The following is a 144,179-nucleotide window of genomic DNA, read 5'->3' as shown; positions in this document are numbered from 1 at the left end:
GCAGTGGTGCAGATGAGGTCTGGCTCCACCAAAGGAGAGAAAAGCTTACTCCAGCTGAGCCTGATCCGCCTCAACCACAGACTCAGCAGCTCATTGCTGTTGTTGCCTTTGAGGCTTGAGGCTTGGTACTATATGCAGTGGTATATATGCTGCGGTACTACATGCAGTGGTACTGCATGCAATGATATTACACTCAGTGATATTACATGCAGTGGTATATATGTAGTGGTACTACATGTGGTGGTACTGCATGCAGTGATATTACATGCAGTGGTACTGTATGCAGTGAGACTACATGCAGTGATATTACATGCAGTGGTACTACATGCAGTGATGTTACATACAGTGGTATTATATGCAGTGATATTACATGCAGTGGTACTACATGCAGTGATGTTACATACAGTGGTATTATATGCAGTGATACTACATGAAGTGATATTACATGCAGTGGTACTACATGCAGTGGTCTTATATGCAGCTGTACTACATACAGTGGTACTCATGCAGTGGTACTACATGCAGTGTTAATACATGCAGTGGTATTATATGCAGTGGTACTATATTCAGTGTTCACTTTATACAGTGGTACTCATGCAGTGGTACTTATGCAGTGGTACTACATGCAGCCATACTTCATACAGTGATACTACATACAGTGGTACTAAATACAGTGGTACTCATGCAGTGGTACTCATGCAGTGGTACTTATGCAGTGATACTACATACAGAGGTACTACATGCAGTAGTACTACATACAGTGGTACTAAATACAGTGGTACTCATGCAGTGGTACTTATGCAGTGGTACTACATGCAGCCATACTTCATACAGTGATACTACATACAGTGGTACTACGTACAGTGGTACTCATGCAGTGGTACTACATGCAGTGGTACTACATGCAGAGGTACTACATGCAGCAGTACTACATACAGTGGTACTACATACAGAGGTACTACATACAGAGGTACTACATGCAGCAGTACTACATACAGCGGTACTACGTACAGTGGTATTCATGCAGTGGTACTACATGCAGTGGTACTACATGCAGTGGTACTTATGCAGTGATACTACATACAGAGGTACTACATGCAGCAGTACTACATGCAGTGGTACTACATACAGAGGTACTACATGCAGTGGTACTACATACAGAGGTACTACATGCAGTGGTACTACATACAGAGGTACTACATGCAGTGGTACTACATACAGTGGTACTACATACAGTGGTACTCATGCAGTGGTACTACATGCAGTGGTACTACATACAGTGGTACTACATGCAGTGGTACTACATGCAGTGGTACTACATGCAGTGGTACTACATACAGTGGTACTATATGCAGTGGTACTACATACAGTGGTACTACATGCAGTGGTACTACATGCAGTGGTACTACATGCAGTGGTACTACATGCAGTGGTACTACATACAGTGGTACTATATGCAGTGGTACTACATACAGTGGTACTACATGCAGTGGTACTACATGCAGTGGTACTACATACAGTGGTACTACATACAGTGGTACTATATGCAGTGGTACTACATACAGTGGTACTACATGCAGTGGTACTACATGCAGTGGTACTATAGCAAAAACAAAAGAAGGGCTGTGTAGCTCAGTGATAGAACACTTGCCTGATATGTGTGAGTCTCTAGGTTCAATCCCAAGTACTGAGGCAGATCACATTTCCAAGGATTCCTTTCTTTGGATCCAGGTCTTAAAATGACTTTTAGTCACTTGAACCATGGAAGGACTCACGGGAGGAAAGAGGCTCCACTGGGCCTTCATGGGTACTTAGGGAGTGATTGTAGGGCTCTGAGGGTGGATATTTACCTCTGGGCCTCATCTAGTTGTCATAATGCATTTATTGAGCATTTATTGTGTGCACAGTCATCTGGTTCAAGAATTTGAAAACCCAGCCCTGACATATCGGGGAGGACAGCTGGCGCCACCTCTGGGGCACTAAATACCAAGTGGGGGCAGCAGTGGTGGGTCTGACCATAGCTTCTGTGTGATGAGTGGGTCCAAGGTGCTTTCCTCCTCTTCTCCACATAACTGCGCTGTCAGAGAGTCAGTGTGGTAGCGGCACAGATAGAAGGGACAAAGCAAGCTTCGGAGAGTGTACGGGTGGGAAGTGCCTTCTCACAGCAAATAGGGAAATGGCTCAGTCACTATGCTGCTGGACATGCAGGCAGGAAGCCCGAAATTCCATGCCCCAGAACCCATAAACAAGTACCACACATGGCAGCACACACCCGTGATCCCTGTTCTAGGGCGGTGGGGGATGGGGGTGGGTGTGGGTGTGGGTGTGGGTGTGGGTGTGGAGGATCATGGGGCTTGCTGGCTCCAAGCCAGTGAGAGACCCTGTCTCAAAACTAAGATGGATAGAGGAGAAAACGCAACCATGACTTGGATTTTCACATTATGTGCATACACATGAGCGTGAGGACCCTTACATGCAGCACCCATACAGCTGTACAAACACACGCTCTCCCCCATCTCCCCAAATGAATACATGTCAGAATGTGACCTCACTTGGAAATGCCGTCATAGAAGACTTTATTCGTTCAGCTGAGTGGGTTAATATGGAGTTATCACGGGAAGACTGACCCTTTATCCCAACATGATGGACATTTTAAAAGGCGACTTCTGGTTCCCCCAAACTGAGACTGTTTTTACTGTAAGTCACCCCGATGGGGGATCGTTTGTTTAGGAAACAAACCAAAGAAGATAAGTAAGTTGCCCAGGTCACACAGCAAGGAAACAGGGGTTCTTGGGATTCTCAAGCAGGTTCTGATCTCACTGTTCTAACTCATCACTGAGAGGTGAGTCGACAGTGAACGAGGCAGCTGTGTTAGTCAGTGTGGGAGCCGAGCGCGCTGGCTCTATTGTTACACTGAGGTAATTAATTATACGTCGTCGTCGCTGCTCTCCCCCTGCTCCGCGTACTTCCCTAGGTTGATGTGGAGATCAGCGAGATAATGAACGTTCTCTTCCAAGACCCAGACAACTGCAAATTACATTATCATTAACGGTATCAGCAGAAGCAATGAAATAAAGAAAAACGCAGCTAATATTTTTCTCACACCCACTGCTGTGTGTTTGTCAAAGGCAATAACAGTTTATCCTGTTGAGTGGGGAGAAGAGGAAGTCAACCATTGTGATGTCCCAGGAACTGTGATTCATGGCTGTCACCCAGTGCTGCCCGGTCCAGGGAAGAGGAGAGAAAATGACCCTGAATTTTCATTCTTCCTGCACCCATCCTATGGCTGTGTGGTTTTTATGCCCTCACCTTTTTCCAGTTGTGTCCAGTCTCCGCCAGAACGCCTCTAATCCTTGAGCTTTTCGGTGCGTATGTTTGTTGCCTTTGAGGTTTGGAACAGTTTGTTACATAGCAAAAAGCAAACTTTCACAAACGTCTAAGGACTCTTCCAACAATATCCAGGTCTGTAAACGATGCTACCATCACTTGGATCCACGAATCCAGTGAGACCCGGGACAGCCGTTCCCTTGAGCATCCAAAGGGACTTGAAAGAATGGTCACATGAGTGACATCTAATGACTGCGAGACCCTTGGGACTCTCTGGGTCTGGTTTTCATCTGTAAAATGGGACTAAGAATATGATTGGAGGTTACTCACCCGCTAGTCTCATCTGAAGGAAAAAGGGATGTGAGACTTTAGAGTGTTTCTGGGCTCCCTTTGTTCTGTCTCACTTCCTCGCTCCTTCTCCAAGTTGCTAGCCTTCTGTTGCTGTAACACAGCACCCTGGTGAGTCAGTGTATAAAAAGGAAAGGTTTATTTTGGCTCGCAGCTTTTGCAGGCTTCAGTCTATGATGGGTTAGCCTGCTGTTTGGGTGGTGTGGTGAAAAGGTACACTGTGGAGAAGGCACGTAGCAGGGGAAACTGTTCATGTCATGGTGTTCAGCAAACACCATGGGGTCGGGTCCCAGTATTCCCTTCAAGAACAAACCCCCAGTGACCTAACTTCTTCCCAGTAGGAACCTTTAAAGGTTCCCCTGTCCGCAAGGTAACTAAACTGAAAGAGACTTTTGGGGGACATCTATGCAAGCTGTAGCACAGAGACTATGACTCCTGACTCAAAAGCTTATTCTAAAGTGCAGGGTCCTAGAAGAAAAAGCAGAAATGGAGGATGACTCTAAGACTTCCGCTCTCCCATGTCCTTACCACGCTCCAGGTATCGGGCTAAGCTTTGGCATTCTGCACTTTATCTTACAAATGGGGAAACCAATACTCCTCCCATGCAGTTGTAAGGGAAGAGGAGGGAAGATGGCCGCTTTGGTTGTTGATGACAGTGGCAGGGCCAGGAAACCTAATGGATGAGGGTTAGGAGGCAAGAGGGGTGGGAACAGAGATGACAGAGACAGGGTGACTAAGACAGGAAGACTGTGTGTATGGGCCCCAAGAGCTCATCGATGAGCAGTCGGAACCCCTAGTGGGATTCTGCAGCCAAGACCAGTGAAGCTCTTTTCCTTGTGCAGCTCCCGAGACCTTCCTTTAGGTCACAGTAGTGGCTATTATAAATTATTAAATAGCTTTAAAAGGTAACAATGCAGAAGCACGTCTTCCCGCGTTCTCACGGTTGGTTCCGTTTGTGAGACCTGTAGCTCGACTCTGCTGATAGCAAGATGTCTTCAGGAAATGCAAACATTGGGCACCCTCCTCCCAACTTCAAAGCCACGGCTGTTATGCCAGATGGACAATTCAAAGATATCAGCCTAAGTGATTAAAAAGGAAAATATGTTGTATTCTTTTTTTTTTAAAAGATTTATTTATTTATTATATGTAAGTACACTGTAGCTGTCTTCAGACACACCAGAAGACGGCATCAGATCTCATTGCAGATGGCTGTAAGCCACCATGTGGTTGCTGGGATTTGAACTCATGACCTCTGGAAGAGCAGTCAAGTGCTGCAGTCACTGCTCTTAACCACTGAGCCATCTCTCCAGTCCCTGTATTCTTTTTTTACCCCTTGACTTTACTTTTGTGTGTCCCACGGAGATCGTTGCTTTCAGTGATAGAGCAGAAGAATTTAAGAAGCTCAACTGCCAACTGATTGGAGCTTCTGTGGATTCTCACTTCTGTCATGTGGCCTGGATTAACACACCCAAGAAACAAGGAGGATCGGGACCCATGAACATTCCCTTGGTATCAGATCCCAAGCGCACCATTGCTCAGGATGATGGAGTCTTAAAGGCTGATGAAGGTGATCTCTTTCAGGGGCCTCTTTCTTATTGATGATAAAGGTATCCTTCGCCAGATGACAATAAATGATCTTCCTGTTGGCCGCTCTGTGGATGAGATTCTGAGACTAGTCCAGGCCTTCCAGTTCACTGACAAACATGGCGAAGTGTGCCCAGCTGGCTGGAAACCTGGCAGTGATACCATCAAGCCTGATGTCAATAAGAGCAAAGAGTATTTCTCTAAGCAGAAGTAAGCACTGGACCAGTTTTCTGCCAGGCAGCTTTGAGCAGCCAGAAGAAATTTGTACTCTACACATGATGTGGTGTGATTCTAGATAAGCCTTTACTACAGGGCTGGGGCTGGTTAGCCTTTCTTCCACTATTGGTAATGGGCAGACCATCTTATATCAGTCACAGAAACCAACCTGTTAATTCTCTCTCTCTCTCTCTCTCTCTCTCTCTCTCTCTCTCTCTGTCTGTCTGTCTGTCTGTCTCTTTCTCTCATAAGTATCTATTAAATGTGAATTCTGTGGAAAAAAAAAGAAAAAAATAACAATGCTGGGGACAGTAAGGGGGAATGTATGGGGAGAATACCTGTGTGGGGGAGGGGAAGGGGAGGGAATGGGAGCTTATGCACAGGAAACTGGGAAGGGGAATAACATTTGAAATGTAAGTAAAGAAATATATCTAATAAAAAATTAAAATCACAATGCTAATGATATAGTCAGATGGATGGAATGTTTGATGCCTGACAACCAGAGAACAAGCAGGGACAGGAATTGAAACTTCATGTTGTGTTTTATCTAGAGAACCCAGGGATCGGAGAGGACACTGAATTGACATCCTAAAAACTGGGCCTTTCATCTCACCTCCAACCAGAAGATTATACATGGGAGCACGTAGGGGGAGCAGGGGTCAGGGGTTGGGTAGGAAGCAGGGTAGGGAGGTAGTCAATTATTCTGGAGCCTAAGCCTGCTCCTCTGGTCAGGTGAGGGCCTCAGATTCACATACTTGCATGTGTGTGTATGCGAGCGCGCGTGCGCGTGTGTGTATGTGTGCATGTATGTGTATGTATGTATGTATGTATGTGTATGTATGTATGTATGTGTGCATGTGTGTATGTGTGTATGTGTGTGCATGTGTGTATGTGTGTATGTGTATGTATGTGTGTATGTGTGTATGTATGTGTGTATGTGTATGTATGTGTGTATATGTGTGTATGTATGTGTGTATGTGTATGTATGTGTGTATATGTGTGTATGTATGTGTATGTATGTGTGTATGTGTATGTATGTGTGTATATGTGTGTATGTATGTGTGTATGTGTGTATGTATGTGTGTATGTGTATGTATGTGTGTATATGTGTGTATGTATGTGTGTATGTATGTGTGTATGTGCATGTATGTGTGTATATGTGTGTATTTGTGTGTATGTGTATGTATGTGTGTATGTGTATGCATGTGTGTATGTATGTGTGTATGTGCATATATGTGTGTATATGTGTGTATTTGTGTGTATGTGTATGTATGTGTGTATGTGTATGTATGTGTGTATATGTGTGTATATGTGTGTATGTGTATGTATGTGTGTATGTGTGTGTATGTATGAGTGTATGTGTATTTGTGTGTATGTGTGTGTATGTGTGTGTGTGTATATGAGTGTATGTGTGTGTGTATGTGTGTGTGTATATGTGTGTGTGTGTGTGGGTTAAAGTTATGTTATGAGTCTCTGCCATCACTCTCCACCTTAGTGTTTCTCAGTTGAACTCAGATCTTACTGATAAGGCTAGTCTGGCTAGCCAGCTTAGCCCGGGGATGGAGGCGGTCCGCCTTCAGAGCTCTGGAATTACAGGCAGGCTGTCATGCCCACCTGGCTTTCATGTGGGTTCTAGGGAACATGGACTCCTGCTCTAATGTTTTCACAGCCAGAGCTTTAACTCCCAGCCATCTCCCCAGCCCAAGGTCAGACGCTTCTTGAATTGCTAAGTCTAGTAAGTGTCTGTTGATATCAACTTTATACTCCTCCAGGGGCTTCTTGATGGGAAGGGCTTAATACAGAACAAACAAACCATTAACAGTGTGTATGTTCTAAGCTATTAATAAAACATTCATGTAGATTTGTTTCTACAGTATGGAGTATGAATGCGTCTTTATAATTCAGAATGTAAATCGCCCCCATCCATCCTGTCTGTTCCCTAACAATAGTAGCAAACGCCTCCATGGAGCTGAATACATGTTGAGCAAATCCTGTGTTGTTCTCACAAGGCTTTGAAAGTGTCCCCACGCCCGTCTTACAGATCAGGGGACCTTGAAGCACATGTCACATAGCAGTGAGTGAGTTGCAGAACTAAGACTTGATCTCAGGTCTCCTGACATTTAGAGACAGGTGGCAGGTGATGGCCAGAATGTGGGCAGGGACATCTCCACACACCCTTGGTCTTCCCACCAGCCCTCCCTGGAGGCTCAGGCTGGTCTCTCATCAATGCAATATGGCTGGAGTGCTAGGTTCCTTAGGAACGGTGGCTGTGGGCTGGCAAGGAGTCAGCTGATTTTGAACTCGGGTTTAGGATCCAATGTGCACACAACCTGTGCCTACTTTCCCCATCTACCTGCAAGGGCTCCTACTTGCTTCCTTCCCTCCACTCCGAGAACGTCTGTGGGGCTATGAGCTATGTTCATGGTCAAGTTCTAGGTCCTCCCTGCAACGGATCTTATGTTTCTCACAAACTAAGCAGTGAACGTATCCATTCCCCCATCAAACCATTCATTCTTTTTTTTTTTTTTATTAACTTGAGTATTTCTTTCTTTTTTTTTGTTTGTTTTGTTTTTTTTTTCAGACAGAAATAGAGTTCTTTTTTTTTTTTTTTTTTTTTGGTTCTTTTTTTCGGAGCTGGGGACCGAACCCAGGGCCTTGCACTTCCTAGGTAAGCGCTCTACCACTGAGCTAAATCCCCAGCCCCAGAAATAGAGTTCTTTATTGTTGACAACGGTTGGTTTTCAAACGACACACTGCAGGGCTGGGGAGATGGCCCGGTGTTTAAGAGCAGGTACCACATTGCTGGGCGGAACATGTACTGCTCTTCTAGAGGATGGGAGTTTGGTTCTTATCAATTTACATCCACCTCCAACTCCAACTCCAGGGGATCCAACATCTCCAAACCATTCATTCTTCTGAGCAGGCATCCGGTGTATAATTTCCTCCCTTCTTTCACTAACACATTCCATACATGCTTATACTGTGTAGGGTGTTTTGCAGGTTCACTGTTTTTCCTGGGGCTCCCATACCAGCGGGGAGAGATAAAGCCATTAGGCATAACATCAAGGTCGGTGGAGGGCAGAGATGGTCTGCTTTTTCCACGGTCTGTGCCTTCATTTCCTCTTTTCAGTGTTGGCGGCAGCAGTGAAAGCTGCCACTCACGATGGCTCGCTCTGTGCTGTGCGTTTCACCTTCATTAGCTAGTGTATCATAACGGCAAATCAGGAGACTGGGCTGCCCTCAGATTGCAGCTGCAGAAAGGCTGGGTAACTAGGCCTGGGCTCACCCAGGATCCCTGGATGCCAAGCACCTTCCAATCGTCCCCTCCCCAGTCTGTGGGGCAGCTTTCTACATATCCACTCCTTGATGCTTCCTCTTGGGGGATTTGACTTATAAAAATCCTTTTGGGTGCCAGACCACACCTGAAGAATGTGCACATTGTTATATTTTGCTTTGGTTTATTGTTTTTGCTGTGTATGTGCCATGGCATATGTGTAAAGGTCAAAGGACAATTGCCGGTGCTGGTCCTCACTTTCGCCTTGTTTTGAGATAGAGTCTCTTGTTTGCTCTTGGCTCGCTGGCCCATGAACTTGTGGGGATTTTTCTCTGCCTCCCGTCTCAGCATGGGAGAGTCACAGGCGGCCTTTTATAGCCATCTGGAAACAGAGCTGTCAATCACTGGAGTAAAGACCCCATCGGGTCTCTTGTGGGACATGCCTTTCTGGGAAATGGCACTCTTGGATCCTTTCTAAGAGGTGGGTTACTTTTTTTTTTCTGTAAATTTGTATTTTTTTTAAAATTTGCATTTTTAAAAATTGGGTATTTTTTATTTGCATTTCAAATGTTATTCCCTTTCCCGGTTTCCCAGACATAAGCCCCCTATCCCATCCCTCTCCTTTCTTCTATAAGGGTGTTCCCCCTCCCTAGCCACCTTCCTTCCTGCCCCCTGTCCCCGACATTTCCCTACACTGGGGAGTCCAACCTTGGCAGGACCAAGGGCTTCTCCTCCCATTTGAGTCCAACAAGGCCATCCTCTGTTACATATGCAGCTGGAGCCATGGTCTGTCCCTGTGTACTCTTTGGGTAGTGGTTTAGTCCCTGAGAGCTCTGGTTGGTTGGTATTGTTGTGATGGGTTATTTTCTTATTGATGCCACAGGTGTGTGCACGAGGATGATCCCTAGAGTGGGGACAGGAACACTTAATTCTCTAGAAAGATAAGAATCAGTAGATGTATAAAGTTCCTCTTATAGCGTTCCTCAGGGATGCCCCCGTCCTCTGGACCTTTGGTGGAGCCCAGGGAGGTTTGGTCCTGGAGCACCACATCTGGGCAAGCACACAAAAGGCACCAAGCTCTGCTGCAGCCTCTCTCACAGCATCCCTGCCGACTCCCAAGGGATGTGAGACAGTGGCCAGCTGTGTGCAGCTCCACCTGCAGGGGACCAGTCGATCCCAGGCTTCTCAGCTGCACCCGAGGGAGCTGAGGAGCCAGTCTTGGCTCCAGGAACCCCTGGAAGCATATTGGGAGGCTTGGGTTTGCACAGCTTGGGTTTGACTACCCGCTGGAACCACCTTATCGGAGCTGCCCTGCCCCAAGGAACCACCTGCGGTCAGTGCCAGGGCTGAGCTACAGAGGTATCTGATCCGGGAGCTTACTCAGCCTCCTTACGTTGGCACTAAAGTCTCGCTTCCAAGACTGGAGAAAATGAAGCTCTGAGACCAGCTGCCTCTTTCAAGCCCTCCAAGCTGGAAAGGGGGAGTCCAGCCTGGCCCCTTTCTTCAAAGCCAGTCTTCTGGCTGGAGGCTTTTCTTTGAATGGCTCAGAATACTGGTAGGTGACGGTGGTTTGACTAGTGGGGTTATGTGCAGCTGAGAAACCTTGAGACTGTGGCCACAGTTAGCTACTGACATTCGTATTCTTCTCCTTAACACTCTTTCTGAAGAGGCTGGAATCTGGAGACCCCAATGATCACGCTCTTAATCTAGCAACAGGCATAGCCTGGGCAGCCACAGAGATACTACGGGCACCTGCTTGGCTTAGCAGAAGCCGACCCTCTTCCCTGATTCTTGATGTGTCCCCTGGCTTCCATATCCTTCTATTTCCCAGCACTGTTAGAAGTTCCAGGTTGGTGTGTAAAGTTATCATCATTCACCACCCCCATCCTCCTGTAACACACTAGGACTTCCCCAAGGACAAGGACACCTTGCGATAAGGTTTGTTTTATCCGTCGCTATGTCCTGCTGCGTAGCCAAGGGAAACCCCAAAGGGTGATGATGATCCAGGCTCTATGTTGGCTTTGTACCCCTCCCCTTGCTCCTGAATGGAAGAAAAACCAAGCTGATGGCAGCGGAAATATGTGACGTGGTGACGATGAGACAGGGAAGTGACCTCTGATGCTCTGAACCTGACAGAATTTGCATGCTGGGAGTAGAGGATACCCTAGAAGTCAAAGACTTCGTAGAGTTGTGGTACATGTTCTGATAGTCCAGTGGCCGTTCTAGAAATAGAATGTACCCCTAGTCCTGCAGGTCATGGCCTCTTACCTGGTGTGGTTTATAAGGGTGGCCCTGGTCACTGCGGCTTACCTCTCAATTATAGAGCTGCCCACCATGAGCGCTGGAAGATGTGGCCACGGGAGTCTAACCCCTCTTTGCTCTACCTTTTCTTTTTCCGTTGTGACACCCTGATTTCTGGTCCTTTCTCTTGGCCACCTCATCCTTTCCGGCTTTATGCTGGTAGACTGTGTATTGAATCCCAGGCTCTCTCACTCTCCTGTCAGTTCTGTTTAGCTCATGGGGGCAGGGACACACATGCAAATACCCTCTCCCCATTCTCATTTCCATGGACTACGTAGAAAGCTTCCAAACGGACAGCTTGGAAGTTCTCTGGAGTTGGCCCCTGGTGCCAGAGGCTGAGAGCCATGCTTGCTTAGTGATGAAAATTGGTGACATCGGTCCACAGGGGTTGGGGGTGGCATTTGGGAGCTGAGCGCTGAGGAGACAGGCTCCTAGTGGGTCATCCTAGCAGCCACTGAGGCAAAAAGGCAACGGGAACCATCACCAGGTGAGATGGTTTGTACATGCTTAGCCCAGGGAGCAGCACAATTAGAAGGTGTGGCCCTGTTGGAGAACAAGTGTCACTGTGGGGTGGACTTGGAGAGCCTCCTAGCTGCCTGGGGATGCTCAGTCTGCTCCTGGCTTCCTTTAGGTGAAGATGTAGAACTCTCAGCTCCTCCTGCACCATGCCTGCCTGGATGCTGCTGTGTTCCCACCTTGATGATAATGGACTGAACCTCTGAACCTGTAAGCCAGTCCCAATTAAATGTTGTCCTTATAAGAGTTGCCTTGGTCATGGTGTCTGCTCACAGCAGCAAAACTCTAATGAAGACACCAGGCTCAGGCGGAAATTTCGCCTACATATAGGTGAAGGCTGAAGGAAGCTCCCTCCCAAAATGCCTTCTGGAAGTTCCTAGAAATGCAGAGTTCTGGGGTTACCCACAGAGATCCTCCTTCAGCAGGATTTGACTGAGGCCCTGGCCTTTGGACATGCTGTATAAAAACCCTTGCCAGCCAAGCTTGGTGGCTCAGGCCTCTAACCTCCTAGGGGGGAGCCTGAGGTGAGAAGATTGCATAACTGGATTATAGAGTCAGCTCCAGGGCAACCACACAATTTAGCAAGATTTTGTCTTCAAACGAAACTACAAACCAGCCTGGGTGTAGGTCACTGAGGGAGTGCTTGCTCTAGGTTCAATCTCTAATAATGGGGAAAGAAAGAAAAAACCCCAAATGACCTCTAAGCCCTGACCACAAGCATCCCCTAATTGAGGACAAGTCACTCTCTGAAGCTATAGCTGAGTGGGTAGGAGATTTGAAAAGGGAAGGGTTGAATGGCTCCAGGCTGAGCAGAATCTTCTAGAAAAGTGGAAGTGTGATTCGAATGTTCTGTGGAGTTTAACGCCAAGTTAGAGATAACATTACTTTTCCCCAGAAATATGACAGGACAAATGTGTCATCGTCTTTCTCAACAAGGGAAGGGAGGGGTGAACATAACTGATGTTGGATTTCTGTCGTGTGACAGGGCGTTCTGACGAGAAGCATCTGGGAGGAAGGGTTTATTTCAGTTCACAGCTCCATGTTACTGCCCATCCCTGAGGGGAAGGCGAAACAGTGGGGGCTTGAGACAGCTGGTCACATCGCACCCACAGCCAAGAGCACAGAGAGAATGAATGGGTGCATGCTTTGTGTCAGACAGCTTTCTGTTTAGAAAACAGAATCCTCATGAAGCAGTCCGACGATTAAGCCAGTGTGACGGACGGACCAGGCCTCATCTGTTCAGATGGCGTGGCTGACTGTACCATCCTTCGTGGAAGATGGGGACACCACGAGTATCCTGCTCCTTCCTCTTGGAGGAAACAGGAATTTCTAAAGAAGAAACGGATCCCCGAATGTATTGTGCACAAGAGGATGAGAGGGTGGAGTCAGAGATACCAGAGGACTTGGGGATTGGCTGCCCAGGTCAGTAGCTGAGGGCCACTGGTAGAAACCAAACTGAGCCATCTGTTGGCGCATCCCATGATCTAGCCCCACTAAGGTCTGTCCTGCAAGTTGTGCGTGAGCGTCTCGGGTCAGTTGGTGTTTGAATGTGTCGCCACATCAGTTCACTTCAAGCTATACACCTTTCTGAGATGCCTGCAGAGTACCTTCCCCCGGGCCGAGTGCTCCCAGAAAGCAAGACCGGACAGGACCCACCTTGACTTCAGAGCTCAGGACTCAGTGGAGAAGACAGACCACTCACTGATGAGGAAAGTGGATGTCTACTACACAAGGGCTTTGTCCCCAAGGCCACCCTGAGGGTCAGTGCCTTGTGGGAAGGGCTCATAGAACTCACAGGGGCTGATGGACTCACAGTGGTAGCTTATTATCCAGGAAGGAAAGATTAAAATCTGCAGAAGCCAAGGATGCATAAAGGAGCAGTACATACAGTGCCAGATGTGCGCTTTCAGGGTCCTGTCCCAGAGGAGCCCCACTTTGATTTTCTTATCAATGATGCCTGACAATGTGTTCAAAGCAGGACAGGTGAACCGTGACATTCAGGGTTTTTATTAGAGGTTGGTTACAGGGCCTTGGTCACCCATAGGACTTGTGAATTATTCAGCTATCAGACCCTGGGGACTCTGGCATACGCTGCGTGTCCCAAGGCCTCTGTTATTAGTTGTGTTGACAGCATAAAGTGTCTGGACAGTCCAGGGCTCCTGGTAAGCACGAACGCTCTTACCTGGTGGGACGTTGCCAGGGCTTAGAGGCTATCTCCAGAGAGCTGGTTAAAAGCCAAATCGTTATTTGGGGTGTGTCAGCCCTTTTTAATTTACATACCAGTGTGCACCACAGACCTGGTGCCTGACTGGATAAGGATGTGCAAAAGGGAGGAGAGCCCGGAAAGATCCTCAGACTTCTGGGTGGATTGAGAGGGACATAGACGAGGCCATGCAGAGTGAATGCCTGCTTCAGTTTACAAATTGTCTATTTTATTCTCCCTAGATCATAGACACGCACCTAACTAATAATTATAAAATGAACAAGTCAGGGAAAATGGCGACAGCCCTCCTTTTCTGACTTCTGTCCCCTAGGGCGTCTTGTTTATGGGATGAATAAATGGCTATTCCAAGACCCGAGCTCCTGTCCTTATGTTCCCAGAGAGAATTCCAGAGAATACATAGATGCTGTCCCTTGGAAGTAGCAGAGACAATTCCTCACTCGTTATGTGTGGGGTGGGACTTCAACATGACCAAGGACAGAAGCAACCAGTTAGTAGGAGGGAAGATGTTCCGCCCACAGTGGCTCAGCTCAAGGAGCCCAGAACTGCTGGAGAGCTTCCTACCAGGGAAGCACGGCTTCTTACAGGCTGCCTCTCTCAAGGCAGTGACCTCAGAAATCATGGTGCTTCCTTTGAACTGGTTTTGCTTGCTATAATACCAAAATAGGGTACTGCGTGCAACTCCTGCTGTAGTCCACAGAGGAAGAGAAACCAGAGAGTAGGAACAGAGGGTGCTGAGAGGCACCCTCTCATCTGTGAAATATTTCAAGGTAAACCATACCCGTGCACATATTCTCACCTCGGAACAACTTCAAATAATGCATAGAAATACTGTGCCTTGCAGGAAGCAGAGCTTCATCCTCCCCTGTGGTGTGCGGGCTAGCGGTAGGGCTTTGTTTCCAAGGAACCCAGTATGGAAAGTGAGAAACGGTAATTTCTCGGTGGACAAACATAGGGAACACTGTCTTTTCCAAGGGTCAAAAGCTAATAGGAGCTCTGCACAGTGTGTTGAAGAGACACCTCTATGGGCCTCTGCCAAACTCATCACCCTAGCTTAATCGTGAGAAAACATCAGACAAATCCCGCTAGGATGTCTTAGTCAGGGTTCCTATTGCCGTGCTGAAACAGTGTCACCAAAAGGAATTAGGGAGGAGAGGGCTCATTTCGGCTTAGAACTCTCAGGTCATGTGAGGAAAGTCAGGGCAGGAACTTAAGGCAGGAACATGAAGGTCAGAACTGAAGCCATGGAGGGGTGCTGCTTGCTGACTTGCTCCTCATAGCTTGCTCAGCCTGCTTTCTTATATGACCTGGGACTACCTGCCCAGGGCTGGCACCACCAGCAATAGTCTGGGCACTCCCACATCAATCACTAATTAAGAAAATGTAGCACAGGCTAGCCCCAAGGGCAATCTGGGGAGGGCCTCTTTTCAATTGAGGTTTCCTCTTTCCAAATGATTCTATCTTGTGTCAAGGTGACATAAAACTAGCTAGCATTCTGAAGAACGTTTCACATAGCAACCGAAAAGCCGTCTACAAACACATAAGGCCCAGGAAAGCAAAGAAAGATCGAGAACCCATTGTAGAGCGGGGCAGACAGGAAGAGGAAATGCCGTGAGTAGCCTGACCGGATTCTGGAGCAGCAGGGTTGGGGCAGGGAGATGGGTGAAATCAGAAGAAAGCTTGTGGTTCAGTTTCTAGCAATGGTTGATCATTCATGGCTCAGTCTTGCCATTTGTAAGCGCACAGGGAGTAAGGCAAGGTCAAGGGAACTCTGTGATAAGTTCCAATATCTCTGCAGCTTTCCCGTGAATTTAAAATTATTCCAAAGTAAGATGTTTATTTTACATTTAAAATGCACTTGGTGGGTGTTCTTATGGACTTGGAGAAAAATCTATCCTTCCCAAAGGGACTGTTTGGGGTTCAGGGCTTGTGTGGTTTGTGGACTGAACCTGGGCAACTACTGGTTTCAGGGGCAGGGGACTGCCATTTTCCGTGCCCTCCATTTTATTTTTGTTTGTCTGTTTGTTTCTCGTTTCTTCTGCAGTTTGTTGGGTTTTGCTGGGAGTGACTACGGTGGTTGATGGTGGTTGATTTTATTCCATTGCTCAGCGGGTAGAACTCTGACATCAGACACCCCCACAGACCTTCCTGTGAGTGTCTCTAACTTAAGTTGCTTTTTTTTTTTTTTTGGTTCTTTTTTTCGGAGCTGGGGACCGAACCCAGGGCCTTGTGCTTCCTAGGCAAGCGCTCTACCACTGAGCTAAATCCCCAACCCCTTAAGTTGCTTTTGACAAGTATTTTGTCACAAGAGGAAAACGAGAGAGAGAAAGAGAGAGAGAGACAGAGAGAAAGAGAGAGAGACAGACAGAGAGACAGAGAAACAGACAGACAGAGAGACAGACAGAGAGACAGAGAAACAGACAGAGAGAGAGACAGAGAGAGTTAGCTAACTTCTTGAGATTTTGGTGACATGATCATGTAGTTCTGACAACCCAAACCATTGATGGTCAAACCGGTTCAGGCCTACAGGATATGGTGGACATGAGCTTATGAGGTAAGGATGCAAGATGATCAGGAAACCAAGAGAAGGAGAGAAGTGAGGGCCTGTGGAGCTTCAGTTAATGAAGAACTGGATAGGGGTGGGATATCAGGTCAACACTCCAAAGTGAACAAGCTGCCTGCCTGCTTCAAGCAAACCGTGTCGGGGGCAGACTACTCAGAAGTTGGAATGCAACTAAGCAAGTAGACAAGAAACAGCCAAACAGCTGCCCTCCTGTGAGCCTGTCACTGAGCAGAGCAAGGAGAATCCTGCTGGTGAGATGCCCTCCCCTCTCCCACCCATTACTGTTCCTAGAATTATCTAGGAGAAGCTAACAGAGTGTTCTGGTGGGGGTGGGGGGGCTTTTGAAAATGGATCTGATTGAAGGCGCTCTGCTCAAACTATCTGTGAGAGTCTCTGGGTGAGAGGCAATTTCAGCTGATAAGAACAATTGTCTCCACACTCCAACTTGGGGAATGCATTAATGCACACTTGAAACTTTCAACAAGAAGCTGTCTGTCTGACAGGAGTTTCAGGCTCTGTATGAGCAACTCCCTCCCTTCCCCCTCACTGAGCTGAGGAACAAGTTAAATAAATGAAATGGGAAGTGTTTGGGATCAAAGAAAAATAGGCAGTAGTAACTTGATATTTCCCCCTCAATAGCTCCATATTTGAGAAGGATCTTTGACTACAATGTACAATGACATTCTCATGAAAAGTAATTTCAAAGACTTCTTCTCCTCCATGAAGCTAATTAGAGATGTTTATTGGAGACAAAAGGCATTAGGCCCTCTTTTTCACTGAAGGGGCTGAATTAGAAATGAAAGTGAACAGAAGTGTTACGATTCTCCAAAGAAAGTGAGAACTGGTTGTTCCCAGAATAACTCAGGAGACCTGTGAAAAGTGAGGGGGAAGGAGGGAGGAAAAGAGAACACACACACACACACACACACACACACACGCATGCATGCACACAGGTACACAATGCATAATGTAACACATGAACACATGCATGCATGTACGCATGCACCCATGCGCATACACACATACACTCATACAGACACACACATGTCAACATGCGTGCACACACATGCGTGTGCACAGGCACACATATACACATGCATGCACACACGCACACACGCATGCACCCATGCACATACACATACATATACAGAAACACACGTGCACACATGTATGCAAACACACGTGCATGCACACATGTGCACATACACGCATGCACAAACACAAATGCAGTCGCGTGCCCATGTCATGCTCTCCAGGAAGACATCTAGGCATTCGTTAAAAAAAAAAATCACCCTTTATACTATTCAGAATCTCAGAGTCAGAGAGGATCACAAAAGCAATAGACCCTGGACTGGCCATGTAGTTCAGTTGGCAGAGCATTGCCTCCTTGCTTAGCATGTACATGTCCTTGGCTTCTACCCTATTGTCTCATTAAACAAGGTAAGGTGGTCGCACACCGAAATCCTAGTGCTCAGGAGATAGGAACAGAGGATAGGGAGTTCAAAGCCATTCTTAATTAACTACATAAGGGATTGAAGGCCAGCCTGGGTTACAGAAGTCCCTGCCTTTAAAAAAAAGGGGGGGGGGAGGGAATCAACATTTCTTTTTGAATTTGAAGCAGTTGCAGGAGACAGACATCAGCTTGGAATTCATCTAGTGCAGTGGTTCTCAACCTTCCAGTGCTGTGGCCTTTTAATACAGTTCCTCATGCTGCAATGAATCCAACCATAAAACTACTTTTTGCTACTTTATAATGTAATTTTACTACTGTTATGAATTATAATGCAAACATCCGATATGCAGGACATCTTATATGTGATCTCTGTGAAATGCTTGTTGAGAAATATTGGTCTAGATCCCCAGGGGGCTAGGAATTAGGAATCCCTTCTTAAGAGTCACCTAAGCTTCCACGGTTTTCTGATGGATTCCACTGAAGGTCTGAAGGATGCAACTCTCAAAGCCTGGACCCTGTCTTATTCATCCTTTTGCTTCTCTTGCCAAGGGCCACACCTGGCAGGTGGCAGGTCCGTAGGAAATGTTTGCTAAAAGACTAGACAGTTGCTTGCTCTGCTCAGTGACAGGTCACAGAAATGGCTCTATGATGCTGGAAAATACTGTACAAAAGCTCACACCAGCAAAAGCAGCTATCTCCATTTCACTTGCATCCTCTTTTAGTCTCATGAACTTGAGTTAAAGAACTAATTAAAAACACAGTTAGGTGTCTTGTTTTCGGAGCACTTACTAGAAGAGGCAGTGAAGGTGGCCGGTTTGGGGGGCACAGTGTTAGCTGGGGAAGAGACAGCTGCAGGAGTGATATAGAATTAAAAGGGAACAGCATTATGGCTATAACATAGCCTGAAGCCTTTAATAGCACAGTTAAATTTACCCTTTTACTGACACTGCGTACCTACTATGAACCAAGAATTTTAGTTCTTCAATGGACTATATTTTAATGTTTGTGGTGGTTTGAAGATGCTTGGGAAGTGGCACTATTAGGAGGTGTGGCCTTGTTGGAGTAGGTGTGGTCTTGTTGGAGGAAGTGTGTCACTGTGGAGGTGGGGCTTTTTGATCTAGTGCTACAGCCCTGCCCAGTGTGGAAGAGACCTTCCTTCTGGCTGCCTGTGGAAATCAGTCTCTTGACTGCCTTTGGATCAAGATGTAGATCTCTCACCTCCTTCTCCAGCACCATGTCTGCCTGTGTGCTGTCCTGCTTCCCGCCACGATGATAATGGACTGAACCTCTGAAACTGTAAGCCAGCCTCAATTAAATATTTGCTTTTGTAAGAGTTGCATTGGTCATGGTGTCTCTTCACAACAATGGAACCCTAATTAAGACAATATTAATATTTACATATATGTTTTGGGCTTTTTGAGACAGGTCATGCCATGTAGACTGGGCTGGAAAACATCCTGCTGTTACCTGCTAAGTTCTAGGGTTAAAGGCATGTACTACCATGCCAGGCAAGCCACTGTATGATTTAAGGTCTTCAACTCATCTGTAGGGCTAACACAATTATTTTTTACTAGGGTGCCTGGGTTGTTTTTTCCTTTCTTTTTCTCTTTCTTTTCTTTTTTTTTTTTTTTTTTCGGAGCTGGGGACTGAACCCAGGGCCTTGTACTTGCTAGGCAAGCGCTCTACCACTGAGCCAAATCCCCAACCCCTCTTTTCTTTTTTCAAGTCAGGGTTTCTCTTTGTAATCCTGGCTGTCCTAGAACTCACTCTGTAGACCAGACTGGCGTCAAACTCAGAGATCTACCTTCATTTACCTCTTGAGTGCTGGGATCAAAGGCCTGTTCCACCACTCCTGGCTGATCTTTTTTTTTCTTGTTGCTATGATGAAGTACTCTGATAAAAGCACCTTAAAGAGAGCTGTAGTGGTGACCTGACTCTTGAAGACAGGCTTTATAGGAGTAGATATTGGCCTTGAATTCCCAACATCTGAACCACAGAGTCCTTGTGAATGGAGCAGGGGATCAATTTTCTTTTTGTTCTTGTACAGTGTTAAAAATGGATCTGTCTTTAGTAAAACAGCCTATAATTCTTGTGCTGTTGGATACTTCCCCGATGATGGGTGCCTTAGTGTTTTACTGCTGTGAAGAGACGCCATGACTCTTATAAAGGCAAACATTTAATTGGGGCTGGCTTACTGCTTCAGAGGTTTAGTCTATCATCATCATGGTAGGAAGCATGGCAGCGTGCAGGCAGACATAGTGCTGAAGGAACCGAGAGTTCTTCATCCTGATTGGAAGGCAGCCAAGAGAAGACTGGATTACACAGGCCAGACTTGAGCATATATTAGACCTCAAAGCCCTACCTCTACAGTGACACACTTCCTCCAATAAGGCCACACCTCCTCCAATAAGACCACACCTTCTCCAATAAGGCCACACCTCCTAATAGTGCCACCCACTATGGCGAAGCATTCAAATACATGAATCTATGGGGGCCAAACTTATTCAAACCACCACAGTGGGTGTTCTGGATGGTGTACTGATGGGACTGCACAACTGTGCTCCTCCCTTCTGAAAGATGTCATTGCAACAAACAAGAGGTGGTCTTCAAAGAGCTAGATGTGGCTGCCCTTGTGGGCTTCATGCCAAGAAGGGAAGAAATGGAGAGGAGAGACCAACTAAAAGCAACTGTGAAAATTCTCAAAGCCTAGTGTGCATCTTTGGAGAAACAAGCCAGTTAAGAAGTCAGTTAAGGGGCTGGGGATTTAGCTCAGTGGTAGAGCGCTTGCCTAGGAAGCGCAAGGCCCTGGGTTCGGTCCCCCGCTCCGAAAAAAAAGAACCAAAAAAAAAAAAAAAGAAGTCAGTTAAGGTCACTGTTGTTGGAAACTCAGCCAGTACAAACTGCCTGATGACCTCCCCATCAGCTCCATCAATCCCCAAGGAGAGCTTGACTTGCTTGGACCACAGAACTAAATCTCAAACTGCTCTTAAAACTCACTGTAACTGCTGATGACATAATGTCTTTATCTGGAAAATCATTCCCCAGCTCTGTATCTAGTTGTCAATCATGCTACGGGGAAATTGCAAGGAAAGGAAGTCGGTGTGTATGAAGCCCTAACAGATGACAGCTGGCTCAAGGGAGAGTTACTCACGACTGTGAGACGGCAGGGCACCGCTGTTATCCATGCTGGAAAACTGCCCAGTGCAATGTCTACTGCAAAAGCTGTCTCTGTGTTGTGGTTTGCCCTGGAGTTATCTGTATTTTGATGCTAATTCCACCACCCCCGAGGACTGCTGCCTAGTCACATGCTCAGGACTCAGGTGACTTCACCAGAACCTTCTCCCCATTGAACTTGTAAAATACATGTGAGGGGCTGGAACAGGATAGAAGGAGGACTGTCATGATGAGAAGGAAGGATGGATGGGAGAGAAGTTTGAAGGAAGAGGAAGAGACTGAAACAGAAAGGAGGAGAGACAGGAGGGACAGGGAGAGAAGCAGTGGCAGGACAAAATGGCAGGTGACATTAAGATTCCATGCTGTACCTTTACAGGTTGTTACAAATGTTTTTGTTACAAATGTTTTTAAGGGATGGATGTGTATTGGGCTTTGTATGTTTAGGTGGGCAATTATATCTTATCAATTGGGTCGAAGATTATTGTGTTGTGTGTTCTTTCATGTAGCGATTTAAGTGTAAGAAAGTGTGCGGCGGTTGGAGAGTCTGGGCCATCACGGAATTGGGATGTGTGCTTCTGGCACGGAAACCTGCCTTGGGAACTAGATAGGAAGAGAGATTGCTGCCAGGCTCAGGGAGAGGCCTTCAGCAGTGTGATATGGGACGGAGCAAACGGATGAAAGGCTTTGCTGACTGAGAATTAAGATATCCAGCAGAGGGCTGGAGAGATGGCTCAGTGGTTAAGAGCACCGACTGCTCTTCCCAAGGTCCTGAGTTCAAATCCCAGCAACCACATGATGGCTCACAACCATCTGAAATGAGTCTGATGCCCTCTTCTGGTGTGTCTGAAGATAGCGACAGTGTAACCATAATATATAATAAATAAATAAAATATTTAAAAAAAAAAACAAAAAAAACACTTGTAAAAAAAAAAAAAAAAAAAAAAAAAAAAAAAAAAAAGATATCCAGCAGACATCTTGGGGCACTGAGGCGCCGAACCTAAGGGGGGTGGTAAAAGACAACCATACTTTTTTTATGTTTTATATTTTTACCACAACATCTCTGGCCACGTCAGACACATCTGGTTTGGAACTCCAGAGGAAGAGTCCATGTTGATGGGTGTCATCTCTGACGGCAACTCTCTCAGTGTGCCTGATAATCTGCTCACTCGCTCCCTCTTACGGTCGAGAATAAGGCCTGGGATTTTGTAGAAGGCCTCCCTTTTCAGAAGGAACTGGCAGGAGAAAAAGAAACTGCTTTAGGATTTCTCTCCCCGGCCGACTAGACAAGTGTGTTGATGTCAGTAAACATCCCAAAGCTGAAGAATCTAGACCCCATCGCTGAGCCTGGTGCCCAACAGCAATAACGTTTATAATATTATACCGTACTGTCGAGTGTAATAATTATACTCAAATCACTTGTGAACAGCCGCCTATTTTAAAGATTGTGTGCTTTATGGTACAGATTTGTGGGATTCTATCATGCTGTCAGTGCTGCAATCTAAAATAAAATGTAATTGAGTGAAGGAGAAAAAGAAAGCGACTTAAGGGAGAATAGATTTATTCTCATTCACAGGGCCAGGTTGTTGGTCACCACAGGTTGTGGTGGAGAAATCACAGCATCAGGAGCTTGGGCAGCTGGTCATTTCACACCCACAGTCAGGGAGCAGAGGATGATACCTGCTGCTACTCAGCTCCCCTCTCTCCACTTACATAGCCCAGTAGCGCAGCCAAGGGAATGGCACCGCCCATAGTGAGCAGGCCTTCCTGCCTCTATGAATGTACTCTAGATAACCCCCTTCCATGTCGCATAGGTGATTCTAGGTTTTGTTAAGTTGACAATGAACATAAGCCATCAAAGGGCAGAGGCTGAAACTTGGAGAAGTTAATGATTTGGACCATTTTTAAGGTTAAATCTCTTTTATTTTCTACACTATAGTACTAAGAACCTTATTCTATTTTTTATCCTTAAGTATTTGATTAGAGAACTTTAAAGGAACAATTTAAGACCCACCAGTGCATCTGCGGTTCAGGATTAATAAAAATTAGTATCTTAGTGTTTATTTTCCTTCTATTAAAAATCCCTCTAGTAGATTTTACAAAAAAAAAGTTCTCCATTCTCCATAAAGAATTAAAACGGCAGAAAAATCTAAAAGTTAAAATTACTCCAAATCTTTCAACTCATTAAAAACGTCATTACTGCTTAGTGAACATAATTTCGGATATCCTTTTAAGCATCTGAATATAGCTATATAAATAGACGGAGAGACGAATGGATGCATCGCTGGAGAGACAAAAAGCTATTGCAAAACAGGATTGATCTATACACGACATTTTAACGCAGTAATTAAATTTAGTTTTACTTTAGTTTAATAGGAGAAATAACTGGCAGAAAATAGAAGTCAGTGAATCTCAATTAGATGTTTCTTTTCTTAAGAGATAATATTTCTTAGAAATTACTTGGAAAGCTAAAGAATAAAAATTCTTAGGCTTCCTGGGGGCAGGGCTGGGTGGGGAGCAGGAGGACTGTTGCAAGTTTGAGGCCAGCCAGGGATACCTAGCAGGATCCCATCTAAAACAACAAAGCCCCAGCAGGCAGACAGACAGACATCAATAGTTGATAGGCAGATGATATACAGAAGATACGGAGAGGAGCTAGACGATAGGTACATGATATAGATTGAAGTTGCTGATTTCTTCCGTAATTTTTTTTTTTTAATTAGGGAGCTGGCTCAGTTGGTAAAGTATCTGCCTCTCAAGCATGAAGACCTGAGTTCCAACCCCCAAGCTCCCATGTAAAAAATCAGGTGTGGTGGCATCATCTTGTAATTCCCTCATGGGAAGATGCAAGGTAGAGACAGGCAGAGATGTCTGGAGCTCACTGGCTAGTTGGCCTAGCCTATTTGGTGACATTCCAAGCCCATGAGTGACTTTGTCTTGAAGAAAAGGTGGACAGCACGTGTACTCCCCCATGAACACATACCCGCACATTTTATTAGATGGTTTGTTAACGTTTGTTGACTGACTCCCAGGCTTAAAAGATAAACAAGCTGTCCTTAACGTCTCCTTCTGTCGCTTTCCCCATGACTTATGTTGTCCTAATAGCTTGCATCCTCACACTGTTCTCACCTATAACACTTAATCTTTCACTTAGCCTATGTTCTCTGGTCATCTCAGCATGGGAGTCTTTACTCTCGGCCACATGTTGCCCCCAGGACGTCATACCTGGTTCTTTCCTGGCTAGATTCCATACCAACAGAAACCCAATAACTTCTATCTCCTGTCGTTTTACTTCTCCTGTTGAACTGGAGTAAAATTAAATTTAACACCTGTGTTCCTGGAGGTCTTCTGTGGTGACAAACATTTGCTTGCTGTCATGCTTGGGTCCCGCCATAGTTGAGTCTAGTGTCCCTAGGACGTGCATTGGCTCCTTTCACCCTGTTACCCCCCTAGCATGAAGTTCAAGATTCATCCCCCGTCTTGGTGATTTGGTCTTTCTACATAGAAAATACCCTGAGAATTGGATTCGCTTTCCGGGGACTTCATTTTTCCCATCTGCGGGCTGTAGATGTCATCGGTTGTTCTTGTCAGTATCAAATGAGATTGTTATTTAAAGACTTGGCGCCATGCCTGGATCAGAACCAACGCTTAATAATTGTTAGCTTCTGGTGGGATTGTAACGGGGGCACTAAAGTTCAAGAATACACACAGGATTCTTCTGAGCTGGACATCCAGAATATTGAGTGACCAGCCCAGGAAAGGGCCTTAGGTAATTAGGCGCAGTAGAAAGATTATTAAGTCAATGCAATTAAAGAGGCTAGAGGGAAGGAGTACAGAGAGTCTGACTGAAGGATAATTAAAGACCTGAAATAAGAGAACTCAAGAAATGGAATAAAAGGTATATTTAAGGATAAAATAAAGATTAAATTTCCCCCAAATGACGAAAGTGTCTTAGGCCATCTAAACCGAGAACAAAAGGAAGAGCTGGACTTAGAAGGCTGGCGGTGTGCACCTGTGGGGCCTCGTACCAATCCTCACTGACTCCTCCAGCTGATGACGCGTGGACCAGGGTCACTCAGTCCACAGAGCTAGAACGCCCTTTTTTATTTTATTTTATTTTATTTTATTTTATTTTTTAATGTTAGCCATGGCCATCTCGTTCGTTAAGACCCTCCATTTTGGCTAAACCACGTGAGTCGTTGAGACTAAAGTCATTTTGGTTCCCAGGATTAAAGTGACTCATTTCTCTAAATCCTTGCCCTTCCCACCCTGCTGACAACCCCAGAAATGGCGGCCATAGAGGTTGTCGGTCTTTACCTCAGTATTTACTTTATTTTTCTAGCTACCGCTAGCAACAGCCAACCTCAGGCTAAAAAGGGGATCTCCTCCTCTTCCTTTCTCTTTTTCGCTTTATAAATACCTCAGCCCGTAAGCAGCCCATGGGCTCTGATCCCACGCCAGAGACTCCTCTAGACTAAAGCCAGCTTCGTTACTGAGTCCCTCGCTCCGGCTTCCTTCTTGGCAACCTTGCTGTAAATAGTTTCAGCTTACTTGTTAAGGTTGACCCCTTCCTTGTGTCCCACCTGCTTCCGTTCTTTGATCGCATGTTGTATGGACTCCGTGCTCCTTTGTACCGTTTCGCCACGTGGACCGATCCTGCATTTCATCGCCCACACTGGGTTGTCTCCTCTTCTTACCTCCCATGGGCCGTGTTTGTGTTTTTCAGTCCGGGCTGTAGCGTTCTTGTCTGGATGCTCCTCTCTACCTCTCTTATGCCGAGGCTCGTCTTTTGGGAGGGTTTCTAGCACTGGTAGCCTTTACCTTTCTTCCCGTCACAGTGGAAGTCAGTCCTTTTGTTTTTAAGCGTATGCTTTTGAGCCTGGTTGTGGTGATTCTTGTCCTGACTACTTCACCTTGGCATAAGGACGTGTGGGATGTCCCCAGCAGGCTGCCAGGGACCTAGCTCTCTCTGGTCAATGACATTTTCTTATGTGTCTTTCACCAAGGTATAACTCACCTACTTGGTTTGAGAGGGGCTCCCTAATTATCACCCTGGAGTCTTTAAAAGACCCCACGGTTTACTTGGCCTGCAGCCATTTCTTCTTTGCTCGAGACAGAAAAATAAAAGGAGAAGACCCTTGGGTCACTTTGCTTAATCCTGGATCTACTCTCACTCCTGGGCCTCTTGGTTACTCATGAGACAGATGCTCAAAAGAGCTGCCATGCTGGATGCAAGATCCAAGATCCTTGGAAGCAGGACCATCCTTTTCTTCTTTTATTGACCTGCCAAGGCATGCTACCAAAAGCCTTTCACTTCCTGTAAGCATCCTCCTGACCCCAGGCAACCTCTTCCCTGACTGTCCAAATGAGACTCTCAACTTCTGGCTTTTTTCCCCCCCCCGGAGCCTTCTTCCAGCTCTCAGTTATACAGTGGGGCTTTCAATGGAGCTGCCCTTCCAGAAGCTGGGTCTCTGTGCACTGGCTTCAAACCTTCTGAGCAGCTCACATAGCCCGGGTCTTTGATGTTTGTTGAGCCTTGAACAGAACTCATTCCCAGGAGGCTGTGGGGACTCAGTGAGTGGCTTGATTGTGCATGGAGAGCAGGAAGGGCTGCCCAAGCTCACATTGGTGAAGAAATTTGAGAGGCACTCATGGTCCCCTGGGTGTTGGGGAATGGGGACACCTGTGGGGTTAAGGTCTCAGTGGTGATGTTCCCAGCCAAGATGGCTGCATGAAACTGGCTACTGGGCTGATCTTGGTGTCTGCATGAACCTGTCACATGAAGCGTGAGGCAGATCCTGCATCTCCCGTGAGGTTGTCCTGCTTGTCACCTCATCGCGTCCCACAAAACCTCGGTTCTCAAAGGTTTATGTGCAGAGGGACCAGACTTTGTGGGGATGGGGGATAGATATGAAAATGAAGATTCCTTGGCTTCTCCATGCTGATTCAGAAGGTCTGGGGAAAGGCATGAACACCCTCATTTAAAAAGAAAAAAGAACCCCTTGGGTCTAGATGAGAGTGCTTGCTGCATGAACATGAGGACCCCAGTTAGGATCTCAGCACCCATGTGCATGTAACCCAGCTCTATAGGGTGGTTTGAGGGGGAAGGCAGGAGGACCACTGCCTTGGGGCTTCCTGCCTGCGAACCTAGCTACAGGTTCATCGAGAAACTGTCTCAAGGGACTATGACAGAGGAGGACACCTGACATCCTCTGGCCTCTGCACTTTTCTCATAGGAGCATACCCCCACCCCAGGGCTTGTGTGCCTGTGTGTGTGCACATATACACAGATAACTCTTGGAGCCAGGCATGGAGGTGCATACCTATACCGTGGGCAGGGGGATCATGAGTTCAAGGTCAGCGTGGGCCACATAGTAAGACCCTATTGCAAAATAAAACTAAGCAAAGCATTCCACTGCTGGGCAGGGACCCGGCAGCACAGCTGGTGCAGTGGATCACAGCATGCCACATCCAAGCATGTCACTTTGGCATGAGAACTATTTTGAGTTGAAGTTAACTGAGAGACAACAGACAGAGGAGGGGCTATCTCCCTCCCTTCCCCTTTCTGTCTGAAAGCAGGACATAAGCATCCCTTTGTAAACCTGTTTGCTTTCCTCTACCAAGGAGAGGTAGGGGGGCAGTTATTACTGGAGACAGCAATGACTTAACAAACATTACTAAAATGACCTCATCCCCTACCCTCACCCCTGCCCCCATTACCTTTCCACAGTCGCCATCCAACATCTGCCCCTCAGTCTCCTCAGATCTCTACAATGTGTCACTCTCTGCTAAGTAAACTCTCAGGCTAAGCTGCTTCCTGTAGGTTTTCTCTTCTCCCCCATGAAGGCTCTATGTCACTTAAAAAAGGCTACATAGTTTCATATAGAATACTAACGTCATGCTTTTCCTTTAGTTAGTTTCTCTTCTGTCATTTTAATTTGTAGGAAACACCACTCCACCACTACCCAGTGACTGACTAGAAGCAGACAGAAGTAAAAGACTTTTTTTTCCTTAAAAATCTTTTTTTTATACAGTATATTCTGGTTACAGTTTCCCCTCCCACAGGTCCTCTCCCCACTCACCGGAATCTTTACTCTTTCTTTGTCTCTTCCATTAGAATGCAAACAGGCAAATAAATGCTGATGGTGGTGGTGGTGATGGTGGTGGTGAAGAAGGAGAAGGAGAAGGAGAAGGAGAAGGAGAAGGAGAAGGAGGAGGAGGAGGAGGAAGATGAGGAGGAGGAGGAGAAGAAGAAGAAGAAGGAGAAGGAGAAGGAGAAGGAGAAGGAGAAGGAGGAGAAGGAGAAGGAGGAGGAGGAGGAGGAGGAGGAGGAGGAGGAGAAGAAGAAGAAGAAGAAGAAGAAGAAGAAGAAGAAGAAGAAGAAGAAGAAGAAGAAGAAGAAGGAGAAATAAAAACAAAACAGAATAGGGCAAAACACATAAACAGAAAAAAATAATAGCCAAAGAAAAATCACAAGAAAAAATACAGAGGCTGACACACATTCACACACACAGAAAACCCATAAAAATAAAATTGGGGATCATAGTAAAAAGATCTGTAAGGTTAAAAAAATAGTGAAGGCAAAGCTTTTTGAGACAAAAAAAAAGTCCTGAAAGATATCTTCAAGTTTGTTTTGTGTTGGCCATTTACTGTGGGGCCTGGGGCCTGCCCTTAAGTGTGGTTTATATACCCAGTGAGATTCTGCTGGAGAAAACTAAGTTTTCCTTTTTGAATGGTTATTAAGTAGAGATAGCTTCTAGGTTAGGAATCGGGGACTTGTGTCTCCTTCCCGTCTCAGCACTGGGACCCCATCTGGCTTAGACCTGTTGTGGGTCTTGTGCATGCTGCCAAGGTCTCTGTTCATGAGTCCTACCACCGTGTTGGGAAGGTCTTGCTTCTTGGTGTCTTCTGTTCCCATGGGCTCTTACAGTCTTTTGGCCTCCTATTCCGTGGAGTTCTCTGAACCCCAAGGGGAGGGATTTGATGGAGACCTCCCATTTAGAACCAAATGTTCCAAGGTCTCTCATTCTCTGCACATCGTCTAGTTATGGGCTTTTGTATTTGTTCCCATCTATTGCAGGAGGAAGCTTCTCTGATGATGACTGAGTAAGACTCTGATCTACAGGGATAGCAAAACATCACCAGGAGTCGTTTTATGCTATGTTCCTTTAGCAGAACTATAGTATTTGGTTTTCCCTTAGGTTCAAGGCATTTCTAGTCTCAGTTTCTTGGCCACGCAGGCAGTGTTGGACATGGGTTTCATCTCATGGAGTGAGCTTTAACAATCAGATAGTGGTTTAGTTACTTCAATTAGACAGTGGGTTGGTTACACCTACAACTTTTGTGCCATTATTGTACTAATGAATCTTGCAGGTGGGTCACATGACAGATGTAGAATTTGTATCTGGGTTGGTGTTGCCTGTAGTTTTTTGCTCTACTCACTTTTAGCTCTGGGAAATGACCATGCTACTACCAATCCTCACCAAGCTTCCCTTGAATTTTCAGATAAGACACACAACACACACACACACACACACACACACATATGCACGCACACATGCACACACAATTATATGTTTTCAACTTGCCATCTTGACACAATTCCTGGGCACCACTATCTTCAGCCTGGAAAAGTGTGCCCTTACTAATTTCTTATCTCTTTCTCTCCCTAAACTTCAGTTGCTAAACTATTCTGACCACCCACGTGTAGAGGCGGCCCGTGTGACCACTCCATTTTGAGATCTCACATGGTTGTCCTGTTCTCTTCTCTCCAAGGCATGGCAAACTCCCTTCTCTTTCCTTGTGTCTCCTTCTCTACTCCAGGCACCTGGAAGTCCTGGCTGTACCTTCTGCTTAGCAATTGGCCCATGGCTTTCTTTACTGACAGATCAAGAACCAATTGGGGAACAGGACCTTAGCATCAGAACCACTTCCTACAGATTGGTGTTTACCTTTCTCCGCTGATAGTACTAGGTAGGCACCAACTTGACTTCTCTGTGTTTAGTGAATTATGTAGGTCTTGTCTTCAGCAATATGGCTTTACCATCAGTTTGTTGAGAGCAGCCAATAGCTTGGCAATAGCCTGGGTTGTTTAAAGGCTTCCGTGGGACCTCTTTGGCAACAACTCAACTAGATGTAACCCATTTCTGGAAGTAGAGGCTTCATCTGGTGATGAGAGGTGTCCAGTGGGGGGCTCCATCTCCCCCTCGTTTGGTGATTCTGACTTAGATTTCTTTCGTACATGTATATATTTTAAGAAGCTTCTATACCATTAGGTAGAGCAGCAACGAACATGTATGGGCAAGAGTCTCTGTAGTAGAACGTAGAGTGCTTTGGTGCTGTGCCCAGAGGTGGTGTAGCTGGATCCTGAGGTAGAACTGCTCCTTGCTTCCCGTGGAACTGCTGATTTCCATCGTGGTTGTACAGATTTGGACCCCTCAGCAATGAATGAGTGTTTTCCCCATACCTCACATCCTTGCCAGCATGAGCTGTCATTTGTTTTTATTGATCTTGGTCATTCTGACCGAGTAAGAGGAAATCTCAAAGTAGTTTTGATTTGCACTTCTCTGGTGCTTAGGGATGTTGACTGTTTCTTTTAAGAGCTTTTCAGCTATTTGTTTTCTCCTTTGAGAGCTCTGCTTAGATTTGTACTCCATTTTTTAAATTGGGTTATTTGTTTTCTTGAATTCCAGTTATTTTTGAAAAAAAAATATATGACATCAATCCTCTATTGGATGTGAGGTTGGTAAGAATGTTTTCCCATTCTGTAGGCTGCCCCTTTGTGTGTAGGTGTCCTTTGCCTTACAGAAGCTTTTCAGTTTTATGAGGTTCAGTTTATTAATTGTTCCTAGTGTATGCACTAAGAGACTTTGTTCAGACAGTCTTTCCTGTGCCTGTGGGTTCAAGGCTATTTCCCATGTTCTTTTCTAACAAGTTCAGAGTGTCTGGCCTGTTGCTGAGGTCCTTGATATATTTGGAGTAAGGTTTTATGCGGGATGGTGAATATGGCTCTATTTGCATTCTTCTATATGCAGGCATCGAGTTTAAACAGCATTTGTTGAGAATGCTGTCTTTTCTCTTGTATGTTTATTTCTCAAATATCATGTGTCCATAGGTGTGTGAACTTATCATGTCTGGGTCCTCAATTCCACTGGTCAATGTGTTTGTTTTTAAAGCCAATATCATGAAGTTTTTATTACTCTAGCTCTGTAGTACAATTTGAGATCAGGGATGACAACACCTCTGGCAGTTCTTTTATTGTTCAGGATTGTTTTATCTATTGTAGACCTCTCTCTCTCTCTCTCTCTCTCTCTCTGTGTGTGTGTGTGTGTGTGTGTGTGTGTGTGTGTTTTCATGCAGAGCTAAATATTGCCCTTTAAATTTCTATAAAGAACTGTGTTGAAATTTTGATCGACTGAATCTGTAGGTTGCTTTTGATAGGTTGGTGAGAAAGCTTTTTTCCCCCTTATGATGAACCTGTTGTCTAGGTACCAGAGACTTATTTCTTTCTGTCTGGTAGGCCTAGTATTCTGAAGCACATTGCTTGATGGAATACAGGCTTTTATTTTTCCATCTCTATGCAGTTTTGTCTTAAAACATGGCACTGAGAAAAATAATAAGCATGGCTTCTAAAACTTAAATCTCTTCTTCCAAGGGTGAATAAAAGGCTATTATTGATCCCCGCATGGGCCACAGGAGAGAGATAAAAACCCAGTTATAATCTTCAAAGAGTTTAAGGAGGTTAATAATAATAATAATAATAATAATAATAATAATAATAATAAAAACCCGGCTCCTAAGCTATCAAACAAGAATATTGTAACAAAAATCTGAGACAAATATGAATCACGGCAAGACTGTCTGTGAGTGAGCCAGTGACTTGGGGACACATAGGGGCAGAGCCTTTGCAGGCTGAAGTGGGCCTGCTCAGCTTAACAGAGTAGGTCGGTGGAGAGGTGACAGAAAGTTCTAGAAAACTGAAAGGGAATCTCGGAGCTGGTGATGCCATTAGAATTTTGGTGGAGGCTGGTTTTCATGGCTGGCTCCCCTCAGGTAGACATTTTCAACAAGAGTTATACTCTAGAGACAGTTATCCCACTCTAGAGATAGGCGGATGGCCCTGACCTTAGGAAGAGTCTGAGTTCCTGTCCTCTGGGTACCAGCATAAGCCACAACACAGTTGTGTGCCCACGGTGCAATGGGGACCATGTCTGCCTTCCTAACACACGACTAAAAGAGTAGAGCTTATTTATTAATTAGTTTATAATGTGTGTGTGTGTATGTGTGTGTGTGTATGTGTGTGTATATGTGTGTGTGTATGTGTGTGTTTATGTGTGTGTGTTTATGTGTGTGTATATGTGTGTGTATGTGTGTGTATGTGTGCGTTTATGTGTGTGTGCATGTGTGTATGTGTGTGTATATGTGTGTATGTGTGTGTATATGTGTGTGTGTATGTGTGTGTGTTTATGTGTGTGTGTATGTGTGTGTTTATGTGTGTGTGTATGTATGTGTATGTGTGTGCGTTTATGTGTGTGTGTTTATGTGTGTGTTTATGTGTGTGTATGTGTGTACGTTTATGTGTGTGTGTATATGTGTGTATGTATGTGTGTGTGTTTATATGTGTATGTATGTGTGTGTATGTATGTGTGTATGTATGAGTGTATGTGTATGTGTATGTATTTGTGTGTATGTGTGTGTATGTGTATGAGTGTGTGTGTATGTGTGTATTTATGTGTGTGTGTATATGTGTGTATATGTGTGTGTTTATGTGTGTGTGTTTGTGTGTGTATGTATGTGTGTTTATGTGTGTGTATGTGTGTGTATGTGTGTGTATATGTGTGTGTGTTTATGTGTGTGTGTTTATGTGTGTATGTGTGTGTATGTGTGTGCGTTTATGCGTGTGTATGTGTGTGTTTATGTGTGTGTTTATGTGTGTGTATGTGTGTGTATGTGTGTGCGTTTATGCGTGTGTATGTGTGTGTTTATGTGTGTGTGTATGTGTATGTATGTGTGTATGTATGTGTGTATGTGTGTGTATGTGTGTGCGTTTATGCGTGTGTATGTGTGTGTTTATGTGTGTGTGTATGTGTATGTATGTGTGTATGTATGTGTGTATGTGTATGTATGTGTGTATGTATGTGTGTGTATGTATGAGTGTATGTGTATGTGTATGTATTTGTGTGTATGTGTGTGTATGTGTATGAGTGTGTGTGTATGTGTATGTGTGTATGTGTGTATTTATGTGTGTGTGTATATGTGTGTATATGTGTGTATGTGTGTGTGTATGTGTGTGTGTTTATGTGTGTGTGTATGTGTGTGCGTTTATGTGTGTGTGTATGTGTGTGTATATGTGTGTATGTGTGTATGTTTATGTGTGTGTGTATGTGTGTGCGTTTATGTGTGTGTGTATGTGTGTGTATATGTGTGTGTATGTGTGCGTGTGTGTGTGTGTGCGCGTGCGCGCGCGTGCGCACTGACATAGGGTCTCAGGAACTCTAGGTTTAGCCTTAAAATATGCAGCCTTGGGGTTGGGGATTTAGCTCAGTGGTAGAGTGCTTGCCTAGCAAGCACAAGGCCCTGGGTTCGGTCCCCAGCTCCGAAAAAAAAAATGCAGCCTTGAACTCCTGATCCAAAACAAAACACTCACAACCAATTCAGAGCAACGTCTTGCACATGAGAATGGTCTAATAAAAAACCCGAATCTAGGGGCTGGGGATTTAGCTCAGTGGTAGAGCGCTTACCTAGGAAGCGCAAAGCCCTGGGTTCGGTCCCCAGCTCAAAAACAAAAAAAAAAAACAAAAAAAACCAAAAAAAAAAAAAAACAAAAAAAACCAAAAAAAAAAACCCGAATCTAACTAAAAACTTCCTCATTTACAAAAATTAGATTCTTTTGTGCTCTATACCAGCGGCTCCCCAGTTTCAGCCCACCAGAACCTTGCCTTCAGGACCTGCTAACACTGGAGTTTGACGTTCCTTCCTTGAACATAAGGTCTGAGAATTTGCATCTATAACAAGTTTCCAGTCACTGATGCTGCAGCCTTTCGCCCAAGACCACACCCCCTCCCCACCCCTTAGAGACTTCACTTCAAGCTAGTGTCTCCAGCTGCTGAGGACACAAGGCTGAACTCGTGTCACAGCTGTGAGCTCAAGTCATGCCCCAGCCCAGGTGTGCCTGGCTGTGCCAGCTGCAGAGAGCCTTGGTTTGTTTCTCTTTGATTCTTTTACTTTGAGATAATTTTATCCTTATATGCGATTGTAAAAATAGTGCAGAGTGTTCCCATACGCTTGTTACCCAACTTCCCCTTACGTGAACGAGCATGAACGTCTTGCATAACCACAGAACACTCATCCAGACCAAGGCTTTAAGCTTGGGGCAACGCTATCAACTAGATACCACCATTCACTGGACTTCATCCTTAGTGCCCTGTGCACACCTCATGACCCAGCCCAGGACCTAAGCTACATTAGTTCCAGGGGCCAACACAAACTACATCTTCGTTCTGTCTCCTCTGCATCCTACATGTTGCAGCTCGTCTCTCTCCGTGACCCCGAGCTTTGAAGAATCCTGGTCAGTTATTCCCCAGAATGCTCCTCGGTGTGGGATCAGCTGATGTTCTCATGTGACCAGAGGGCAGGGATGGGTCACTGTGAGAACATAGGGCTTGGTGTGTTGTGTCAGATAACACAGACATGACATGTTTCACTACAATTTTAACTTTGTTTTCTTGAGAAACATGGTACCTATCAGAATTTGCCACTGTGGTTGTTGTTTTCATAAGTATTAAATACTTATATTTGCTGGAGAGTGAACCTGGGGCCTCACAGTGCTATGTAAGTTTTCTACTATTGAGCTCAGTTCCAGCCCTAACTGTCGAATATTTTGGTAGCCACTCCTTGAGGCTGCAAACATACTAATTTTTTAATATCCATTGGTGGATCTTGCCTGTGTGTGTCATTTATCTGCGCTCTCTCTCTCTCTCTCTCACTCTCTCTCTCTCTCTCTCTCTCTCTCTCTCTCACACACACACACACACACACACACACACACACACACCATGTTCAAAGTGCAGGATACAAATCACAAAGGGAAAATTTAGAAACCAGCTAGAGAAAAAAGGAATATTATGTTCTCAAGAACTAGGAAAAAATCAAAAGACAACTGTGTGGTACTATTTGAAGGGCTACATTATTTTTTAAAACCTGGCAGTGCAGAATTCTGTCAACCAGGAGTATTTTCAGAAGCAGAGGAGAGGGCTGGGGAGACGTCTCAGTATGGTAAAGTGCTTGCTGCACAAGTGTGAGGATTGGGGTTTGGATCCCCAGCATGCTTAGAGATGCTGGGCAGGTACGGCGTCCCACCTTACACCCATTGCTCAGGAGGTTGAGAAAGGCCATCCTTGGAACAAGCTCACTAGCCAGACTCACCATATCACGAGCTCTGGGTTCAAATGAGGGACCCTGCCTCAATATAGAAGGTGGAGATCAATTAGGAAGACCTCTGGCCTCCATATGCACACACATCCACATATATGTACCCGTACATGTGAACATAGAGTGTCTCTCTCTGTACTTCTCTCCAGCCCCCACTCAGTCACACACCCATATAGAAAGTAGAGGCCTAACAAGAACTTTTATCAGACAGATCGTGACGGAAAGAATTAATTCACTGTCATCAAAGATGCCTTGAAAGGAACATTACACAAATTTCCCTACCACTGTAAAACAGTGGGGCGGGAGGAGAAACAGTTCTCTATAGAAGAATGGTAACCAGTATCCACGGGTAGAACTACAGCATTAGAGCATTACCGTCAGAACACTAACGTAAACCACTTCCAGCCATATTCTCAAACCACTGCCCACCCAATCCTCAGGAATTGGGATAAAGTCAGATTGCTACTTATCTTCCGTATTCCAGAAAGGTCAGAGGTTTAACGATAAGTACCTGCCTGCTTTGTGTGGTTATGAAAATATTACAAATGTGAGTAAGCCCTAGATCTTAAAATGCGACATGTGTACATGTGTGTGTGAGTGTGTGTGAATGTGTGTGAGTGTATGTGTGTGAATGTGTGTGAGTGTGTGTATGTATGTGAATGTGTGTACATGGCTCTGTGTGAGAATATATGTATGTGTGCATGCGTGTGTATGTGTTTGTACGTGTGTGAGTATATGTGTGCGTGTGAATGTGTTTGAGTGTTTATGTGTATGTATGTGTACATGACTGTGTGTGATTGTATATGTGCCTGAGTATGTGTGTGTGAGTGTGTGTATATGTGAGTGTATGTGTATGAGTGTGTGAATGTGTGTTTGTGTGTATGTGTGTGAATGTATGTACATGACTGTGTGAGAGTATGTGTGTGTGTTAGTGTATGTGTGTGTTTGTGTGTGCGTGTGTGTGTGTGTGTGTGTGTGTGTGATCGTTTCAAAAGTGTTGTGTTGTATCAGGTGATTTGATGAGGTCAGCTGACACTAAAGTGGAACCTGTCTGGAACAGATACAAAGATTTGGTGGCAGGGGTGTGGGAGGTGGAACAAAACTAGGTACACTACTGAATAACAGAAGAAACCCAATCATTTAAATGGCATGGCATGCAAAACCTTTCCCAGCTCGATGCAGTGTTAGTGGGCCTCCCTTCTTCCAACCCAAACCTGCAGCCCACTGCCCACATGCTTTCTGAGAGTCTTGAGGCCTTCGCGCGGCATCACCTCCTTGGATCCTTCCATCAGCTTGCAGAGGGAGCTGGTCTCTACAGAGATGCGGCTCAGTGCCGTAAGTGATTGGCCCACCGTTTCCGGCACTAGGATCCCTAGGTGTTCTCACATAAAGAGCCGCTTGTTCACACAGTGGCCTGACCTCAGAAACAGCCCTCTGTTGTTTGTGTGCTGCAGTTCCAGATGTGGATACCAAGGATATGGGCAGAATGTGAGATGCCTTGAGGGGCCCTCAGTGTGGTATTAACATAGAATACACAGTAAGGGATAGTTCCTTCTCAACTCCCTCCTGGTTCTTTTGGCTCCGTCATAGGACAAATCTGATTCAGGTGTCCCCTTCCCCTTCCCTACATTTAATAAGATGCTTTCTGTTGTCGCTTAACAATGTGAAATGACATAGCTCTTTTTTAAAATTTTGTGTATATGTGTGTATGTATGTATATGTTGTGTGTATGTGCCCGTGCGCGCACATTCATGTCTGTGTGTGAGAGTGCATGCATGCATGCGTGCGTGCCTGTGTGTGCGCGTGTGTGCGCGTGTGTGCACGTACGTGTGTGTATTTGTGTGTGTGAGTTTGCTGTGAAGGCCAGCTTGTGTTAGTCAGTTTTTTTTTCTTCCATGGTGTGGGTCTCAGGGATTGAACTCACGTTGTCAGACTTGACAGCAAGCTTTTACCCATGGAGCCACCTCGTTGGCCTTTTGTTTTGGGACAGGGTCTCATGTGGCCTCGGCTGGCCTGGAACTTAATACCAACCAAAACCGGCCTTGAGCGCTGGGTCCTCTCACCTCAGCAGGCACTACTATGGCCACCTATTCTCCGCTTTTCTGAGAAAAGCCTTCGGGCTTAGAGCCTTTGCTAGGATACGGGATTTGGATAGAATTTAATAACACAGTTCTAGCTTTACTTTATCATCTTCTATTTATAGCAAGTGCTTACAGGCTTTCATTTGGTATGACGGCCTCTTTTAAAAACAAAATGACTTATGAGCTGAGTCGATGGGAATGTTGAGAAGACGGAAGCATGGAGTTCTGCCACGACGCAGGCAAGCGACATGGAACGAACCTCAGAGAAATGGGCTGCTGGGGTCACATTCCTCTGTCAGAGAAAACCCTGAACCTCCTACATAAAGCTTAAAGCACTATTAGTAGAGAGACCCTGAACTCCTGACACAGGATCCTGGGCCAATTGCTATGCCTTCTGGCTGAGGAGAGCTGAAAGCACGCCAGGTGGGAACAGAGGTAGCATAGGCAATAACGATAAAGGTACCGGCCACAAGCTTGCTCCCTTTCTGTACATATCTGCTACTCTATCAGGAGCCTCACCGACTCGGGCTTTGATTATTACTGTCTAAATTGTCCTGTTCACCAGTTCATGTCTGTGAGTAATAATAGACTTTATTAAGTGAGGATTCCTTAATTTTCCAGTTGTTTATTTACTCCTTCGTTCCTTCCTTCTTTCCTTCCTTCCTTGCTTCCTTCCCTCCCACACACTTTCCCCCTAACATTGATTCTCCAATGTTCCCACTAGGGAACTCTCAGCCCAGAGAAAAAGCAGCTCATGTTCAGAGACTCAGCATGGATTTTGAGGGAACCCAAGTTCAATTTTCTAAAACTTTGACTGAGTTGGACACCGTGGCTCACCCTGTAATTCCAGCATCTGGGAGACTGAGACTCAAAAGGTCACGTGTTCCAGGCCAAATAGAGCCAGGTGGTGAGAACCTGTCTCAACGAACGAACGAAGGAAGAACACTGCTGGCAAGTCGATGCCGGCGTTGGAGCGCACGTTCAGGAACCCACATATCGTGATGGAGCAGCTCTGTAAGCTTCCTCTTTTGAAGTTGACCCACTTGATGAGCCTTGATTGCAAGGCTGCACCTGGCCTCCTGATGCGCTGTTGTGGTCTCTAGGGACCTGCATGGAGAAGCAAGGACCTGCTGTATGCTCGCTCTGGTATCGGGAATATGAGTATCAGTAAACCGTTAAGAAGTAGCACTGAGCTCCTGTTGCTTCTCCTTAAAAGCGATGTAGGAACAAACTGGAAGATAAAGAAAAGGTCTTACAGCCTACAGAGAAACCTGGAGAGAGGGCTCAAAACTGGACAGAGGAGGGGCCGAGAGACCCAAGTTTATTCTCCAGATTCCTGAGTCATCCCAACTGCATCTAGCCAGGGCTGAGACTCAGATGAGGGGCTGGTCCCTGAGTTACCTGTTGCTTCTTTTGTGAAAGTCAAGGGTGGTATGAGACAATCCCTAAGGGTGCGCTGAGCTCCCAGACTCTGTTTGGCCCTTTCCTCGACTGGTTTTCTGCTGTCTTCCTTTCTGGTCCACCTAATCACTTGTAAGAGTGCTATGTGTAACCACTCCAATATTGTAAAAAAAAATGACTCCTGCTATGTCTTACATATTTTTCTCTTGCATCTCAGAAGGCTAGCAACCTCCATTCCAAGGAAGGATGCTCTAACGGCCTGGGAGCTTCATATCTCTGGCCGTGGTACAGTCTCAGAAGCCAGCCCTGCAGCAGATGAGACCAGAAAGCCACACTTCATTATGTGGCCTAGAATGTTATGCTCCAACCCAGACTCCAAGATGAGGTTCATAGTTCCAGCTCCTTCACACTGTCTGCAATGATTACCCATGGCCTCATAGTTAACAAAATGCGAATTTATTAAATTTTCAGTTCTAATAAATAGTCGGTTGCCTTTACAGCAGGCTCCAGGCCCTGGTAAAATGACATAATCCGTGTAACCATTCAGAAAGAACACAGTAAGCGGTAGGCTTTAGTTACAAGATGGGAGCTTTCCTCCTCTTTGACTCACTGCCTTCATCTTGCTACAACTTAGAGGTTTGAAGGTAGACTTGGTTTCCTTATCATCTGAGATCCAAAAAGATACACTAGTCAGATAGGAAACAAAACAAAACGAAACCAAGACTCCCAAACAGAGAAGCAGATATAAAGAGAAAGTTAGATGTTTTCCCTATTAGTGGAACCAATAATAGAACAAGGCCCAGAGGCATTCGGGAATGTTCGCTGCCTTTTCTTGAGGGGCTGGGTGAAGTTCAGCCGCCATTCACACTACATGACAGAGTCAGGCTTTTCGGGGCTTTCCCTCCCTAGGGATGGATCATGACCGGGTTGGGGTAGGGGATCAAAGCTGGACGGAAACCCATCTCCCCCAGACAATTCCAAACGCGAAATTGGGAATTCAAGGGTAAAGTAAGAGTCAGGGAAGATGGCTCCAGTCCCCAACCTTGAGAGGTTACTGCTGCCCAGGGCCAAGGTCAGATTTCAAAAGCTGGACTGGAGATGCTAATTCCAACAGCCAGAGACACAGCTGAGGTCCCTGGGGGTGTGGCAGTGACCTATCCCCCACTTGCCCTGGGTTTCTTCATGTGGCAGCTACTTCTGGTCCCTACCTGTCCCCACTGGTCTCTGCCAACCTGTTATTCATTACTGCAAAGGCTCCCACGCCCCCTGAGAACTCATCATCCCGGGAGGATGTGCTGGTCTGGTGGGGTCCACCATTGGCCATCTCGGACAACTGCTTCTGCAGGATGGCCAGGGAGACCTTGTTGGTGTCCTTCATGGAGATCATCTCCCCCGAGAGACGTCGCCCATCAGTGTCACTTTCCATCACCCCGTCCGTCTCTATGGAGATGTTGCACCTGTTCCGGATGTTGCCCGGCATCACCACGTTCCTCCTGGACCGCAGGAGTCCTCTTTGGCATTGTGGGAAGCACCCGCTATCCAGTTTCCTCAGGATCCAGTTCACTGTCTGTTTGATCAGGATGGAGATGACGTTAAACATGGAGTAGATGCAGCAGACACCCATGAGGATGAAGAAGAAATTGACAAAGCGGTAGAGCCCTTCGTTCTCATACTGAGCGTTCTGGCTGCTCACCAGGTCCCCGAAGCCAATGGTGCTGAAAGCCACAAAACAGAAGTAGACGGAGTCAAAGTAGCTCCAGCCTTCCATGGTGGTGTACAGAGCCGAGGCTCCACAGGAGATGGCTACTGATGCCAAGCACAGGATCAGCATGACGTAGTACACGGAGGGCTTCCAGCCAGCCAGGCTGTCTGCCTCGCCCTTTCTAGGGGCCTTCCCGTTGTCCCGGGCTACCGTCCCACGTCTGCGCAGCTGCTGGTGGTGGCAGGTTCTCATGACGTAGGCGATGACGGTGATCAGCCGCTCCAGAAAGAGGTTGAAGAAGAGGATGGTACTCGCACATCCAATGAGACCATAAAAGATCAGAAAAACCTTCCCTCCCGTTGTGGCTGGGGTCGTCATCCCGAACCCTGAAGAAGACAAAAGCCAGAGGAGAAAAGAGTGAGTGGAAGCCTGGCTGGGAGTGGAGTTGGCGTAGAGCAGCGAACGGTTCTAGACCTCCTTAACACTGTGACCCTTTAATACAGCTCCTCATGCTGTGGTGACCCCCCTCCCACCAACCATAAGACTATCTTGTTGCTACTTGATAACTGTAAGTTTGCTACTGTTATGAATTCTAATGTAACTGTCTGGTGTGCAGGATATCTGATGTAACTATCTGATATGCAGGATATCTGAAATGTGAACCACAAAGGGATCACAACCACGGGTTGAGAACCACTGGGGTATAAGGCTCGGAGGCTGGTAAAAGATGGGAAGAAGCAGAGTTATAAAATCCCTCAGCCCTAGCCTTTCTAGGAGAGCAGAGCATCCCTATCTCTGTTGGAAGGCAGATGTTCAGCATAGAGTTTGGCCTGCTGCAAGCCCATAAGGTGCTATCGTGTGAGTTGGGAAGAGGCCCCTCTTCCTCCGAGTGCAGAATAGATCCACCCAGGGGAAAGAAGTCTTAGTGACACGGGTGAGACGAGCTCTCAGCCTCCTTCCCTCCTTTTGCTGGATGCTCTTTTACACTGTGGAGCAGGAGCAGTCATAATCAACAGACCTTGTTCAGAGACACAGAAGCTCCTACAAAAGTAAAGACTTATGCAGACTCCTAAGAATTCCACACACACAGAAGTAGGGATAAAACCAGATGTGCTCTGTCTCCCCAGATCTCTGGTTCCGCAGGATGACTGGTATATTCTATGGAAAGCACTGGTCTTGGAGGTGGTACAGGGGTCTGTGGCAGCTGCTGAGAGGGGCTGAGTTTTGGGGTTCTGGGAAGGTTACACAGAGGGTCTTGGAAACCCAGGAAGTACTGTATAGGCAGAAGGAACATGCAAGCAGTAACAATGGTCCCTTTTGTGTGTGTGTGTGTGTGTGTGTGTGTGTGTGTGTGTGTGTGTGTGTGAATGTGCACGTGCATGCATTTGGGGACCAGAAGTAGATGTTGGGTATTTTCCTCAACTGCAGTCCACTTTATTTATTGAGCCAAGGTCTTTCGCTGAACCTGGAGCTCACTGACTCCTGGGCTTAGCTAGTCATCATGCCCTGGGGACACCCAGACTCTGCCTCCTGAGTCATTAGAGGTTCTAACTCTGGTCCTCACACCTTTCCCTTCATTTGCAAGTTCATCTTCCTCATTGTGTCATTGGCATCTCAACCATTATCCTTCCCTTGAAATTTCCTCCCAAGTCTGTCCTTTGTCTTGTTGCTACTGGTCAATTAGTGGCTGCCTGCCCTACGTTCCCTTGGGAAATGGACAGATCATATCTTGGGCTGTGTGGGTGTCTGGGATTATGACTTTATGGTGACCAGAGATGAAGTCAAGGGACCACCTTTCTCGAGCACCTTACCTTTGAGTCACAAGCCTGTTAGGCAATTAGTTCCCAACTATTGAAGGGACTTGGAGTTAGTTTGATGGACTCAGTGGATTCCCTGAACCAGGAGAGCTCTTGAGTATTCCCTTTAGAACATAGAAGGCAGAAGGCTGAGCCCATGCACTGTGTGTTGGGCCATAGCTGTGGAATCACCTTTATCTCCCCAAATCTTATCTTTTCCATCCAGTGATGTGTGCATTCATAACCATTTAACTCTACAACTAAAATCATGGGTCTGAGCTATCTTGTTGGGAAGCAAAAAGCCTCAAACCAAGAAAATAGAAGATACTGAGTTTATCCTATATCAAAATAGGACAAAGAGGAATGGATGGGCTATTTGGTAAGGAAGGAGTGAGAGACAAGGAACAATGGAATGGAGATTCTGAGTGTGAGGAGTCTTGATGGTAGAGGAAAAAAAAATCAGAATTATCATCTCTCCTTTGGAAACCTTGCTTCAAAAATCAAAGTATCCTCAGCCATCTTGCAGTGAAGGTTCTGATGTAGCTCCATTGTGTAGAGAAATTTGTTCTTCTCTCTGGTTAGGATCATAATTCTTTAACCTCAAGCTCGGATTAGGTGGTTAGAGTTGGAGAGCCTTGAGTTTGACACGTTAAGTGCTTTGGGTTTAACAAGGCTGTTTTGAACAATGTCATATTCTACCGCTGAGTCACAAGCCTCTTAGGCAATTAGTTCCCAACTATTGAAGGAACTTGGAGTTACTTGGATGGATTCAGTGAATTTCCTGAACTGGGAGAGCTTACGAGTGCTCCCTATAGGGTGAGTGCTCCCTATAGGGTGAGTGCTCCCTATAGGGTGAGTGCTCCCTACAGAACACAGAAGGCAGAAGGCTGAGCCCATGCACTATGTGTTGGGCCACATCTATGATAGGAATGGTTTTTAATTCCCCAAATACACATGCTGATCTTCACCCACAAGGTGAAGGTTTTAGAAAACGCTCCCGTGTGAGGTGATTAGCATGTGAGGGAGGGACCTTCATGGATGACTTCTGTGTCCTTATTATACCTTGGGGGCTGAGGATGAGACTCAGTGGTAGTGTGCCTGTCTGATAAGCTGGGCGTGGTAGCAAGTGCCTGTAATCCTGTATGTAGGAGAAGGAACCAGGAGGATCAAAAGTTCGAGGTTATCGTAGACTACATAGGGAGTTCAAAGGCAGCCTGGCCCAGACAACAACAAACTACAACAAGAAATACCTCAGAGAACCTCATCCTTTCCGCCATGTGAGAGCACTGTGAGGATTCTATGAGAACCTTGACCTTGGACTTCCAGAACCGTGAGGACTATATTCCTGTTTCTAAGCCAGCCTTGTGACATTTGTTACAGCATCCAGAATGAATTTAGACAGCCATCTAAGATGACCTGGACAAGCTTCTTGTGAGAACTTCTTCCTTGAAGAGCTGTAAACAATGTCTACCCTCTGCTCTTGAGATCCCAAAGACAAATCAAAATATGACCTGCATTTAGGCTCTCAATGACAAACCAAAGTATAGTTCCATCCAAACTTCACCCTGGGGAGCCAAGGCGTTTACCAGGCTTCCTTATAGCACACAGGGTGAGTGGTTGCTTACATGAGCATGGGTGACTACCACAGAGCAAAGTCTTCATCAGGCAAGGACGATGGCCTCCCATTGCCACATAAATGGAGTCCCCTGTTAATTTCCTCCAGCCTAGAGAGATACTTAAACTCCTGGACACCACAAGGCCATATGTAATTAGGGATGAACTGCATACAAATGGCTGGGAGGAAACACTGGAGTCTCAGGGGAGCTTCACTGATCCTTGATCCTCTCTCTCCAACCTCTCCTCTAGGGTGGTCACCTGCCAACACGCTCCACGTGATGGTCTTTTGCAAGCAGGCACAGTTGACCTAGTGGAAATGGTGACCCCTGACCTCAGAGCCTACAGCAAGGTAAGGACAGGAGGGGCCATTTACAACAGAAACAATGAGTAAAAGTACTTGGTTAATGCAAGCCTAAGGGAGTTATCTCACTCCAGGGCTTTTGAATTGAAGCCTCACTTTGGGCAGAGTCACTTAGGCAGCTTTGAGTACAGTGATTAGGAACTGGTGACGTGTTTCAAGGAGTGAACATTTCTGGATTCCATCTGTTGATGGACTTCTTAACTAAAGAAGGAGTCATTGTGATTTTAGGTCACAGCTGTCTCTTCCATCAGCCAAAATGGTAAGAGAAAATGGTAAGGGTGGAAGCATCATGGACAGCTAAGCACTGAGGGCCTGAGAAAAAGCCTGGTCGGTAATGTGCAGGGCCTTAGTTCAATCCCCAGATGCAGATGTTAAAAAACCCAGTATAGTGTGTAACTGTAATCCCAGCACTGGGAGGAGGACACAGGTGGATCCCTGATGCTTCCTTGCCAGGGCGTAGCCTACTTGGTAATTTCCAGGACAATCAGAGACTCTGTCTGAAAAATCAATGGTGGACAGCCTGAGGAACAACATCCAATGCTGATGCACACACACACACACACACACACACACACACACACACACACACACACACACACACACTGGACATGATGTGCTCATTAGGCTCTTGAACTCTTAGCAGCTGTGACTCTCAGCCTAACACCTGCCCAAGACTGGACCCATTAATTGTCCAGGGGCCTCTGGATGATTCATCATGGAGCGGGAAAGGACTTATGTGACCCCGCTCTGAGTAACTACAGTTAATGGTTGCTGAGGGAAGAAGAGATTTTTTCTTTACTGGTATAGTCACAAATAAGCTGTCCATTCTTCTGCAAGCAACTCTAATTAAATTTAGGTGGTCATGCTGTGCCTCCCGGCTTCTACCCTACTAGCCTGAGTTGTAGACAATTTAATCATGTGGGAGATAGATTGACAATGTTTACCTCAATATGATCATTCTGCCTGAAATAATAAATATCCATAAGTGTTAAAACAAAAGACACTACAGGCAGTGAATAAGTGGGTCCCTTCTTTGCAGAGGAAAAGGCTATAGGCCCTGTGACCAAGGCCTTCCCTGTGCTAGGCTGACTCCTCACGGATGTGTGCTGGGGGTTTGCATGGAATATGTGTGACCCTGAAGAGTCTTAGGTTGAAGTTTAATCTCTCCTGTTACTTATGAGGATGATAGACAACCAGTGTGATCATGATGTTTAGACATGGTCCAGGGAGGGTTGGTGTGGGATGGAGGTGGGGTGGAGGTGGGGGACTTCAGAGAAGAGGAGGGGGAAACTGGAGAGGAGAGTGGAAGGGTGGGACTGGGAGGAGAGGAGGGAGGGGGCTATGATGGGGACGTAAAGTGAATAATTCATAAAAAGTGGGAGTTTCAGGGTGTGGTTTTGATGGCATGGTTAGGGCTAGATAAGATCACCCAAACTGAGCCCCTGAATTGAATGCCGGTGGATCTATAAGGATGAGAGACCACGGCACCCCTCAATCCCTGCTATCTTAGTGCTCTGCTAGTAACGTGCCATCACTGATTGTGGTCCTCAGATTTGGACCGTCTTAACTGTGAGCTCAATAAACCTCTTTTCCTTATAAGCCTTAGGCCCACTCCCACAACTCATACATATAGATGATCAAAAAGAGAATTCCCTGGAATATGTCATTATAGTAACAGAAATCAGGCTAAACCCTGGGAAAACAGGCATCGCTAGTCTACTGGCCCCATTTGACAGAAGAAAGGACTGGAAAGGAAGTAGCTCCTCAAAGGCAGATTTAGAAAGTAATATCTTGTTTTCCATGCTTCCCCACCTGATTAAGCTGTCAGGGGGACAAGTCATCACTGGACCTAAAGGGAGGACATGAAACAAGTATGCATAGTTGTAGACTTTAGTTTCTGGTTTTTAAGTTAAAATATTTGTCATCATTATTACCACGTGAATATGTGTGTGTGTGTGTGTGTGTGTGTGTGTGTAAGACATGTATGGGTAGGCACATACATGGCTGGCACAGCACCTGTGTGGAGGTCAGAGGACAATTTCCTGAACTACCTTCTCTCCTTCCGCCTCTGACCTCTGACCCTTCTAGACTCTGGGACACCTGCTCAACTGCACAGCCCCACTGATCCACGTACACAATTCAAAAAGGATATTCTCCCCGAGTAACCTAACTTCCTCCCAGTAAGCCCAGCCTCTAAAGACTCCAACATTTCTCCTAGGCTGGGGACTCAAACGTTAGCACACGGATTTTGGAGGGCAGTGCAGATACAAACTGTAGTACCAGTTGCACTTCTGTCCTAGCCTACTCCTTTGCTTGATGAGATATTGTGATGGTTTTCTAACTGTTGGCTTGATGAGGCCTAGAATCACCTGGGAGATGGGCCTCAGGAATGCTGATGGGGGTTATCCCACTTAGGTTGATTGAGGTGGGTGGTTCCATCTCCTAGGCTTGCATTCTGGACCACATAAAATGGAGAAAGTGAGCTGAGCATAACCATTCACCGCTCTCTCATTCTTGATTGTGACCAGCTACAGTCCTTCAAGCAGTTGCATGACTTCCCTGCCATCATGGATTGCACCCTTGAACTGTGAGCTGAGATATACAGCGCACGAATTCACTCATCAACAAGGAGCATCTCTGACTGCCTAGGACTTTGTCTACCTGCCATAACCACTGTTCTGTTACCACACCTAATAAAATCTAATTCCTAAACATCAGATAAGCCTAATCTGTAGTCAGCTCTCTAGAAACATCTTTCTACAGATAACCTGTATGAACTGGGTTCTCTCGCACTGCAGACATCTCTTTTGTCTCTTTAGTTGTTAACTATCTCCCTCTACCATCATTTGTTAGGTAAATGTTTCCTCAAGAGAAAATTTCTAGGAACAATGAAAGGAACTATGAGAGTGCCCCACTTTTGGTGACTCATGCGTTCTTCGAAGGGACAAAGAAATGGGCACAAATTGTCTGGAAGCAAACTGGGGATGTGTAATAGCTGTCATATGTTTATAATGACATCAATTTACTATAACCTCCAAAGTATCAGACACGAGACTAAGGCCCCTGATGCCCACCATGTTATAGATTTGCATCCCCAAAGGCCATGTGACAACAGTTTGGCCATCAACCTCTGGCACTGGGTAGTGGTGGAAACACTTAGACCTGGGGCCAAGTGGAAGGAAGTTAGATCACTGGGGCCTGGTTCTGAGACTTCTCTCCTTCCTTCACCTCCTTCTCTCTGCTTCTTGTTCTTTCTGTCTTTTCTTTTTGCTTTTCAGCTTCCAGGACTGTTTCCTCATGTACTATGGCCAGGATGTTCTTGCCTTATCCTAAAGGCATCAAGCCAAGAGACCATGAGCTCAGATTCCTAGAATGAGGAGCCCAAATAAATCTTATATTATTATTCTCATCTCTACTATCATTCTCTCTCTCCCTCTCTCTCTCTCTCTCTCTCTCTCTCTCTCTCTCTCTCTCTGTGCATGTGTACATGTGTGCACGTGTGTGTGTGTACATGTGCGTGCGTGTGTGTGTGTGTGTGCGTGTGTGTGTGTGTGTGTGTGTGTGTGTGTGTGTAGGTTTTAGAACAACTTTTGGGAGTCCATTTTTCTTTTCATTGTAGGATCTAGAGATTGAACTCTGGTCGTCAGATTTATACGGGAAGCAAGCCACCATGCTTACCCTAAATCTTTCCTTTTAAGAGTTCCTTATTTCAAATACTTTGTCATGATAATCTGAATAATACGTCTCTCAACCACTTTAATGTCACATAATAGGGAAATGACTAAATGGCAGAGTCACTTAAACTGGTTCATCCATCATGTTTTAAAGCCATCAGATTTACCATTCCTGACTGCTCCGTCTCTAACCTTGTGTTTCATAGGCTAACACAACCCCTTCACGAGTGCTCTGGCTGCCAAAAGCATTTTAATGCTACACATATACACTTGTAAATATTCGTCTAATGAATATTTAAGGAGGATGTCCCTATGCTGAACTTGAGCTGTTCTAAAGGTGTCCTTTGCCTCTGTTGCCTTAACTTAACATTTCCCTCAGTTGGAAAGAATTCTTTGGATATAAAAGACAAATGTCTGAGGATAAAGTCCTTGACTAGAGTCTCCTAAAGAAAATGCTGTAAGTTCAAAGATTGAATATTCCAAGGTCAAGTGTTCCCAGCCAAGATATGCTTCTCCTGGGAAGTCATTACTTGGGCTTTGAACCTGGCCTTGGAGATCAAGTACCAGAAACAATATAAGTGGTTGGTAAAATCAGGCCAAACATTTTCTGAGTCACGTCCAACGGCAGACACTGTTGTCTGGCTTCAGGGAAGGGTGAGGCTCTGTAAGGTGGTTAGAATTGTCAACTCATTAGATCTAGGATCAACTAAGAGACACACAGTCTGGCCTGGGTGGGTCTGCCAGAGCCTTAGCAGAGAGTGCCCCCTCTTGCCTTCACCCTTGCTGGTGTCAACTCTCTTTGCTGTCATTGGGTTCTGACTTCCAAACATTGCAAAGTGAAAACCAGTGAATCTTCTGTGCTTTTGGTACGAAATTGGCAACCAGCTCCATGGATCCTCAGCCTCTCCAGCATGCAAATGGACTACCCAGCCAAGGTCCTGGAAGCCAATCTAATAAATACCTTATAAGAAGATGTATTTCTTCTGTCAGGCTCTCTCCAAAGAACCCTGACTAATCCAGAGAGATAAAGCAGAATGAGCTAAAAGAGCATGCAGGCAGAACTCCTGGGCTGCAGGCGGCCTGCATATCCCCCTCACCCACCCACCCAGGGAGCTTGTTAAAGAGTGAGCTACCTGAGTCTTATCCTGACACACTCCAATTCAGGAACCAGGGGGATGGAGGGCAGAATACCTCTATTTCAAATGGCTTGGAGTAATTCTGTGCCAAGAGTGATCAACCTCACCTGGTAGCAGGTAGAAGCATCCATCAGCTAGTGTCGGGGCTCTGGAGGGAGACGGGGTTGATTTAGGGGAAGGCAAAGAGAGTCAGGAAGAGTCTAAATTAGGGTATCCCCCAACATCCTCACAAAAACTAGATGAGGAGTGTTCCTGGAGATGCCTCCAGCTATGACAGAAGAGGCATTTCAAATGCTACAGTATATCAAGAACAATCTTCAGAAATATTAGGCTAACTACATGCCTCATGGCCAATAGGATGATAGTTTGTCTTTTCTTCTTTGAATTACAATGTTCTCCATGTAATCCGAGCACTTTCTACTTCCTGTATTACCCATGAGAAAGGAAATGAATAGAATTTTCTGTTGCTCTAACAAAATACCCAAGGCTGGACATTTCATAATATGAAGATGTTTATTTAGCTCACAGTTCTAGTGGCAGAACCTTAATAGCATGGAGCCAACTCTCCTGAGTGCATCGTGTCATGGCAGATGCTATCACTGAGGGAAGAATTGTAAGAGAGAGTGATCACATGGCAAAGATAAACAGAAATGAGGATGGTGGGCGGCCATCTTGGGCGGCCATCTTGCTATTTTTATAGTAACTCTCTCAGGAGAACTACTCAGGGTCTCTGGAGAAGTGAATCAATTCCTTCTGGAGGGCAGAACATTCTGTGGCTTCCCACTACAAATTCTCAGCGTTGCTAAACTAGGGACTAAGCCTTAACACACAAAACACTGGGGGACACACTCAAGGCATCTCTACTTGCCAATCCATCGTCTACAGTGGGGACCTTCTGTAGGGGAAGGTCCAGTTCTTAGAAGGAGGCGCCGGGGGAGATGAGAAGGAAGAACGCACAACAAAGAGATGCAGAGGTGGGACGGAGGTGGACACTGGTTCTAAAGATTTCCAGGTGGGCAGCTACTTGTTGGTGTGTGCTCAGTGATGGTCAATGGACAGTTTTGGGTTATACTACAGGTCAAAAGCAGTTTGTTTCAAAGTAGGTTTCCGACCCTTCCTATGTCACACATCCAGACCTGAGCCCAGTTCCTTGCCTAGACAATAAGGACAGCTTTGAGGTCTCAAATTTTCCCCTCCATGACAGAGAAGCTGGTTGATTTGACCATGGGGGACCCACAACCACATAACAGAAAGTTGATCATCACAGATACACTGTCGTAGAGAAGAGAGGTTGACTTAAAGAGTTTCCTCCTTTGTTCTGTGGACTGTTGGAGAGCTTTGAACCTTTCCACGTCCCTGAGAGGAAGGCCACTTGACTGTTGTTGTAGCTCTCAGAGGCAAACTCAGTGTCTCTAGGAGGAGGATGAGCTATGATGACAGATTGCATAGGCGGAGCCCCTAGACGGAGACAGACACTGTGTTCAGCGGTGGTGATCACATTTCCCACGGGAACCCCGCCTACTCCTATCACACTGGGGAACGCTGACAGGCTGAGTTTTACAACCTGTTCAGAGCCACCGAGCTAGTTTGGTGGCAGTCTCCGTGGTTCCAACCCTTCTTAACCTAAGTCCATCCTGGCTGCAGCTTGTTCTGGGTTTCCCTTTGATAAAATGAGGGTGGGGGACCCAGTGAACCCTAAGACCCATCGAATTACAATGCTCTATGATTTGGGTGCTGACGCCTGAATCTGGGCTCATTCTATTTATTTGTTCCTTGCAGGATTCTGGGGAGAAGAGCTCTGGGCATGTTCAGGGCTCCCCGGCCACGCAACCAGGCAGATTGCCTGTCTACCTGAAGAGTCGTCCCTTATATACCATCTCTCAAGTGACACAGGCATTGCAGGTTGATTGAACGTACTCTGCAGGATCCCAACGGAGCCGGAAGGAAGCAGTGTTTACCACCCTGGGCTCTAATGCCCACAGTAAACGCTGCACGCGCAGATGCTACACGTTCTTCCTAAAGTTAACTGTATTTCTGGAATTCGATATTCTTAAGGTTATGACCCCTCTTTCTTCTTACTAACAGCCAGCCACCTTTGACAAAGGAGTGGGGATCCTTTTAATAGAGTAAGCCATTTCACAAGTAACTCCTGGACTTAAGCGGTGAGTATGTTACAAGTAAGGTTTAGATGATTGCCATCCTAACTACAAAGCTGACAACAGGGAACGCGGCAAATTAGGGTTCTCTAAAGCAGATGCATCACCGTGAATTACAGTAATTTCTGTTCTCAGGTTACAAAAACCTGGACTCACGGGAGTCAGCACACACAAACTCCCGAAGAGAAACTTAAAATTTCATTTCCTTGAGAGAGACACAAACTACGGGGTCATTTGCTGTGTGTTTTGTGCTTCCTCGGGCCTTTTTCCTCCTCACAGACATCTGCTAGAATGATGGCTGGAATCAGCAGCAATAAACGCCACCATCATTTCTGACTTTACCTCATTTAAAACGGGAGGGGGGTTCGGGAGGAGGAGGAGGAGGAGGAGGAGGAGGAGGAAGAGGAGGAAGAGGAGGAGGATCGTGTGATTTACTTAGCTCCAGGCACTGTCCTGATTCTAGTGCTTCCTAACTCTTAAATCTTAAAAAGTATTTCTTAAAAGCAAGCAGATATAATTATGTTCTCTCCTGAACTAAATTGCCCTCCCCCAGACTTGGAAGAAATGGTTCAATTAAGTGGAGTGTTACCACAGGGTAGGGCATATGACTGAGGGAGGCTGCCTCGTCCTCAGCTCCAGGGAGAAGATCAGGCCAAGGCATCTTGAGGAGTTATCAATAAGAAGACGGCTCTGATCTATGGACTTCTGTCTGCCATTTTTAATTTTCGTCTGCAGAGCATCGGTGTGGAAGGATTCCCTAGACTGGGTCTTGGTACCCACAAAGCTGATATCTGCTGCAAGATCTAGGATGGGTCCTTTCCCTACCCTGCTCAGAACCCCAACTTTCCTATCTAGCGGCATCTTAAACATCTTTAGATTGAAACCCAAAGACCTACAGAACATTGGTGGCTCTCTGCCCTTTACAGTTTACCCTCCATGTGCCATCTTGTAACAAGAACAAGGGTGGCTTAGGTATGCTGAATGACATCATCGGGATCTGAGGTAGGGACTTCTGCAGGATTTCTGGAGCAGGCCTACATGCAGGATGCCATGTGGAATCTGAAGCTACTGCGTGACTTCTCTTGCTAGCTTCTCTTGAAGCTCGGTCTCTACCTTAGACTCCAGAGGATGAGTCTAAGACTTAACTGGCAGCCACCAGAGCAGTGTGGCTGTCAGCTCTGTTGTTGGGTAGACACTGGATGATGTCATTATTTGGAGCTTCAGTGTGGATAGAGTTCCTAAACTTAGCATACCTGTCATTGCTTCCAGGATCCCCCAGGGAATCAGCAAGTGCAGCCACAGCCTGGCGGTCCTTGTTTTCATGAGGAAGTGGTTCTTTTTTTTTTGTTTTTGTTTTGTTTGTTTGAGACATGGTTTCTCTGTGTAGCCCTGGCTGTCCTGGAACTCACTCTGTAGACCAGACTGGCCTCAAACTCATAGAGATCTGTCTGCCTCTGCCTCCCAAGTGCTGGGATCAAAGGCATGAGACAACATTGCTTGCCTGAGAAAATGGTTCTTCGTGTGCCCAGAACCAAAACCAGAACCAGAACCAGAACCAGAACCAGAACCAGAACCAGAACCAGAGCCAGAGCCAGAACCAGAGGGAATGTTAGGTTCCTGGAGGGTTTCAGTGAGCTATTGAAGTGATACAGAAATGCAAATGGTTTAGTCTAATCAAGTTCAAGCAAAAGTAGTGGGAAACCATCCCTGAGGACCAAGTTACTTCAGTGCAAAAGTGAAAGCCTAAAGTACAAAGAAGGTACAATCCAATCCCAGAGGTTGCAGGATGCCACAGAGGCGTTCGCTCGCAGCAGAGAAGGTGACAGAGATGGAATGGCAGGGGGCATTCAAACTCTTGGCATTGTGATAAAATGTCATATACGAATGCATTGTGCCATGGTAATAAGGGCCTTAGTTTGGACACATCTGCATGGAGTTTGGAATGGGTGTGTGTGTGTGTGTGTGTGTGTGTGTGTGTGTGTGTGTGTTTGTGTGTACATATAATATACACACATACTTTTGTTTGTTGAGACATGGTTTCTCTCTGTATTCTTGGTTGTCCTAGAATTCATTCTGTAGACCAGACTAGTCTCAAACTCACAGAGATCCACCTGCCTCTTCCTCCTGAGTGCTGGGATTAAAGGTGTGTGCCAACTCTGCCTGGATTTATCCTTAGAAAAGTCAGCTGTGTGGCGTTTTTAGTTTGTAAATTAATTAGAATAAAGTCCCCCCCCCTTTTGAGACAGGATCTTACTCTGTAGTTCTGGCTAGCCTGGAACTCACTAGGTGGACCAGTTGGCCTTGAACTAACAGAGATTGTCTGCCTTTGCGTCTGCCCCCTGATTCCTGGGATTAAAGCTGTGCTTTCACACCCGGCTAAGGTGACTTTTCTTTTTAAATAGGATTTGAAGCAAATGTTATCATTACAATGCTCTTCTGCAGTCCTCATTTCCTATAACCATGAAAATTTCTATTACTATTCTACAACTAAGCACACTATATTTTCTAGGAATGTGAAGCAGACTGACGCTCATTTCAACAGTAACTTTTTTTTCCCCCAAAGTACAGAAGAGATTATTGGAGGATTGCTTGCTAATTCACGGAGTTAGTCCATGACCATCATAGTAGCAGGCATGGCACTGGTGCAGCAGCTGTGGGCCTGCTTGTTGAGACAATAACCATGACTCAGGGAGAGAGAACCAACTGGAATGGTGTGTGTTGTGTTTTATAAAAAAGAAAAACCAGGGATATGTTTGGAGGAGGCATGGAATGGTATGGGGGAAGGGGGTGCCTTTGCAGGCCCACGCTGAGGCATCTCGTTCCCCTGAGGTACCAGTCACAGGATGGGAATATTGTAGAATAGAGTTTATTTAGGGCATGGGGAAAGGAGTTGAAGGGGTAGTAGAGGCATAGAAAGGAAGACACACACACACACACACACACAGACAGAGAGCGAGAGAGACAGAGAGACAGAGACAGAGACAGAGAGACACACAGAGAGAGACGAGACACAGACAGAGACAGAGAGACAGAGGAGAGGAGTAGAGGAGTAGAGGCTGGCCATGAGCACATGGAGAGGGGGGAGGGGAATGAGGAGAGGGGGGACAGAGCAGGAAAAGGGGTAAGAGAGCAAGAGAACAAGTCCAAGGACAGCTTGGGTTCTGTACGGAGACCCGCCTGAAACACAAAAATTTTTTTTAAAAGATTAATAAAATATCTTCTCAATTAAAAAAAAAGAGAGCAAGAGAAGAGGATCAAGAGAAGAGAGAGAGAGAGAAGAGGGGGCAAGCAGCCCCTTTTATAGTGAGTCAGGCACACCTTCCTGTTGCCAGGTAACTGTGGGGCTGAGGGAGCCTAGACAAAATGCCAACACTGGCATTTCTAAGCCCACACCGGTGACACGCCTCCTCTAACAAGACCACACCTCCTAATCCTTCCCAGAACAGTTCCACTCACTGGGAACCATCCATTGGAACACATGAGGGACAGTAACTCTTTAATCAAAGGTCTTGTCAAAATAAAAATTCTTCCTTTTCCCTTTGTCCTTCCTTATTTTCTCGACTCCCTTTGTGTCCCTCTCTTGATTTCTTCACTCTGCTTCTTTGAAAGAGTCTTTCACAGTGCAAACAACTCCTTATTTCTTTTAGAGGGACTTGATGGGCTGGTAGCGAAATGAACCACTGCCCTGTAATAAACTGGTCTTCAAGGGAACTGTGCTGGAACTTTCTCTTTACAATGTTTCGTTTTGATAATACTAGTTTCAGAAAAATAGTTACAGCTTTCCTTTGCCCAAAGCCAGGAGAGAAATTATTTTAAGTAAAAAATAAATTACATCTCTTGATTTATTGTGTGTGTGCAACTTTCTGGAGGTGTTTCTCACCTGCTACCACATAGGCTCCGGGAATCAAGGTTAAGCTTGGTGTTGAGTGTCTTTACAGCTGAGTCATCTTGCCAGCCCACGAGAAAAAGCCACATTTTGAAAAAAGTATTTGGGTGTTTGTGGTGCAATCAGGATCAGCATACAGAATGTGGCTGCCAAGGGGAATGTTCAAAAGTATGAAACCACCGTGGTTTGTTACTTATTTACAAAGAGAAAAAAGAGAAGGGGCGTGGGGAGGGGGGTGAAGCACAAAGGAGGTTTTTGTTAGGATGTATTTAAATAGAAAGAGAACAAAGAATGACATCAGCCCCTCCTGTGAACTCAGGGCTGGTAATGCCAGGGTTTCAAGTGAGTGGCTTCAGAAGGACCAATATGAGCCTCCTGGGGAGGGGAAATGGCACATTGTCATTCACTAAGGAACTGAAGGTATAAAATGCCATTATTCCTGGGGTGAGAGGAGGAGGGAGCAAAGGACTCAGAAGACAATGGCAGAGCACCCTCCAGAGTGTACTGTTAGTGGAGGCTCTCTGTAACAGACACAAAGACACGTTCCTCCGATGACGTCATCTCTGACCCCACTGCAGAATGGGTTCTACCGTGAAAGTCGCGCCAAAGTGCTGTCCCCCCCCCCGCCCGCATAAAAACATTCTCTGCCCCTCCCCCTTTCTCTTATCTGCTTCTCGATTGTATCTGCAGCGTTGCGACCTTGTGCATTCTCATCTCCACGTACCCAGTCAGCAAGCGTTCACTGAGACACCGCCTAGGGTCAAACGTTGCCCCACCAGTGGCGACTGGGCACCCACTGTGCTCGGCTTTGCCCCTTCAGGACTTTGCCTTTTCGTTCTTTGTATTTTCTGTTTCATTCTCTGTACCCCTCCCGCTCCCCGCCCCCACTTACTGGGCTTTTGTGTTTCTTTTGTGAGCTGGGTACTTTCATCTTTAGTCCATTCTCTATGAAAATACTTATCCTTTTTATTGACTTATAAGAACTCATATATTAAGAAAATTTAACTCTTCTTTTAAAAATATATTTTATTAATTCTTCGAGAACTTCATACAAGCACATGATGCATTTCGATCATAACCACTGCCATGCTTCCCAGATCCATCCTGCCTCCTTACCTCTCTCAAGTTTAATTTGCCTTTTGATATGCACCGCAGGTCATTTTTCCTGTATGCGTTTGTCTCTTATTCTCATAGCGATGTGTTGTGGATAGATGGAAGTTTAATTTCCATACAAGTGAACCAATTTGCTCCATTGCAGCTTTTTGGCTTGAAAGTCATTTACCTTGGGGAGGTACTCAGGGTTCTAGTATTTTAAAAATGGGCTGTGGGGACAGAGGTGGCTCAGCAGTTAAGCTCACCGACTGCTCTTGCAGGGGATCCAGGTTCAGCTCCCGGAACCCATATGGCTGCTGGAAGCCATCTGTAACTCCAGTTCCAGTGGAGCTGAAGTATGCTTCTGGCCTCTGTGGGCACAGCTGTAACCAGTACAAGCAGACAGAGTCCAGGCATGGCATTCATAGACATAAAATAAAAATAAAAACCTATTGAAAAATAATAAAAATGTTAATTTAAAACGTCAGCCGTTTAATGTTTCAAAAATAGTTTGTTTCGCTCTGTGTCACTTTAATTAAGGCTTCTGTTGAGATAATTGCAGATGGACACACATTTGTATGACGTATACAGGAAGGCTTCATTTAGCTTTTATCCAGTTTCCTCCAGTGATAACGTTTTGCAAATTGTAGTGTAATCCCACCACTGGGATATTGGCAGTATCCCGCCCATATGCCACTCATATGTCCTTTAGTGGAACTTAGTTCTCCACGACATTGTCATGCGGGTAGGTCCCTCAGCACCATTTTTATAGAGTCCATTCTTTGGCTACTCCCTCAAAATGTCACTTTTAATTAGAGTCAATAGGTTTTAAATTTGCTTTTGTATTCTACATTATGTTTTACTCTGTAGGTTGGGGCTGGTACCCCCCAAACACGAACAGTTAATTGTTAGTGACAGTGAGAACCTCTCTCCCTCCCTTCTCCTCCCCTCCCTCTGCCTTCTCCCTCCTTTACTCTTTTTCTCTCTCCTCATCTGTTCCTTTTCCCCATTTTCTTTACAAAGCCACCCTTGTGTATTCTGTGTTCAGTATTCATGGTGAGCTGCAGAATCATTCCGTTAAATACCAAAACAGATATTTGGATTTTGATTGGGGTTGCCTTCTATTTAGAGATTCATTAGGGGAGAAACGACATCCCTACCAAAATGTGTTTTTGTGCCAGGAACACAGTCTCTCTCTCTCTCTCTCTCTCTCTCTCTCTCTCTCTCTCTCTCTCTAACTATATGCTATTTTATCATTATTGATATTTTTATTGTGGTAAAACATACATGGCAGAAAACTTGCCACACTAGTAAGTTTTACATGTTCACAGTGCTATGACCCACAGCATTTCTGGAACCTGTCCACAGACCCAAACATAACCTAGCACCCATTACTCATGTGTCTGGTGGTGGTCTCTCTCTTTTCCATCCCTGTGAGTCTGCAGACTCTGGGAGCTGCACAAGGAGAGTCAGAGGACACCTGTCCTTTGTGCTGGCTTCTGCCACTGAGCTCTGTGCGTCCGTGAGCGGTTCGGCCCGTTGCAGCACGCCTCAGTAACTCCCTCTCTGCTCTGGCTGAGTGAGATTATGCCCTGGGTACAACTGGCCCTTCGTTTCTCCACACGTTCACCAATGGACACGTGAGCTCTCTGCTCCACCACGGGCTCTCTCTTCTTTTGGCTTTTTGGAGAATGTTAGCATGCAGATATCTCTTTGAGTTTCTGCTTTCAGTTTTTTGGGGAATAGGCTAACCAAAGAATTGTCATGGCACACAGCAGAAAGACGACCTTAAATGTCTAATTATTAATATTAATACAAATATTATAAATAAAATTTTATACCTGCGCCCAATAAAACAAAGAGAAGTTATTGTTTTCTTTCTGAGATAAGGTCTTATCTAGTATGGATAATTGTCTTTTTTCTTGTAGCTAAGAACGACCTTGGATTTCTACTCCTCCTGTGTCTAGGTACCCAGTGCTGGGATTCTAGGTTTGCTCCACAGCCACAGTATTCAGTTTGTACAGTTCTGAGGGAGGCAAGCATTCCACCACATTCCCAGCCACTCAGTCCTCCTGTTAAAGCCTTGTCTGTTTCCCTTTGGCTTTGATTGCCCATGACAGTTACTCAAAACCCTCATCAATTCCTAGCCCATGAGCTGAGACTGACTAGGTAGATTGTTGGTGAAAAGTCACCTCTGTCTTTGTGCTCTTGAGTCTTCCAGACGAGGTTTCAGTTTTCTTTTCTTTTCAAAGAAAAGCAAAAGGAAGGGTTTGGGGGAGGGGGGTGCAGAAGAAATCTACTTTCAACCCTGCAGAAGGGGGCTCAGCTTGAGGCCACCGAAAGCAGGTGGATTTATCTGAAGTGCTGCCTATTTCTGTCGACGTCTAGGTATTTAAGTGCCCCGTAATGCACTTAGAATATATTTCCCTTTTGCTTTCCCTGCAAGAGAGGCCATTTCTCTTTCTAAATTGGGTATTCTTACATGGTTGTGGACCGGGAGCTTAGAGCTGGCTTCCTGGTCAATGTATCTTTTATTTTTTTGTTATCTCTTTAAAAGCAGGGGTGTGTCCCTCAACATCACCCCTGCCCCCACACCTCCTACAATCTGGGTGACTGTATGAACTCATTTCTCTGTGCTGTCCTTTATCCCAAGGACACCCAGATAGCACAGGGAGAATTTCAACCTAGGCATTTGGGGACATAATTCTAATCTCAAAACAAAACAAAACAAAACAAAACAAAACAAAACAAAACAAAACCCTCCCAAATGCATCTTAATTTTGTCATCCATAGAATAGAATGACAGTGGCACCCTCATAGGACATTTGTAAAGATTTAATAATCCAGTACAGGTGAAATGCTAGGAGGAGGTGAGGTCTAAGATCCAGGCCTTTTGGAGGGTATTTATTTCTTTGTTTGTTTTTGAGGTCCTAGGGATGGGACCCAGGGCCTCACACACACATACCCCTATGTCAGAAGGGAGCTCATCAATGAGCTATGCCCTAGGCCAAGTCAGCTCTGCTAAGAGCAGATGCCCTGGACAACTGCCTGGGATGCCTCACAGTCCTCACCCTGCAGCCATGGTGACCTTGAAAAGGTTTCGCATGTAATCACACCCATGCTGTGCCACATATAGAAAAGAGGGTGCCAATTAGCAATACTAGACAGCATAAGAGTGACCTGGGTGTTGGGATGACTGACTGTGTCCATAGCCTTCTTGACCAAGATCTTACTCCATTTTCCAGCCCACAGCAAGCAGGTCTATGTGGAAAGGAAGGAGACAGCAGGCATAGAGGGGAATTGCCTTCTCCCTCTTGCAACCTGCTACCTACCAACTCTTGCCTCACTCACTGGTCCCAAGGGGCCTTCCCTGGTTCTCTAGTCCCCCATCCCCTAGAGAGGCAAACCCCTTAATCCCCACAGTATCTGTAGCTGGTACCAAGTTTTTAGAGGGCAAAATTCTGAAGTCACTAAGTAGTGAGTTCTCCCTACCCAGTGTTGGAGGCATGCATTTCTAGTTGCTGGGAGCCAAGAACAACAAAGGCAAAAAATATCTGAAAGCTACTCAAAAGTGGGACTGGGCCCATCATTGTTTGATGACCCTGACTCTCTGGCCCAGTGCCTCGATTGCTGCTGGTCAAGACCTTGAACAAATCACACATGCTTCCTTTTGGAAATCTTCACTCATATGTTTTCTCAATCAAGGACAAATAATAAAATAATCTCTTCTCCTCCACCTCTTTCCTAAAAGGGATCAGCCCAGAGGGCATACCCCAAGACTTCCAACAACCTCCGGGAGCACACCATGTCAGGGCAACCTTCCAGACCAGCTTTTACGCCACCGTTGCCTGAGCCGTGGACACATCTGCTTTGCCTGTGATCACTTTCCTTATGATCCAGTCTATCTCAAGCCTGGATATGGAATCAAATGTTAGCAGTAAGCTTTCCTGGGGTAGGCCATCGATGTCAACTCCCATCTGGTCCTTTGTAGAAATAATGGCTGATAGATCCTCCTTGGTTACAGGTAACTTGACTACAAAGATGAGCTAAGTGTGAGGGTCTGGAGAGGACAAGAATACGGGGCTGGAAGATGGTTCAGTTGATAAAGTGGGTGTTTCTCAAGTATGAGAACCTGACTTTGATCCCCAGGAGCCATGTAACAGATATGGTAGTGTGTGTGCATTTCTAATCCTAACACTGGGCATGTGGAACCGGGGCATCTCTGGATCTTGCTAGCTAGCTACTCTTGCCAAACCAGTGAACTCCAGGTTCCATGAGAGACTGTCTCAAATAATAAGTTGGAGAGCAACAGAGGAAGATACATTTATATCATATATATATATATATATATATATATATATATATATATATATAAAATCAATCAACTACTGGCCTTCACATTCATGCATCAAATGAACATGCATATGCAGACAGACAGACAGAAAGACAGACAGACAGACAGGCAGATGGTCGATTACATAAACAAATAGAGCCAGCTATGTACAGAGGGATAAGGTCAAATTCACTTACTACTTCGGCTAATTGGGTGTTACAATAAACAGCAGATGCTAACATGCAATTGTCAGAGTACGTCAAAATGTGCTCATCATATAAATTCTTCTAGATTGTATTTTAAATGATCCTTGATGATCCAGATGGTATTTCAGATTCTTGCAACACGTCAAAAATGAGCACACATTTTTTTTTTTTTTTTTTTTTTTTTGCAATCGCATTGAGGGGAATGTCTGATTGCCTGAAACTTCTCTCTCCTTGAATTCCAGTGTGTTTGTTAAATCTATTTATACATAGAGTAAACTCCGGTTTAGCTATCACACACAGACTCAAAATATACACATCTAATGTAATGGAGTAGGCCTAGCCAATGGTTTGGAGACCAAATGCATCCCACTGCAAAGATGCCCTTGAGAGTAATGAAGACCAGAGCTTGGAAGGTCCAGCTGGGGAAAGGGAAAAAGGGGTAATGACTTACATGTGAGGCAGGAGATTGACAGGGTGAAAGCACAGACCCACATCCTGCCTCTGCTACCTTGTATGGACTAGCCTTGGACATGGTACTTGACCTCACCTGTGCCTCCATCTATTCATCTGTAAAATGGGATGATGATAAAAATGCCTAGTCCTCAGGACTGATCATCAGAGTCAAAGAGGTGACAGATAGATTAGCACTTACTGCTTCTCTGTGTTTTGGCCCCTCTGCTCGGGTGCTCCAGATAGACAAAAATCAATGGAATACAGACACAATGGCTTCCTTGATACTTACAGGGCTGGTCCTAGGACTTTCTGTAGACACCCACGTCTAAAGACACTTGGGTGTAGGGATCAGAGGAATCTCTGAGTGATGAAGCGCTAAGTGAACATGTATCATTGACATGGATACAGCCACAACAAGGACTAAGACCTTGGACCTGTAAGGAATTGGCAAAGCCTTCTTCTTCTGGTCCAACTATAACTGCACAGAGGGTTAACCAGTATGCATCAAGATTAGCATCTGCAACTTCCTCCTCCCAGATGTTTACAATGTGAGACTGCTAACCTTCAGAGACTTCCTACCGAGACTAGCTAATCCCCTGCCCCACGTGCTCACACAATCACCACACTGAGGATCCCCATTGCTCGTGGGAGTAGGTGCAGTTCCATCAAAGCACACACACCCTACCTCACCACAGCCTTTCTGTCTGTGTGTCTCTGTGCCCGTCCTTTATTTCATTGCTGTCCCTAGTCAGGGTTCAGGTTCAGCATTCAGGTCTCTTATATAAGTAGTAGAGTATTGGCTTATAACCTAGAGTCATGCTATGTACTTTAACTCATCTCTAAATTATTTATAATACCTGATATACAAATACTGTATACTGCAATACTATATAATTTAGGGAATAAAGACAAGTAGAAGGAGTCTGAATACATTGAATTTGCTGCAACTATTAACTTTGAAATATTTTTAATCCACAGTTGGCCAAGTCTGTGGCTACAGAATCTGGGGATATGGGGAGTGGGGGTGGGGGTGGGAGCAATTGAACAGACAGATGGGAGGGCGTCTAGTTGAAGTGAGTGTAATGTGGAATTTGAAAATCCCAGGACACTGTCCCCAAGCTCAGGACCCTGGTGGTATGGCATGGCTCAAGTTCAGAGGTTTTAAAATCAAGGGTGTCAATCGTATTCCTCATCAGAGACAACAGGCTTGAGCATCTGGAGAGAAGGGGGACAGTGACACAAATCTTGGTGTTTACAAACCAGGCAGCCTGGATTTCTGATATCACAGGACATCATGGGTGAGAAGCCAATTGGTCTTTCCTCTGCCTTCTCTTCTGTCTAGGCTCCTAGCAGTTGTAATGAGGGTGGATCTTCTCCACTCGGTTCACAACTCAATCTGCCCATCTCCTCCAAAGTATGGTCGCAGGCACCCCTGTGACTAATCCTCACCAGTCCTCCAGGAAGACCTAGTCCAGTTAAAGTGTCACCAAAAATCAAGCATCAGTTCCTGGGGCCCCTACCAAGTTCTTGAACATTTTAGTCCTAATCTTTACATTCAACAAGCCTGCCTCCTGTGACATTCTTAATCTAGCAAAGCCACACCTCTTAAGCCTCCCAAATAGTGCCACAAACTGGTGGTCAAGTATTCAAATGCCTGAGAGTATGGGGGATAGGCTCAAATGTAAGATCTAAAATTATGTTGGGCAGTGGTGGTGCATGACGTTAGTCCCACCACTCTCAATGCAGAGTGTAATTCTCTCTCTGTGAGCGTGTGCATCTCAGGTTAATCTCTGTGAATTCAAGGCCAGCCTGCATATAGAGAGAGTGCCAGGACAGTCAGGACTACACAGAGAAACCCTGTCTCAAAAAAACATCATCATCATCGTCATCATCATCATATAATAAAAAAATTAAAAATTACAAAATGACTAGAAGAAATCACAGGAGAAAGAAACACTTCAGGTGTTGGTCTGGTCAAAAATTTTAGGATAAGTTCAAACATTGGCAACAAAAGTAACACTGAATATATGAAATGACAACAAACCAAAAAGCTCCTGCAACAACAACAACAACAACAAAAATCTATCAGGATAAAGAAGCATCAAAATGGGAGAAATACGTAGTCTATGCACCAAACAAGGGATTAATTTCCAGACTCTATAAGGAACTAAAACAAATGCAAAAGCAAAGTAATACCAATAATTCAATTTAAGAATGATCCGAATATACTTCTCAAAAGAGGAACTGGTTAATAACTATACGGAGAATTTTCAGTACTACTCATTATGGTAGTTAAATGAGAATGGCCCCCATAGGTGCACACAGTCTAATGCTTATTCATCAGGGAGTGGAACTCTATGAAAGGACTAGGAGTAGTAGGAGGTGTGGCCTTGTTGGAAGAAGTGTGTCACTGAGGGTGGGCTTTGAGATTTCAAAAGCCCATGCCATCTGTCATAGGGTTTCCTTGCTATGAAGAGACACCATGACCAATGTAACTCTTACAAAGGCAAACATTTCATTGGGGCTGGCTTACAGTTTCAGAGGTTCGGTCCATTATCATCATGGTGGAAGCATGATAGCATGCAGGCAGACTTGGTGCTGGAGGAGCCAAGAGTTGTACATCTTAATCCAAAGACAGCCAGGGGACTATCTTCTGCAGATAGCCAGGAGAGGGTCTGCTTTTACTTTGGGCAGAGCTTGAGCATAAAGACCTCAGAGCTTACCCCACAGTGACACCCTTCTTCCAACAAGACCACACCTACTCCAAGGGGGGTCACACCTCCCCATAGGCCAAGAAGATTCAAATCACCACACCATCCCAATCTCTTTCTTTGTCTGCAGATCAAGATACAAAGTTCTAAGCTACTTCTCCAGCACCATGCATGCTGCCATGCTCTCAACATGAAGATGCTATACTAACCTCTGAAACTGTAAGCAATCCCCCAATTAAATGCTTTCCTTTCTAAGAGGTGCCTTGGACACAGTGTCTCTTCACAGCAACAGAACAGTGACTAAGACACCAATCATTAGAGATAAACAAACAAAGAGATGCCGTTTCACCCCAGTTAGAGTGGCTATTATTTTAAAGACAAAAGAGAATAAATTTGGTGAGAAAGTGGGAGAAGTCGAGGCTCTCATACATTATTAGTGGGAATGTAAACTGGTTTCCAATTACAGAAAACAGGGCAGGTTCTCACTTGGAAGTGCCACTTCTGAGTGTCTACCCAAAGGAAATGGGGTTGTACGCTACAAAGACATATGCCTTTGCATGAGCTAACCTAGATGTCCATTAATAAATGAACAAGTAGAATAATGTGTAGCATTTAGCAGCACAGCATTGAAACCAATGTTTTTGGATCTTCCTAATGCTGCAACTGTTCTGCATGTTGTAGTGACCCCTCAACCAGAAAATTATTTTCATTGCTACTCCATAACTGTGATTTTGCTACTGTTCTGAATTGTGATGTAAATGGCTGATATGCAGGATCTCTAATATGCAAGTCCTGTGAAAGGATTGTTGGACCCCAAAGGGGTCAAGACCAACAGGCTGAGAACCAGTGATTTAAAAAGGATGAAATTCTGTCATTGTCAGCTACCACGGGGAAACTGAAGAATACCCTGTTGAGTTGAATAAGTCAGGTACCCAAAGACAAAGGTGGCATAATCTCACTTATTGGTATAAGCTGAAAAGCTGATCTCATAGAAATAAATATGGAGTCGTGGTTTCCAGAGCTGGGAGAGCGAATGGAGAAAGGGAAGATGGAGGAAGGGTAGTTAAAGGTGCAAGTGGGTGAGAGAATGTTTCCAGTGCTCTAGAGCACAGCAGAGTAACTGTGGCTGACGACAACCATCAATTGTAGATTTTGAAATAGGATCTCAGATGATTTTGAATATTATCAATGTGAAGAAATGTAAATGTCTGAGATTTCACATATGCTAATTACTCCAACTGATCACATATCACACACATACAAACACACTGAAATGTCATATTGTACCGCAACAAACATATAATTGGTATGTGGTAATAAAAATAAAAGCAAACAAATGCTAAGAAACTCAGGATTCATTTTCACTTAGTCATCAAAGAAATGGATATAGAACAGATCTATCATATTGATCAAGTTTTTTCACTGCCAAATTAGTCACCAATATGCATATATGTATTGATCTCTTGGCATTCATTCTAGAAGAATAAGAAAACAAAAAGTGGTTTGAAAAATTTAAATTAAGTGTGTGATAGGACATGTTTGTATTCTCATCTCTGTGGAGGTAAAAGCAAGAGGATTCCTGGGGCTCCCAGGACAGCTAGACTAGTCACATTGGTGAGCTTCAGGTTCAATGAGAGAACCTGTCTCAAAAAATAAGATGGATAGAACTAATGGATAGAAACTGTCCTCTGCATGCACTTGCACACATATGCATATGTGCTCTCCTGCAACATGCACACACATATCCATATGTTCAAGATGACTAAATATGCAAGAATATTATAAATAACTTATAAGTAACAAATTAGACAAGTCGTATAAAATTTCTTTAAAAGAAGCAAACTAACAAACATCCCCAAAGGAACTGGTGCCAAAAAGTACCCTTGTCCTAAGGAAAGTGGACTTCTGAGAAAAATCTCACAAGCCAGGTATGGTAGTATATCCCCTTAATTACAGCACTCAGGGAGGCAGAAACAGATGTCCTTGTGAGTTAAAGACTATCCTGATTTATACAGTGAGTTCTAAGTCATACAGGGTTACCAGCAAACAAACAAACAAATAAACAAACACCAGAACCAATCAAAACAAAAAACAAACCAAAATAAAAAACTAAGAAATTCCAAGTTCACAGGGCTTTACTCCTGAACATTGCTGGATATTTGAGGGACTGGTAACACAAGTTCACACAAACTTGCAAAAAATTTGAGGAGGAGGAGGAGGAGGAGGGGGATGGGGAGGAAGAAGAAGAAGAAGAAGAAGAAGAAGAAGAAGAAGAAGAAGAAGAAGAAGAAGAAGAAGAAGAAGAAGAAGTAGTAGTAGAGGGAGTAGGAGGGGGAGGGGGGGTTGGAAGTGGGAAGGGGATGAGGAAAAGGAATACTTTCTAGTTCCTTCTATGGTGTCAACCTTACTCTGACATATTAAGAAAACTGTACACTTATCAACTCATACCTGCACTCTCATTGTGTATGTGAAGGTTACAGAGAGATCAGAAACATTCCTGGACTCCCTGGAACTGGAGATTCATGCAGTTGTGAACCACCATGTAGGTTCTGAAACAAACCCAGGTCTTTGTAAGAGCAGCATCTGCTCTTAACCACTGTGGCATCTCTTCAGTGCCGGGAAACAATTCTTGACATGGTTTTAGGACATCACATCCTACAACACCTAGAAAATATAATGTATCATGATCGAGGAGGGTTCATCCCTGAACTACTTGGGTGATTTAATATTTGAAAAATGGGCCTAATTTACCAGGTAAACAGACTGAAAAACAAAACTGCGAGATCATTCCCTAGGTGCCAAGCAATTAATTGAGATGATCCAGCATGGTGACAATGGTCAGAAAACTAGGACTAGATGGGCTTGTCACCAAACGTAAATATGAAGCTCTACAGCAAAGGAAGCTTTTCCATATGATTCTGAATGGGGCAAGGCTTTCTGAATCTTTTCAATTCAGCATTGCACTGAAGGTTCTAGAGATGTCAGGCAAGTTAAAAATATAGATGGCTCTGAGAGGAGAAAGAAACACAATTGTGTTCACAATGAAACACAACTGTCTGTGAGACTCATCCAACAGAATCTAGAAAACAAATAAGAGCTAATAATAAGCTTAGGAAACAGGCAGGATACAGTATTTGGCTGTGGACAATGAGAAAGCAAACTAAAGGGCTGGGTGTACAGCTCAATGGTTGAGTGCTTGCCTCATATGTCCAGGGCCCTAGGTTCCATCCCCAGCACTGCAAAAATAAAAGCAAACTAAGATCATTTATAATGTTATCAAGAATATAAAATACTTGGGATAAGCTTCCAAGAAGTGTGTAAAAACTATATATTGAAAAATGCTATACTATAACCAAAACAAGAGAAATTCAAAGTGATCTGAATGTATGAAGGGCAGAATTACATTGCTGAATCAGATTTACTATTTTTTTATGACTTTTATTCTCTTGAGGTCAATATATATGTTCAGAGCAAACCTAGTTATAATTCTAGCTACATTTTAAAAGTATTTTTGTAGCAGTTCTAGAGACTTGCAATGTCTGCTTTTAAGATTTTGATGTGGCTGCAAAAACCACACATTTACACTTTTTGTAAAAACATTTATATTTCCTTTGATAATGAATAGTGATCTGGGAAGGTATAAGTCAAATAAACCCTTTCCTCCCACTTGGCTTTATGGTTATCATGTTTCATCATGGCAAGAGAAACCTTCAGACAAATTGGTACCAGGAGTGGGGTATCACTTGACAGACCTGACCGTGTTTTTGGGAGGACTGTGGAAAGACTTTGAGACTTTGGGATAGAAAAGCTATTGAATGTTGAAAGCTCAGTGAGCTGTTCTCTAGCAGCTTGGAAGATAAAGAATGTTGAGAACAGTGCAAATAATGGAGGCCTGGCTTTGACATTTCAGAGGGAAGCAAAGATCCTACAAGTCTTTTGTGTAAAGACTCTGTGGTTCAGATTATCTGGGGCTGAAGAATCTCCTCTGACTAACAAGATGCCAGAACTACTATAGCAGAAAATTGAGTTTGCTGGGATATTTGATGCAGCTTGTCTGGATCTGGGGAATTAGTGGTGATTAAGAAGAGACCAGCGAATCCTACCAGCATGTGCCACCACAACTGGCATTGAAAGCATAAAGGGGTCATGGAGAAAACTGAGGCTTGCCACTATGGGAGCTGAGGCAACACCATTGGTTAAGGTGCTGCCTCAGTGGCAGTTGAAGGTCCAGAATTGAAGGGGTGGTTTTTCTAGATTACCATGGGGAAATTGATTGCTTCTTCATAAGGAGGTAAGAAAGATTCTGCCTGGAGTGCAAGAGATCCTTTAGGGTATCTTTTGGTGCTGCCATACCCTGTAACTAAAGTGAATGGGAAACGACAGCAGCCTAATCCAGGCAGGATGGCAAAGGGTACAGATCCATCAGAATAAAGGCATGGGTCACTTCTCCAGGAAATGAGCTAAGACTCGCTGAGGTTCTTATCAAGGGCGGGGGAAATATTGAATGTCTAGTAGAGGAATGTAGCTATAAATAACAGTGAAGGCCACATGACCAGTTCCAGAAATGAGGTTTACATTTGATATGAATGCTTTTGTTGTATTTCGTTAAGAATGGATTTGTGCAGATATTTAGAGAATATCAGTAGTTGTCATATTTAAGTTTAAGGTACTAAAAGAATGCCCTCCAAAGGACATCGCAACTTACTTTAAAATTTATAATGCATTTGGAGTTGTACGAGAGATAGTTACATCAAGTTAGGCATAATTATGATCTGGTTAAGTATATAATGTGTTTGAAATTGGGGTACTTATATTATGTTTAGGTATTATCATGACCTGCTTATTGTTTTCATTTGGAAATTAATCGTGACATAAGAAGATAAGACTGTATGTCAGGTTGGCAAGGGGTGGACTTACGGCTACTTTTGGTTGTCAACTTGGCTACATCTGGAATGAATTACAGTCTAGAAATGGAGGGAACACTTGTGAGAGATTTTTGCTTGGTTTGAAGTGAGTAAATCCACTTCTAGTAGAAGGTTTGGCTCAGAAATATCTTCTATACCTTTGAGGTGGGAAGACATACACCTTTGTTCCAGATCTTGATTCAGGAAGACACATATCTTTAATTTAGACCTTGAGGCAGGAAGACATATTTGGGGCAAACTCTCTGCTGGAAGCTTATATATGGACATGGAAGGACACTTTCGCTCTTGGCCTGCTTGCTCTTGCAAGATTAACCTGTAGCCAAACTAACTAGAAGGAGAGAGAGAATACCCAAATTAACAAAAATCAGAAATGAGAAAGGGGGACACCAAGGAAATCCAAAGAATCATCAGGTCTTACTTTACAAACCTGTACTCCATAAAATTGAAAAATCTAAACAAAATAGATTTTTTTGATAGATACCACTTACTAAAGTTAAGTCAAGATCAGGCAAACAATTTAAATAGGTCTATAACACTTAAGGAAATAGAAGCAGTCATGAAAAGTCTTTAATCAAAAAAAAAAAAAAAAATAGAAGCCTAGAGCCAGATGGTTTTAGTATAGAATTCTATCAGACTTACAAAGAAGAGCTAATACCAACACTCCTTAAATTATTCCACAAAATAGAAACAGAAGGAACATTGCCAAATTCATTTCATGAGGCCACACTCACCCTGATACCGAAACCATACAAAAGACTCAATCAAGAAAGAGAATTTCAGACCAATCTCCCTTATGAACACGATGCAAAAATACTCAACAAAATACCCACAAGCAGAATCCATGAACGCATCACAGTCATCATCCACCGCAATCAGGTAGGCTTCATCCCAAAGGATTCGGGGATGGTTTGACATATGAAAATCCATCAATACAATCCACCATTTAAACAAATTGAAAGAAAAAAATATCGCAAGATCATCTCACTGGATGCTGAGAAAGCCTTTGACAAAATCCATCACCCCTTCATGATAAAAATCATAAATCAGAGATATATCTAAACACAATAAAGGCCACATCCAGCAATCTAATAGCCAGCACCAAATTAAATCGAGAGGTACTTAAAGCAATTCCAGTAAGATCAGGGACAAGACAAGGCTGTTCACTCTCTCCATATCTATTTAATATAGTGCTTGAAACTTTAGCCAGAGCAAAGACAACTAAAGCAGATGAAGAGGATACAGATTGGAAAGGAAGAGGTCCAAGTACTGCTATTTGCAGATGATGTGATGGTCTACATAACTGACCCCTAAAACTACCGGGGAACTCTTAGGGTTGATAAACGCCTTCAAGCAAAGGGGCTGGGTAAGAAATTAACTCAACAACAACACAACAACACAACCCAGTAGCCTTCCTTTATACAAACAATAAACAGGCTGAGGAAGAAATCAGGAAAATAACTCCCTTCACAATAACCACAAATAGCATAAAATATCTTGGTGCAATTCTAACCAAGCAGGTGAGAGTGTTGTACGACAAGAATTTCAAGTCTTTCAAGGAAGAAATTGAAGATGCTATCAGACGATGGAAAGATTTTTCATGCTCATGGATTGGTAGGACTAACATAGCAAAAATGGCCATCTTACCAAAAGCAATCTACAGATTCGACGTAATTCCCATCAAAATTCCAACGCAATTCTTCGAAGACCTGAAAGAACAATACTTAACTTCATACGGAAGAACGAAAGGGAATAACACTCGAAATGTATATAAGAAATACTCAAGTTAATAAAAAAAAAAAGAACGAAAAACCCAGAATAGCTAAAACAATCCTGTACAATAAAAGAACAAGGGGGCTCTAATGGGGGTTGCTTGAATCTCACTGAGAAGGGGAAACAGAATAGACTTGGGGAGGGGCAGATGGAGGAGGGGAGCCGGGTGGGGAGGGGGAGGGAGGTGAGAACAGGAGGGAGGTTAGAGGGAGAGAGCACTAGGAGAGAGAACCGGAACTGGGGGAGCATCCCTGGGATGAGCTAGAACCCTAGTACAATGGAAATTTCCAGGAATCTATGAGGGTGACCCTAGCCAAGACTCCTAGCAGCAGGGCATATAGAACTTGAAACAGCCATCTCCTAGGACCAGAAAAGACTTCCAGAGGAGAGACTGCGACACCAAGCCAGTCATAATTCATCTTGCCTATAAAATAGGCAAGGGCAAAGAAATTAAGGGCATGGCCAACCAATGATTGGTCCAGCTTGAGACCCTTGCCAAGAGAGAGAGAGCCCATCCTTGACTCTATTGATGATATTCTGCCATACTTGCAGACAGGAACCTAGTATAACTGTCAACTGAAAGGCTTTGCCCAGCAACTGATGGAAACTGATGCAAAGACCCACAGCCAAACACATTAGGCAGAGCTTGGGGGATTCTATTGAAGAAGAGGAAGAAGGATTGAAGGGGCCAAAGGGGTCAAGGACACCACAAGAAAACTTACAGAATCAACTAACCAGGCCCATAGGGGTGCAAGGGGACAGACTGCCAACCAGGGAGCATGCATGGGACAGACCTAGGACCTCTGCACATATGTAACTGTCGGTCTTCACGTGGGGTTCCTAACAGTAGGAGCAGGGGCTGTCTCTGACTCTGTTGCCTGCCTTTGGAGCCCTTTCCCCTAACTGGGCTGCCTTGTCCTAGTGCTACTACAACCTGATATTCCAAGGTCAGCTGGTATCCATGAGAGGTCCCTGCTTTTCTGACCTGAAAGGGAGAACTGGATGATGGGGAGGAAGGGAGAGGAGAGGGACGGAGTGGCAGGAGAGGAGGGAGGGGAAGATGAGATCCAGATGTAAAATAAATTAAAAAAAAATACAACAGAAAAAAAAGAAAAGAAAAGAAAATTCCTCACAGGTGTGCCTGGCCGCTTGGATTTTTGTTCATTTCTGCTGTAGTCAAAATGACAACTGAGAACCACCACCACAATGGTATTTTTAAGTCACCGTGTTTCACTTACGCCATCTCCTGCGGGATGGCAGCTTAGCCCAAAGTGACCAAAGGATCATAGAGAAATGTACCACTCCTACCTAAACCCACAGAAGCCACGGTTGCGCCATCCTTGACTCCCACCCCAAGGTGATGTGATTAATTAGTCAAAGGTCCCTCAGAGGCACCAGGGGACCTAGTGGGAACACTATTCTGTTTCCAAGGGGACGACTTTAGGGCTGGTGACAGCTGGTGACAGCTGATGGGCTGATTGGTGCTGTACAAGCAAGAAGGTGTGAGCTCGGTGCCCAGGAGCCTCATAAAAGTGCTGGGGGAAGTGGAGACAGGAGGATCCCTGAGACTAGCTGGCTGGCCGAGCAGCTGATGGGTCAACAGAAGAGAGATCCTGTCTCAGCAAATGAGGTGGGTTACTCCTGAGAAAGAAGTCACCTGAGATTCAACTCTGGCCTCTACATATGCATGTGCCTGCATGATCTCTCTCTCTCTCTCTCTCTCTCTCTCTCTCTCTCTCTCTCTCACACACACACACACTCACACACACACACACACTAAAACCCACGAAAGCCCCTGGCATACTCTCACGGAAGCCCCTGGCATACTCTCTCTCCTCAGCTCTCATTAGCCTCGGCTTGTCCAGAGATGCAGCAGGCTTTCCTGGGGTTCAACTCTAATGTAAAGTGGGTTCCACCATACTTTTCACCAGGGCAAGAAGTGCCGCTCCACAGCGAGGGGTCTGGCACTGAGGGAACCCCGCCCTCCGTCTGTGGCCACAACTCATAGCCAGGGTCCCAAGGAACTGCTTTGTGGTGGGGTGTGTGAACGTGTTCAAGTTCGTTGTTTCTTCCTGGCTCTTTGAGAACCCAAGTGCTGTGAGATATAGTTTTCTGCCTTTCTTCATTAATCTCCCAGAGTCAGGGCCTCGGGTCCACCCTCCTCTCGTCTTATGGGGTAACACCCTTGTTCACTTTGTGTCTTCAACATTCCAAATCTTGATGCTTTGACTTGCATGGCCACCCACAGATGAAGTCCCGACTGCAGGCTTGGACCGCTACAGATCCCAAGGGATCTTCTGCATCTCCCCTGGGCCCCTGCAGGCTGCTTGCCCCCAGGGCCCACAGTAAACTGTTGCTTCTGTACTTTGAAAATGAGCGTCAGATAATGAATCAGATCTCGTCCTGGTATTGCGTAAAGTTCTTCAAGGGCAGCACTCCACTGTGTAAAACAGGATTAGGCACTCCAGCCCGCACCATGTCTTCCAGGCTTGCATGCTCTGAATCTCACCTGAACAGTCCTCAGCAGGGAGAGGCCTCTGGGCGTGGGGTGTGGAGTACATGCAGGCCGCATCTCAGTTCTTACTGAGCCTGCACCCTGTGCACATTATAACAACGGTCTGCGGCATCCTTGGGTAGTCCTTTCAGAGTTCTGGGTCAGACCCAGAGGATGGATTTTTTTTTTTTTTTTTAGGTTTCCTTCCTGTGGACATCTGCATTGTGACATTTTTGCATGCACTCTGGTTACCCACCGTAAATAGGGAAAGGGATTTGAAGTCGAACACATTTTGCTGACACAGGTCTAAACATTGTAAGGGCATTACTGTATCAGCTATGTGATACCACCATCACTGAAAAAAACAAAAAACAAAAAACAAACAAACCCGCAGAATTCAAAAGGTTACCATCCCATTAGGAATTCAAAATTGTCACATAGCTTTTATATATACATCGGAAAAATAGGTGGATAAAATTTCTTAAGAGTAATTATTCATGGGAAGTAGGGTTTGCAGTGTGGTCTCTCTCTCTCTCTCTCTTTTTCATCTTTATTAACTTGAGTATTTCTTATTTACATTTCGATTGTTATTCCCGGGCCAACATCCCCCTAACACCTCCCCCTTCCCTTCTATATGGGTGTTCCCCTCCCCATCCTCCCCCCATTACCGCCCTCCCCCCAACAATCACATTCACTGGGGGTTCAGTCTTGGCAGGACCCAGGGCTTCCCCTTCCACTGGTGCTCTTACTAGGATATTCATTGCAACCTATGAGGTTGGAGCCCAGGGTCGTCCATGTATAGTCTTTGGGTAGTGGCTTAGTCCCTGGAAGCTCTGGTTGCTTGGCATTGTTGTTCATATGTGGTCTTGATCCCCTTGTGGCCTAACTCTTGATACGTGCCTAAGTTTGTTTAGCTACTTAAAAACAATATTTAAAATTGCCTTTATTTCCTTATCTACTGGGGTGTGTGTGTGGAGAAGAAACATTCTGCTGAGGGTCGTGTGGAGGGCAGAAGGCAACGTCCAGGATTGGTTCTTGCCTTCCCCTGTGGGAGAGACGGAGCTCAAGTCATCAGGGCTGGCGGCAAACGCTTTGCTCACTGAACCATCTTGCCAACCTCGAATAGTTATTTTTACAGGGAGTACCTCCTGTCTCTTTTGCAAACACATAACAACAATGGCAATAATAATATGCTATCTCTATTCTGGAAAAGGCAGCATGGGAAAAAAAAGCTGCAGATGAAAGGTCAGGTAAATTGTTTCAAATGGCAAGTTCTTCACTCTGCATTTGGCGCCCCACTGTGGTGCAGGGAACTCACCCCCAGTGGCCCCGGTCAAAGGAGGAGACGCTGTCAACTATGAATAATCAGCCCCAAGTGTTGCCCACTCCATCACTGCGGCTGCTCAGAAGCAGAACCAGCTGTTTGCCCTGGGAGCTAAGCCACTTGACAGGCTCACAGTGAAATCTACCTCTAATTATTCGAAGCTACAGGCTTTTGAAATGCACCGTTGTGTGTGTAAGCGGCTCATTACCACGGCACCAAACCACAGTGTGGGGAAATGAATTCTGACACTCTCGATTTTGATACACACACAGCTGGGAGTCAATTATACAGTTCACATTTTTACAACTCATTTATTTCCTACATCTTTTGGAACAACTTCAAAACTAGTTGGTTTTGCTCATTGGTTCCTAACGTGTCATTTCAAAACAAGAACATGAATACTGGCCACCAGGCAGAAAGCTGTTAAAAAGAAAGAAAATGCTACCCTGTTCAGAGCAGACCTTGCTATCATATGGTTAAAAAAGCCAAGGCCAACAAGCATAGGAGAAAGAATCAGGCAGGGGGAGGAATGCATGTGGCTAGGGTGTGTGCCTGGGTACTGTTCATCTGAGCACAAATATACGAAGAAGAAATATGAATCAGAGGACTCCCAAGCCACTCGGGATCTGCAGGATGCTCTTTCTAGACACTGTCCCCACTGCCTGTGGTGTGGTGGGTGACCCTCTCTTTCCTCTTAAATTGTTCCTCTTTGCCAAAAATGGACACACAAAAATGATAGCAAAAAGCACCTGTTGAGACCTAATTGGTGAGGGTCTGTTGAGGTCCCACGTGCAAGACCAGAGGAGTGATGGAGAGATAGTTCCGTTAGTCAAATGTTCACTGTGACATCCCCAGGATCCGAGTTCGACTCCCAGAACCCATCTGTATATAATCTCAGCTCCGAGAGAGCCTCAGAACGTTGACCCCTGGGGCTTATACCAATTAGACAGCCAGACCTACTTGCTGAGTGTGAGGAAAGACACTCAAGGTTGTCCTCTGGCCTCTATACATGCGTACCTGCATACACACACACACACACACACACACACACACACACACAGAGAGAGAGAGAGAGAGAGAGAGAGAGACATGCATGCACTCACGAACACATACATGTACATGCATGTACACATACATACAAGGCTCAGTGGAGTCAGAGTATCTTGGAATGTGCGAGCATGCAAGAGAATCTTTTTTCCAACCTCCTCTTCAGTCATCTTAGAGATTTATGCCGTGTCTGTCCTGCTGGGATATGGAGCCAGAGACAATCTTCTGCTGTCCAAAGCTTGAAACAGTTGGAGAGTCCACCAACAGAGGACTGTCCATCATGTGGCTGTGTTTATTAGAACAGCCTCTACCAGTCTTGACTATTTTATTCTCAGTAAAACCTCAGACAGTCGAGGCTTTGCTACAACCCCGTCTCCTGCTAAATTTAAATCAGTCGTCTATACACAGCAAACATACCTGCCTGTCCCTGTGTACTGTTCACAAGAGCAACCCACTGGTGCAGGTACACACCCGCAGGGAATGGACAAAGGGAATATAGCATATAGGATCAGTAGAGCCTTTTATTTTCCTCAGTGGTAGAGAGAAGCAAAATGTTGGCATCTGCAGAAAAAAAAAATGGCTGGAATTGAAGATCATCATGGGAAATAAGACTCAGAGAGGCAAAAAATCACATTTCTTCTGTTGTATGCAGAATCCAGAGTATCAAAACAGCTATGAAAGCAGAAGGGAACTATTTGGGAATGGGAAGAAAGACACTCAGTGTAGAGAAGGGGAAAGCAGCAAGACCGGGTGATGGGGACTAACATGCCAGTGTCCGTCCTACAGATGCAGGGGGACATGGCGATAGGCCTTTGGCGTAATTAGTTAATGTGTCAATAAAAGAGGAAAAAGTAGAAAGAATATGGACAGAAATGTAAGAAGGTGACCTTGTCTCTCCCGTCCTGAAGGCTTCTGCTCTGCCTTCTCAGAGGTTCCCAGGCCGGTCCTCACCTGACCTCAGGGTCCATCTGGAAAGAGCTTCCAGGTTGCCTGTCCTGAGACTTCTTCACCCAGTAGCCACCTGCACTCAGTGGCCCAGCCATGGTTAGAAATGACTGTGAGGGGGTGGAGGGTCTGTAAAATGCACCAGGGATCACTCATCTGCCTGTCGAGTTCACTCTGTAGCAAAGGAGGCTATAGCAGGCTACAGGCAAGGAGGGCACAAGGGAGGTGCACGGACTTCTTGCATGCTCCTCCCTCCTCTGTCCCCAGTCGCTCACCTACATCCTGGTCACTCTGCACGACAACTTCCACCAGTGGGTACCATCTGAAGACCTATCCATCTACGACACAGATGCCTGGTCTTAGCATTTTAGGCTAGGAGTTGTGTCTTGGAGCATGAAAGGACAAAATTGGCCTGGGATATGCTCTGGGGAGTCTAGCATCTATACAGTGGGTTCCTTTACGGGCAGGTAGTGGTGGAAATTGGTGAGTGCTCTTATCTCTCCTGGGGGAAAGAGCGGTTCATGAATATTGCATTTATTATGGGGATGGAGAGGTAGTGGGTGAATTCCTCCTGATGAATTGTTTCAGACTGGTGTGTTGTGTGTGTGTGTGTGTGTGTGTGTGTGTGTGTGCGCGCGCGCGCGCGCGCGCGCGCGCGCGCGCGCAATGCATACATGTGCAGAGATTCCCACTAGATAGCTTCCCTGATTACTATTGACTTTAATTTTTGAGATAGGTTCTCTCACTGAACCTTGAACTCGTAGACTCCGCCAGGTTGGCCAGCCAGCCAGCCGTCTGTCTGCCTCCCCAGCACCTGGGGATTACAGATGCCTCCTTCCATGCCTGGCTTTTTATAGGAAATGAAGATTTGGTCTCGGGTCCTCATACCTTGGCAGCAAGTTCTTTACTGACTGAGCCATCTTGTTAACCCCTATGAAGACTCCTTTAATGCCGTGCAAAGAAGGGTAGGCCCCTATACTAAATCAGGTATCTGAAACTAAGCACGGAGCCAGAGGCTTCCTTTGGAACGTGTGTTAGCATGGCCCAAAGCTAAACAGAGTGCTGAATGCCCGCCACCTTCTCCACACAGAGACACCTCCCTCCACAGCGACATCAGGCCACGGAAAGCTATGTTCTCTCTGCCATATGCCTATGGGTCCGTGGAAATCACCCGCCATATGGGAGAAAGGTAGACTCTTCTCAAGACCCAACATTGGACTGTACCTATCCAACAGAAAACAATGGCTGCTCCGAGTCTTTGGTGCTGGTAAAACCTGAAAAGCCACTTTTGGAGGTCTTTCCTTAGCTCTGCCTGGGGGAGGCAGGAACGAGCCTCCAGGACTGTTTTCTCTTGGCTCTTGGGGAGATGAATGCTGACCTCAGCCGTGGGAGCGAGTCTGCCATTGTCTAGGGAGACGATGGTGGGAGGCTCATTTCCTCTTTTTCTTTGCCAACAAGTCATCAGTACAGGGAGGGTTTTCTTGTTCATAAAACCTACTTCATCCTTACCTTTGTCTTCCTTTTGAATGAGTCCCCATTGGAGGATTTAGCACAGAATTGAGTTTTTCTTAGAAGAGCTCAGTCAGCGTTGGGGAGGTGTGTCCCTAAAGGAACCACTGGACGGATTCCTCTGCCAGTGAACAGCATGCCACATAGAACGTCCACAAATGACTTTGTGAGGAAGTCGGGAGTCGGAGGTGTTTCTTGGTGAGAGAGAACTTGCTTGGGATACCGAAGGCCTTGGAGTTGGTCCCCAGACCATGAGACAAAAATCAAAACAAGTTGAGGTGCTTCAGCAAGACTCAGAGGGTAAAGGCTCCCAGGACAACATGGCCATGGCCTACAGGCCATCTTCTGTTTCCCTGCCCCACTTCAGGAAGGCAGCTCCCTTCGCTTTCTTCCTGGAAGTTTTTTTATGTTTGTAGCAGCAGGGCTGGAACCTAGGGCTTTGTGCATGGTAGGCAGAAGCTCTACCAGTGAGCCACCCTCAGCTCTCTATATCGGTCTTCTGTGGAGCCAGGGATTGAACCCAGGGCTTTTTTCCATGCCAGGCCAGTGCTCTATCCTTACGTCATTCCTTGCCCCTTGGTTGTTTGTTTGTTTTGTTTTTGATTTTTGATTTTTTTGTTTTGAGATAAGATCTGGCTATGTAGTTCATGATGACTTTGAACTCCCAATCCCCTGCCTCTAGACTTCTGAGATTGCAGGCATCTACCACCGTGTGTAACTCCTGCCTCGTTTTTGGTAGCACTTGTTTATAACATTCAATACACATCATTTGCTTGAGTGCATTTGTCATAGGAAATGCAGAACAAAGAGAACAGCCCTAATGATGTCTTCCTGCCAAGACAGTCCACACGTCTGTAGTTCACTTTCCCCATTTGCACGGCGGAAGACAGAGGACAACAGAGTAGGATGGGTGTTACCTGAGACGGTGGGCAAAGCCCTCAGCTTGGAGCACAGGAACTAGATAAGGCCAGCTTCTCTCTTTTTAATGCTTTGGCATATTTCCTTTCAGTCTGTGCAAGTATCCACAAACATCCTTACTTCTTTTTTTTTTTTTTTTTTTGGTTCTTTTTTTTGGAGCTGGGGACCGAACCCAGGGCCTTGAGCTTCCTAGGCAAGCGCTCTACCACTGAGCTAAATCCCCAACCCCAACATCCTTACTTCTTAAGGAGAAGTTTATTCTTTATTAAAATGCCTGCTGATGTCTGATTTCAGCCAGGTTCTGACAAATCTTCTAAGGCCATGTCCCATAAGATAAAGAGAAAAAAAAAATGGACTGACGGAAGCTTGGAAGAGTTAAAAATCATTATCTCTAAGACAAGGAAATGATGTTTGTGTCCACCGCCTGGATATGGCATTGCAAACACACCCATTCTTCCCTGATCTCTCATTCTATCAAAGACACAAGCTTAACCAGACATCGGGCTGAGGTGAAGAGGTCAGTCTGCAACCACAGGAAGGAAAGCACAGCGCTGTGACCTCATAGAGATTAGACTGGCCACCTTGGCTTCATTAGTGGGCACTGCTCATTAGCTAAGATTTTCAACCAAGCTCTGCACAACACTATCCCATGTGGATTAGTTCCCTTGGGGGTCGTGTATACATGTGTATGAGTGTGCATGTGCATGCATGTATATGTATGCATGCATGTGGGTGTACAAAGTGTGCGAGTATGAGTGTGTGTATGGGTATGTGTGCATGTGCATATGTGTATGAGTTTGAGTATGTGTATGGGTGTGTGTATGCGTGTGCATGTGTGAACATGTGTGTGCATGTGTGTGTATGTGCATGTATGTATTCGTGTCCCCACATATTTGTGTAAATGTGTGTGAGTGTGCATGAGTGTAAATGTGTGCGAGAGTGTATGTGTGGGTGCATATATGTGTATATGCGTGTGCGTGTGTATGCATGTATGTGTGTGCACATATGTGTGCGAGTGAAAGTGTGTGTGGGTGTGTGCCAGTGTGTGCGCAGGTGTGCATATGCATGTGTGTATGTGTGTTCGAGTGTCTGTGTGTGAGAGGGTGTGTGTATGTGTGTGCATGAGTGTGGGTGCACACTCACACGAGCGTATGCTCACGTGCAGGTGTGGGTGCATATTTGTGTGGTTGTAGAAGGCACTCGTCCAAGCATACCAGGTCTCTTCATTGTTGGAGCAGATGTGAGCACTTGCAAGAGCCCCCAAGATCAGGCTTATTAATCTTGACATTCCTTTATAGAAAGAGGAGATGAGGAATGTCACTGAATCCCCAACCGGGGTTCTGACCACTCCCTCCCCCCATACCTCTCAGTCATTCATTTCTGTGCTGATTGCACACTCCTTGCGCTGGAACATGACAGCATAATGAGACCGTGGAGGGGTGCTCAGTTTGTGCATCTATGAGGAAGTGGTTATCACTGGCACAAGAATACTGGGTGGTGTGGATGCTTTGGGGTCACCCATACTCCTGCAGGTAACCCCTCACCCTTGCTCTGTGAGCCCAAAGACCTATTGGTTTTACAACTTTGACTTCGTTGGCCAGCATTTTGGGTTGTCACTGGGACTCCAGAAAGAGGGGGTAGATATTTGATCTTCCTGGGGAAAAATTCTCATAACTATGTGGGTCCACGTGTGTGCATTTGCAGTTAGAGGTCAGAAGTCAACCTTCAATGTTATTCTTTGGGTGTCATCTGCCTTCTTTTTAAAGACAGGGTCACTAATTTGCTAATCAGGCCAGTGGACTCCAGGGATCTATCTATCTCTACCTTTTCAGAGTTAGAATTACAGGCCCATTCGACCACACCTAGCTTTTGAAATGTGGGTTGTAGGTATTGAACTTGGGCCCTTGTGATTGCGTGGAAAACACTTTACCAGCTGGGCTCTCGGGGTCTTCTATAGCCTTGTCAAAAGATGGGGAAGACCCTGGGAGACACTTGTCATTTCAGAAACAGTGTTGGGTCTAAATCTCATGGGACCCATAGCAGACAGGAGGCTCTGGGAACACATGATGGAGAGAACCCAGTCTCCTAGGGTTAGCAACATGCAGAGCTAAACTGCGCTACTCAGTGCCTGGAGAAAGCATTTCGGTGGGTTTAAGCACAGCTAAGTCCCAGAAGAGGGAGTGTGAAGGCTGCATGAAAATCAGAGAAGCATGCAGAAGAGGCAGATTCGAGCTGATTTCTGGAAGAGCCAAGATTGCCCCAGGCAAAAAGGAATAGAGGAACCCTAAAGTGTTGATCCGACCTCAACATGCATGGTTCGTGTCCCAGCTCAATTACTTGCTAGTTCTGTGTTTGAGGCAAGTTCCTTGACTCATCTGTGCTATTTTGCTTTTGAGGGAAATCTTTGTTGGGGGGAGGGGATCAACTTTAGTTGGGTTTAACTATGTACCATTAGTCGTCACTTGTCACTTATTTAAAGTCCAGAGATTGGTGGTTTTCAAGCTTCGTGGAGTTGTGTAAGCCGTTGTCGTAAGCTGCACTTCAGGACACGTTTGTCACCACCCAAGGGAAAGTCATTCCAAGAGAGAGAAATGGGGAACTGGGCAGAGCGACACTTGTATATGGAGGATGGCTGCAAGTTCAAGGCTATCCTGGGCTACATGAGTCCTCATTAAAAGAAGGAAAGCGGGTTGGGGATTTAGCTCAGTGGTAGAGCGCTTGCCTAGGAAGCACAAGGCCCTGGGTTTGGTCCCCAGCTCCAGGGGGGGGGGGTGAAGAAGAAGGAAAGCAGGCAAGAGGAGGGAGGGGCTGTGGGGAGATTAGCTATGATCAAAGTGAATCATGGTAATGGGAGGTGGAGGTCATAAGTTGAGCCAGGGATCAGTCACAAGTTGTGATGTTGATCATTTCGAGAAGATTAGAGCCCCAGAGACAATGATTGAAGAGGTTTGCAACAACCGTCTAGGAAGGAAAGTCTATGTCAAGTTCAACACCGACAACACCCACCATCGAGGACTTGAAGAAACTGAGAGTGGCCCAAAATGGCACCCACTGGGATAGGATCGTTATTAAAAAGTGACACATGATTTTTAAGGGCTACCTGTCTCTGGGAGACTATGAAATCCATGTTGGAATGAGCCAACAAGGGGGAATTCTTTTTTCTTGCCCTGGCCTTCTGCTCCTACCCACCACATTTGACACTGGCTTAGATGCTCACTTTTAACAATTTCACATGAATAAAAACTTTGATAATAGATAGATAGATAGATAGATAGATAGATAGATAGATAGATAGATAAATTAGAGAGTAGAGAATAGATAGATAGATAGATAGATAGATAGATAGATAGATAGATAGATAAATTAGAGAGTAGAGATTAGGAAAGAGAAGGGGGGTGAGCAGGAGTTTGAGTAGAGGTGCCTATTGGTTGAGTGGGTGATTCATGCTAATTCCAGAGGTCATGGATTATTTTTTTAAAAATTTCAAGTACCAAGAGTGGAATACTTCTCTAAGGGTTGTTTGTCTCTTAGGTCCTTTAAACAACATAGCCCATTGTTCCTGCTCTTGGCTGCTCACTAGAATCAGATGCTAACATCCTCCTGTTGAAAACATGCCTTGTGCTTTGGTTGCTGGACCACAACACAGCAATCAAACTACACAGAGAAATGAAACCACAAGTGAGTTGGGAGCTTCCTTCCTGATGGCTTTCAGGGTGCTGACCAGTGGGAGAAAAAAGGGCATCAGCAGTGTTACCCAGCTGTGGAACACAGCTGTGTGTGCTACCCAGCTGTGTGTGCTACCCAGCTGTGTGTGTTACCCAGCTGTATGTGTTACCCAGCTGTGTGTGTTACCCAGCTGTGTGTTACCCAGCTGTGTGTGTTACCCAGATGTGTGTTACCCAGCTGTGTGTGTTACCCAGTTGTGTGTGTTACCCAGATGTGTGTGCTACCTAGCTGTGTTACCCAGCTGTGTGTGTTACCCAGATATGTGTGTTACCCAGCTGTGTGTTACCCAGATGTGTGTGCTACCTAGCTGTGTGTTACCCAGCTATGTGTATTACCCAGCTGTGTTACCCAGATGTGTGTTAACCAGCTGTGTGTGTTACCCAGCTGTGTGTGTTACCCAGATGTGTTACACAGCTGTGTGTGTTACCCAGATGTGTGTGCTACCTAGCTGTGTGTTACCCAGCTGTGTGTGTTACCCATCTGTGTGTGTTACACAGCTGTGTATGTTACCCAGATGTGTGTGCTACCTAGCTGTGTGTTACCCAGCTGTGTGTATTACCCAGCTGTGTTACCCAGATGTGTGTTAACCAGCTGTGTGTGTTACCCAGCTGTGTGTGCTACCCAGCTGTGTATGTTACCCAGATGTATGTGTTACCCAGCTGTGTGTGTTACCCAGCTGTGTGTTACCCAGCTGTGTGTGTTATCCAGCTGTGTATGTTACCCAGATGTATGTGTTACCCAGCTGTGTGTGTTACCCAGATGTGTGTGTTACCCAGCTGTGTGTGTTACCCAGCTGATCTATCAGGCAAGATGTGCCCACTGATATAATAGCAGCATGACTGCCCTGGGGTACTTTCTAGTAGGATTTGAGGTCTCTCCCACAGGTGAGAATTGATATCTGCTAATATAAACTTGGTCAAACTCCATGGCTGGGAAGGTCAAAGGTCCTTGGGGGTGACTAAACCTGTTGGTTTTCTAAATGCACATCCTGCACACGTTACACTTCCTTCTAAATATTTACATTCATGCCTATAGGTTAGAGTATCCTTGGCTGGAGATGCCGAGATGCAACTGATCAAAGCGCTAAGAACAAGTGACTGTAAGGTGCTTAGCTCTAAACAGGACATCAAATCAACCACACTGGGGCGCAGGGAACGTGGTGGAAGAGGGGGCAGAAAGAATGTAAGTGCCAAAGGGTGGTGAGGACATCTGTGGAAAGCTGACTTTGGATTTGACAGGTCCTCTGTACTCATGAACTCACAGAAGCTGTCGTTCCTAGCACAGGATTGGGCCGGTAACCATCCCTGGGTAAGAGAGGGATTCACAAGGCCCCATCCACCCGGGAGATCCTGACAGTTCATGGTGGCTGGGGAAGGCTGTTATACTTTCTTAAACCTCAATGGCCTTGAGAGGCAGACCAGAGTCAAGCAAAGTGACAGACAAAGAAACTGAGGCTCAGGAGAGACCGGGCAACTCATAGCTGGTCTTATGCTGGGGCCCTGCTATTGGACTTATTGGAATGTCCTCACCAGCTCCTGGCATGTGACAAATCAAACTGCCCATCTTACCTGCATCACCATAGACCCAAATTTGAACCACACATCCCCCAAGCCTTCATCATTTCAGAATTAGGTGCTCTCCAAGTGAACAGCAGTGTTATACTCTGCAGAATGATGGTGCCAGTTCTGGGCGTGTGATAGGTGCCAGATATGAGATGACAAAAGGGACTGTGGGGGCTTCTGCTGTCAGGGTCTATTTCATTTTTCTACGATTGCTCGAAACGAACCTCATGAGGAAACCATCTGCTTCCCCGGATGCTGGCAAGGAACAGTTCAGACGTGAAACTTCCATGGCTTGTTCACTGTTTATTTTCCTTCGGAAACCTGTCAGGGCCACATCTTTCTCACGTTTAGGAAACGTACCTAAAAGACGTAAGGTGCCCACGTTCTTTAATAAGATACCTCTGGTCTCTGTGTAAGAACCTGATGTGTTGCCACCTCAGCCTCAGAGAGCGCATGCAGAGAAAGCAGATGAGCAATGCCAGGAGCTGAATAACACACTGCTCTGTGGATCCTGTATTTTTGACACGAGAAAATAAAATGCCGCAGTTACATCGGAGACAACTGAACATCATCATTATTATCGGTGGGGTAGGGGGAGCATGTGAGTGTGTGTATGTGTGTGTGTGCGTGCATGTGTGTATGTATGTGTGTGTGTATGTGTGTGTATGTGTGTGTATGTGTGTGTATGTGTGTGTATGTATATGTGTGTATGTGTGTGTATGTGTGTGTATGTGTGTGTATGTGTGTGTGTATGTGTGTGTATGTGTGTGTGTACGTATATGTGTGTGTGTATGTGTGTGTCTATGTGTGTGTATGTATATATGTGTGTGTATGTGTGTGTATGTGTGTGTATGTATGTGTGTGTATGTATGTGTGTGTATGTGTGCGTGCATGTGTATGTGTGTGTATGTGTGTGTATGTGTGTGTATGTCTATGTGTGTATGTGTGTATGTGTGTGTGTATGTGTGTATGTATGTGTGTGTATGTATGTGTGTGTATGTGTGTGTATGCGTGTGTGTATGTATATGTGTGTGTATGTGTGTGTATGTGTGTATGTGTGTGTATGTGTGTGTATGTGTGTATGTGTGCGTGCATGTGTATGTGTGCGTGCATGTGTGTGTGTATGTGTGTGTGTATGTGTGTATGTGTGTGTGTATGTGTGTGTGTATGTGTGTGTATGTATGTGTGTGTATGTGTGTCTATGTGTGTGTGTGTATGTATATGTGTGTGTGTGTGTGTTTAAAGGAGAGGTCAACAGCAGGTGTCTTTCTGTCTTTTCTGTCTTCCTCCGTCTGTCTGCATCTTAATTTTTGGGACAGGGTCTCTCCCTGAATATGGTGTGCATTTTGGGGGTCCAGCTGTGATTCCAAGCCTTCTGCTTCCTCCATCTCAGGGTGACTGGTTGCACACCAGGCTGGAAGGATGAAATGGAGCCCAGAACAGGTGGGGTTCTGCAGGATCCTGCCCAGGCTGGGAGTGAGTGCCAGGCCGGGGGTTAGGGGGTGCAGGCCTTCTAAGAAGATCTTAGTGTTACAGCTCTTTTAGACAAAGGCCTTCTCTGACGATCTTCAGTGAAACAGCTCTCTCAGATGATTTTAGCTTGTGCACATACCTTTATTCCGGATGGGCTTGTCCACATATACTTTATTCAGGGTGGACAGGGGTGATATATGAACCTTGAAGAGTGGGAAGGAGTTTTCAGGGCGAATGAAATCATTGGCTGGAATTTAAGGTACTGTGAATGCCTCATTTGTATGGAGAGGCAGTCCAGGAATCCCAGGTAGTTGCTGGGTGGGTTCTTATCAGGGAAAGAGGGAAGTTCAACTTGTAGATTCGCTAAGGACTACTGGACCTTCCCCAGGTAGAGGGCGTGGGGGGGGGGTCGGACTCCCCAAACAAGGTCAAAGAAGGGGAAGCCCTCCTGTTAAAAAACAAAAACAAAAACAAAAAACAAAAAAGCAGTCCTCCATTTTGTACCAAGCTCAGAGATGCTATCCGGACATGGCAGACTGCAACCTTAATTAGCAGGGTTTTCCCACATCTGAACCTGGGTCTTACTGGTATGGTAGCCTGTCTGGCCACTGAGTTCCAGAGATCTGCCTGTCTCTCCCTCTCTGGTGCTCCAATTACAGATATGTACCACCATTTATGACAGTACTAGGGACTGAATTCAGGTCTTTGGGCTTACAGAAGTGCCACCTTCTCAATCTTGGACATTATTTTACTATATGGAATGGGTACATTCCTACAGCCCACTTATACCACTCATAAATATTTACTATAGGACCATAATTCCCAAAAGGTCCTGATCCAGTAACACTTCATCACTTGGAACTGTACTAGAAATACACAATCTTTAGCCTCACCCTAGGTCTATGGGATTGGGGGAGTAGGAATAGGGTCAGCACCCGGCTCCCTTCCGAGAATTCTGACAGGTTGTCACACTTGAGAGTCCTTCCTCTGGACAACACATGTACACACCAAGGAGACATTCTGTGAGAAAGTTCACTGTAGAGAAAATCATGGGGAACCCTATGTTCTGAGTTAAGAAAAGTCAGGGGAACTGTGAGACCTCTGATGACAGACAATGTGTGATATAGAAGCAGAGACAAAGGAATACAGTGTGGGTTAGACACAATGTAACCGAATCTTAGAAACAGTGTAGTAAGGCTGCAACATAGTTGCCATTGACTAAGTTCAGTAGATGCTTGTGTGAATTTCAGAGCCCCAAAGGAAGCAATGACTTAAGGTTGTACACACATGTGATAGAAGCATCAATTGGGGAAAACTGGGGAGTAATAACCATATGGGCTTCTCTCCAAGAGGGGATGGGGGGACAGGTAGGGAAAAAGCACACGAAGAATGGGATGGTGATGGACAGAAGCATCCACATCCTCGGATTGGTAGTAGATCTATGGGCATATATTTTATTAGAAGTATTCATAGCATATTTGTGCTATCTATATCTATATCAATATATATACATATATATTTTTTCTCTATATAACACACACACACACACACACACACACACACACACACACACATGCACACACATATAAAATGAAGATGCTTGACCAAATCAGGAAAAATATTCCGTAAGAGATGGAATATTCTATAAGATTCTAAAGAGCCTTGCACTAGGCCAGACAAGCCTGTGGCCTCAAAAGAACAGGTAGAATGATAAAGGAAACACACAGAGGCCTCTTTCGCCTTGCCTCCTTGTGTGTATCCCAGCTGCAGAGTGGTAAATTCCGAGTGCGGCCTGGCCAGGTTCCACTCCTTGTCTGAGTTATTCGTTCGCCAAACATTCAAAAGCCTGTGATGTGTGTCACATTGGGAGCCCACACACAGCGAGCCCCTAGTGACAGGGAACAGGACGAGAGACTGGATAGAGAGGAGAGTCACTCCAAGGAAAATGGCTGGTGTTGGCGTCCTAGCTTGAATGAAGAGAACAGCCAGAACAAAATACACAGTGATTTAATGTCTAACCTGTGTGTGTGTGTGTGTGTGTGTGTGTGTGTGTGTAAACCACCAATTGACTTCTCTCTGGGATGAGAAGTAAAGTGCTGTTTGGAAAATTGCAAAATCTTCCTCAGAGTGAAAGAATCAATTTTCTTTGAAGACAGGTTACCTACAGACCTTCGGAAGGATTTCAACATTTGTGCAAAGTCTATTGTTAAAGATTAGATGCCCGGTTACTGGTTTCCCTCTAGGGACTGTAGGGGACGACACCTGTTTTAACTTCTGTGTACGGATGGGCTTGAAATTGTGTTTCTCATAGAAAGCTATTCTAAATGGCCACTTTATTTTAAAGCATGTGCCAGAGTTGGATTCCCACAGGCCTAGGGGCAAGCCCTCAGCCTAGACACGCACTGACCACAAATCCATTGGTTTTCTTGGATACATTTTGCCTTGTTTTCAGAAAACATCCCTGGTGTCTGGTGCACTCTGTGAACTGAAGCACTTCCTCAGACATTAGCCAGCTTTAACACACCACGGTCATGTGTGTCATATCAAGCAGAGAAAGCTGTGCCCAAGAAGGACAAATGTTATATCCTCAGCTCTGTGAGGAAAAAATGTCCTCTCCTAAATAGGGCTGCTCTGGTACTGGCCTGGCTCCAGATACACAGAACTCCTTATGCTGTCCAGAAGAGGCAGAAGGCTCTCCACATTCTACAGACATCTCTGGAAGAGACATCTGTGAGACTTTCATAGTTTCATTTTTTATGGTCTTTTTGGCATTGAAAGACATCCCCTCCCCGCCCCCCCGGGGGGGGGGAACTGGGGCTACTGGCATTTGTTACTGTGTCTGGCTGAAAAAAAAAGAGCTTTATTTGAGAATATATTTAGAGTCACAGAAAAAAATGATCAAACCAGAACACAGGGTGGGCTCCTACAATATACCTTCTACCTTCTTCAATATCATCCACGAATATGGTATACGCCTTACCATTGATGACCCAACGTTGTCAGGCGCTACCGAATTCCATCCTGTACTCAGGTTTTCTTTGCTTTCACCGAATGTCATTCCTCCGTATCAGGATTTCATTCTGCATGCCTCGTTGCATTTTATTTTTAACCCTTGTGTGTGAGCGTGCATGTGCACATGCATGTGCGTGCGTGTGTGTGTGTGTGTGTTTTGTGTGTGTGTGTTTTGTGTGTGTGTGTGTGTGTGTGTGTGTGTGTGTGTGGCGTGAACGCAGTGTGCATGTGGAGGCCAGAGGACAGTCACCTGCATGTCATTACTTAATAATTCTCTCCATTTAATTTTGAGGCAGGGTCTCTCATTGGCCTGGATCTTGCCCCATTAGACAGGGCTGGCAGTCGGATGAGCCGAAGGGATTCCCCTGCGTCAGCTTCTCCACCATTAGGTTTATCAGCTCATGCTACCACCCCCAGATATTTTACCCCACCCCATAGGTTCCGGGGTTTGAACTCAGGTTCTTGTACTTATAAGGCAGGCACTTTACTAAGAGCCATCTCCTCCGTCCAGGATATCATTTTGTGTTTATTCTGTTGTCTTAGACTCTACTGGTGTGCATGACAGTTCTCTAGATTTTCTGTCCATGGAGATTTGACTCATGGTTGCTCATGGTTATACTGGAGCCTCTGGTTTCTAGAGGAAGCTCAGAGATGTTCTCATGTTCTCATCGCATCGTATCATGGGCGAGCCCTATCAACATAATGTCACTGAGGCTTGTGAAGCCTGGACCAAGGTGAAGCCGAAGTGATGCTTGCCAGCTTCTCTGTGAAGTTATACCCATCCCTCCCCATGGCCATGTTCTACTCTTAGTAAGGAGTGACTAACTCAGCCCATAGCTGGGGCAGTTGGCGAATGCCCTACCTCCTCCATGCAAAGGGCATGGTTATGGTCTGAATGCCTGTGTCCCTCCAAAATTCCTATATTAAAATCAAATTGATATAATGGCTCTCAGGAGGTGGCTCGGTCATGGGAAAGAATCATGAACGAGTGAAATTACCATTTTTGCAAAAAGATGCTTAAAGGAGCCATGCCTTCTTCCTAACGTGTAAGGGCACTCAGAAGGTACTATCCACGGGAAGCAGATTCTCCTTGGACGCTGACTGTGCTAGTGTGCACTTCACAGCCGTTGGAACTGTAGGCGATACGTTTCTGTTGTTTATAAATTAACCAGTCTAAGGGTTAAGTTTGCTGTAGCCATGGAACTGGACTTAGGCATTTGGGATCTGCCAGATTTGTTCCTGCTCCTTGTTTATTTATTGGATCACTTACTAATAACAGTATGGAGTCACGATATTTACTTTATGTATTGGGGTTATGATCCAATATAATTTTATTTTGTTACTTGAATTATACCAGCTTTGGCTACTGGGTGGTCTTTCTCTTGGTCCCTGTGTCACTCTGGAACACTATATTATTGTGTTTCTCTTTCCTAAGCCAGTGGTTCTCAACTTTCCTAATGCTGCAACCCTTTACTACAGTTTCTAATGTTACGGGGACCTCCCAACCATAAAATTATTTTTGTTGCTACTTCATCATAACTGTAATCTTGCTACTGTTACAAATCATAACGCAAACATCTGTGTTTCCCAGTGGTTTAAGGCAGCCCCTGCAAAAGTGTCATTTGATAATCCCAGAGGGATCAAAACCCGCAGCTTGAGGACCACACCGCTTTAAGCAGTTACTTGGTGGATATGGTTGTTTTGTTGTTTTGTTTTGATTTGTTCCATTCTAAAACTAAGAAGATTTCAGGGTTGGAGGATAACCAAAGAGCTGCCCCCAGCAGCATACCTTTTCCAGCAAAGCCACACATCCTGAACTGACCCAGACAGTACTATTAACCACATATTGAAACGTCTGAGCCTATTGGATACACTTATTCAAACAGCCACAGCAGTAGACCCAAAAAGGACAAAGGACCCTTCTTTAAAGCACCTTCAGAAACAATTGGTCCTTTAGCTTAGGGAAACTGGTTCGGAGAGAACAAATGTGTTGCCTTAAACTATTGCAGCCTTTGTTTTTGTTTTTTTTGTTTGTTTGTTTGTTTTTGTATTTTTTTATTAACTTGAGTATTTCTTATTTACATTTTGAGTGTTATTCCCTTTCCTGGTTTATGGGCCAACATCCCCCTAGCCCCTACCCCTCCCCTTCTTTATGGGTATTCCCCTCCCCATCCTCCCCCCCATTGCCGCCCTCCCCCCAACAATCACGTTCACTTGGGGTTCAGTCTTAGCAGGACCCAGGGCTTCCCCTTCCACTGGTGATCTTACTAGGATATTCATTGCTACCTATGAGGTCAGAGTCCAGGGTCAGTCCATGTATAGTCTTTAGGTAGGGGCTTAGTCCCTGGAAGCTCTGGTTGCTTGGCATTGTTGTTCATATGGTGTCTCGAGCCCCTTCAAGCTCTTCCAGTTCTTTCTCTGATTCCTTCAACAGGGGTCCCGCTCTCAGTTCAGTGGCTTGCTGCTGGCATTCGCCTCTGTATTTGCTGTATTCTGGCTGTGTCTCTCAGGAGCGATCTACATCCGGCTCCTGTCTGCCTATTGCAGCCTTTGTTAGAGCAGCCATGGTCTCTGATGCAACCAATGGCCTGGCCACTGATGCTCAAGTGTATCCTGCTTGTGGGCAGAGGTGAGAAGCTGTTTGGGGAGGCTGTGGTCTGAGACAGAAGAGGAACCTCTTAAGATCGGTACAAGCGTGGAGACTGCGGCTAGTGGGCGTGTAATTCAGAATAACTGGCAGTACGATTTCAGACAGACCCTGTCTGTTAGAGCTTTCTATTGCTACAGCAAACACCGTGACCAAAGAGCACGTTAGGAAGGAAAAGGGTTTATTCAGCTCACACGTCCACATTGTGGTTCAACCCTGAAGGATTTCAGGACAGGAACTCAAATGAGACAGGAACGTAAAGGCAGGAGCTCTTGCAGAGGCCATGGAGGTGTGCTGCTTACTGACTTGCTCCTCATGGCTTGCTCCTAGAACTCAGGACCACCAGCCCAGGGATGGCACCACCCACAAGGGGCAGGGCCCTCCCAGATTGACCACTAACTGAGAAAATGCCTTAAAGCTGAACTGCATGGAGGCATTTCCCCAATTGAGGCTCCTCCCTTGATGACGCTAACCTGAGTCAAACTGACACAAAACCAGCCAATACAGACCTATACAGAAAGAACATTAAGTGAGGTGATGGATAGATATATCAGCTCGGCTTGAACCATCCACACTAGCTACATGTACCATATCACCTTCCATAGATGCTGTGCAATTGTGATTTATCATTTTCAAATAATATTAATTTAAGATAAACATACAAGGGAGACTGTGGAGGGGAGGAGGTGGCTTAAAGGGTTGGGGGGATAGGGAACAGGAGGAGGTAATAGGAAAAATGAAGGAAAAAATACTGCTTGCTTTCCTCATAAACAATCTAGACTACAATAATTATATACACACACATACATGCACACATACATACTTATGTGTGTGTGTATGTATGTGATATGAAAGCTGAAGGGAGACTGCTTTCATGAATAAAGGAACCAATGAGGAGGGAGAAGAGATAGGATGGAGGGGTGCAACAACATAATACATACATACATGTATGTATATATATACATACATACATACATATAAATACACACATGCATATATATGAAAATGTCAGAATAAACTCATCATTGTGTGTGCTAACTCAAAGCTCATTTAAAATTTGAAAGACTGTTGATTTTAATAATTGCTATTAGTTAAAGAAATGGACACCACACTACCACGAGAGGGAGAAAGCATAGGTAACCCAGAGATGGCCACACACAGTCCGCAGGTTCTCCCTCACTTCAAGAGAGCAGGGAAACATAGGTTTTGTTCTAAGGGACTGAGTGCCCGGTTCCTTCAGGAGGTCCTCCCATGAGGAGAGGAGGATGTAGTCCGAATGAAAGGCAGTGTTGCTGATAGCATCTCGAATCTCTCCCAAAGGCCTGGGAGTTCAAGCCTTCATCCTAGGGAATTTGTTGGATGGTCCTTGGATCATCAGAGGCATGATGACCTCGAAGGGGATTCTGGGACTCCAATCCCTTTCTTTGGCTCCCTGGCCATCACCACGAGAGTGGTTTTGCTTCTGCATCTGTTTTCAGCAGGATGTGCTGTCTCACCTCATACCCAAAGCAATGGGGCCAACTGATCAGAGATTAGGACTTCCAGAATAAACCTTTTGACTTTATAAGCTGGTAATCGGTGGTGTTTTGTGAGAAGGGTGGAGACTGACCAATGTACCAGCTCTGGTTTGGATGCTACTAGAGTCGTTGGAGGAAGATGGTGACAGCCCTAGCTATAGGTTACTGGTCTGACATGGGAAATTCTCAACAGGGCTTGATGCACTAACGTGATGAGAGCAGAAGGAACCAGCCCATGCTTCCATTCCTGGCTCGCCACAGAGCGAAGGACTTCTGTGTAGAGCATGCTGGAAAGCGGGAGGATGATAACACGCTCTTTACCAGAGTTGCAGGCTCAGGTGAATATTGACTTTCATGGACAGGTTTCTGTTGAGTCAATGAGTGTTTCGTTAAAGGGGAAAGAAGCCACACGTGGCAGCTTCTGCCCTTTGCTCCCTTAAATACTGAGGTTTCCTAAGGATATGTTTCACACACACGTGCTAGGAAAGCTAGGGCAGGATGTCACTGTGCCACAGCATGTTAAATGACATCTGATCACTTGATTGTGGTGGTGGGGAAGCAGGATCCCTCAGCAAGATAAGCCCTCAGTCCTGTGTCTGCTGTTTGTCACTGGTTACTTTACACTGATTGTATTTTATTTTCCCAGATAATAAATGGGTATGTGCATGACAGAAACAGAGCCAGGGACTCAGAAGTAAAAGGGGCACAGACTACAGACCCAATGGCCAAGTCTTTGCTTCATTAACATGCGGTTGGAATCCTCTAGCCTATGTATGTCTGTCTTTTTCTTATGCAAGAATTATATTGAGATGTTTTTCACATCTTTAGCATCTTCACAGTCTATGAAGGGCATGTACTATATTTTATTTGCCCCTGTCCATATAGGACATCTAAACTGAAGCCTGATTTCCCACTGCCACAGGTTATGACTAATGTATTTCCAAATAAGGCTACTTCTAGATTAAGCATTTTCTCTTTAGAATTTGAGTAGCAGAAGTGAAATTTCTGAATATTAGGGTGTACATACACATTCCTGCAGACACACACACACACACACACACACACACATACACACACACACACACACACACACACACACACACACACGGAGTGTCACAGCAGAGCTGATAGCAGGGGCAGGGGAGGGGGATGCAGGGCATTGGTCTATGGTACTATTTCCCCCTCAGCCTGCTCATTCAGGCCAGGAAGTGGGGTGCTGGAAAGATCTGGGTCAATTCTCCAGTCACAGGCTTTTCACCTTGCATTCTCCCAGAGGCCTCATGATGCTTCTCTCAGAGGCATACGATGAAATGTCAGGACTGAGGCAAGACTGCACACGCTCCCTTTGTATTGCTTTGATTGCATGTCTTAAAGTGCAGTGTTGCTGTCAAGGAAAAGGCGAGAAGCAAACCCTTGCCTAAGAATTTGTTCTTCTGAAGAAAGCATAGCCACACCCAGTGAGCAAGATCTGGCTTAGTTTGCTAGAACAGCCAAAGGCAAGGTTCCCAGTCTGGGCTGCTGAATCGACCAGATTACTTCCTGGAGACCTCGGGCCCAGAGAGTGAACCCAAATTAAGCTATCACCAGGGCTGAATCCCTCTGAAGTTGCATTCTGTGGCTTCTCCCTGACCACTTTCTCACTCGACTTAGACCTTATTAAACCCTCTCCATCCAACTACAGTCACATGCTCAGACACTGCGGGGGTTGGGACTTCAACCGGCACACAGGTAGGAGGACTATTTGATCCTTAACAAAAGGAATCAGAACAGGCTAAGACCTAGATAAGAAATGTGGTTAGTTCCAAGCCAGTGGCTCGACTCTTTCTTCAATGTCGCCTAGGGGGCTTTAGCAAACAGCTAAACCAGCAGCCCCCAGAGGTCCTGGTGTAGATGGTCTGTGGAAGCCCTTGTAGGTTCTCCTCTAAGCTCCTTGGTGATTCTAATGTTCATCCAACCCGAGAATCTCATGTAATTGAAATCCTATGTAGAGATCTCAGTTGCTCTTGTTCTGAACTGCTGTGCTGTCTGCCCAGACATAATGTGCTCTCAGGTATGTCAGCACGACACCTAGCAGCCTGGGGACACTGAGTGTTCAGCTCATGTGCACCGAGCTTACAGAACTTTCGTTAGAGCATTTATGTTAAATGCCCAAGACACAGGCACTCTATACTAATACAACAGGCCAATAATGGACTCCCAACCAAATGACCATCCCCTGGAACCTATACATGATCAATTACCCAGGTGTGCTCAGATTATCAGACCTTAAAACCCCCAAATACTTGGGACTAAGAAGGTTTCAAAAGTCACACATGTCATTCTGGTCCACTCTCTTGGTTTCTGGCTTGTGGTTTGCAATGTAAACTCTCAGCTACTCCTGATGCTGAGCCTGCCCCCTGTTGCCAAAATGCCACACTGAAATTCTAACCCTCTGGAACCATAGGCACAAATGAACCTTTCCTTCTGTAAGTTGCTTTGGTCAGACATTTCATTGCTGTACTCTTAAAGTAACTAATATAACTGTTTTCCTTACATCCCTTGGCTCATGGCCCCTGCCTCCTCATTAAAGCTAGCAATGAGCAATCTTCAAATTTCCTCAGCGTCTATTCTGGCACACCTCCTCTGACTGGGACGCCTGTGTCTTTTTATGTCCTTGTGACTGCCACAGACCCAGAGCGATAATTCAGGATCTTCTCTCCACTCCAGGGTCCTTAACTTGGCCATTTCTACACAGTACATTTTTTTCTATTCATGTGTTTTAGGGACTAGGAAGTGGACACAGAGGGGAACATTCTTCAGGATGCCTGGTAGAAGGCATTCAGTGAATTGAGTGGTATTGTTAAACACAATTCCAGCCCCATTTACCCATTTAAACAAGAATTGTTAGGTGAGAAATAATGTGAATAAAATGTAACCAAAACTAACTTTTAAAAGTATCAGTTAGGGGCTGGGGATTTAGCTCAGTGGTAGAGCGCTTGCCTAGGAAGCGCAAGGCCCTGGGTTCCATCCCCAGCTCCGAAAAAAAGAACCCAAAAAAAAAAAAAAGTATTAGTTAATAACACATCAGTTAGAAAAGTGGCAAAGCTCTTACAGGGATATACTTTCTTTTTTTTTTCTTTTTCTTTTTCTTTTTTTTTTTTTTTTCGGAGCTGGGGACCGAACCCAGGGCCTTGCGCTTGCTAGAGGGATATACTTTCAATAAAATTCTATTTTGGAGTGAGTATCCAAATACTTATGTGCTTTGAATCATTGCTGTCAAGGGAGGAGCTGCTCAGTTAGAAAGAAATCTTACAGAAAAAGTTGTTAGCCTTATTCACAGGAAAAGTATAAATAATAAATTTCAACTTCTGCTTTTGTAGTAATTGTAAGCAACCACCAACTTAAGTATAAAACACACTGTGTCAGCGTGAATTTCTAGAGAGACGGAAGGACAGTCAGGTTCAAAGAGAAAAACAAGGCATAAAATTTATGTTAAAGTTTCTGGTTCATGGATTTTACAAGTGGTTTGTGGACAGCACATCGCTGTACTATTAAGACGTAAATGGGTTTATATTTTTTAAGGTGTAATAGTTTGTGCCTAAAAATCCATTCTACCAATTATTTACATTCATGATAAAATCGGGTTGGTAACTTAAAAAAGGAGAGAGGGCGAGTTTTCTAAAGTCCGTTAGAGATGCACAAGAACTGAAGGCCTGGCAGTGACTGTGGATGGAGAATGACGGGCCAGAGCTGCATTGTTTCAGCTCCTGGGAAAGCTGGTTTGCTCAAACCCTGGTGACGAAGAATTCTCTTTGTCCTTTGGACAGAGGGCATCTCAAAATGGCCACATCAGCAGCACTGAAAACAAGAAGAGGGGGTGCCCAGACACCCCAATTTCACTTCTCATTCATTTCCTTCCTTATTCTGCCCAGCCAGAGCCACTGTGGGCAGTTACCCATGCCCATGACCCTCACAAGAGTCACTGGTGCTGAGAAGAAGAGCGTTAATGACTTCTAACGCTGTCACGAACCAATACACAGGGACTAAACAGCAAACTTGCCATCTCTGGTGATGGCACCAGGAAACCAAAGCCATAGGTCCCTGGCTCATCTCCAACCTTTTTTATGGAAGGATTTTTATGACCATAAGGTAGATCCAATGATTATTCTGAGTATATACTGGTGGCTAAAACTCAGTGAGTTCTTGGCAAGAACCACTTGGCTATCTTCACTGGGATGACACATATCCAAGTAGCGTTGCTGTTCATCACCAAAGGAAGTCGGGACTGGAACCCAAGCAGGTCAGGAAGCAGGAGCTGATGCAGAGGCCATGGAGGGATGTTACTTACTGGCTTGCTTCTCCTGGCTTGCTCAGCTTGCTTTCTTATAGAACCCAGGACTACCAGCCCAGGGATAGCACCACTAACAGCGGGCTGGGTCCCCTCCCTTATTCACTAGTTGAAATAAATGCCTTACAGCTGGGTCTCATGGAGGCATTTCCTCAACTGGGGCTCCTTTCTCTGGGATAATGCCAGCTTGTGTCAGGTTGACACACAGAACCAGCAAGTACCCAAAGTGCTGCCCAGGATGTGGAGAAATTGGAAGCCTTGTGTGTTGCTGATAGATGTTGTGACAGTCAGTTTGTCAACTTGAGACAACCTGGAAATCACCAGGGCCTGTGGGCATATCTGTGAGGGATTGCCTTGATTAATGAACTGATATGGGAAGACACAGCTTGAAAGTGGGTGGCTCCATTCCCTGGTCTGGGGCCCTGGGTCGTTTAGGAATAGAAGGAGAGCCGTGTGAGCTCTAAGCAAACATGTATTCATTTTCTGCCCGGCTGCAGGAATGGCCAGCGGCAGCTTCTAAAGCTCTGCCCTGACTTCCCTGCATAGGAGGACCAGAACCAGGAATTGTAAACTGAATTAACTCACTCTCTCTTCAAGTTGATTTGCCAGGGCATTTTAATCACAGCAACAGACACGACTCTAAAAGATGTAAAATTTGTCACAGAATTTAGGGTGACTCCTCAAATTCTGGCAGATACCCACCAATATCGATACAAGAACATGTAAAAGCATATGTTGTGGTGGTTTGACTGATAAATGTCTCCGACAGTCTCCGTCATTTAGATACGTGGTCTCCGGTTGCTGGTGCTGTTTGGGCAGTGTGAGAGGTGTGGCCTCGCTAGAAGTGTGTTTTATGAGGTGGGCTTGGAACGGTTAAAGATTGGAGCCGTTGCCAGTTTGCCTCCGGCACGCCTCTCTGCTTGATCACCATGGCCTCTTACCCTCTGGAACTGCAAGCCCTGGCTTCAGGAAACTTTAGGAGGCTACTGTGTGGGAAGAGGAAGAACAGTCCTCCGAGTGTTTTTGATCTGAGAGGCAGTTACAGGGATTCAGTGAAGAGGGTGTGTAACAGCTGCACAGGTTCCCAGCAGCACGCTTCATGGAAGGCAGCTGCAGAAGAATGTGCTTGGACTTCTTGCAGTTAATGAAACACACACACATACATGCAGAGAGGGAGAGAGAGAGAGAGAAAGAAAGAGAAACAGAGAGAGACAGACAGACAGACAGAGACAGAGAGATAGAGATAGAGAGACAGAGAGAGAGACAGACAGAGACAGGCAGAGACAGAGAGACAGATAGGCAGAGAGACAGACAGAGACAGAGAGACAGAGAGAAACAGAGACAGAGAGAGACAGACAGAGACACAGAGAACAGTAAGCCTTCTGGAGCAAGCTGAACATTGCATCAGAGCAGGACCCAACTAGTCAGCAGATCTCTGCAATGATAGGGTTCAACAACACTAGTTTTTAATCCTGGCCAATTGCAAATCACCAGAAGAGCTTTTAACAAATGCCACCCACGGAGATCCTAATTTAATTGGCCAGAGCACAGGGAAAGCATTTTAGAGCTCCCCAGGTGACTTTTATTGGGGTAGACAAATGATGGCCCATGAGCTAAGTAAGTCAGCTGTTACCTGTTTTTATAAATAAAGTGTTTTTGGCAACACGGCCATGCACATTCATCTAAGTAAACCCCCAGCTGCTCTCGGCCATGACAGCAGAGTGGAGCAGCTGAAGCAGGGGCCATATGGCCTGGAAGCCTGGTGTTTACCAGTTGGGTCTTCACAGAAAAAGCCACCCCACATATGGGGCACTGCTCCCATGGAGTATTTCAAACACGCAAACAATTGTCCAGCACCACCTGGACCCTCTGCTCTGTCCCACCAGGATTGACAGCATTGGTTCTTTGCAAGTCCTGGGCCAGCTTTTCTGAAGGCTTCCAGTTCTGAAGCCCTGCCCTTGAAACACCGTGGTGATGAAGTACCCAAAGTACCAGACACCGTGGGTAGAGGGCCAGCTGTCCCAGAACATCTGAGGGACGTCTACACTCATATTCCTAGCAACCACCCTTCTTTCCGGAGCTTGGAGTCTGTGGGTCTTTAGTCATTGATGCCCTAGATCAGGCAGCCTCCAAGGGCAAACAGATGGGTAGGGAACACCTAGGAGCTGAAATGAGGCCATTTACACGCTGAGTTAGTCAGAGTTCTCTATTCACAGAACTTATAGAATGATCTATCTATCTATCTATCTATCTATCTATCTATCTACTTTCCTATCTATCGCTATCTGTCATCTATCTGTATATGTATGTATATATATATGTATGAACATATGAAATTTATTGGAATGTATAACAGTCTGCAGTCCAACTAATACAACAATAGCTACCTGAGAAGGGAAAGTCCAAGAATCCAGACACCGTGCATAGAGGGCCAGCTTTCCCAGAACATCTGAGGGATGTTCTCAGTCTCAGCAGGCTGGGTGTCTCAGCTGGTCTTCCTTATGTGCTGGAATCCTAAAGAAATAGGCTCTAACGCCAGTGTAGGAATGGATGTGCTAGCAGCAGAAGGTGTGGCCCAGATTAAAGGAGTGTCTTCCCCCCCACCCCCCAGGATCTGGATGGAAAGCCTGTGGTCTTCCTGCCTCAAAGGTCCAGACTAGAAGTGGATTCACCCACTTCAAACCAAGCAGGAAAATCTCTCACTGGTGTGCCCTCCATTTCTGGATTATTGCAGTTTACTCTGACTGTGGTCAAGTTGTCGACCAAGAATAGCCATCACAGTTCCTCAATTAAAAATTACATGCATGTGCAGGTGGAGGTCAGAGGTCAACCTGGGGTGTTGTTTCTTGCGATCCATCCCTTTTACTTTTTGTGACAGGGTCTCTCAGACATGGGATTCACCAGTTCTGTGAGGCTGGTTGGTCAAAGAGCCCCAGAAACCTTCCTGTCTCTGTACTCCCAATACTCAGACTGCACCCCAATACATAGCACTACACACAGCTATGTTCATGAGTCTGGTGATCAGACCCAGGTCCTTGAGCTTGTAGGACAAACACTTTACTGGTTGAGCCATCTCCCTAGCTCCCAAGCCTCAGTATTTCAAAGAGACACCTCCAATGGACACCAGAGTTCACACTGGGGTGGTAGAAGCCAAGTGACTTTGATGGATGCCCACTGCAAGCACAAACAAGAGAGTTGGTTCTGCTCCAGGGCACATGTGGCTGCCACTTAGACAACTTTGTTCTGCAAGGGTTCTGACGTAAATCCGCAGGAGCCTTAGCAAAAGAGAAAGCCAACTTGAAAGGCTGTTCTGAGTTAGGGCCAGAGACACCTAGCTAGCAGAGGGCCTCTCAGGATGGGCACCGCCATCTTGTTTCCAGAAAAAAGAAAACGAAAACCAACCACCCAAACAAACAAAACCCAGCAATCTGATCCTCATTCCCAAGGATAAGACACAAGAAAATCCAGAGATAAAGGAGCCTGTGCCTCCTGGTGGAGAGGCAGAGAACACAGAACCAAACCACTGCCCACAGCCAGGGTGTGCCATACCTACCTGCACTAGAAGGAGGATGACTCATTGTCCTGAGGATGGAACCCGGCTGCTGTCACTCACTCATGTTCTGCAATGATTACCACGAAGGAGAGCTACATTGATATTGGTTCCCAAACCTTTGCTGGACCAGCAGGAAGGGTTTTTAGATTCCCAGAGACCAGGCCCAGGCTCTGTAAGAATTTCCAAGATCTACAGGGAGCCATTAAGAATTGTTGACATTCCCCTGGTGATGCCAACATGTAGCAGGGTATGTGTGCTCTCAACTACACCCCCTGGAAGTCAAAGGGTTTGAAGCGGTAAGCAATGGAAGGCTGACTGGGCACACATATCCTTTAGGAAGCCTTTGAGAACTAACTGGCCCAACCAACAGACTTCACAGAGCACAGAGGCAGGTATGAAGCACAATGGACATATTGCTTTTGGTTTCGATAATAGGACATTTTGGACTTGCTAGATTTGAGGAAATGTCTTCCAATCTACAGAAAAGTTGTCCAGCCAATGCAGAACATTGCCCAACATCCCTCACCCGATCTAATGTTAAAATCTCATACTACCATGGCACATTTGAAAAAACCGAAACCCAAAAGGAAACAGATTTCACCCTCATGAACACCAACATCACTTTTCTGCTTAGGACCAACCTAGGATGGTCCATTGCCCGCCATTTTCCAATGTTCAAATCTGACTTTTTTTTCTGTCCTTATGAATGTGTACTTTCATCTAAATTTGACCACCACCGAAGAAAGTTTATTGGAAACATTATTCTCTTAGTGAATATCAGTACAAGCTAATTAAATTAAATTAATTGAATTAAAAAAAATTGAAATAAATTGAATTAAAAAAAAAGTTCCCATTCTGTTCAGGTAAACACACAACCATTGGTAATATGTGTTTTCCGATGGCCCCCTCCCACAAGTTGGGAACGGCTAGTCTGGACAATTTGCACTTTCTTTGACAACAGTTGCCCATAATCCTTTGAGTGACATGAGAGTCATGGGAGGCATGGAACTGACATCATGGTGAGTGTGGCCCAGAGGCTCACTTTTGTCTTGGCAAGCAAACAACAATTAGCAAAGGCCATTCATCTGAGGACAGTGTAATATTATTTTTGCAGGTAAGTGGGTTCTCGTGAGAAGGGGCATGGAAGCCCTCTGCCAGAACAGAAGGAACGTGGCTTTACTAGTGTGACTCAGCCATCTGAGGCCAGAGTATTATGGTGAGGGAGAAGGAAGGACATTTGCACACGGAGGCAGAGAGACTCAACACCCACAAATGACCTTTCCTGAAAATGTACTGGTCAAACTCTCTTTGCTTGGTCCCAAAACAACAAAAAAGGCCGGTTCTCTATGTCCCTCAACTGTCCTCTCCCTCTGTTGGATTATATAAAATCAATAGAAAAAGGACCCAGCTGGGAGAGGAAAAGTAATTGGGCTCAAGTAGCTGGGAGTCTCCTTTCCTGTGCTAATTGACTACATCTATTAAAGCCACAGAGAGGAGGGCCTTTTAGCCACGTGGATGTGAAATGTAACATATGTTCAGAGAAGAGAGAGTAAACAGACAGCTTGGGCATCTAAGTACCAACCATCCATTGAAGACATACAAAAGTTCCAGGACTCCAATGGAGTGGCTGAGTCCCCAGCTTACTCAGACAGACATCCCAGCTTGTCATCTGCGTTTTGAACGGAGCACGTGGTGGTTTGAAAAAGAATGGCCCCCATAGGCTCATGGACTGAATGCTTGATCACCAGGGACTAGATTGGCGCTATGAGGAGGTGTGGCCTTCTTGGACTTGTGATGGCTTTGTTGGAGGAAGTTATGTCAGTGGAGGTGGGCTTTGAGGTTTCAAGGGCCCGAGCCCAGACAAGTGGCTCTCTCCTTCTTGCTGCTTGTGGATTCGGATGTAGAACCCTCAGTCTCTCCAGCTCCGTGTCTGCCTCTGTGATACCATGTTTCCCTCCACACTGATAATGAACTAAAGCTCTGAAATGGTAAGCAAGCACCAGTTAAATGCTTTTTTTTTTTTATGAGTTGCTGTGGTCATGGTGTCTCTTCGCAGCCACAGAACACTAAGAGAGTACAACAGACTTTGTTCCTCAAAGATCCTTAAGGTTATGGGGGTTCCTGACTTTCGTGAAATTGTTTGGGACAATGGTCAGGATGATGAGCACTGGGGCACAGACACACAAGGTCCCTGATTTAGCACTGGAGGCCCAGCTGTTGGTATTCTGTCTAAGCTCCACCCTCACAGTACCTGGTAACAGTCAGGTATGCTCCGCCCCACAGTTGCCTGGCAACAGCCCGCTGTGCCTGACTATATAGGGAGCTGCTTGCCCCCCTTCTCTTCCTCTTACTCCTCTCTTATCCCCTCTTACTCTTTGTTCTTCTCTGTTCTTGCCCCCTTCCCCTACCCCACCACGTGCCCGTGGCCGGCCACCTTTCCTCTCCTCTCCTCTTCTCTCATTAAACCTCTCCAGGTGGAACCATGTTGCCTTGGTGTGTTCTGTCCCGGCACGGGCCGAGATTTAAACAACATTGGTGCCGTGACTCGGATTACCAATATCAGCAGTGTGTGTATTTTTGACAAAACCCAGATGACTCATAGCAGATGATTCTCAAAGGGGTCCGGAGAAAGACAGGGGGGGGGGGGGAGGGAGGGAGGGAGGGAGGGAGAGCGAGATCCGTAGAATTTGGCCCAGAAGACATTTGTGGGACTTTGTGTAACTCAAGGAATGGTCATCACCTGGAATGTGGTGTCATAGCTGCCTACCCCCAGCTCCCCAACCTGATGCATTTGATATGATTTCCCAGGTTGTTTGCACACATACCTCTCAGTTCACTGAAGACAGAGATCTCACTAGGGACCGCACTGTCCTGGCCCAACACCAAGGAAATGTTACCTATCAGGTGGTCGGGTTGTCATAACAATTTAGCATTTAGTGGGCAGAAGCCAGGGGTTTGAGGTTTCCAGGACATTAAAGAATTAACTTGCATTGTGAACGACTTCCAGAAGTCTGGCTGGGTTTCCCAGCATACAGAAAGCCCGTCGACATCGATCTGAGCCTACCTAGTTCTCGTTTTTACAAATATACACTCCTTAAGGCACAACTTTAATACATATTGGCATTTCCAGGAAGGCAGCTGGCAGGGACAGTCAACATTTCCAGGTGCCTTTCTGTTTCCAGGGCTTCCATTAGCTGAAGAGTCATCCAAACCTCTAAAAATAGTTGAGGAAAACATCTGCACTGAACATACACGGACCTTTTTTTTCTCATCGTTACTTCTAAGCAACACAAGTTGACAGTCCTGAACCTGCCATAGCCACTGGACACTGGAGATAGTGTAAGCATAAGAGAGAAATGTGTGTAAGTTGAACGTGCTTACTGCCGCATTTCATACAGCGGACTTGGGCAGCCTTAGCTTTTAGTATCCGTTGGGGTCCTGGAACCAACCTCCCATGGACCCTGAAGGCCCTGAAGGATAACTATGTTTGACTTTTGATCAAGAGCTGTGTACCGGGGCGGGAGGAATGGCTCAGAGGTGAAGCGTACTTCTCTTTCAGTGTACCAGAGTTTGACTACATCCACAACAGGCAGCTTCTGACTGCTTTTGAATCCAATGCCCCTGGCCCTTGCAGGCACCTGTACTGACATGTGTGCCCCTACACGAGCGTAATTAAAAATACAATCTTTTATAAAAAGAGGAGTGTGCCTAGCCAGGAAGTTCCAAGGCCAGTGCTGCACTGGTGAGTACCGTCATATTCATGGATAATTCAGCTCCTGGCAACCATTCACAATACAGAGAGCTTAGCTTCCCTAAGGCCGCATGCTAGCAGTAATACATTAAATCCATAGTGTTCTATTGTAAAATGTTTTGTGTTGCGTCATCCATGCAAGCAAGGCAATGCTATGCTTTCAGAATTACATATCCAAGTGGTTTATTTAATCTGAAGTTGTCATTCGGGATAATATTTTATTTGTAAATATTCATCCTGTATGTGACAGTTCATATAGACTGTCAACAAGATAGAAAACTAGAATCACCTAGGAGACACGCCTCTGGGCATATTTGTGAGGGATTACCTGTTAGGTTAACCTTTGGGCAGGACTATGAGGGGTTTTCTTAACTAGGTTAGGTGAGGTGGGGAAGACCCACCCTAAATGGCAGCAGCACCATTCCTGGGCTTGTGTTCTGGATTACATGAGAAGAAAGTCCGGCTGAGCCCCCGAGTTCATCTCTCTCTTCTTCATGATCACGGGTGTGATGTGACCTACAGCTTCCAGCTCCTGCTGGCCTGATCTTCCCTCAGAGACGGACACCTCACATTGTAAGCCACACATACCCTCCTTAAAGTCACTTTGCCACGTATTAATCAATAAGACACTTGGTAGGAAAAATTTCTACCTATAAATGAGCTCGTTAGAGATGACGGGGCTTGAGAAGAAATACTCTGATCAAATCAGTGAAACCCCAGGAAGGTGGGTGCTCAAAGCTGCAGGAGCAGTGAAGACCCACAGGTCAGACCAGACCTCCAAGGAGCCAACCCCCTCTGTTGCTTGGCCTCCCAGCCCCCACGCTGCCAGCCCAGCCTGGTTCGCTCTGGAGAGCTCCTTCCTTCTTTGTTCTGCTCTCGCCAAGGCCCGGACAGTTAGACAGTGATTTGTAAACTCACACAGCCTAACAAGAAAGCACAAAACCTTTGCTTGGCTCTCTCATTATAGTTAACTCAGGATCTTTTCTCTTGCAGATACAGAAATTACAAAATAAACAGAGCCTTTGTTCCTAGCTCTCTGTGGACACAAATTACTGTTGTCCTTGTCTGTTCAGAGTTGGATTCGAGGGCTTTTAAGGAAATGGCAAGAAAAATAATAATTTCCTTGCCTCTAGAATGTGTGGATTTTGTACTTAACAAGCCAGGGCCTGGCCCTCTCACCTGCCAGTAGCACCAATGCCCCCATTGCTGGTGATTTGGGCACAGGGTGCTCGTGGTGACAGCGCACACTCAGTGTCCCCACAGACTGTGGTTATGCACCTGGGTTGTTCAGATGTTGAACCTGTACCACTTGTTTTAACCTGCATGTGAGAGGGTGACCCTCTCCACATTTGCTCGATCAAAGCCATAATTTCCAAGAAGGGCAGTCGAATAAGGCAGGGCTGCCTCGTGTGGAGGGAAGAGAATCTCTCGTATCTTCATGTGGAGGGTGGTGCCATTTCTGAAAGCACTCAGAGCAGTTCAAAGAGGCAGTAGGGAGAAGCAACTGGGAGATTAGAGGACAATACCGTGGGTGGGGGAAACGGTAGCGCTGAGCATGCTGGGAGTATGGGAGGGTTCAGCACTGCTCCCCCAACTTGTAAGCAGCAACCCAGAGCTGAAGCAGTCATCTCAAAATTCAAGACAATGGCATCTCCCCAAGGAGGGACTTCCTGGGGGGGCTCTCCCACCTTCCTTGCTCACCTAGGTATTGGGTAGGGTGGAACTTCCCTTGGGCCTACCCTGGCCATCCCTCGAGGACATGTGGGCTGGTGGAACATCACGGATGTGCCAACCTTGTAAGGCACTTCTAGAGAATTCAGATGATCACACAAAGGCTTCCAGAAATGAACAAAGATCACAACAGCAAGCAAATCACAGGAGTTCCCAAACACGGGAGGCTTTGTTGTAACATGCAGGACTTCCCAGACATGGGAGCCTGAGTTGTAACATGCAGGCTGTTCCTCACTGCCATCTGGTTGCTTGCTGTGCCAAGAGAAGAGGCCATCTTCAGAGAATCCATGCTTTCAGTAAGGTTTCTAGAAACCCAGAGAAAAGCTTATAAAACAATACATTTTGCACAGTATAAAAAATAATGAATGCTACCACAGTATAGGGGAAAAAAAAACCAAGGAGAGAACTCAGGAATAATTCATCCCCTGATGCCAAAAGGAACATAGGGAATAAAAAGCGAAAAGACATACAAAGAAGGCAGTCAGGCTTTTTTCGGGATGCCCTTGAGGAGAGACAAGATTAGGGGGCTGAGCCAAGAAGAGGTGAAATTGATGTGGACAGAAAATTGGGCCGATGAGTAAGGTTTTCAAGCTGTCAGAGAGGGGAAGGATCAGGAGAGAGAAGGAAGTAAGACTGATGTACACACAAGAGAGGCTAGTGCTGCTGACAAAATCAGGACCAGGTGCAGATAGGCCTTCAGAAGTCCAGAGGCCACTGTGAAACATCTGGTGAGGTCTATGCTTTCCTCAGGTTGGAAGATCAGAAGTCACACTGGAGTCCGACTGGCAGGAGACGGCGCTTATTGACTGACCTTGCCTGAGAAGAGGAAGAGGAACCCTTCCTTCGCAGGGAGGGTCTAGTTTCCATGTATTTCTCATCTCTCAGACATCTCTTTGATATCTTTCATGCAAATGTCCTGAATAAAATAACCCAGGTGACCCCTGGAATCTGAACATTAACAGAAATTCGGTTCCTTAAATGTGGTGGTTTGAATAGAAATGACGCCCTCCCCCCCATAGACTCAAGTGTTTAAATGCTTCACCCACAGGGAGTGACACTATGAGGAGGGGGTGGCCTTGTTAGACTAGGTGTGGCCTTGTTGGAGAAAATGTGATGGTGGGCCTTGAGGTCCTATGTTCAAGCTCCACCCGGTGCAGAGAGGAGAGGAGCCATCCTCCTAGCTGCCTTCAAATCAAGCCGTAGAACTCTCAGTTCCTTCTCCTGCACCATGCCTGCCTGGATGCTGCCATGTTCCTGCCTTGATGATAATGAACTGAAACTCTGAACCTGTAAGCCAGACCCAGTTAAATGCTGTCCTTTATAAACGTTGCCTTGGTCATGGTGCCTGTTCAGAGAAATGGAAACCCTAACTACAACATTAAATCCAATGCCTAACACGTAAGACTAACACTTCCCAGTTCAATGGGAGGACAGAAGAAACTGAGATTAAATCCTGTTCACATGACAGGAAACATGGACATGCCAGTCTGGAAGATCCATGGCTGGGTCAGTTCCCAGAGGCCATGTCTTTATACACGGAAACTTTCATAGGCAGACACAGGAGAGAATATGTATCCAGGGCATTGAGTTCCATAACCAGGACGGCAATGGGAGAGAAGGCAGTGAACGTGGCTGAGCTGAGCTGAGAGGAGTTGAGTCGATAGAGTCTGCAGTCTGTCTATCTAGTCTTGCCTCCTGTCCTTTCCGCTGGGAAGTCCTGCATGCATCTTTCTTTCTTTCTTTCTTTTTTTTTTTTTGGTTCTTTTTTTTCATAGCTGGGGACCGAACCCAGGGCCTTGCGCTTCCTAGGTAAGCGCTCTACCACTGAGCTAAATCCCCAGCCCCTTTCTTTCTTTTTTAAAGATTTATTTTGTTTATCTGAGTACATTGTCACCGTCTTCAGATACACCAGAAGAGGGCATCAGATCCCACGACAGATGGTTGTGAGCCACCATGTGGTTGCTGGGAATTGAACTCAGGACCTCTGGAAGAGCAGTCAGTGTTCTTAACCACTGAGCCATCTCTCCAGCCCACATGCGTCTTTCTAAGCTTTAACTTTCATATTCATGGTTGAGAATCCTCTATTCTGTGAAAAAGCTATATGCTGGACCTGCCCATTCTCTGTATGCTGGCTATGCTTGATGCTGCGTGCGTGTCACTGCTGACTGTGTCCACCCTAGCCAGAATTACTACAGCCCCTATCTACCCAAAGTATCCATTTAAAAGATGGTGTTCCTGGAACAGATATTCCCTGGCCAAAGAGTTGGCTTTGCCCCTGAAGACAAGACACCCTCATTGGCATTGTCAGTTTAAGACAATATTTCAGAGAGAGGGGAGAGGGTGAGGGAGAGGGGAGAGCTCGATAGTGGTTCGACTGTGAGCGTCCTACCTAAGCTCACGCGTGTGGACACTTGGCTCCCAGCTGGAGGTGCTGTTGGGATAGTTGTGGAACCATGAGGAGGTGGAGCCTTGCTAGAAGAATGGAGCACTGGGCTTTTATAGCTAAGCCTTTCGGTTTTGCAGCCAACCTTCACTGACTGTATAGTCACTTCCTGACTAGACGTCATGTGATCAGTAGCTTCCTGTCTCTGCCACCAGGCTTTTTCTGTATCCTGGAACGAATCTTCACATTGTGAGATTTCTTTCCTTCCAGGTCATCAGGCTCGGCAGCAGGCCCCTTTATTGGCTGAGTCTGGCCTTGAAGATGTTTAAGGAACTGATAGAGACACGCTGGGATGTCTGACTAAGACTTTAGACGTAGAGCCTCAAAATCGTCTGTCCAGGGACTACAGAGCAAACATGTGTGATGTGCACTCGCACAGGGCCCCCAGTGCCACGTCTGTGTTGTTCCCTCTTCTTAGCTGCTCCAATGTAACTATTACCAACTCCATATTACAGATGGAGAAACAGAGGCACTGAGGAGCAGAACGCCTCACATGGGGACTTCTCCCTACATGCCCGGGCCACTTAGCTAAAAGAATAAAGAGGCATCTGCTACAGGGGGTGGGGGGTGGGGAGGGGTGTCCAATACCAAAATCTCAGAAGCAAACAGAATTTGAAAAGGGCCAGTATCCTTTTGAATATTTTCCAATAATCATTTTGCTATTTCATGTGGATACATCAGGGCTATAAAACTGTATATATACTACTGAACTGACAGAACCACTGTTTTCCTTTGTGTGATCCACTGTTCTGCATCCCGAGGCCACCTGCCTAATATCCTTGGGGCTGAATAGGTCTTGGGGGTGGGTCTATTTGTTTAGGTAAGCAATCCTCTCTCCAGAAGAAAGGTCAGCATGTCCAGTCAGAAAGTGACTTGCTCAAACATTTTTTGTGGAGTCAGCTTCCAATTTAGGTTTTATCAACAGTGATGTGATGAGAGAAATGGCCGATGACAAAAATGTCATACTAGAGATCCTGGCATGAATCATGGAGTTTCTGGGGTGGGAAAATGGACTCATTTCTTTGGACCAGGCTTCCTACATGTAGGGTTATTCACTCCTGCTGAATGGATCCAGTCCTTAGCTCCCCATGTAGAAGGTCTATGCTCCTAGCTCCGAAGGAAGATGAACTCCAAAGAGAAATGTATGGTTAACCCTTAGGTACTTCCTAACATAGACCATGCAAGGTGACTTTAATATTGGGCTAGGGAGGGAGGAGAAACTTGAGTTGCTCAAGGAACAGCTGCTGGGGAGGGATTTAGAGCAGCATGGTCCGCCAGGTATTCATCCTACGAGGAGTGGAGATCTTGCATGTATGCATGCATGCATACATGTATGTATGCATGTATGTATGCATGTGTGTATACATGTATGCATGTATGTATGTGTGCATGTATGTATGCATGTATATATGTATGCATGTATGTCGAAAGCACCTGGTTTGGGGGCTGTTAATACCATTAACCTCCCCTTGGAGGGGGAATCCCACTTGTTTGCTAAGAGAAAATGTATAGTTCTGTGACTTTCTCCTTCAAGCACATGTTCAGAACCCTTCTGAATAATTATGCAAGCATGCTGCCCACCTCTAGTCTGTCTACCCACTGTCTGGTGAGGTTTTCACCCTGTGGGCGTGCTGCTTCCGTTACGCAGGGTTAGCATTGCTCTGCACCAGCCAAGGCCTCGTCTAGAGCCCACAGAGCTTAGCTCCACACATGGCTGCCTCTAACACCCAAAGCCGACCACGGAACCTGAGGCTTCTTTCTAATAACTTACCCTGTAGACGCATTGACCCCCAGTTTCTTGAAACTCAACCGATTAACATTTTTATTTTTGCAATGTTCATACTCATCATTTATGAAAAGGAACCCGTTAACAAGAAACCCAATGCCTCAGAGATTTATTTGAGGCACTAACGAAGCCACTGAGAGGGTGACTTGAACAGGGGCGGAGACAGATCTGCGTCTGTCACCCCCTGCACCTGCCGTTGTTCACGGTAAGTGCAATGTAGCACTGAGAACATTCCTTGAGTAGACGGTCAACTGGGCTGGAAACCCCTTCCTGCTGAGAGAGAACACAAGGTGGCATTGCTCACACAACTTAGAGACATTCCCCTGCTGTTACGCTGAAGCCACGCACATAGTGTTTTTAAAGAAACAGGGACATATAAGAAGTCACTTAGGAGTTTTATTTAAGTTCAGAGGTAAATACGAAATTGTTTGCTAACGGTTTTGAGTGGACCTTGCAATGGATGAGAAACCACAAAGAGGCTTTTCTGCCCTTCAGAAAGCCTCTGTGATGTGGCCACGTGGACCTTCCACCTCACCAATCACATCCTTAATGTGCTATATGAATCGTAGTACTTTAAAATTTCAATTTAACCTCGTAAGCAATGGGAGCCAACAAGTCCCAGAACATGAACTTGTGCGATGGCTCACTGGGTAAAACTGCTTGCTGACCTCTGTTGGCTCTCTGGAACCCATGTTAAAGTAGAAGGGGAAAGTTGACTCCACCACACTGTCCTCTGACCCTCACACAAGCCGCTGCACATGGGCCCCCTTCATACACGCACATGCACATAAAAATCAAAATAACAAAGGCAAAGATTCAGCAGAAGAAACCACAGAATATGTTTGTGTATCACTTAAATAAATCAATTAACAACAAAAACTAAGGACGAAGAACTAACCATTTAAATAAGTGTGCTGCTTTTTACGCTCTACCTAAGATGATGGAGAGCCCGGGTGTGATATTTAGAGAGCTCTGCAGTAAGAATATCTGGGTCCTCTGAGTTCATATGTCATTTTTAAATTTAAAAAAATATGTGCATGTATGTGTGCCTACCTGACTGTATGTGCACCATGTGGGTGCAGGTGCCTATGGAGGCCAGAAGAGGGCACCAGATCACTTGAAACTGGATTTTCAGATGATTGAGAGATGCCATGTGGGTGCTGGGAACTGAACCCAGATCCTCTGCAAGAATAGCAAGTGCTCTTTAACCACTGAGCCATCTCCCCAACCCCTGAGTTTGTATTTTAAAAGCTTTTGGAACCCTTAGGCTAGTTACTGGTACAGGGAGCAGTAGAGAGACTGAAGACAGGCTCAGAGAGAGACCTAGAGGGTCATCTCTGCTGCTGCAATCCACTGGTGTGTCTTTATGGAGTCCTGAGAGAGCTGGAGTCTCATGATGATGCCTTCCTGAATCTGAATCTGTATTTCAGAGCTGAATTTTACCTTTGACCTGTGCATATTGTTTATGCCCAATGCCAGTGGGTAACAAATGGATGTACGATGCATGGTGGGTTCCTACACACCAGCCCTTTCCCTAAAGGGGGTTTTTAAAAACGAATACTTTTTTAGAATTAGCATACAAAGTACTAGGTTTCATTGTGGCATAGTCAAAAACTGTTTAAATAAATATATTTTAATTTTTTTTATTGAGTCTCCGTTGTATGGTTTGAGTGAGCCTGCTTATCAGAGGCTCAGATATTAGAACATTTGGTTCTCAGCTGATGGCACTGTTGGGGGCAGTGGGGGTTGAGGAGGTGTGGCCTTGTTGAAGGAAGTATGTTTGTCACTTGGGGGGTGGGGTGGGTGGCTTTGTGAGTTAAAACTTTGAAGCCACTTCTAGTTTGCTCTCTCTGCTCCTGACTTGTGTTGAAAGATGTGAGCTCTCAGCTTGCTGCCATGCCTTGGGGATGTGATGGACTCCTAATCCCCTTGGAACTGTCATCTCAAGTGAACTCTTCTATCTGTTGCCCTAGGGTTTTTTGGTTTGGTTTTTTATCACAGATAAAAGAAAAGTAACCCATATACCTCTCTCTGTCCTATCTCCTTCTACAGCCAGTATCTCCTTCCTTCGTGTTTCCTTATGTCGTGTGTTAGATTGTGTCTCTCCTTCCTCATAGCCTCTACACACACGCACACACACTCACTGAAAGCTAGGGTCTACATATGACAGAGAACCTGTGATCCTGTCTTTCTGAGTTTAGGGCATCTTGCCTAAAATAATACTTTACATATATATGCACTTTTCTGCAAATTTCATTTTTCTTTTATAGCTAGATAAATCATCATGTATACACACACCACATTTTCATTATCTAGTTACTTGTTGGTGAAATTTTATCTAGCTATAAATAGTTCTTAGCTACTGTGAGTGTGTACAAGCGAATAGGGGTGTGCAGGTGTTTCTGTGGTACGATATAGAGTCTGAAGGGGAAATTCTGGTGATTGTTTTTATTTCTAGTGTAATATACTGCTGTGCTGTAGGTAATGGGCATAGGCATTCAGAACCTGTGAGCCTTCTTGGCGCAATGCAATAACACTTGGAATCTTGTCCATAGGGGATGGGGCTAGGGCTTGTGACCATTGATAAAAGGTTGATTGTACTGGGAGAGGGGTCTCTGTGTATGTAAGAAGTAAGGCTTATATTAAGAGGTACAACATAGAGGATAAGATTTGAGGGTATGGCCCTGTTTCCACCCACAGGGATCACTTGATTTGATAAGGGATAAACAGCTGACGTGCATTTATTTGCTCATCAGATCCAGGAATGGAGACTTGGGACAAAGAAATAGTAGGCAATTATCGTTAGTTGTTTCAACTGAGGAGTTTACTCGTCAGTGTCTGAGGAGTGGCCATCAGCAGCCCGGAGTGAGGAGAGTCAGAAAGCAGAAGCCAAGAGGAAGAGATAAAAAATAACGCAGGCATGAACAGAGAGCAAAAGAAAGAGGCTGGGGGTGGGAGTGGGGGTGGGGGTGGGGGTAGGACTGCTTATTTCTGCTTGTTTCCTACCTGGTTTAGGATTCCAGTGAGCCTCACCTGTACTCCTTGCCCCACAGTTCCATGCGCCCTTAAAGTGAATTTTTGAGCCAATTCAAGTGAGCTCCTAAAACGTGCAAGCAGGGGGGGCTCTAATGAAGGCAGTAGAGAGAGGACAGCCATTTTCTGACAATACAACTGCTCCTGTATCTATCTGCAGGAAAACACTATGTCACCAAGCCTTACATTTTATAAGGCCAGAACCACACAGAGAAACCCTGTTTCAAAAAACCAAAAACTAACCAAACAAAAACCAAACAATCTCAAGCTACACGAACCTTGGCAAGACTATAATCCTCTCAAAAGTCCTCAATGATAAAGGATTTCATCCTCAGACACTGGAGACATCACATAATGCTGCTGTGTGTACCCGATGGGAGGTAGGGGGGGATGGGTAAGTCCCATCAACTGACTTGACATGAGACACTGTCAGGTTAAGAAGTAGGAAAAGGAAACAAGGTTATCAAGCCCTCCCTGCTCTGGTGTTCCTCAGACTGATGGCAAGAAAGAGAATCATCTTTATTATGAAGAAAAGAATCCTCAAATCGCTTTTACCTGTAGTTCAACCGAGTTACCACTGTGATCCCATTACTGTGGCTGTCAGAGGACAGGGACTCTTCAGGAAGTCAAACTGTCTATCACTGGTAGTAGGCAGATGTCATCCAGCTTTGCCAGTAGCCCCAGGTGTCCCCACACACACCAGCAAACCCTGTTCCAACCCCCTCATTCCTAGATATTCTACCGAACCAAGAATGGGACATTTACATGGCTAACACCTCAAGGATCCCTCAATAATCATATTATGATATTAATAATAATTACGATATCATAATAATGATATTGATATTCACGGTCCAATTCCTCTGTGATGTTTTCCAACTCTGGGCATTCTACATTTCAGGCTAGAGAGCAGTCTTCCCCCAGACACTTGAGCACTTTCCAAAGTCAACATGGATGCTGTCCAAGGAGGTCTTAGAGCTGCTATTTTTTTTTCTCCTGCCATGATCTGTCATCTGCTCACTGGACAGGTCTTGATGCGTTCCTAATTACCGTGCTGAGTTTCCTCTAAACCTGTCACTTCCCACCATTTCCAGTCAGTGGGTCTTAATATCCCTAGAGGGAAATCTTTAGCCTGCCACACAGTTCACAAGTTTCTGAATGAGACTCATTAATTAAAGACCCTAAGTAGAAAAGGCACTTGTGCCTACTGGTTTGGATGACTAGAAGAAAAACAACCACAATGGAATAAAATCTCCATGTATCTTATCAGGAGAACCTCGCTGGCCCTGTGATTCAACAGAGAGCAATTAGAAACAAAATCCCATGGGAAGCTTGCTGGGTGACCCTTTCTTGAGTTTTTGATCCAAAGTCAGGCAATGAGATGGTTTTTTTTTTTTTTAATTTTTCTTCTATTTCAAACTTAGTGCAGAAGTTGGGAGACCAGAACGAAGCCAGACACAGAGATGAATGACAGGTGATGGCCATGGGCAGAACCATGGGATGCAGTGAGCTGCTTCAAGGAACCATCTGCAGTCCCTTTTCAGAGTAGTTAGCTTGTGCAAATGTGGGCCCGGGGTGGCCAGATCTCCCCTTTTTCCAAGAGAAATTGGAAGCCTGGGTTTTTAATCTGAATTTTCTTTTAGAGTTTAGCACATAGACAACGTTTCCCAAATACTGGGGCTCCTGGCAGTGGATGGAGCGCATTTCCACTGGGTCTGTCTTCTCCGTCAGTGGCTTCACCCGGAGTATTTACACCAAAAGAACAGGCAAGCGCTTGGAACAGCCATACTCAATTTTCCTTTGAGATAGCTGTTAAGCATTTGCCAATTCGTTATCATCCGTGAGCCAGAGAACACAGATGGCGGTTGGTCATAGTTACTCTTTGAAATATAAAACAAGAAGTAGTGTTAAATGCCCACAGAGGAGAACTGTACAGTCGTACATAGAGATTTGTGACAAAGAGTACCTGTGACGCTAAAGCCATAGGACAGGTGGGGGACCCCATCACTAGCTGAGGATGAAAGGTGTTTGGTCTCCGGCCCTACAGAGAGTGCCCTGTGTTTACAGCATGTGTGGATGGTACCATTCTTCTACTTCTCTGAAGCCCGTGGCCATTCATACCCCAAATGGTGACTTAAGACTTTGAAAGAGCCTGGAGCAACCCCGAGCCATCAGAGAGGGAGGGCGTGTTGACTCAGTTGAAAAACACGCATGCCCCCTATGCCTTTCTGACTGTTACAAGGCAACAGCCACTTTTCAATAACCACACATGGCAGCCATAGTGGCGGTGACAGATTCTCTCTTCCTCTTCATACTTAGTCCGAGTTTTGAGTCCTCTCTCTGGCAACCAGGGCAGACCAGTCTGTCAGATTTTTTTTTTTTTTAAAGCAAATGAAAGAAAATGTGCAGGCTGGACTGAGCCACCATCTGAAGGCACGGTTCTAAAACTTTGGGACAAATAGGTAACCTGCTGTAAGTGCCTTGTTATTAAAACACAGGAAGTACAGGTCGGTCTAATAATGTCCATGAGTTTGCAGTAGTGGTAAGCACGGGCCATGGAGTTCCTGACGTGGGTGTAAAGTGAGTGGAACAGGTCTTTCATTTCCGAGGTGATGAAATAGCCATCGCCCTCCCTACCAGCCGGGTTCCCTCCACACTCATTACTGAAGGCTAAGAACCAGAGAGAGGAGTGATATCACCATCCAGATCCACATGTGCCTTGAACTCAACTCTATCCTTAAAGGAAAAGCCCTCGAGTTACGTTGATCACATAGTAGGGACTCAATAGATTCCAGCTGAACCAACAGAAATTTATATTTCACACGAGGGAGAGACAAGAAGAGAGAACTGCCTCCCCCCATCTCCATGTGGGATATCCAGACACTCTTATTACATGCCTGTAATCCCAGCACTTGGGAGGTTAAGGCAGGAGACTGTCTCAGGTTTAAAGCTAGCCTGGGCTGCACAGCAAGACTCTATCTCAAAAACCATATTTCTTCTATAACATCAAATGCAAATCTAGTGATGGAAAGTACGGAGAACCAGACCATGGTTCTATTTCCACTTCCACTGGACCTTCGAGAGTCTCGAGGCCTGACAATCATGCTCTATTTAAATCAGGGCTGAATGAGGTTTGAATCACAGCACTACCACTTACTAGCCATGCGACTTGGAATCACTTACCTAACCACTGGGCTTCAGTTTTCTCACACAATGGGGGCAATACCAGTCTTCGGTTATAGGATGAAGGATTGACTTCGAACTTTTAAAGATAGGACTTCATGTAATGTAGCCAGTCTTAAATACTATAGAGTTGAGGGTGACCTTGCAATTCTGATCCTCCTGCTGCGTCCTCACAGGCATACTGGAATTACAAGAATATGCTATCATACCAAGTTTAATGTGGTAGGAGGAACTGAGCCCGGGGCTTTGTGCATAGTAGGCAAGCATTCAGTCAACTGGGCTACAACCTCAGCCAAAGGATGGAGGACCGTGCATACAGATTGCTGCTACGGTCCAAAGGAAGAGCAAACATGCAGTCCACATTGGCTGTGAGAATAAGATTCTTGCAAATTCATTGAGAGAACAGTCACCTCAGACTTACGTTAGTCCTGCTGCAGTCTGCCCACAGGAGTCCCCACTTCTGGCCCACCTCCACACCCTAGAGACTCAGGCTCTTGGTGCAGACCCAGGGACCCCTCACTACCCCTTTTCAGCCTTTCCTTCTAGCCCATCTCCAGTCCTTTGTGACTCTGTTGACCTGCAGAACATTTCTCTCAGGGACCCACAGCTGCCACACTAGGCTGGGACTCAAGGAGGGGACCTTCATCCTCCTTCCTGTCTTCCATTCCAGAATCTCCAGAGTTACCCTCAGCCCTGCTGCAGCTTGCCTGCCTGACACCCTCCTCCCAATCTACCTCCATTCCCTTGGGACTGGACCTCTTGGTGACCCAGGGTCCCCAAGTTATTCTTCACAGATATTCTCAGACTTTTTCCCTAACCCATCTCCATTCTTTTGTGACTTCCTGATGACCCCCAAAACAACTCTCTACCGGAGACCTCGTCCACCACTTAGCTGAGACTAAAACTGTTCTCTACCAGAGGTCCCCAGATATCATGCCTGGCTAGGAACCAGAGTGGGGAACAGCAACCAAAGACTGGGATACCTACCCACAACAAAGATGAGACCAGGTGCCCCGTTCCAAGAAACACTTCAATCATTTAAGATGCCTACATCCCAGTTATCATTTAAGGTACTTAGATCCCAGAACAAGAACCCAAACACGAACAATTAAGATAATGTGTCTCCTCCAGAAGTCAGCAACCCTGTTGTGTTAGGCCCTGAGAGAGGAAATTTAGCTGAAATACAAGACAAGGATTTCAAAATAGCCATTATGAATGTTTAAAAATCATTAAAAGGAAATGAATAGATGCCTTAATGAAGACTGTGAAAACACAAACAATTAAGTAAAACAAAGGAAACAATTCCAGACCTAAAGGTAGAATTTAGCAAGGAAATTGCATCACTAAAGAAAGCCCAAACTGGGACACCGCCAGAACCTGAAGGGACCAGATCAACAGTTCTCTGCACCCAAATCCCGTGGGAAGGAGAGCTAAACCTTCAGAGAGGCAGACATGCCTGGGAAGCCAGAAGAGACTACACTCTGCCCACATTTCTGACTCCAGAGGAAAACACCAAACGCCATCTGGGACCCTGGTGCATGGGGGCTCCCAGAAAGGGCGGCATAGGTCCTCCTGGTTGCTGCCCTCACGGAGAGCTCATAAGCAACACCCCACAAGCAAACTTGAGCCTTGGGACCGCAGGTAAGACCAACTTTTCTGCTCCAAGTGACCTGCCTGGTGAACTCAGGACACAGGCCCACAGGAACAGCTGAAGACCTGTAGGCAGGAAAAACTACACGCCCAAAAGCAGAACACTCTGTTCCCATAACTGGCTGAAAGAAAACAGGAAAACAGCACTCCTGACACACAGGCTTAAAGGATAGTCTAGCCACTGTCAGAAATAGCAGAACAAAGTAACACCAGAGATAATCTGATGGCGAGAGGCAAGCGCAGGAACCCAAGCAACAGAAACCAAGACTACATGGCATATCAGAGCCCAATCCTCCCACCAAAGCAAACACTGAATATCCAAACACACCAGAAAAGCAAGATCTAGATTTAAAATCATATTTGATCATGATGCTGGAGGACTTCAAGAAAGACATGAAGAACTCCCTTAGAGAAACGCAGAAAAACATAAATAACCAAGTAGACGCCTATAGAGAGGAATCACAAAAATCTCTGAAAGAATTCCAGGAAAACAAAATCAAACAGTTGAAGGAATTAAAAATGGAAATAGAAGCAATCAAGAAAGAACACAGGGAAACAACCCTGGATATAGAAAACCAAAGGAAAAGACATGGAGTCGTAGATACAAGCATCACCAACAGAATACAAGAGATAGAAGAGAGAATCTCAGGAGCAGAAGATTCCATAGAAATCATCAACACAACTGTCAAAGATAATGTAAAACAGAAAAGGCTACTGGTCCAAAACATACAGGAAATCCAGGACTCAATGAGAAGATCAAACCTAAGGATAATAGATATAGAAGAGAGTGCAGACTCCCAGCTCAAAGGACCAGTAAATATCTTCAACAAAATCATAGAAGAAAACTTTCCTAACCTAAAGAAAGAGATGCCCATAAGCATACAAGAAGCCTACAGAACTCCAAATAGATTGGACCAGAAAAGAAACTCCTCCTGTCACATAATAGTCAAAACACCAAATGCACAAAATAAAGAAAGAATATTAAAAGCAGTAAGGGGAAGAGGTCAGGTAACATATAAAGGCAGACCTATCAGAATCACACCAGACTTCTTGCCAGAGACTATGAAAGCCAGAAGATCCTGGACAGATGTCATACAGACCCTAAGAGAACACAAATGCCAGCCCAGGTTACTGTATCCTGCAAAACTCTCAATTAGCATAGATGGAGAAACCAAGATATTCCATGACAAAACCAATTTACACAATATCTTTCTACAAATCCAGTGCTACAGAGGATAATAAATGGTAAAGCCCAACATAAGGAGGCAAGCTACACCCTGGAAAAAGCAAGAAACTAATCGTCTTGGCAACAAAACAAAGAGAAGAAAAGCACACAAACATAACCTCATATCCAAATATGAATATAACAGGAAGCAATAATCACTATTCCTTAATATCTCTCAACATCAATGGTCTCAACTCCCCAATAAAAAGACATAGATTAACAAACTGGATACGCAATGAGGACCCTGCATTCTGCTGCCTACAGGAAACACACCTCAGAGACAAAGACAGACACTACCTCAGAATGAAAGGCTGGAAAACAACTTTCCAAGCAAATGGTCGGAAGAAGCAAGCTGGAGTAGCCATTCTAATATCAAATAAAATCAATTTTCAACTGAAAGTCATCAAAAAAGATAAGGAAGGACACTTCATATTCATCAAAGGAAAAATCCACCAAGATGAACTCTCAATCCTAAATATCTATGCTCCAAATACAAGGGCACCTACATACATAAAAGAAACCTTACTAAAGCTCAAAACACACATTGCACCTCACAAAATAATAGTAAGAGATTTCAACACCCCACTCTCATCAATGGACAGATCATGGGAACAGAAATTAAACAGAGACGTAGACAGACTAAGAGAAGTCATGAACCAAATGGACTTAACAGATATTTATAGAACATTCTATCCTAAAGCAAAAGGATATACATTCTTCTCAGCACCTCATGGTACTTTCTCCAAAATTGACCATATAATTGGTCAAAAAACGGGCCTCAACAGGTACAGAAAGATAGAAATAATCTCATGCGTCCTATCAGACCACCACGGCCTAAAGCTGGTCTTCAATAACAATAAGGGAAGAATGCCCATATATACGTGGAAATTGAACAATGCTCTTCTCAACGATAACCTGGTCAAGGAAGAAATAAAGAAAGAAATTAAAGACTTCTTAGAATTTAATGAAAATGAAGGTACAACATACCCAAACTTATGGGACACAATGAAAGCTGTGCTAAGAGGAAAACTCACAGCGCTGAGTGCCTGCAGAAAGAAACAGGAAAGAGCATATGTCAGCAGCTTGACAGCACACCTAAAAGCTCTAGAACAAAAAGAAGCAAATACACCCAGGAGGAGTAGAAGGCAGGAAATAATCAAACTCAGAGCTGAAATCAACCAAGTAGAAACAAAAAGGACCATAGAAAGAATCAACAGAACCAAAAGTTGGTTCTTTGAGAAAATCAATAAGATAGATAAACCCTTAGCCAGACTGAGAGAGGATACAGAGAGTGTGTCCAAATTAACAAAATCAGAAATGAAAAGGCAGACATAACTACAGAATCAGAGGAAAATCAAGAAATCATCAGATCCTACTACAAAAGCCTATATTCAACAAAACTTGAAAATCTACAGGAAATGGACAATTTCCTAGACAGATACCAGGTACCGAAGTTAAATCAGGAACAGATAAACCAGTTAAACAACCCCATAACTCCTAAGGAAATAGAAGCAGTCATTAAAGTTCTCCCAACCAAAAAGAGCCCAGGTCCAGACGGGTTTAGTGCAGAATTCTATCAGACCTTCATAGAAGACCTCATACCAATACTATCCAAACTATTCCACAAAATTGAAACAGATGGATCACTCCCGAATTCCTACTACGAATCCACAATTACTCTTATACCTAAACCACACAAAGACCCAACAAAGAAAGAGAATTTCAGACCAATTTCTTTTATGAATATCGATGTAAAAATACTCAATAAAATTCTGGCAAAGCAAATCCAAGAGCATGTCAAAACAATCATTCACCATGATCAAGTAGGCTTCATCCCAGGCATGCAGGGATGGTTTAATATACGGAAAACCATCCACGTGATCCATTATATAAACAAATTGAAAGAACAAAACCACATGATCATTTCATTAGATGCTGAGAAAGCATTTGATAAAATTCAACACCGCTTCATGATAAAAGTCCTGGAAAGAATAGGAATTCAAGGCCCATACCTAAACATAGTAAAAGCCATATACAGCAAACCAGTCTCTAACATTAAACTAAATGGAGAGAAACTTGAAGCAATCCCACTAAAATCAGGGAGTAGACAAGGCTTCCCACTCTCTCCCTACTTATTCAATATAGTTCTTGAAGTTCTAGCCAGAGCAATCAGACAACAAAAGGAGATCAAGGGGATACAGATTGGAAAAGAAGAAGTCAAAATATCCCTATTTGCAGATGATATGATAGTATATGTAAGTGATCCCAAAAGTTCCACCAGAGAACTACTAAAGCTGATAAACAACTTCAGCAAAGTGGCTGGGTATAAAATTAACTCAAATAAATCAGTAGCCTTCCTTTACACAAAAGAGAAACAAGCTGAGAAAGAAATTAGGGAAATGACACCCTTCATTATAGTCCCAAATGATATAAAGTATCTCAGTGTGACTTTAACCAAGCAAGTAAAAGATCTGTACAATAAGAACTTCAAGCCTCTGAAGAAAGAAATTGAAGAAGACCTCAGAAGATGGAAAAAGATCTCCCATGCTCATGGATTGGCAGGATTAATATAGTAAAAATGGCCATTTTACCAAAAGTGATCTACAGATTCAATGCAATCCCCATCAAAATACCAACCCAATTCTTCAAAGAGTTAGACAGAACAATTTGCAAATTCATCTGGAATAACAAAAAGCCCAGGATAGCTAAAACTATCCTCAACAATAAAAGGACTTCAGGGGGAATCACTATCCCTGAACACAAGCAGTATTACAGAGCAATAGTGATAAAAACTGCATGGTATTGGTACAGAGACAGACAGATAGACCAATGGAATAGAATTGAAGACCCAGAAATGAACCCACACACCTATGGGCACTTGATTTTTGACAAAGGAGCCAAAACCATCCAATGGAAAAAAGATAGCATTTTCAGCAAATGGTGCTGGTTCAACTGGAGGTCAACATGTAAAAGAATGCAGATCGATCCATGCTTATCACCCTGTACAAAGCTAAAGTCCAAGTGGATCAAGGACCTCCACATCAAACCAGATACACTCAAAATAATAGAAGAAAAAGTGGGGAAGCATCTCGAACACATGGGCACTGAAGAAAATTTCCTGAACAAAATGCCAATGGCTTATGCTCTAAGATCAAGAATTGACAAATGGGATCTCATAAAACTGCAAAGCTTCTGTTAGGCAAAGGACACTGTGGTTAGGACAAAACAGCAACCAACAGATTGGGAAAAGATCTTTACCAATCCTACAACAGATATAGGGCTTATATCCAAAATATACAAAGAACTCAAGAAGTTAGACTGCAGGGAGACAAATAACCCTATTTAAAAATGGGGTTCAGAGCTAAACAAAGAATTCACAGCTGAGGAATGCCGAATGGCTGAGAAACACCTAAAGAAATGTTCAACATCTTTAGTCATAAGGGAAATGCAAATCAAAACAACCCTGAGATTTCACCTCACACCAGTGAGAATGGCTAAGTTCAAAAACTCAGGTGACAGCAAATGCTGGCGAGGTTGTGGAGAAAGAGGAACACTCCTCCATTGTTGGTGGGATTGCAGACTGGTACAACCATTCTGGAAATCAGTCTGGAGGTTCCTCAGAAAATTGGACATTGAACTACCTGAGGATCCAGCTATACCTCTCTTGGGCATATACCCAAAAGATGCCCCAACATATAAAAAAGACACGTGCTCCACTATGTTCATCGCAGCCTTATTCACAATAGCCAGAACCTGGAAAGAACCCAGATGCCCTTCAACAGAGGAATGGATACAGAAAATGTGGTACATCTACACAGTGGAATATTACTCAGCTATCAAAAACAATGATTTTATGAAATTCATAGGCAACTGGAGGGAATTGGAAAATATCATCCTGAGTGAGGCAAGCCAATCACAGAAAAACACACATGGTATGTACTCATTGATAAGTGGCTATTAGCCCAAATGCTTGAATTGCCCTAGATGCACAGAACACATGAAACTCAAGACGGATGATCAAAATGTGAATGCTTCACTCCTTCTTTAAAAGGGGAACAAAAATACCCTTGGCAGGGAATAGGGAGGCAAAGATTAAAACAGAGGCAGAAGGAACACCCATTCAGAGCCTGCCCCACATGTGGCCCATACATATACAGCCACCCAATTAGACAAGATGGATGAAGCAAAGAAGTGCAGGCCGATAGGAACCGGATGTAGATCTCTCCTGAGAGACACAGCCAGAATATAGCAAATACATAGGCGAATGCCAGCAGCAAACCACTGAACTGAGAATGGGACCCCCATTGAAGGAATCAGAGAAAGAACTGGAAGAGCTTGAAGGGGCGCGAGACCCCTTATGAACAACAATGCCAAGCAACCAGAGCTTCCAGGGACTAAGCCACTACCTAAAGACTATACATGGACTGACCCTGGACTCTGACCTCATAGGTAGCAATGAATAGCCTAGTAAGAGCACCAGTGGAAGGGGAAGCCCTGGGTCCTGCTAAGACTGAACCCCCAGTGAACATGATTGTTGGGGGGAGGGCGGTAATGGGGGTAGGATGGGGAGGGGAACACCCATATAGAAGGGGAGGGGGAGGGGTTAGGGGGATATTGGCCCGGAAACCGGGAAAGGGAATAACATTCGAAATGCAAATAAGAAATACTCAAGTTAATAAAGAAAAAAATGGGGGAAAAAAGCCCAAATTGAAAATGAAAGACGCAGGGTATCTATCTAACAAAAACCTCGGACAGAGGTAAGCCTTGCCAACAGCTTAAGAGAGATGAAAGGCAGAGAGAATTTCAGATCTTGAAAACAAGGTAGAAGAAATGGATAGCTCAGTCAAAGAAAACATAAAATCTAAAAAAGTCAATGTACAAAACATCCAGGAAATCTGGGACATTATGAAAAGACAAAAACCTATGAATAATACAGAGATACAGGAAGAAGAAAGTCAGATTAGAGGCACGGAACATTTATTTTAACAGCATAATAGAAGAGAGAGAGAGAGAGAGAGAGAGAGAGAGAGAGAGAGAGAGAGAGAGAGAGAGAGATGCTTGCCAAGGTACAAAAGGCATACAGAACCCCAAATAGACAGAACCATGAAGAAGCTTCATGACATATAATAATCAGAATACTAATCTACAAAACAAAGAAAGGATATTAAAAGCTGCTAGGGGAAAATATGGAGTGACATAAAAAGACAGGTCCACTTGACTTTTCCGTGGAGACTTTGAAAGTCAGAAGGGCCTGGATGAATGTTCTACAAGTTCTAAGAGACCGCAGATGCCAGTCCAGACTACTATACCCAGAAAAATATCCAATCACAATGGACAAAGGAAAACAGTCTGAGGAGAAGTTTAGTGGCACTTAAGAGGACACAGGGAATAAACAATCCCAGAACAGTTAGTCAATGGAGGGGAGGAAACACACATGATGACAAAAAAAAAACCAAAAAAAAAAAAAAAACCAGAAATGTCAGACCATCCTTGATTTTAAAAAGCTGGATATCAACAAAGGTAGAAATGACAGAAAGTACACAAACTCATGAAAATTGAGCAACTCAGTATAGAAGGAAAATAGGGTTTTTTGTTTTGTTTTTTGAGACAAGGTTTCTGTATGTAGCCCTGGTACTCATTCTGTAGACCACAGAGATCTGCCTGCCTCTGCCTTCTAGTGCTGGGATTAAAAGCATGGCTTTGGATGAAAATTTGGTATAAACAGAAATCAAGAAGGAAATAAAAATATTTTTAGAATTGAATGAAAATGAAAATACACCATACTGAAACCTATGGGACACAGTCAAGGACTTTCTAAGAGCCAAGTTCATAGAAGGAAGGTGCTTAAATTAAAACAAACAAACAAACACAACCCTGGAGAAATCCATACTAACACCACTCTGGAGAGCTCTAGAAAAGCATGAAGAAATAGCAGCCAAAAAAGAGTAGATGGGAAGAAATAAATTCAGAGCTGAAAGCAGTGAAATAAAAAACAAACAAGCAAACAACAATAAAAAGAATCAGTGAAATGAAGAGTTGACTCTTTGAGAAAAGGATCTAAAAGTCACAGAGAGAAGATTCAAATGGATAAAAGTAGAGATGGAAAGGGAGATATTACTACAGACACTGAGGAATTTGAGAAACTTATAAGGAAATATCTGTATGTCACTAAACTTGAAAACCCAAAAGAAATGAATGAATCTCTTATTTTATATATAATATATCAAAGTTACATCAAAATGAAATAAAAATTTAAACAAACCCATATCCTCTAGTGAAGTAGAATCAGTAATTAAAAAAAAAATCTCCAACCAAGATAAACTTCAGAGACAGATGGATTCAGTGCAGAATTCTACCAGATTTTCAAAGAACTAATGGCAACATTCTTCCAATTATTCTACAAAGTAGAAACCAAGGGAAAATTTCCTAATTCATTTTACAAAGCTACTATTACTCTGATACTAAAAACCATACAAGGACCCAAGAAAAAAATTTACAGATAATTCACAATAAAATACTTGTAAACTGAATTCAAGAATACATCAAAGATAGCATGCACCATGATTAGCATACAAAAATCAGTTAATGTGATCCACTACATAAACAAAATGAAAGCAAAAAACCCAATAATCATCTCATTAGATGCAGAATGGGCCTTTGACCAAATCTAACGTCCTTTCATTATCGTCATTCTGGAGAGACCAGGGATGCAAGGGACACACCTCAACATAATAAAGGCATACACAGCAAGCTCACAGCCAACATTGAAAACATGGAGAAATTCAAAGCATTTCCTCTAAAACCAGGAACAAGACAAGGATATCCATTCTCTCCATACTTATTAATATTGCACTTGAAACCTTAGCTAAAACAATAAGACGACTGAGGGATATCACAAAGATTCATACAGAAAAGGAAGAAGTCAAAGTATCCTTATTTGAAGATGATATGATTTTATACATAAAATCCTAAAGACTCCATCAGGAAACTTCTACAGCTGATAAACACCTTAGCCAGGTAGCAGAATTAAAACCCAAAAATTGGTAACCTTCCTCATATTAGTAACACATGTGCTGAGGAATAAACCAGGGAAAGAGTGGCTTCTACAATAGCCCAAATAAAAAAATATCCAGAGAAAACTCTAAGCAAGACAGTGAAAGACTTGTATAGTTAAAACAAAACAAACAACAACAAACAAACAACCCCCCCCAAACTTAAGACATTTAAGGAAGAAATTAGAGAAGACACCAGAAGCTGAAAAGATCTCCCATGCTTGTGAATTGGTAGTTAATTTCTAGAGTGAAAACAGCCATCTTACCCAGAGTAATCTACAGACTCAATGCGCTTACCATAGAAACATTTCACAGAAACTAGAAAAACAATCTTCAACTTTACATAAAAACATAAAGCTCAGGATCGTCGAAACAACCGTGAATAACTCCTGAATAATAAAAGAACTGCTGAAGGTATCACGGTCCCAGATGTCAGGGTGTATTAAAGAGTTAGTATAATAAAAAACAGCATGGTGTTGTCGTAAAACAGACACCATTGGTCCACAGAACAGGAGCAAGGAGCCAGACATAGTTCTACACATATGGATTTTTAACAAAGAAGCCAAAGATACACACTGGAAAAAAAAAAAGACAGCATCTTCTACAAGTGGTAAAGGCCAAAGGTATATGCAGAAGAATGAAAATTGATCCATATCTGTTATCTGTCACCAAACTCAAGTTCAGAGAAGTAAAGGACCTGGATGTTAGACCAGACACTCCTGAATCTGAGAGGCGAGAGCAGAGGGAATAGGCTTGGGCAGGAAAGGACTTTCTGAAAAGGACACCGAGAGCCCAGACACTAACCAACAATTAACAGACAGGGCCCCATGAAGCTACAAAGCCTCTGTACCACAAAGGACATCGTCACCTGAGTAAAGCAGCAGCCCACAGAGTGGAAAAATGTGTTTATCAGTTGGACAGCTGATAGAGGGCTCTTACCTAGAGTACATAGAGAACTGGAGGGGAAAAAACCAACCCCAGAACATCAAGAAAATAACCCAACTAAAAGAGGTGAAATAGAACTAAATAGAATCCTCGAAAGACGAGACACAAATGGCTGAGAAGTACTTTAAAAATGTTCAACGTCCTTAGTCTTCAAGGAGATGCAAATTGAAACGACTTTGAGATTCCATTTTACCCCATCAGAATAGCTCAGATCAGTAAAACAAATGACAGCGCGTGCTGGCGAGACCGAAGTCATGACATATTCACTGCTGGGGAGCACAAAAGCCTGTACATCTACTATGGAAACCAGGGTGGCACTTCCTCAACAATAGATCTACCACGAGGTCCAGCTATACAACTCTCGGATATACACCCAAAGGATGGTCCAGCTACACAACTCTCAGATATACACCCAAAGGACGGTCCAGATATACAACTCTCAGATATACACCCAAAGGACGGTCCAGCTACACAACTCTCGGATATACACCCAAAGGATGGTCCAGCTACACAACTCTCGGATATACATCCAAAGGACGGTCCAGATATACAACCATCAGATATACACCCAAAGGACGGTCCAGATATACAACTCTTGGATATACACCCAAAGGACGGTCCAGATACACAACCATCAGATATGCACCCAAAGGATGGTCCAGATATACAACTCTCAGATATACACCCAAAGGACGGTCCAGATATACAACTCTCAGATATACACTCAAAGGACTCTGCCTTTTTACTACAGAGGCTCTTGCTTACCCACAGTCATTGCTGCTCTATTCATAATAGCCAGAAATCGGAAACAACCTAGATATCTATCTATCAACTAATGAGTGGATAACAAACATGGGATACATTTACACAGTGGAGTATTGTTCAGCTATTGGGGAAAATGAAGCCATAAAGTTTGCTAGTAAATGGATGGAGCTCGAAACAGTCATCCTGGATGAGGTAACCCAGTCCCAAAGACGTTTTCTCCTTTATGTGGATTTTAGCTTTTAAGTATAGATGTGTGTGTTTCGTTCTAAATAACTGCAGAGGTTTGGGAGCTTGTAGGGGTCTAGAGAGGAGGATCTCTCAGGAAGGAGAAATAAGAGTATAGTGTTATGGAAAGGTAAGGGAAAGTAAGGGAAGGAGGTGCCAAGGGGAGGAGGTGAGAGAGTGGGGTGAGGGTGGGTGAGACAAGGAGGGACAACTAATCCTAAAGGCTTTCTGGAAAGCCATATGGTAACATGCTCTGTATAAGCTTCCTAAAATATAGACATATATGAAAAGAATTTAAATCCACTTACCATACAATGAAGGAGACATCTTATACCACCAAGTAAACCCTCCAGTGCCAGCAATGGGTAACATCTCATTAAGCTGTGGCTAAAGGGGTCCCATAGACCCTCCACACTTCACAGGTTATTATTGTCACCGCTATTGGTTACTCTCAGTCACCTAACGGTAAGGCCGTACTGCTGAAGACACAGATTATCTGAATCATTAATGTGGAGCAATCTAGCTGGTGCCCAACTGGAAGTTTCACCCCTATTGATTAATATCCATGTACTAAAAGGTGCCTTTCACACTACAGAAGGAGGAAAGTAACTGGCTTATTTAGGGTTTTACTGTTGTGAACAGTCACCATGACCAAGGCAACTCTTATAAGGACAGCATTTAATTGGGGCTGGCTTACAGGCTCAGAGGTTCAGTCCATTATCATCAAGGCAGGAACATAGCAATATCCAGGCAGATGTGGGAGTGGAGGAGCTGAGAGTTGTACACCTTCCTCTGAAGGCTGCTAGAAGAATACTGGCTTCCAGGCAGTTAAGATGAGCTCAGGTCTTAACGCCCCCACCCACAATGACACACCTATTTCAACAAGTTCCCACCTACTCCAACAGGGCCATCCCCTCTAATAGTAAGTGCTGCTCCCTAGGTGAAGCATATACAAACCATTGCATTCCACTCCCTGGCCCCCATAGGCTTGTTCAGACGTGAGCATAATGCAAAATACATTTAGTCTAGCATCAAAAGTCCTCATAGTTTATAGCAGGCTCAACAATGTTAAAAGTCCAAACTTCAAAGTGTCTTCTGAGATTCATCCAATCACTTAACCGTAATCCCCAAAGCAAGACAGGAAACCAGCTGTGCAAACTCTAAACTCTGCATCTCCATGTCTGATGTCAACGCAGTCTACAGATCTCCAACTCCCTTTTCATTTTTGTTGACTGCAACAAACTTCTTTTCTCCTGGGCTGGTTCCACTCCCTGTTAGCAACTTTGCTCGGCAGTTAACCCACAGTACTGGCATCTTGAACATCTTGGGGTCTCCAAGGCAACTTCAATTTACAGCTTCTTGTTCCAATGTCTGGGATCCACACATGATCTTCTGGGCTCCTGCGAAGGGTTTACATCAGTTGTCCAGCTCTGCTGTCTCTAGCACTCTAAGCTCAGGTTGATCCACTCTCCTATTCTTGCTGTTCTTAATGATCATCCTATGTTATTGGCATCTCCAATATGCTGGGGTTTTTCACCGCAAGTAGGCTTCACCAATAGCCTCTCACAGGCTCTCTTCATGGTGCCAAGCCTCAACTCCTTTGCACGACCCCTTCAGTCTTCAGCCGTCAACTGCAACTGAGGCTGCACCTTCACCAATGGCCTTCCATGGCCTCTCACAGTGCCAAGCCTCAGCTGCTCTTCCTGACTCCTTCATGCCTTCAAAAACAGTACCATCTGGGTGACTCTTACACATTACCAAGTCCAACTACAGCCTGAGGGACAACCTTGGTTATCTCTGGAACACAGCTTCTTTGTGCTCTAAGAAAACATTTTCCAGATTTAACCTCAGTGATGCTGGTTTCTTCTTAATCACCACTAATTTCTTAGCTCCAGCTAACCAGAATCAATTGTCCCAGTAGTTTCCTTCTCTTGATTATAAAGCCAGAGCCACATGGCCGAAGCTGCTGAGTTCTGCTTGCAGGAGCTGGAACATGGCCCCCTTGTTCTATTACATTATCAATAGCTTCCTGTTTTCCAACTCTTTCACTGTCTAAGTGTGGCTGTACTGGATCTTGCTCTGTAGATTGACCTTGAACTCTGAGATCCCCATGCATGTCTTTATCTCTTATGATTAAAAGTGTGTACCACCAAACCTAGGTCTAAATTTAGCTGGGTAGTATCTTGTCCCAAGGTCGCCACTCCCTTAACTTGTTATCTCCTTTAACAAAGGATTCAGTTCCATTTCACTTTCTAGTACCTCTTTAATACTCAAACCATATATTTTATATTTTCCTTTCTCAGCTTGCTATGCTTGTTTAAAATGTTCTTCATGAGACTTAACCAGTGAACAAAGTCTATGATGAGCATTTCTGAGACTTCCTTTGTTAATGCAATTAATCTGAGTCTCTTCACCTTAGCCTCAGGTAGACTCTTCAGGCTAGGCCAAAAAGCCACACTCTTCACCAAAATGCCACAAAAACAGTCTCTAGGCCACATTCTGAAATTCTTCTCTTCTGAAACTTCTAGGGCCAGGTCTGCACAAATCAAATTACTCTCAGCAACAAAGTCTTCCATATTACCACTAGGATGGCCCATTAAGTCCCATTTAAAGCATTCCACTGGTTTCCAAATTCAAAGTCCCCAAATTCACACTCTTCTAAACAAAAGCATAGTCAGGCCTATCAAAGCATACCCCACTCCTGGTACCAAATTCTGTCTTAGTTAGGGTCTCACTGTTATGGACACCAAGGCAACTCTTATAAGAACAACATTTAATTGGGGATGGCTTATAGGTTCAGAGGTTCAATCCATTATCATCAAGGTGGGAGCATAGCAGCATCCAGGCAGATGTGGGGCTGGAGGAGCTGAGAGTTGTACATCTTCCTCTGAAAGCTGCTAGCAGAATACTGGCTTTTAGGCAGCTAGGATAAGCTCAGGTCTTAAAGTCCACACCCACAGTGACACACCTATTCCAACAGGGCCACATATAGTGCCACTCCCTGGGCCGAGCATATACAAACCATCACAGTATTCATCAATATCACCCAACTATAAACTCTTTGGCTTACAACAGAGATGTGTCTTCAGGATATACTGGTGTAATAATGGTACAAATGTTATGGGAGTAACCAACCATAACAACAAACTGTTGTTTGCTTTGTTTCTTAAAATCTAAGATGCACTCCTTGAGATGGAACATATACATGCCAAAGTGACCAGGAACCTGACACTAGATAGGCCTTGGTCCTAGGGGGAAAATCTACTACTATTATTCTGCCAAAGAAACATAGCAATACAAATACCTCCTAAACACATACTTCTATATACATAGATAAGTGCCTCGTTCATCCTCATCAAAGCTTCTTGCAGAAGTTGGGAACTAACTCAGAAGCACACAATTGGACAATGTACAGGGGCCGAGAGACTTCGAAGCACTCAGCCCTAAATGGGATGTCTTTATCAAACCCTTCCAAGATTCAGGGATCTATGTCGAAGAGAAGGTATAAAGATTCTAAGAACCAGAAGGAAACACCATCTTTCAGACACAACATAACATATACACACATGAACTTATAGAGACTGTCACAATATGCACAAAACCGGCACAGGTTTAAACCAGACAGAATCCCAGCACTGAGCAGGGAAAATGGACACAAAGTCCCTCTTATAGCTAATAATCTATTTGTGATTGATACCTGCTGACAAAAGAAGAAAACCCATTTTCTCCAATGGAGTGTGTGGTGGTTTGAATGTGCTTGGCCCAGGGAGGGACACTATTAGGAGGTGTGGCCTTGTTGGACGAAATGTGTCATGTTGGGCTTTGAGAGCCTTCTCCTAGCTGCCTGGAAGCCAGTCTTCTCAGCTTCTTTTCTGCCTAAGTTGGCTGTTCTGGACCTTGCTGAGTAGACTGACCCTGAACTCAGAGATCTGAGGCTGAGTCTCTTGAATGCTGGGGTTAAAGGTGTGTACCAACACGACCGGACTTAAGCTTTTCTTTACCTAGAACTTGCTCTGTCCCAGGCAGATCTTCAGACAAGGGCAATAAGCAACCACATTCTTTATCAAAATATCACAAAACAGTCTCTAGGCCACATTCTTCTCCTCTGAAACCTTTTGAGCCTTGCCCCCAGAGTCTCTGGGTATACTCATCACACTCTAGGGCAGGCCCCATGCCCAGGCCCTGTGCCCAGGCACCATGCCCAAGTCCCACGCCCAAAGAGCAACTGTTCAACACGAAACAGACGCCATGTTTTTTTAATGTGTGTGCTGCTTTTCTTTCTCTTCTTTTCTTTCCTTTTTGTTTTCATCTTATTGACTTTCCTTTCTTTCCTTTCTAAGTTTTTAAAATCTATTTTGATTTGTGATTTTTTTTTCTTGCAGAAAGAGAGAGATAGAGAACTAACATCAAGGGTGGTGGGGAGATCTGGGAGGAGTTGAGAGAGGAAAAAGAATATAATAAAAATGTTTAAATTTGGGCTGGAGAGATGGCTCAGTGGTTAGGAGGACTGACTGCTCTTCCAGAGGTCCCAAGTTCAAATCCCAGCAACCACATGGTGGCTCACAACCATCTGTAATGGGATCAGATGCCCTCTTCTGGTGTGTCCGAGGTCAGCAACAATGTATACATAAAATAAATAAATAAATAAATCTTTAAGAAAATGTTTAAAATTTTTTAAAAAAAATACAGTTAAAAATTAAAGAGAGAATAGACTTATCTCAACATTATAAGAATGAATAATGGATATATATATATATATATATAATTACATTTAAAATGTGACTTACCTATTGTAGTAATTAGAGATAACTGGACATTTACACTGTGGCTGCGGAACCCACATGACTTCAGGAAGATAGAGCTATAGGAAAAATGCTTTTCCATTCACTCCATAGCATTATCCAGATATTAAGACAAGACACATACATCGCAGGAAAAGAAACAGATGTGCATCTCTTTGGCCAGAGATGTGAGAATCTTCTCTGAAGTATTAGCAGACCAAATGCACAGTCACAGAAAAAGCCTCACACAGCCTGGACAAGAGGTACTCATTGTGGGAACCCAAACTTGCTATGAAGGCTTGGAAGTTGCTAATGTAATACTCTCTATCCATGGCATAAAGGGGAGAGTCACAAGGTCCTCTCAACAGAGGCACAAAACAGCTCAGATAACTTTATGGTTTAAAGAACGAAGATATTGGGTGGAAAGGAAGCCCAGAATTCTCAGGAAGGTTCTAGAGGTCAATGGTGGGAAACAGAAGTTCTCGTCCTGAGAGCAGGATGAAGTAAGATGTCCATTCTCACGAGTCCAGTCAGTCACGAGAACAGACATACAAAATCTCCAGACTAATAATTTAAAGTAGCTATTTACCATTCTACAGTCTCCTATATAGGAAAACACTAAACTATGACAAGAACAAATAGCAGGGGACAGCGAGATCACAGCATTCAGGATCAAACAGTCACAAAAGCCAGTTGTGCTCCTGTGTATCCACACAGAAGGGAACCAAAGAAAATTAAGAATGGGATGTTATGGGGTTGGGGATTTAGCTCAGTGGCAGAGCGCTTGCCTAGCAAGCGCAAGGCCCTGGGTTCGGTCCCCAGCTCCGGAAAAAAAAAATTAAAAAAAAAAATTAAAGAATGGGATGTTACTAAGGGTAGAGTACTTGAAAAGAAATTAACCAAGGAAAGCACAAAACTCTGAAAACTACAAAACACTCCTAAATCAATCAATTAATTAATTAATACTAATTAATTAATAAAAAGATTTACATGAGGAGGGAGGCAGCTCACGGTCGCAGACCATGGAACGTCACGTTGCTGGATGGGACGAATATTCCTGTGCTAGCTCACACACCTACCGTAAGTTTCCTCTGCAGAAAGGAGCAGGATGGGCTTATCATTCTCATGGATGTTTAAGGAACCCAGAAAAGCTAAAAATAGCCCCAAAAAGAAGAACAACATCGGAGGACTCACCCTTCCTAATTCCATCTGACTACAAAGCCTCCATTTCCGAGGCCCTGGTGTAAAGAAAGACTACAGGTTGACAGAATAAAACATAGTCCGGGAATCAACCCTCAGAGTGGCGCCCTTGATTTCTGACAGGTGCCAAAACCAATTCTCTCTGTGCGTATGGGTAGGTGGGTGGGAGAGACAGGGGCCAGAAGATGACAGACTTTCCGATAAATATTACTGAAACACCCGAACTTCCACTTGTGATTGAGGGTGGACCTACAGCTCATGCCCTGTGCCAAGTACAAACTCAAAATGCATCAGCCTCCTGAAGGTGAGAGCAAAAGTACAAACCAGAAGAAAACAGGACCTGAGGTAGACAGTGGCTTCTGAGCCAACACTTTAAAAGCGCATGCAGAAAGGGGGAGGGGCTGCAGAACTGGCTCTGCCATTGAGAGCGCTGACTGTTCTAGAGGACGCAGGTTCAATCCCCAGCGCCCACTAGTCATTTCAGTCCTGAGGGTATCCAGCTCCCCCTTCTAGACTCCACAGGCCCTGCAAGCAGATGGTGCACCACAGACATGAGCAGGCAAAACGCCTACACGCGTGAAATAAAAACGATAAAGAAATCAATAAGATACGAACAAGAAGTAGATAAAGTCGGACTCCATTGCAATTTGAACCTTTTGGGTTTCCAGGGACACTTGGAAGTTTGCGGAAAGGCCCACAACCTACAGATCCTAGGCGATGAGGGTCTCGAATCTAAAACACACAGCACTTTCGCAGTTCCCAGTAAAAGCACAGATAACCCGGTTGAAAACAGGCAAGGGGTGTGAATAGCTATTTCTTTCAAGAAAGTATTTATAGGGCTAGCTGTGGTGATACACACCCATGTCCCTGGGACTCGGGAGACAAGGTAGAGGAATTGTGAGTCCATGGCTAGCCTGGATTACCCAGTGAAGCCCTATCTCAGTAGATGCACATACGGAAAGCATATAGAAGGTTATTAAAGCACGGACTGTGGGGTTGGGGATTTAGCTCAGTGGTAGAGCGCTTGCCTAGGAAGCGCAAGGCCCTGGGTTCGGTCCCCAGCTCCGAAAAAAAAAAAAATTAAAGCACGGACTGTTACGCAACGTTACTCACTATTCCAGAAGGCCAATCAAATCTGCAGAGAGGTCCCATTCCCACCCTCTCTGTGATAGTGAAGAAGACAGTCACGATGGAGAGAGTAAAGCAGGAGGTGCTGCCAAACTGGTGGCTTCCTGGGACTGTTGTCCAGCTCTGGACATGGGCCTTGGCACTTCTTGGGTTCAACAGCACATTCCAGTATGTCTCTGACACTGCTGTTAGCATATTTTTTTTTTTTTACAGGCAACCCAGTGCCGCCTGAAACTGCTTTTCTTGTTACTTTCACTCCTCTGTGATTATAGAGAGAGAGAGAAAAATGGCGCTGCAGGCAACAGAAGGGTATGTGGCTGCTGCCCGAAGACTGAGGTGCCAGTGCAGGTGTGAGCACAGGAGAGGCCCTGGCACAGAAGCAGCAGGTGTGTGTGCAACTGGGGTCTCGTTCTCTCCAGCTCCGCTCCATGCCAAACGGGGCATTATTCCCAGACTGTGCAGGAAAAGGAACTTTCGAGAAGGTTCGTTTTACCGCCTTCACTTTCCATTTGAAAGCGGGAAGCAAAGCTCGAGACCAGACCCAGTGATGCTGTGTAAAGACCAGTGTAGCCCCCAGGTATGGAGGCAGGGGAAGAAAGGAACAGGGCGTGAGGTGGAGCTATGGGAAAAGGAACATTCCTGCTGGGCCAGGTGGTACATGCCTGCAGTCCTAGCACTTGAGAAACTAAGGCAGGAAAGTTGCTGTGAGCTTGCGGGTAGCCTGGACCACATAACCCAGACTACAAAGTAAGATCCTGTCTCAAAAACTAAGAGAGGAAAGAATGGAGAGAAGGAAGGGAGGCATGGATGAAGGGAGGAAGGGAGGAAGGGAGGAAGGAAGGGAGGAAGGGAGGAAGGGATGTGGGCAGGTAGGTTGGAAGGTTGGTCCTAGTTGGGTCTGGTGGCACAAGACTGTAATCTCAGTTACTCAGGAGGCTAAGGTAGGAAAACCTCAAGCTGAAAACCATCATGGACTCCAGTTAGATCTAGTTCAACCTGAGCAACTTAGTAAGACTCTGCCACAGAATAAAGAGACCAGAAAGGATTAGGAAGAAGGGGGAGAGAGGGTGGGGAAGGGGTGATGATGGTGGTGGTGGTCTTCAGAAGCAGGATGGAGAGGGTCAGGAAGGGCTGGACTCTCGGCTATTAGACATGAGGATACCAGGAAGGTTTGAGAATGTTTTTTTCTGAAGAATATGAGACCAGGACTTGGGAGGCTGGAAGCTGGGGATGGTGGTGTTAGACTCAAGGTCAGAAGACCCTGCATTGTCCAGAGAAAGCATCTCAGTTTTATCTCCAACTGAAGGACGGTGGTAGAGATGGCTTTCGGCCTCAGTTGAATTCTGTCTTGGTCGTACTTAGAATGATGAAAAGAAGCGCTCACTTACCAGAGTAGAAAATCAGCACTGAAGGAAAACCAGGGGTGGAAAGAATAAAGAAGAATAGAGAGAAAACCAAGTAGGGAACGCGCCAAATTTTCATCTGCATAGAAAAATACAGAGACAGTTAAAAATAAAAGGACAAAAACATGCTAAGTGGTTACTTAAACCAAAAACTACTGGTGACCGCCACTCGAGCAATGGTTTAAAGGTCAACGCACATTTGCAAATAAGACACAGAACTTTAATTCCACATTCAGGTGTTTAAGATGGCCACTGATGCAGAAAGCAGGAAGAGGGTAACCAAATCAACCCCGAGGAAGATAAGCAAAAGTTATGCAGGTTATGGAGTTACTTACAAAAAAAATTGATGAATTTACATGCCCTGAGACACAGTAAAATGTTGTCTCTGGTGTGTTTGTGGGAATTAAAGGCCGGTTGAAGGGGGTGGGGAGTGTCAATGTTCTCTTTACCTCCAGAAATTTGTGACCCAAGGGAAAACTGGCTCGAATATATACAGACTCCAGGACACAAAGAAATGTTCAAAGAAGAAAACAGAGAATTGTACAACACGCACATTCTCAGATCATTACGCGATAATTTTAGCAATAAATCAAAGCATAATTATAGAGCCAACCTCACAGAACCTTTAAAAAGCAATCTTTCTGAATAACATTTTGAAGCGAGTTAAACAGCTACATAGAGAATGAGCACGAATATTTATCTTAGCCACAGAAAGGATGTGAGTTATGAAAAACTAGGAAAAATACTCTGTCAATCAAACAAGTATTTTTTTCTACACCAAAAATTCAAGTCAGCAAGAAGGTAGTTGAAAAAGATGATCATTCATCCAATTTTCTCCTTTCCCCTCTCTGTTTCTCTCTGTGTGTTTCTCTCTCTGTGTGTGTGTCTCTCTATCTCTGTCTCTGTCTCTGTCTCTGTCTCTCTCTCTCTCTCTCTCACACACACACACACACACACACACACACACACACACACACACACGGGAGCAGGGGAGGGAAGCTTACTGTCGACCCGTCATCAGGGATGGGGACCCTTAGCCTTGAAGAAGGACCTGAATATAGCACAGAGAAAGAACCCCCATGAACTCCTCAGAACGGGCTGAAAACCACTTCAATGGTCAGTTGGTTGGCCCAGTATCACCGTGATATTCATCAGCTGCTTACTCCAAGGGAACTCCCAAGACACAGAAAACCTGGGGACCAATGTGCCAAGAGCCAACGGGAAAAGCCAGGAAGCGACTCTGTGATCTGCTGGGTGGGGGGAGTGGTAGTGGGACAGACATTGTCAGCCATCATGCTATCTGGGGAGATGTTTAGTTGGTGAGAACTGAGAAACACGATACTGGAGGAGAATCTTTGTCTACATGGCAGGTTTTGCTCCTGTCTTGCCTTGAACTAGCAGACACTGGGAATCACAAATTTCCTTGGGGCCTAAAATCAACCACAACTGAGGAAAGGAGTCGTGGTCTCTAACTGGGGACCAACTCTTCCTACAAAAAGAGCCAACAAGGAAGGAAAGTCATGAGGGCAGCTCTAGGCGTCAGCTTGGAAGGAAGAGCTCCATCACCTCCAGATGAGCAACTTCCGACTCATCGTAGAAGCTCTCTGAGCCTTCACAGGAGAGTGTGGCCAGCATCTCGGGGGTTTTTGTAAGAGTTCAATGTGTACAGAGATACATGCTGTGCTTGGCCCCCAGACAACAGTTATGAGATCCCACATTTGTGGAAACACAGGCAGGTCTCATGAGCAGCACATTAAAGGGAAGAGAATGCTGAATGGGGTGTGTGCCTGGATGAAGAAGAATTGTGGCAACCAGAAGAGCTGAGAAAACACATCTCCCTATGTCAAGAAGAAGCACGTGCACACACATCACCCTCCAGGGTGACCAAGAATCCTGTGTGAACTAGATTAGAGTAACCTGCAACGTCAACAGACTGCAAAAGAGCTTCCTGTCATCCCTTCCCTAGACAAGGAAGACCAGACTTCTCTCTCCTGTGACCCAAGTTCATCTGAGGACTTCAGGTTCTCACAGTTGTCTAGCTAGCATGGTCTTGAACTTAGACAGGGAATTCCTGTAGTGGGGTTGCTCTCACCAGGGCCCAGGGCCCAGGGCTGCCCCCCCAATGTCCTGCACCCCATGTTATACTCCTTTCCACTCACGGTCTGATCTCTGGCTCTCTGACTACCAGTGTCCTCCATCCCACCAAGGAGAGGTGATCAATAAAAGAGATGCAGGTGTGACCAGACCAACATTCCAAGAGCTTTATTAGGCTTCTAAAGGTGGCCCTCGGGAAAAAGGGAAGATGGAACTCGTGTGCTGAAGAGGAATCACTTGGAAAATTCTTGGCAAACCATAATGAAAGAGAGGGCAGGAGGGAGGGACAAGAAAGGGGAAAACAGTAGTTGTGGGGAGGGGAGACCACAGTGCTGGGGGAGGGGTAGAAGGCAAGGGAAAGGGGAGGGGAAGGGGAGAGAGAAAGGGAAGGGAGAGGAGGGGAGGGGAGGGGGAAGAGGAAGGGGAAGGGGAGGGGTGCTTCTTGTCATTAACTGGACTGGGCTGCTTCTGGGTCTGACCTCACAGGCTGAAGGAGTCACACACTCCTTCCTTTCTATGTGTTGAAGGGGACAAGGCTGATGCTGGCCACCTCCCAGGACAGCCTGTAGCTTGGAGACTCTAGGCAATAGGGTAAATGAGAGTTGCTAAAAGCAACAGGAGAGGCCATGCCAATTTTGAGAACAGAGCAAAAAGAGACAGGAAGAGGGGAACAGAAAGGTAGGAGTGACAGAAGGCTGGAGCCTGGGAAGACCTTAGGGGAGGATTTTAGGGGAGGACCTTAGGGGAGGATCTTGGAGATGAGAAGCCCCAGAGACACAGTTGAGGAAAGTGGGATGTTTTCTTTGTGTTATAATGGCACAACTTTAAATTTCCTTAAAGAGACAGGGGACCATTGAATTTAGTTGTTTAGTGCTCTGGCTATTGGACCAGTCTTCTTTGAAAAGGACCTCAAGAACGATTTGAGTTACAGTGACATCAAACCCATCTCTTCTTCACAGAGAAAGGCATGGAAAGGAAGAAATAGCAGACTAGAATTGAGAATTTAAAAAGAAAAACCATTGGATTCCTATTACTATAAAGGAGTCTGGATGCAACAGGCTCAGGTGAACACAGGAAAGGACAGGAAGGATAGATGGTAAGGAGAGCTAAGTTCTGGTCAGAAATCTGATGCCACAGTCCTGAAAGTTTCCAGATAGGACACAAGTACCCGGAGATCCCAGCTTCTCAGAACGGCCAGTCTGAGCTTCCCTGTGAAGTCTTAGGAGGTGCACCTCAGAGGAATGGGCCTCTTACCCTCCTTTGAATGGGCACAAACTCTCACTGGCTGCCCTCGCTCCTGCTCCCCACACACAAGCACGCATGGCTTCTCAGCTGGAAATTTTAGGTGCACCTGCCATTGTTCCCACAGAAAACCATCTTAAAGCACAGCAGAAAGTCCTGCTGTGCCTGGAAATGGAGGGCAGTTGAACAACGCCTCATCCTTACAGGGACTGGGTGGGAAAGATGCTCTAAGCACAGGCATGAGGGAAGAAATCGATCGGGAAAGCCTAGCACATGAGACTGCAGAAATGAATACTGTTCCTCTTTCTAGGCGACAAACAGCGGACCACCGAGAAAAAGAGACAAGAGTGACATGGGCTTGTGACCATCTAGCAGGAAGCACTGCGTATAGTTGTGTTCCCTCCTGCCCTCTCTCATTCTCTGGCCAGCTGAGTCATGGGTTCCTGGCTAATCTTGGGAAGTCTTTCTTGGTTAGTCCGGTCTATAGCCCGAGGCTCCTGTTTTGAATATACTTTTCTCCTGGCAGAATGTCTGCACGGCATCTCAAGGTGGTTCACCTGTCACCAATGCCACCGGCAAACCCCTCTAGAGTCCCGGGGCCCTGGCTGCTGAGAGTCCTGCACCGCCATGAGCTCCTGCAGTGGCTTCTGTACTACTTCCCTTCTTCTTCTTCTAGCTGTTCGGGCCCCGCCCCCATCACGTCTTTCCCCAGGACGTCTACAGTACTTTCTCCGGCCCACTCATTACTCAGCTATACACCAATAGTGAGCAGTTTTTTTTTGGGGGGGGGGGTGTGCTGCACGAATCTTCCAGTTCCCACCTCATTCTGCAGGGGAACATCACCGATGGCAGCTCGCCACACCATTCTCAAAATTCTTAGGGGCTCAGCTGCTTCCTACTAAATTCTAACTTCTTATCCCTTCTCCAGTCCATTAGCCACCAGGCCGGCCGGCCTGGCACTCCTTCCTCCAGTCCAAGCTCAGTCAGCACCTCACAGACTTCTGGGATGCAAGCCTCTTCTGCTCCAATTGTATGCCCCTATGTTTAGTCCCTAAACCCAATTCATAGGAACTCAAACTGGCTAGACCCACGGTCACTTTCCCCCTGGTTCTTCACGGAAGGAAACACGTCCCATTCTTTGAGCCCCATTTTACTCTCTTCTGTCTCGTTCTAGTTGGAATTCTGAGCGTCTCTCTCGGTGAGTTTGAAATCTCAGGCTTTCCTTTGAGCAGTGGCTTGTGCATTGTCAACCCTCAGCAAACGTTCTTAGCTTTCTATCTGTTTGTAAGCTTCCACAGAATCTACGAATTCAGTCCTGTCTCCTAAACCAGACTGGCTGTCTACAGAAGCGCTTCCCTAATTTAAGAACCATTCGATTTCCCGGCGACTGGTTAACAAACAGCGTCTGGTTCTGGTCTAGGCAGAGGTCTGGGGTAATTCTAATAATCTTCGGGTGTGGTTGGGATCCATTCACACCTGTTGATTAGCTGCAAAGGTATCCCTAGGTGCATCTCCTGGCGTCCAAGTGGAGAACCCAACCCCTAGGGTGAGATGCTGGTTCCCACGAGGTCCCAGGAACTAGGGGCATCGAGTGACCAGGCGGCTCACTTACCTATGGTAGTTACCACTGTGCCCACGAAGTAGAAGGCGCCCGTGAAGTCCCAGCGAGGGCGCACGCTGTCCATGCGGATGCCCGCCTTGGTGGCTTCCTCGTAGTGGCGGAGGAAGCCTCGCAGCTCTTCGCGGCTCAGGTTGTGGCCCCTGCTGAAGTTGGCCAGGCGCTCTTCCCAGCGCTGCTTGGCCTGCAGCTCCTGCGCTAGCTCCAGCGCGGAGAAGACTGCGGCGCCGCCCAGCAGGTAAAGCAGGATGAGCCCCGCGAGCAGCAGGAAGCGCGCGTTGTCCTCGTTCAGGTGGCCGGGGCTGCAGCTGCAACCGCGGCCAGCCATGGCACTGGAGGACAACCCCGCGAGGGTCGCTGCCCGCGGACTTGTGCCCACGCCCCTGGTAAGATCCGGCTCTGCGGATCTTAGCCCGCTCTGCCTGCGGGCTCGCCCATGCCCGCCGCGCGCTCCCTAAGGCGGCGTGGATCTCCGGGCCACCGCCTCCTCCGTTGTTCCTGTGGAGCCAGCTCCCCACGTCCGCCTGGACTCGTGGTTTCGAATCCGCTTTGTCGCCGCCGCCTCCTCGTCCGCTCTGGAGTTCTCCTTAAGGCCGAAGACCAGAGGGTCGGGGTACGGAGTCTGCTTCGGCTTGGTGTGGGGGTGCGGGCGACCGGGGTTCACCCGGGCTCCTAATTTTGCTCAGATTGGGGAGGGGGCGTGGCGTGCCTTCAAGGCAAACTCCATAAAACTTGAACTCATCTTGAAGAAAAGGTAGTGGGTCCAGAGAGAATCGGTGGGTAAGCTTAACATCAAGGTCCGGGTTCCTCCGAACATTGCTTTCCAAGCTGTGGTGGCTGGGACACAGGCTGTCCTCTGTCTTCGGTGCCTCTCCAGGTGGATCTGTATTGCGTATCGGTGACAATGTCCCGCTGAGCCTCTGTCAACCAGAACAACCAAGGCTCAGAGGCTGGGACCGGTCTGGGACAGACGCACGGATGCAGGGACAGTGCGAAGGGCAGATCAGCCGGCTCGGATCTCCACTGGGCACACGGGCTCCGCAGCAGCATGAGGGCGGACCGCTGTGGGGAGGAGAGCAGAGGGGGAGGTTGGAACAGTGAAGGAAGTTAGAAGCATCCTCCCAGGGCGCCTTTCTTGACTTCCCCCTAACCAGAGTGCCCTTGGCCTCTAGGCCCTGCACTGGGCGTTCTCTGTCGCCACAGGCAGGCCCTGCTAGCCCATCTCCCGGAGAGCTGGCCAAGGGCAGCGGCCAGAAGAGTTCCATCTCTTCCACCGGTTTTGATCGCCTCGGCTCTGTAGTTCTTGCGCAGTCAATGGCCCTGAGCGGAGTGCTCCAAGCTACAACATGCAAGCCGGGAGCAGGGCTCTTCAGCGAACCGCTGGGGCGCCCACCCAGAGACCCCAACTTGCGGTGGGCTCTGGAGCCACTGTCGCGTTCGCGTCTCACCTCCCCAAACGCACCTGCTCTGTGCGACAGGTTCAGGATGGTCCCGGGCTCCCCTTCTCAAATGGTCTTGCCCTGCCCAGTGGGGCTGGGAGCAGAAGTCGGTGCCCGGAGCTGCCTTCTCTGTGGAGTGCTCAAACACTGCAACAGGTGGAGCCCTGCTGCTGCCAACCGTGGCGACTCCACCCGGTGTCCGCCTCTTGGCCTCAGGGCCAGTCTCCTACGCAGGTCTCCGCCCGCGATCGCCGGGAGCTCGGAAGGGAGCAGCGATGCTTCCACCCGGTTGTGCCGATCCCTGGAGTGGTTGTTTAAGAGGTCGAGAGCCTCGATGGTCTGCATGTTCTGGCCCTCTGGGGCCAGAAGAGGGCGCTGCGTGCCCTTCAGACACACCTGGTCCCCAGCCGTTTAGCCACAGGGGATCGAATATATCCGCGTGAAGGAATGGATTCATAGCCACCCACGATCTAAACAGAATTTCTCCGCCTTTGGAGAGAGTGGTCCCAGGAGACCCACCCACACGATACTTGCCAGAAACAGAACTAGAAAAGCTTGCAGTTCTGTTGAATAGATGCAGTGATTTTGAGGAGAGTAACTAACAGACATTAATTTTGCTTTGTGTCTCCGGGAGAGGAAGAACTTTAGAGGAGGGTATCGAATACACACCCAGAGTGAGTATCCCAATTACCTTTACTAGCTTAAGAAAAATTTCAAGTACATCAAA

The 144,179-nt window shown here is 45.3% G+C and overlaps 1 protein-coding gene, 1 long non-coding RNA gene and 2 pseudogenes across 5 annotated transcripts; 3 read left to right on the top strand and 1 right to left on the bottom strand.

Moving 5' to 3' along the window:
- The first annotated feature begins 4,589 nt into the window (after positions 1-4,589).
- Prdx1-ps3 (peroxiredoxin 1, pseudogene 3) lies at positions 4,590-5,589 on the top strand (annotated as a pseudogene).
- A 7,254-nt stretch (positions 5,590-12,843) lies between these two features.
- On the top strand, positions 12,844-22,544 carry Mdh1-ps1 (malate dehydrogenase 1, pseudogene 1; annotated as a pseudogene).
- Positions 22,545-39,326: 16,782 nt separating this feature from the next.
- Positions 39,327-143,883, bottom strand: Kcnk13 (potassium two pore domain channel subfamily K member 13). Of its 4 annotated transcripts, none has more exons than XM_006240447.5 (3): positions 143,476-143,883; positions 142,008-143,075; positions 39,327-40,974 (listed from the first exon to the last, which is right to left on the bottom strand). In XM_006240447.5, exons 2-3 carry the CDS (start codon positions 142,339-142,341, stop codon positions 40,091-40,093), a joined length of 1,218 nt encoding a protein of 405 aa, XP_006240509.1. In that variant the 5' UTR covers positions 142,342-143,075; positions 143,476-143,883; the 3' UTR covers positions 39,327-40,090. The 4 variants fall into 4 exon arrangements, with proteins under 4 accessions (XP_006240509.1, XP_063118513.1, XP_038968802.1 ...); XM_063262443.1 differs by lacking the exon at positions 143,476-143,883 and adding an exon at positions 70,579-70,640 and having other exon boundaries at positions 142,008-142,101; XM_039112874.2 differs by lacking the exons at positions 142,008-143,075; positions 143,476-143,883 and adding an exon at positions 116,686-116,865.
- LOC120103599 (uncharacterized) lies at positions 40,871-51,198 on the top strand. Its single transcript, XR_005506193.2, has 3 exons — positions 40,871-41,005; positions 44,251-44,350; positions 50,952-51,198. It is a non-coding gene; the product is annotated as an uncharacterized LOC120103599 (long non-coding RNA).
- Positions 143,884-144,179: the final 296 nt, after the last annotated feature.

Source organism: Rattus norvegicus, chromosome 6, assembly GCF_036323735.1.
Source record: "Rattus norvegicus strain BN/NHsdMcwi chromosome 6, GRCr8, whole genome shotgun sequence".
In the NCBI taxonomy this organism is placed as follows: Eukaryota; Metazoa; Chordata; class Mammalia; order Rodentia; family Muridae; genus Rattus; species Rattus norvegicus.
This window is presented reverse-complemented; position numbering and strand designations above follow the sequence as displayed.

What these genes read in the sequence shown, in the direction of transcription:
- Kcnk13 (XM_006240447.5), bottom strand. Translation starts at nt 142,341, where the DNA reads ATGGCTGGCCGCGGTTGCAGCTGCAGCCCCGGCCACCTGAACGAGGAC. An exon ending in CACAGTGGTAACTACCATAG is followed by an intron (nt 40,975 to 142,007) that starts GTAAGTGAGCCG and finishes TGTCTTCTTCAG; the next exon opens with GGTTCGGGATGACGACCCCA.